This window comes from Gopherus flavomarginatus, chromosome 24, assembly GCF_025201925.1.
Source record: "Gopherus flavomarginatus isolate rGopFla2 chromosome 24, rGopFla2.mat.asm, whole genome shotgun sequence".
In the NCBI taxonomy this organism is placed as follows: Eukaryota; Metazoa; Chordata; order Testudines; family Testudinidae; genus Gopherus; species Gopherus flavomarginatus.
Window position 1 is genome coordinate 6,847,564 of NC_066640.1, and position 128,339 is coordinate 6,975,902.

The 128,339-nt window shown below is 48.3% G+C and overlaps 2 protein-coding genes across 3 annotated transcripts; both read right to left on the minus strand.

Moving 5' to 3' along the window:
- Positions 1 to 22,481: 22,481 nt before the first annotated feature.
- On the minus strand, positions 22,482 to 43,500 carry NFILZ (NFIL3 like basic leucine zipper). 2 transcript variants are annotated; one of them, XM_050934440.1, is made up of 4 exons: positions 43,334 to 43,500; positions 26,663 to 26,822; positions 26,394 to 26,563; positions 22,482 to 24,680 (listed from the first exon to the last, which is right to left on the minus strand). In XM_050934440.1, exon 4 carries the CDS (start codon positions 24,640 to 24,642, stop codon positions 23,737 to 23,739), a length of 906 nt encoding a protein of 301 aa, XP_050790397.1. In that variant the 5' UTR covers positions 24,643 to 24,680; positions 26,394 to 26,563; positions 26,663 to 26,822; positions 43,334 to 43,500; the 3' UTR covers positions 22,482 to 23,736. The 2 variants fall into 2 exon arrangements, with proteins under 2 accessions (XP_050790397.1, XP_050790400.1); XM_050934443.1 differs by lacking the exon at positions 43,334 to 43,500 and adding an exon at positions 36,889 to 37,029.
- Positions 43,501 to 75,619: 32,119 nt separating this feature from the next.
- Positions 75,620 to 121,646, minus strand: LOC127040354 (tyrosine-protein kinase ZAP-70). Its single transcript, XM_050934428.1, has 13 exons — positions 121,501 to 121,646; positions 93,316 to 93,771; positions 88,225 to 88,385; positions 87,663 to 87,801; positions 87,199 to 87,280; positions 85,474 to 85,514; positions 83,974 to 84,028; positions 83,135 to 83,315; positions 82,043 to 82,249; positions 81,289 to 81,481; positions 79,083 to 79,223; positions 78,438 to 78,550; positions 75,620 to 76,831 (listed from the first exon to the last, which is right to left on the minus strand). The coding sequence occupies exons 2-13, from the start codon at positions 93,715 to 93,717 to the stop codon at positions 76,702 to 76,704; spliced, it is 1,845 nt and encodes a 614-aa protein (XP_050790385.1). The 5' UTR covers positions 93,718 to 93,771; positions 121,501 to 121,646; the 3' UTR covers positions 75,620 to 76,701.
- Between the last annotated feature and the right edge of the window lie 6,693 nt (positions 121,647 to 128,339).

Sequence of the window (128,339 nt, forward strand, 5' to 3'; positions counted from 1 at the left end):
CTCAAATCTTCGGCTTGCTGATGACGTTGACAGCCTGGCAGGCAGCGAAGATGAACTTGCCAGCCTTGTGAAATGATTGGACGAAACCTGCGCAAAATATGGCATGGAAACCAGTGCAGAGAAAACCAAGCTGATTACAAACACGTGTGATGGGATCAGCTCACGTATCCCTGTCAGTGGACGAGAGCTGGAGACAGTGAAACAGTTAGTGTTTGGGGGCAGTCATCACTGATGAAAGATCCAAGGCAGAAATTTGGGCAAGAACTGCACAGACAACATCAGCAATGGCGAAGCTAAAGCCAATTTAGATTCCAGGGAGATGTTCTTATTCCTCCAAACAGAAACTGCTGCATGCATTGGTCATCTCCATTTTTCTGTGTGCATGCGAGACAGGGACCCTTACAGCAGAACTTGAATGGAAAATACAGGTAGTAGAGATGAGATGCTTCCGTAAAATCCTGTGCATCTCCTACTTCAACCACATCAGTAATGAAGAGGTCCACAAGATCATCACCCAATGCGCTGGGTCATATGAAGACCTCCAGACAACCGTGAAGAAATGCAAGCTGAAGTGGTACGGACATGTAACAGATGATCTGGGCTATCCAAGATCATCCTCCAAGGGACAGTATAGGGGAAGAGAAGAAGAGATGGACTGACAACATAAAAGAGTGGACAGGAATGGACTTCGCGGAGACTCAAGCAGTGACACACAATCGTCAGGGGTGGAGACAATTGGTTGATTGCTCATCAGTGACAGTGCCCCAACGACCAGTTCGGTTATGGGAGTGGTGGTGGTGATGATGATGATGATTGCCAGAGGCTTGCCTCTGAAAAAGATGAATGATTTCCTTTGAAGCAGAGACGCAGCTGGTCCTCATACACCACCACTGCCCTGCTTTGGGTAGGAGCTGGTGCAATCGCTGTGTCTTGGATTCCAGAGCCTACAAACTACAGGGATGAAAGGCCAAATCTAAGGTTGCCAACTTTGTAATATTTAAAAACTGGACACTCTAACATGAGTGCCAGAACCGCCCCTGCCCCGCCTCTTCCCCCAAGACCCATCCCCTGCCCTGCCTCTTCCCCCAAGGCCTTTCCCCACATTTGTTATTTTTCCCCTGTCCCCTTTCTCTCACTGCTTTTCCCCTCTCTCCCCCCGCCACCTTCCCCTCTGTTGGGTCAGGAGGGACTCTCCTGCGGATCCAGATCCAGGAGTTGCAGCCACCCAACGCAGGTAGGAGTCAGCCCTGGATGAGTAGGGGCTAGTGCGGGTGATGACCCAGCACCTCCCTCGCCTGTAGTAACTGGACTTCGAGTGTCTGGTCAGTAGATGTGGCAGGACCCTGTCAGCTCTCCTTTTTGACCAGACACCAGACTTTCTGGTTGAAAGCCGGACATCTGGCCACCCTAGCCAAATCTCAGTTCATTAGCAACAAAAAGAAAGATGAGGTACAACCAATGCTTCTGAATTTGGCATTCTTAGTAGCAGGCTAGTCAAAAATTATCTGATAAAACAGTTTTCTGATGAAAAATGCTGATTCAACCAGGTCATGGGAACATAGCTATTGTGTTGCAAATGTCAACAAACTATGGAAATGTTTCATTTCAGCATTATCATTTTTACTTTTTTACGTAATAGTCAAAACGATAAATGAAAATGAAACAATTTTTGGTAGAGTTGAAATGAATTCTCAGAGTAATTTGTTTTTCAAATCTGTCCTGATTTGAGACTAAACAACATTTTGAAGAATTTCCATGCCATGGAAATTGTGTTTTTTCAGCCAGTTCTTCTTAGTTGATCCTCTTTATTGTAGTACCTGCTGCAGGACCTGGGCTAGATTCCCCTGCCTCTTCTTTCCCTTCTGTATATCCCAGGGAGGGTTTCCCAGTCTGCCCTGCTCTTAAAGGAACAGCATCCTTTGATAGGCCCACACAGTTGTGAAACATGGTTCTGGCCCAACTGGAATCAGTATCATGCTCAAAATAACTGTCCGAGTGAGACATGTTTCAACTCTGATAGTTACCTGGACTCAAGCACAATTCGGACATCTCTGTTTCCCTGTTTTCATACAAAGAAGAAAACACGTTACAATGAAGTAGGCTACAACCCTGTTTCATAACTATAGTTAAAGCTCTGCCTACACTTAAAAAACATCTCTTTAGGTATCAGGCACAACTGTGGGTAAATGGACAGGATACTTTAAGGGCCTTTCACTATGAACTGATCAAAGCAGGGGCACCAGAACAGGGAGGGGCATCAGGGGCCATGGCCCCATCACTTTTTGCCAGCCATAAAGGGCAGGATCAAACCTGAGACCTCTGCAGCTTACTGCATGGACCGCTACTGCATGAGCTAAAAGCAGTATGCCTGTTAGAGAGAGATTTATCAGTCTGTTCTACGGCTTTAGCTAAGTGATCTCAGTGCCACTAGATGGGCCAGAACACCACCCCCAGGAAGTGTGTGGGTTAGAATGGCAACTTTGAAATTTTTATTTTGAAAACAAATTGAAATCAGAGCATTTTGATCAATTATAATGTGATGTAAAATCAGAGCCTAAATTGGAATGAACCTTTTTTATTATGTTGAAATGAAACATTTTGATCAACCCCAAATGTTTACTGTCTACACTGTAGAAGGGAACTGTGCGTCAGGCGTGTCAGATTGTAACGGGCTCCACCCCTCTGGGTCTGACCCTGGCTAAGAGGGAATGAAGGAGGTTGCATGCATGCAGCGAGCTGGAAGTGGAGAATTCCTCTCTGTTGGCACCCAGGACCAGGAGGGGCTCAGTTGTTTACAAGCCCAGCCTTTGTTCAAGTGTGTGAGAATGCCATAGGCGCTATCAGCAACCCCACCCATGTGTGAAAGATGCTGTCCAAGATAACAGGCAGCTGCAAGCTTCTGGAGGCTCAACATCCAGTAAGAAGCTGAAGGTTGGGAGGCCGTTTACAGGAAGCCGAGAAACAGATAAAAGTGTGGGTCAACAATACAACAAGCTCCTGTGTGGTTTGGATTCTGAGGATCCGTTTCCTACGCACTCTGGGGCTCAGGTTTGCTTTCTGTACCCAGAGGCCATGATAGTTTGGAGCTGGGAGCTGCAGGGCGAGGTCAGCGCAGGAGCTGGCGACCCCAAGGGACCTCCACCCGGCTGTGGTCCTGCAGCCATTTCAGAAGCGTGAAGTGGAGACATGAGCAGGACTTTGGGAGTATTCTGTGTGACTAGTTGCTCAAGACGTGGCCCAGCCCTCCTCCTAGGTGAACAATGCAAACTGGCAGTGTATCTACTGTGTATTCACACACACACACACACACACACACACACACACACCACAAGAAGTGAGGTTTTTGTACCCACGAAAGCTTATGCCCAAATAAATCTGTTAGTCTTTAAGGTGCCTCCGGACTCCTTGTTGTTTTTGTGGATACAGACTAACACAGCTACGCCCGATACTTCACATACACACACACAAATGACTAGTTCAGGAAATAGTAGCACCCCGTCTCCACTAGCATGCCTCATGCTTAGCTCCTGTGTGCCTGCCTGTTCTGCATTCTGTCCCCATCCCTTGGCCTGAACGCTGCATTAATGATTACAGTGATGTCTAGAAGCGCCAACCCATTTCAGGGCCCTATTCTGCTGGGCATGATATGATCACAGAATGAGACCGTCCCTGCCCTGAAGAACTTACCATCGAAGGCTACGTCCACACTACGAGCGAAGGGGGGCAATTCCCCTGTTTGTGTACGCGGACTTGCGCTAGCCTTCGCCGAGCTAGCACAAGTATCAATCGCAGCATCGCCGTGGCAGCGCACAGGGCTGAGCCATTCTGGGTACGGGCTGCGACATCCGCTTCAACTTCACACATTCATTTAGTGAGTAAATGATTCCAGTGATTGTATCAAAAGACAGTTTCATAACATCGTCATAAGTTAGTTCCCACGGTCATTGTCCCGGCGGGGAGAGGCAAAGTCTGTTTCCTTCCCCTGTCCCCCTCAGGTCTAATTACATCTCAAAAAACGCCCCCTAAACACAGAGTAAGGCCATGTCAATATGTGCAGCAGCAGTACATCTGGTGCAGATGCTCTGTGCCCATGGGAGAGAGCTCTCCTGTCAGCATAAAAAAACCCACCTCTGCGAGCGGCAGAAGTTATGGCGGCGGGTGATGCTCTCTGACATAGTGCTGTGCACACAAACGCTTTTGTCAGTGTAATTTCATCTCGCCACCCCGAGTAGCCTTTTCTCCCTGCAGCCTCCCCAGCTCTGGACCTCCTGCCATCACCACTGTCCCAGCTGGATTGCCTGGGGAATCGTCTGCTTCGTCTCCTGCATGCCCTGTCAGAGAAGAAGGGACCCCTTCTGGCCCCTGGTTTGGAGCAGAAGCTCCAATTTCTTCTGATCAGCAGCTGCCAGACCTCACTGTGCACACACCTGAGCGACAAGTTTTGCGGACATAGACTGTTGTGTAGACATAGCCTAGGGGTCACTTTTTCCCTTTCCTTAACATCTGCACTTTCCCAAGCGGTTCTGGGCTTTCCCCACCCTTTACCAGGGAGCATGAATTTGTCAGCAGTTTTACCACCCAGGTTCTCCCGCGTTCCAAGGAGCCCTGAGACAAGTCATCTTGCAGCCGGGCCTAGCACATCCCAGCAGCGTTCCTGCCCACAGCACTGCCTAGCAGAACTAGGGTCTCAATTGCTCTAACGCAGTTCTGCCTCCCAACATATCCTAACTCTCCCAATGTTCATCATTCCCGGCAAATTCTTGGCCTCAGCACCTTTTAGCTGTGCCACCGATGTGCTCAGCACCGACTCCATTTCCTCATGGAGGGCAGATAACGAGCTCTCCCTCTTGACTACTGAATCTGGCCCTGGCGGATTTACAGCTGAGACCTCGGTGTTTAACCCTGTTACATCATTAGTGAAAATAACACATCAGGAAAAATGACTTCCCATCTTCCCATAGTCAGAATCCCCGAACGACCTTTAGTGTCTATATTGACTCAGGCTACCAGCAGGGTGATGGGATCCATCACACGCACATTTGTTTGCCTGCTAGATCTGGCACCTTATGTCCACCTCCTGGGTCCCATGGGCATAACTTGACCCTCTTTTCCTGTTTGAGCTGCCTGCCTTTGTCCTGGCCTGCAAGCTTCTCTTGCTCCAGCTCTGCCTCTTCACTCTGCTGCCCGGCCTCCAGCTTCATCCATCTTGCCACCATGAGCAGCCTTTCCTGCTGCAGCCTCCCCAGCTCTGGACCTCCTGCCATCACCACTGCCCTGGCTGAATTATCTTGGGAATCATCTGCTTCATCTCCTGCATGCCCTGTTGGAGAAAAAGGGACCCTTTCTGGCCCCTGGTTTGGAGCAGCAGCTCCAATTTCTTTTGATCAGCAGCTGCCAGACCTCACTGTGCACACAGCTCTTCCAGTGTTGCCAACTCTCATGGTTTTGTCATTAGTCTCGTGGTAATTATTATTTTCCTCAAAGCCCCAGCTCCTGGAGTCAAGTGGAGATGTGGTGATTTCAGCCAGGGGCGGCTCTAGACGTTTCGCTGCCCCAAGCACAGCGTCATGCCGTGGGGGGCGCTCTGCTGGTCGCCGGTCCCGTGGCTTCGGTGGACCTCCCACAGGTGTGCCTGCAGAGGGTCCTCCGGTCTCGCGGCTCTGGTGGACCTCCCACAGGTGTGCCTGTGGAGGGTCCTCTGGTCCTGCAACTTCGGTGGAGCTGTGGGACCAGTGCACCCTCCGCAGGCACGCCTGCGGGAGGTCCACCAAAGCCATGGGACCAGAGGACCTTCCGCAGGCATGCCGCCCCACCCCCAGCAGCCGGCAGAGTGCCCCCTGCAGCATGCCACCCCAAGCATGTGCTTGGCGTGCTGGGGCCTGGAGCCGCCCCTGATTTCAGCCTTCATTCTTAAAACAAAAGTAAGTTTCCTCATGGCTGTGGAGGAAGCTTCCAAATGACCCTAAGGCTCAAAAAGCAGAAGGCAAATAAACATGATTTTACATAATCTCATGATTTTTGGTGAGCCTGACAATGATTTTTGCCAACACCAGATACTCAATCTTGCCCCTCCAACTGCTTCTTGGTGAGCTCCGTGTATGTTTCTTGGCTCATCCTGCCTTTCCTGCTGCTCTATTCACCTCACGCTTTCTCTTGTTCTATTTCCCTTACCTGAAATAAACAAACAGAAAATAAACTGGGAACAGACAAAGAAAAAGTTCCAATCTTGTCATTCTCTTACAGTCCAGTGTACCAGTGCCTGGAGTCTGATTCTTAGCAAACTGATTGTAAATTCAGCCACCACTGTGCACTGTGGTGGTTCTCAGGGTGCTCAGGACTACAAGTCACCTTTTTCCCCCGCACAAACACCTCCAGCAACAGAGAGAGCTGACATTGTCACCCTGACACCTCCCTGTTAGCCATCCAAACAATCTGCTCTGGGCTAGGCCAGCCCTCACTTTGCCTTGCAGGTAAACATAGGTGTGACCCAGTCCCTGAGCCCCTTCAAAGCGTCCCCCTGTGGTGTCCGCAAAGCATGCTCCTTATCCCCCAAACACTCCCCAGTAATACCAGATTTGCTGTCCCGCCAAAAAACAATGTACACACCAGCTTGAATGATCCAACTCAGGATCAGCACTTTGCTTAATACTACAATGCAGAGACATACTTATAGTGAAAACAATCATACGTTTATTATCAAAGATCAAGGTTTCAGTGATAGTGACTGAGGAAACAGAAGGGTTACCAGTAAAAGAAAATCATAACATTAGTCCTAGAGACTAAAGTTAACAGGCTAAATAAGCTTAGCGCACCCCAAATGTCCTTTGCCATGTTTTCAACCAAGCCCTGGCTGAGCTCCTGTGTTCACAGCTGCGTTTTTCATTGCCCATTATTTCCTAGGTGCAGGATAAAGAGGTATATTTTGTCTTGCTCTTGTATTCCCCAGGTTCATTATCTGTCCTTGGACACAGCCCAGAACCTGTGGTTCAGTCTTCAGTGTCTTGTTCCCTGTTGACTTAATATGTGATTGGGGCTTCCACTGTGTTGGCTTACAAGGCTTAATTTACATGTGGCCCGAGAGATGGGTGAATACGCATCCTCTGTCTGGCAGAAACCTGTTTGTCAACCTTGCCTTGATACAGACTTTACATAGTATCTGTACATTCATTTCACAATGGTGTTAATGATCAGTATGAGTCTGGCTTCCCCTGAAGATCTTACATGACCTTTTAGTGAGACAGAATGTCCCTATCATGATATTCTTTTAATCCTTCAGCAAGGGGGTTAGCACCAGGGGATTCTTAGGGCTTAGCTACACTGGAGAGTTGCAGCGCTGGTGGTGGGTTTACAGCGCTGCAACTTAGTAACTGTCCACACCTGCAAGGCACATCCAGCGCTGCAACTCCCTGGCTGCAGCGCTGGCTGTACACCTGGTCTGCTTGGGGTGTAACGATTGCAGCGCTGGTGATGCAGCGCTGCTCATCAAGTGTGGCCACCAAAAGCGCTGTTATTGGCCTCCAGGGTATTAGGAGGTATCCCAGAATTCCTGTCCACAACAAACCGGAAGAATGGCCGAACTCTGAGCTCCCTGAGCTCCTCCGAGCTACTTATCTAAAAAACAAACACAGCTGCTCTTTGCTCCAGCGAGCGACAAGCGGAGGCAGGGGAATTGCTTTGGAATGTTCACAGCTGTTTGCTTGAGGAAAGAGGGGAGTCCCTGTTGAGCAGCTGCTTATGTGGTCTGAAGGCTATTTAGGAGTGCATAATTAGCATTTAGTGAATAAGAGAGGGGTGGGAGAAGGGGTCAAAACTTTTAAAATGATTGAAGGTAGGTGCTGTGTATCTTCCAGTCCTTAGAACTTGCAAGGCAGGGAGCTGAGAACAGTGTCAGCTCCAAAAATCCACTCTCTCTGTCTCCCCCACGCTCCCTGTCACACTCCACCCCACCCCCCTGTTTTGAAAAGCATGTTGCAGCCACTTGAATGCTGGGATAGCTGCCCACAATGCACCACTCCCAACAGCGCTGCAAATGCTGCAAATGTAGCCACACTGCAGCGCTTTCCCTACACAGCTGTACGAAGACAGCTGTAACTCCCAGCGCTGTACAACTGTAAGTGTAGCCATACCCTTAGGGTCACACACACCCATGGTTTCAGAGTAGCAGCCGTGTTAGTCTGTATCTGCAAAAAGAACAGGAGTCCTTGTGGCACCTTAGAGACTAACAAATTTAATTGAACATAAGCTTTCATGGACTACAGCCCACTTCTTCGGATGCACAGAATGGAACATATATTGAGGAGATATATATACACATACAGAGAGCATGAAAAGGTGGGAGTTGTCCTACCAACTCTGAGAGGCCAGTTAAGTAAGAGGGAAAAAAAACTTTTGAAGTGATAATCAAGATAGCCCAGTACAGACAGTTTCAGGCAGGTTTGTAGCTGGCACAGCCATGCCTCCACAGCCATTATCTGTGCTACAGTGGCTACACTGCTGTTTATACTTGTGCTTGATCAATGAGAGCTAGCCTGAGGATGTGTACATGAGCAGAGGAATCACAGCCCTACCTCATAGTGTGTAGACCTAGCCTAAATAGACAAGACAGATCAAGGGTGAGAGGGGAAACAGAGAAGGGAAGTGTCTTGGCCAGGGCCACTCAGTAGATCAGTGATAGAACCAGGAATGGGAGCCAGATCTTCCAACTCCCAGGCTCTATGACAAAAATGCTAACAACTTATTTTTTAAAAAAATCTTATACAATTAACCTGTCTCAAGCATCTGTGGGGGGGAAAGGTGAAAATTAAATTCTTAGTTTAAGAGGAGCCATTTTCAACATCTTCTTCCTCCTAAACTACTGATCTGCTTTAATTCTAACTTTTCTTAAAATTCCCTCTTTATCTGAAGAGTGAGCATTGTAAATCTGGTGCTGATATGCAGACTAATATTTTCAAATGTGACTAGTGATTTTGCATTGGTCTTTGCTGCAGAGGATGTGAGGGAGATTCCCACACTTGATCTATTCTTTTTAGGTGACAAAACTGAGGAACTGTCCCAGATTTGGGGACCTCAGTAGAGGAGGATCTGGAACAAGTTGATAAATTGAACAGTAATAAATCACCAGGACCAGGTGGTATTCATCCAAGAGTTCTGAAGGAACTCAATTATGAAATTACAGCCTGTGAGATGTAACCTATTGTTTAAATCAGCCTCTGTGCCAGATGACTCGAGGATGGCCAATGCAATACTGATTTGGGGGGGGTGAGGGGAAAAGGTTCCAGAGGCAATCCTGGTAATTGCAGGCCAGTAAACCTAACTTCAGTACCAGGCAAATTCATTGAAATGATAGTAAAGAACAGAATTATCAGACATATGGATGAACACAATATGTTAGGAGAGAGTTCACACGGCTTTTGAAAAGGGAAATCATGCCTCACCAATCTATTAGGATTCTTTGAAGGGGTCAACAAGCATGTGGATGAGGGGGATCCCGTTGATATAGTGATCCTTTCGTGGATCAGTAACTGGTCAAAAGACAGGAAACAAAGGGCGGGAATAAATGGTCAGTTTTTACAATGAAGATGAGAGATAAATAGTGAGGTGCCTGAAGGATCTGTACTGAGACCAGTGCTGTTCAACATTTCATAAATGATCTAGAAAAGGAGGTGACCAGTGAGGTGGCAAAATTGGCAGACAATACAGAATTATTCAAGATAGTTAAGACCAAAACTGACTGCAAAGAGTTTCAAAGGGATCTCACAAAATTGTAACTGGCTGACAAAATGGCAGCTGAAATTCAATTATAATAAGTGCAAAGCAGTGCACACTGGAAAACATAATCCCAACTATACATACAAAGTGATGGGGTCTAAATTAGCGGTTACCACTTAACAAAGAGGTCTTGGAGTCATCATGGATAGTTCTCTGAATACATCTGCCCAATGTGCAGTGGCAGTGAAGAAAAACTACCAGAATGTTGGGAACCATTAAGACAGTGATAGATAATATGACAGAAAATATCATAATCCCACTATATAAACCCGTGGTACATCCACACCTTGAATACTGTGTGTAGTACTGGTCGCCTCATCTCAGAAAAGATGTAGTGGATTTGGAAAAGATACAAAGAAGGGAACAGAAATGATTAGGGATGTGGAACAGCTTCCATATGAGGAGAGATTAAAAAGACTGGCACTGTTCAGCTTAGAAAAGAGACCACTAAGGGTGGAAATTATAGAGGTCTATAAAATCATGAATGGTGCAGAAAAAGTGAAGAGAGAAGTGTTATTTACTCTTTCACATACCGTAAGAACCAGGAATCCCCCAATGAAATTAATATGCAGGTGTTTTAAAACTAAGATAAGGAAGTATTTCTTCACACAGCTCACAGTCAACCTGTGGAACTTATTGCCAGATGCTGTGGTGAAGACCAAAAGTATAACTTTTAAAGATTTAAAAAAGAGTTAGATAAGTTCCTGGAGGATATGGCCCTCAATGGCTACTAGCCAAAAATAGTCAGGGATGCAACCACATGTTCTGGGTGTCCCTAAACCTCTGACTGCCAGAAGCTGGAACTGGACGACAGGGGATGGATCATTTAAGATTGTCCTGTTCTGTTCATTCTCTCTGAAGCACCTGGCGCCAGCCACTGTCGGATGCCAGGCCACCTGGACCATTAGTCTGATCCAGTATGGCCGTTCTTCTGTTCGTATGCTGTGGAAGCGGGGCAGTGAAGAGGCCCATTGCTTCGTGTGGGAGTTGCAGGAGTTGCAATCCCTTCCAGAGCTCCACCGCGACAGTACACACTGCACAGCTCATGGTGACAGTACAGCATGCTCCCCTCCTTGCAGTGGGCTAGATGCAAGGCGGAGGGGGAGCAGTATCACAGCTTTGCCTCCTTCCCACCCTGCCCTTCTTCCCTGTCGAGCCCTAGAAGGAAGCTTCCCCCAAGCACAGGGACTGTGACTGATGCATGCACTGGATATACAAGGGGGCGGAGGGTGAGAATGCACCTTATGCCATCTCCTGCCCGCTCTTTGGAAGGGCCAAGAGAGACAGAAGGGCAGAGCTGGAGCCAGAAAAATGGCTCAGAGATGGACGTGAGATAAACTAGGGTGTGAGGAGGGGCCTGCCTTATCTGTCACCTCCTTGTTCTCTCCTGTTTGCTTTTCCTGCTGCAGAGCCACCCTTCCGCCCCATTGCCCACCCCCGTTAGCTTCACCTCTGCGTTTGCCCCCACCCGGCTCATGCAACAGCAGGAGAACAACAAACAGGAAGCGTTACTCATTTCTTAATCATCTGCAAATATCAGCCCATGGGTCCCTAGGTGGAGTCCCGGGCTTGGGCCCCCAGAGCTGGGTTAAGAACCGAACCGCCCAGGCCCCTAGCTCTGTGACGCCCTGGGCAGTGGGAGATGCAGAGGAGGGGAACCTCTCATCAGTCCCGGTGGGTGGAGGAGCAAGAGACAAGACAAGCAGTGATGAGGGAGGAGAGTGGAATTTCCTACAGCAATAATTTCTGAGGCTGTTCTCATTGCCAGAAGTTGTCTCTGGGGGGTGCAGGAAATAGACAGGCTTGTGGTTTCTTTCAATCTTTAAGCATCACTGTGGCAAATTTCACACCTGAAGAGCGATTGCAGTGTCTTGGTTTCCCTTCAGAATTCCAGTGAGTACAGTAGGCTCGTCACCACTGAGCCGTAGGGGGCCACGGCCAGGCGGCTCACTGGCAGCCCCCTGGGTTTTTCCACTCGGATGACCACAAGGCTGACGTGTCAAGTCTGCTCTGCAGTGCTAGATGGATAGCAGCAAGAGCTGGATTGGCTGCCCATGGGAGGTAGACCTCGCTAATCGTCTCGACCGGATGAGCTTTGCTGATGTGCCTCGCCCTGACCGCCTCTGGAGTATTGCTAGTATAGTTTGAATTGCAGTAGCAATAACAGACTCCGGTCAGTGTCCGGCGCCCCACTGAGTGCTCTACATCCAAACATATCCATGCAATGAAAAGATGGTCTCTTCCCCCAACAACTTAGTCTTAGGACCACTAGGAAATGGACAGAGAGATCCCCGAGGGTTGTGAGGGGCTGGGGCACAATGGCTAATGTTCACGGCTCTGTCACTGACTCACCGTATGACCTTGGGCAAGTCAATAAACCTCACTTTTACCCTTCAGTAAAATGGATAGAACATGACAGGGAAGATCTCACAAATGGCAGCTGGGGGCCGAACCTCAACAGGCAATTCTCATTGGCTTTCAGTGGGCACCCAGTTGCTCCTCTGTGCCTGTGAGTTGTATTGTGTCATTTACAACCCAGCCCTGCACAGCCACAGGCAGGGCCAGCTCCAGGCACCAGCGCAGGAAGCAGATGCTTGGGGTGGCCATCGGAAAGGGGCAGCCACATCCGGGTCTTCGGCGGCAATTTGGCGGCAGGTCCCTCAGTCTCTCTCGGAGGGAAGGACCTGCTGCTGAATTGCTGCCAAAGAATGAAGCAGCGGCGGTAGAGCTGCCACCAAAGTGCTGCCAATCGCAACTTTATGGGTTTTTTTCCACCTCTTGGGGCGGCAAAAATGCTGGAGCTTGCCTTGGCCACAGGGGGAACACTATGGAGGCTCTGAGTGGCAGAACTCCCTGGGGAATGGTGTGGAGCCCAAACTGTGACACCCCTTAATGCAGGCAATCAGTTGCATCTCAGAGGGGTGTATCTGAGTCACACACCCTGCCAGAGCTTCTTGATAGCAGAGCCACTAATGTACAGTCTAAACCTTGAAAAAAATTGCGTTCTAGGGGTTTGCCTAGAAGAAGAGCTATTACTACTGATTATTAATAGCACAGGAGAGTCACAAAGGGCCCGATTCTCATCTCACTTACATAGGTTTGACTCATTGACTTCAGTGGAAATTTACTCTGCTGTGAGCGAGAAGAGAATAAGCTCCCTTACATGGGAATCTCCTGTCCGTGCACTTGGGTTCTTCTGAAGATAGAAATGGGTCATCATGGCTGTTTTCTGAACCACAGAAACTTTGCAGGGCTGGAGGGAGCAAGGGAGAGGTTTGCCATCTGAGATCCCAGATCTGGACAGGGATTTTGCCAATGGGTTCTCTTTACAATGAGCCAAAGCAAAACCCTAGATACAAAGGTCCCTTAACCTTGGGACACCCAGATCTGAATTTTGCATCACCTATAGAACGAAACGCACTCATGGGGCAAACATGCACCGTGGTGGCAGTCCTCAAAAGCAAGTGAAATGACATCAGCTGTGTCATGAGACAAACTGAAAGAACTGGTAGGCAACATCCCATAGGAAGAAAATCTAAGGGATAAAGGAGTTCAGGTGAGCTGTCAGTTTCTCAAGGAAACAATATTGAAGTCATAGGCACCGACTCTGTGGGAAAAATTAGTGGGTGCTTTGCACTCATTGGCAGCCAAGCTCCCCTCCCCTCAACTCCTCCTCCTCCCCCTTCCCTGAGCACGCTGCATCCCCACTCCTCTGCCTACCTCCCAGCGCTTCCTGCCCAGCTGCCGCCAAACAGCTGTTTGGCAGCATTAGCATGCTCCAGAAGGGGGAAGCGGGAACATGGCACGTTCAGGGGAGGAGGCGGAGAAGAGGTGGAGGCGGGGCTGGGGCAGGGATTTGGGGAATGAGTTGGAATAAGGGCAGGGAAGAGGCAAAGTTGGGGTTGGGACTTTGGGGAAAGGGTTGGAATGGGAGGGGAGGGTCGAGCACCCTCGGGAAAGAGGGGAAGTCGGTGCCTATGATTGAAGGCACAACTGCAAATTATCCAAATGCAAAGGAAATATAAGAATGGTCAGGGGCCAATATGGCTCCATCAGGAGCTCTTTAATGACCTGAAAATCAAGAAGGAATCTTACAAAAAGTGGAAACACAGAGCTATTACTAAGGAGGATGGATAGCTCAGTGGTTTGAGCATTGGCCTGCAAACCCCAGAATTGTGAGCGCAATCCTTGAGGGGGGCCATTTAGGGATGTGAGGCAAAAATCTGTCTGGGGATTGGCCCTGCTCTGAGCAGGGAGTTGGACTAGATGACCTCCTGAGGTCCCTTCCAACTCTGATATTCTATGACTGCAAAATAATAATGCAAGCATATAGGGTTAAAATCAGGAAGGCTAAGGTGCAAACTGAGTTATACCTAGCAAGGGACATCAAAGGCAATAAGAAGAGGTTCTTTAAATATATTAGGAACAAAAGAAAGTGTGGGAAAGAGGAGCTAACCACTGATCACATCAAGTAGGCTGAGGTGTTTAATGCCTGTTTTGTTTGTCTTCATTAAAAAGGTTCACGGTGACCAGACATTCAACACAATTAATATTAATAACAAAGGAGAAGGAACACAAGCCAGAACAGGGAAAGAAGAGTTTTAAGAATATTTAGCCAAGTTAGATGTATTGAAGTTGCCAGGGCCCTAGGGTACTTAAGGAACTTGCTAAACAAACTGTTAACAATTATCTTTGAGAACTTCTGGAGGACACAGGAGGTCCCAGAGGACTGGAGAAGGGCAAATATAGCACCTATATTTAAAAAGAGGAACAAAGAGGGCCCAGGAAATTTTAGCCCAATCAGCCAAACTTTGATATCTGGAAGGAAACTGGAACCAATTATTAAATAATCAATTTGTAAGCACCTAGAGGATAATAGGGTTAGAAAGAATAGCCAGCATAGATTTATCATGAACAAATCATGCCAAACCAACCTGATTTCCTTGACAGGTTTAGTGGCCTAGTGGATAAGGGTGAAAGCAGTAGATGTGGTATATTTTGATTTCAGTCAGGCTTTTCACACAGTCCCACATGATATTCTCATAAGCAAACTAGGAAAATGTGGTCTAGGTGAAATTATTATAAGGTGCATGAACAACTGGCTGAAAGACTGCACTCAAAGAGTAGTTATCGATGGTTTGCAGTCAAACTGGGTGGGTGGATGAAGTGGGCCATGCAGAGGTTGGTCCTGGGTCTGGTAATATTCAATATTTTCATTAATGACTTTGATAATGCAGTGGAGAGTATGCTTATAACATTTACAAGCTGGGAGGGGTTTTGTGCACTTTGGAGGAGAGGATTAGGATACAAAATGACCTTTACAAATTAGAGAATTGGTCTGAAATCAACAAAATGCAATTCAATCAAGACACTTGCAAAGTATTACAGTTGGGAAGGAAAAATCAAATGCATGTCTGCAAAGTGGAGAATAACAGAAACAGAATAGGTGGTAGTACTGCAGAAAAGGACCTGGGAGTTATAGCAGATCACACATTTAATATGAGTCAGCAGTGTGATGCAATTGTGAAAAAGGTTAACTTCAGACTGGGGTGTATTAACAGGAGTGTTTTATGGCAAACACAGGCAGTGATTGTCCTGCTGTCCTAAGCACTGGTGAGGGCTCAGCTGGAGTACTGATGCAATTCTGGGCACCAAACTGTGATGGTGCACTCTATATGAATTTATGAAAGTATGCTGATGAGTATGAATATAATGTAACTGGAATATGCTTCATGCAAAAGGTCTCTTGTGAGGTATCATTACAAAACTTATAATCTATTGAGTATGGTCATCCTATTTGCATAAATGTATCACTCTTGTATCTGAAACTAGAAATATAAAATATAACTCTGAGGGCCTGTTGTAATTATGCAAAGTGTGGGCCATTAATAGTGGTCTGGAATCTTGATGGCTCCCGTCAACCAGAACAATTGACTGCAGATGGCTCTGTTTTACTTGTAAGTCTTCCTGTATACATGTGTGCTGGCGAGTGGGCAATAAAGTCTTACAGTGACAGGGTAAATTGGATTTATTTGGTGTTTAGACCCCATTAGGAGTTGGGCATCTGAGTGTTAAAGACAGGAACACATCTGTAAGTTACTTTCAGTTAAGTCTGCAGCTTTGGGGCATGTGGTTCAGACCCGGGGTCAGTGTTGGAGCAGACTGGCGCATCTTGCTCAACAAGACAGGGTGCTGGGGTCCCAGGCTGGCAGAGAAAGCAGGGGCAGAAGTAGTCTTGGCACATCAGTTGACAGTTCCCAAGGGGTTGTATGGCAGACACAGGCAGTAATTGTCCTGCTCTCCTCAGCACTGGTGAGGCCTCAGCTGGAGCACTGCATCTAATTCTGGGCACCATGCTTTAGGAACGATCTGGATAAATTGGAGAGAGTCCAGAGGAAGCAACAAAAATGATAAAAGGTTTAAAAAACCTGAACTCCGATGAAAGGTTAAAGAAACTAGATGTGTTGCGTCTTGAGAAAAGAAGACTGAGGGATGACCTGACAACAGTCTTCAGTGTTAAGGGTTATTATAGAGAGGATGTTGATGAAGTAATTCTCCGTGGCCACTGAAGGCCGGACAAGAAGTACTGGGCTTAATCTGCATTAAGGACAGTTAGGTTAAATATTAGAAAAAACTTTCCAAGTCTCGGAGTAGTTAAGCCCTGGATCAGGCTTCCAAGGGAGTTTGAGGAATCCTCATCACTGGAGGTTTTTGAGAGCGGGTTGGACAAACACCTGTCAGGGATGGTCTAAATTTACTTGATCTTGGCTCAATGCAGAGGGCTCTACTCGATGACCTCTCAAGATCATGTTCAGTCCTATATTTCTCTGGGTATCCACCGCAAAACCACATCTCAAGAGGAATATTTATTATTCCAGCCATCCCTGATTTGAAAAGTTTGGATCAATTACAACTCCCGACAGACAATCAAATACACTTAACACCTTTCTGGCAAGAATGAAGATTTTATTAGGCACAACGTCTGGACCCAGCTCTACAATATGGAGTCCAGATCTTCATAAATACAGTGGTTCTCTTCACATTAAAGGGCATTCTTTCCCAAACAAGCTTAAGGAGGAGATGGGGACTATTATTTCTGGAGGCAGGTGGCTTTCTTCATCCTTTTACATTGTCTTGTCATTTATGTATGCAGCACCCACAGAGCTCTAGGTGCATTCTAGACAAATAAACCAGATACAGTCCGTGCCCTGAAAAGCCTGCGACTTAAATGAAAACATCAATGTGACAAACAAAGAACAAAAACAGAAGGGAAGCAGGTGGAGTAATGCTCAAAAGTTAGATACAGATGTTGCAGCAACATACAGCCAAGAAGCATCTTTGGCTAACACTTGGCATCCGCCCAGTGTGTATTTGCTACTGTCACAACATATTCTGCAGGGCTCTGTTAATTGAGTAGTAAGGTAAAACACAGGGTGTGTTGCTGGCACCCTGTTAATGGGGGAGACAGGAAGGGGTATGAGGCAAAGCTAAGGGAACAAATCCTGGGTGCAAACGCTCCCAGTTGTTAGGGGGGAATTGAAATCTAACACTTGAGCTAGAGTCCTATTTTGCAAATGGCCTTTAAAACAGTCAGAATCAGAACTCCAGACCAGAGCAGACCTCCTCTGAATGTCCAAATCTGGATCTGGAACTAGAACCATAATTTGTGGCTTGAGCTCGTGTCTGACTTTAAGTTTGGAGACAGACGTTACGCAGCTCCTTAACTGAGGTGCTCAGAGCATGGAGTAGCTAGAGCTTGAAGGAACTCATAGAAGAGCAACAATGATTTAAGGGTGTTAGGGAAGGATGAAAGTTGAACATAACAAAGCGTGTGTGACTTATCTAAGGAATGGCCAAGGAAGGACCCTGATAACTATGTACAGTATTTGAAGCATGTATCTACTACAGAGGGAGAGGAATTCTTTGAGCTCAGCCATAGGGTCTAGCCAGGTACTAAGACAAAATTAATCTGAGGAAAATTTAGGGTGGGAAATCAGGAGACATTTCCTAATGGCAACATCTTTTAGCCAGGGGTGGCCAAGCTGAGTCTGAGAAGGAGCCAGAATTTACCTATGTACATTGCCAAAGAGCCACAGTAATACTTTAGCAGCACCTCCATCCGCTCCCCAGCCCCCCAGTGCCTCCTGCCTGCTGGCAGACCCCACCAATCAGCACCTACTCCCCGCGCCCACCGCAGTTAGCTGTTTCAGGTGCGCAGGAGGCTATGAGGGGGAGAGGGAGGAGCGAGGGCATGGCAGGGGCAGGGGCCTTGAGGGAAGGGTTGGAGAGGGGGCAGGGCTTGTGGCAGAGCAGGGGGTTGAGCAGTGAGTACCCCCCAGCACCTGGGAAAGTTGGCATCTATAGCTCCAGGCCCGGAATCAGTGCAGAAGTAAGGAGCCTCATATTAACCTCTGAAGAGCCGCATGCAGCTCAGGAGCCACAGGTTGGCCACCCCTGTATTAGACGGCAGAATAGTCTCCCAAGAGAAGAGAGGGGAACTTCATCACCTGAAACATTTAAAGTCTGTACACTACTCTCAAGACAAGAGTGGACAATTCTTCACTAGTAGGGACGGACTTGAAGACCTAGCGAGTCTTTTCCATCTCTAGCTTCTTTACAGATCATTGTGCAGTGGCATCAAGCATCTCCAGGTGAAATTGCCATGTCTGTTTATAGTACCATGTAATTCCCCTGCCACTACCTGGAGATCAAACTGAATTAAGGCCAGTCTCCACCAAGAAGATTCTTCCAGGAGTGCTATGATTGGCCAGCGTAGGGATGCCACTGTGCCCCATCTCAACGCAGTTCTTCCTCTGCGGTGTTTGTGAACCTGTGCTCCTGGGAGCATCTGCTTTGGGGTCCAGTGAACACAGCACGAAGTTACATACTAAAGGAACAGGTGGATGGCCCATCCACTTGGTACCCTGCTTCCAACAGTGACCAGAACCAAGTGCTTCGCAGAAACCCAGCCACACCCATTAGCACCTAATTGTGCTATACCATTGTGGGGAGCATTCTCCCAGCGATGGTGATGACTTGAGTATGCCCTTGAAACATGACGATAGAGAACATGTTAGCGTTATCTTGACTGTGTTTGATTCCAGCTATTAGCCGCTGCCTGATGCTGGGGGACCTATTCCCGCAGGAGTACCAGGAGGTTTAGAAATCAGGCTTAGTTCATGAACAGAAAAGGGCTACATTCATGTGATAACTTATTCACAGTGAATAATTTGAGCAGCTCTGTCCCTGAGACAGAAGGGATGCCAGGAGGCCTCTGGCTTTGGACACTGATAGCGCAAATCACAAACGTCTGTCATGAAACACTTTCCCCAGCTATTGCTCAGAAACAAGTCTTTCCTTTCTCTGTGGTCTGTTAATGTACGTGTAACCCACTGGCCAGTGTATCCCACTGGTTGCCTGATCCACAGAGAATGTGGGTCTATTCTGGCTCTCCCCTAGCGAGCCCAGCTCCTTAATCTAAGCTGTAGAAACTCAGGGTTTCAGCTCTGGAGATTCTCAATTCAGTCCCTGCTGTTGGCCAACAGAGCAGCTGCTGCATAAACACTGTACACCCCCCTCCGGCAGTTCTCTAAAGGAGCAGGAACAGGCCTTCTTCTGTTCAGAGAGCCTGGTCCATCCAAGGAGCTGTTTTCTTCCACGTTCTGACTGGGAACAGATCCAAAGGGCCAAAGCCACTAATACGATTATCCTTCACTCTTCCTGAGTGCCCCAAAATGTGCCAGGTGCAGCATCTTGGGAAAAAGCTCCTTCTCGCCAGGTTCCTAACCAATGTCTCTGATGCAAGCGGTTTGGTTAGAACAGAAAAATCAGTGAGTATCTAACCCTAAGCCAAACGCTAGCCCTCTGGAAGTTCAGCCTTGACTAATGTATATGGTCACCTATAAACTAAGATGCCCGTTTGGCTGGTGGAAGGAAATATAATCAAGTAGCAATTACACAGCACTTTGCATTTTCAAAGCCCGGCATGTTGATAAGGGCTGAATCCCTTGAGTGGGCTCAGGAAATAGGAAACCACTTCTGTTCCCTCCACCCCACCCCTGCGCATTTGCACAGGACCTAGAATCCTGGTAGCAGCACTTGCTGGGCTACGTTACTCTGTCTGAAACAGCAGGATGTCAAAGCATGCTACAGAACGTGTAGTGCGTGGCAGCAGGTCCACATGCAGGACCAGTGGTAGGGGTTTGAGCGCCCTAGGCAGACGGCAATTTCGCCGCCCCGCGCGCTGGTCCTGCGGCTCCGCTGGAGCTGCCGCAGTGGTGCCTGCGGAGGGTCCGGTGCTCCATGGCTCCGGTGGAGCTGCCGCAGCTGTGCCTGCGGGAGGTCCACCGGAGCCACGCGAGCAGCCGACCATCCGCAGGTATGACTGCGGCAGCTCTACCGGAGCCGCGGAGCACCGGACCCTCTGCAGGCACCACTGCGGCAGCTCCACCGGAGCCGCCTGCCGCCCCCTCTGGCAAAACAGCGCCCACCATTTATTCTGGTGCCCTAGGCGATTGCCTAGACTGCCTAAATGGTAGCGCCGGCCCTGTCCACATGGCAAGTTACGACTGCGCTGTTCATAGCGTGTATAGTACAGGCACTATACGTGTAGCTGTGCGCTGCAGCGAAAGGTTCTGGCAGCCAGGAGTCAGCAGAAAAACGTTGCGGAAGTGGGGAGCTGCCAGAGACTTTCTCCGCTGCCTCCTACTGCTGGAGCCTTTCCTCACTGCCAGAAACTTTCCCTGCTGCTGGAGCCTTTCAATGCAGCAGGGAAGGGCTCTGGCAATGGGACACTGCACTGCTAAAAATAACAGTGAAGACCTGGGAGTCCCCGCTTGGGTATGTAGTCAGCCATGAAGGGTACATACTTAGGGTTCAGGTGTGTAGGGCACTTTATTCTACTCTGCTTGCCTAAGCCGTGCCTCACCGTCGACACTGTTGTTTATACCCATGCAAGCTGGGTGTGCAATGTCTGTACTCTACATGCTGCCCTAAATGTACACGTACCATTAGTGTGCAGCAGGCTAGTGGATTGTACTTTCACACCCTGGCCTGTCGCACGCTACCTTTCCATAAAGGCAAGCCCTAGAAGTCCAGCGAACTGGCAACTGCTCAGCATTTCTGCTTTGGGTTTCTGGTTTGTAAATGAAAAGGGACAGGTTAAGCAGAATGAGGCAAAGGAGGAGATGCTGCATGGGGGCGAGGGAGTTCAGTCAGGATCAGGACCCTCTTGGCAGTCATTTCAATGGTGCTTTTTTGTTTTCCGTGGGAAATTTTGCACATTCAGTGGAAATTCTACTATAGAAACATTTCAGCTGAAACCAAAACATTTTGCCAAAAAATGAAATATTTTGATTTGGAAATGTTGCAGTGCTGCCTTATGCTCCCATTCTCCTCGACAGGCTGGGCTCCCTGGGCAAGCTACATTTCCCATGATGCACCATGATCTCCCTTCTTGGAGAAGGGCAGTGGTACCTCAGGGGAGTCTCTGGTCAGGGTACATCATGGGATATGTAGTCTGGCTGGGGAGCCCGGCTCACAGAGAAGAATGGAGGCATGAGGAAACCAAACTATCACTCTCCTGAGGAACTGCAGCATCATTTCCAAATTGAAATATTTCAGGTTTTGTGCATATGGTTTTTCAGTGGAAAACTGAAATTTTCTACAGGAAGCAGACATTTTTCATTAAAAAAAAATAATGTAGCTGAAAACCCCATTTTCCACTGCAAAAGAAACATTTCAGCCAGCCCTAGTTGGTACATAACAAGTGTCACAGCAGCCATCTTCTGTTGCCACCGTTCTTGTTGCCACATGGGGGGCCAAATCCCTGAGGTAGTTTTGATGATCCCAATCCAGATTGTTAATTTTCATTTAAAGCTGGCCAAAAAAAGAGGGAGTGGGAGGATCTAAAATTGTTATGTATTTCTCATTTTATCAAGTATCAGAGGGGTAGCCATGTTAGTCTGTACCCACAAAAACCACGAGGAGTCCAGTGGCACCTTAAAGACTATCACATCTGAAGAAGTGGGATTTTTACCCACGAAAGCTTATGCCCAAATAAATCTGTCAGTCTTTAAGGTGCCACCTCGTTGTCTCGTTTTATCAACATTTTTGGTGACATTTTTAATGAACATTTTCATGTAGCCCTTTGCTGGAGCTGCAGTGGCTGGGTTATTCAGGCTCTCCGTGATCATCCAATAGGTTGTTGGGTTGAGCCTATTTGCTCTCCTGCTAGAACAGGGGTGAGCAACCTTTCAGAAGTGCTATGCTGAGTCTCCATTTATTCACTCTAATTTAAGGTTTCGCGTGCCAGTAATACATTTTAACGTTTTTAGAAGGTCTCTTTCTATAAGGCTACAGTATATAACTTAACTATTATTGTATGTAAAGTAAATAAGGTTTCAAAATGTTTAAGAAGCTTCATTTACAATTCAATTAAAATGTAGAGCCCTCTGGACTGCTGGCCAGGACCCAGGCAGTCTGAGTGCCTCTGCAAATCAGCTCACATGCCACTGTCAGCACTCATGCCATAGGTTGCCTACCCCTGTGATAGAACATCATCTCCAGCATGGTCAGATGTGGTACAGGCCATATCGCTCCCTGGTGTATCGCTGGCCATGACCACTGATGTGCCTTGGCTCTGCCGGGATTTTGGCTATAGTATCATTTTCAAAATAAGATGGTTTCAAATGAGAAATTTTTTAGTCCATTTAGTCACGTATTGGGAGATATATATTTTTTTAATTATTGCACAATTTAAAAAAAATCTTTTTTCAGAAATTTCTGATTTACACAAGCGAATTCAATGATGAACAAAACACAAATATTTTTGATAGAATTCTCAATTACAAATTAAAAAAAAATAATAATTTTTGCCTCCTCCCAAAAATGATGTAAAGAAAAATGAAACATTTTCCACTAGGCCATGCTGGTTAGGAGAAATGGACATATTCAGTCTGAAGAGAACTTGATGATTGACGGGAAATACAGTGGGCTAGATCCTGCTCTTGTTTTACCCCTACGTAAATCCACTGACGTGAGTCTACATTTACTTCCAGAGTAACTACGATCAGAAACTGGATAACTGCTCTGCAAATGACAGCAGAAGCGTGTTTTACTGGGGAGATCTGGAATCACTATCAGGAATCATGGAAGATATTCAAGGTAAGACAAAGTCTGAGCCATTACGAAATGGCTTAAAGGATAATTAAATCTGTTCAATACGAATCTAGGTGAGTATTGCTCTAGAGGCCCTTTCTTCTTCTCACCCAACTGGTTTCTGATCTCACTTCCCATCCTCACACACACAAACAGTCCCACTGGTTTCAGGAATGCAAGGACAATGGGACTACAGCTGGAACGTGGTTGAACAGCATGAGTCTTAGATAGTCCGCTACCTCTCTCCAACGCCCCCATTTGTCCTGAGACTGCTCCAGGTATGTTGAGGTGGGCATCGTTGAAGCTGTCTCTGTCCATTTCCTGTTTCAAACAGGAAACATGAATAGAAGCTTTAACAGCCCCATCCTGTGGGGAAGAAAGTGTCCACAAAGCAAGAGGAGTGAAAATGGCTGCCACACCGAGCGACTTTAGTTGGGGTGTAGTGCTGCTGGAGTATCATGCGCTGCTCACCATGTCTGTAATCTTGGCCTTCCCCATCCTCAGTCCTCCCATGCCTACCCCAGACCCTGCCTTTCGGCTCCAGGCATGAGCAAAGCAACAAAGTGAAACCATAAGCCCCCTGTTGTACACAGAGTGAGTCTGTGGGTCTCACTGGAACACGGCGTGTGGAGTTGTGGGGAAGTACTACCATGCCAGACACATACCAGCCCTCGTCAGGCCCTGCTCGCACCCATATCTCACATGTTCAATGCAAAAAAAATCACTTTCCCTCTTCAGTGCATAAGATAATTATCCCCCACTTTCTCTCTGCTTCCCAGCCCATAGTGTGGGGGGGTCTCCTCTGCAATTTCAACGGGAGTCAGAGCCTCTCTCCTCCCAGCTGCTGAGGGCTTTAGTCTTAATTCTGAGTTTGTGAGGCAGGGCAGAATAGCTCCGGCCCCTGGAAGGGTCCTCCGCAGGGCACAGCTGGCTGCTGAGGGGGAGAAGGGATATTTTAGGCACTTGCTGCTCATCATCTTCATCTAATGGGCTTTTGGCGCCTTGGTTCCCTGCCTCAGCCATGCTGGGAGAAGTGGCCAAGAAATGGGCATTGTCCATCGAAGGGAACCGGCAAGTGTATTTCTCCAGAAAGTGGTAATTGAGGTAAGGGGGGCAGAGCGTGGATTTGAAGGCTGATTCGAGTCTATTTGGCTGGTGAGGGTTCAGATCATACTGGGTGCTCAGTAGGGTCTGCTTTGGGTCAGAGCTCTGGAGATTTCTGGGTGGGGTGAGGCCTTTGTAGGCAAACTCAGTGGGCTCCACCATGCGGGGCACAACGCCGTTTGTCCTTAAGCAGCCCTCCCGGGTCAAGGGCTCCACCTCGAGGAGAGGGACGGCTGCTTTGCGCCCTCTGAGGTAAATCCCCAGAAAGTCCTGGATGGAGCCGGACTGGTGAGCGTAGACGTCCGGGCTGATGAGACCGAAGTGCAGCTTCAAGGCCAGAAGCTCGGCCCTGAGGAGGGCGTTCTCTTCATTGAGAGCCGCCAACTGGCTCTCCATGGCAAAGTCATTGAGTCGTCTCTTTTCCCGGGAGCGTTTGGCCGCCTCGTTGTTCTTGCGTCTCTTCTCCCAGTACATAGTGTCCTTCTTCTCGTCTGGCATGAACTCCCGCTTGCGTCGCGAGGGCCCGCTCGCCTTGCCGTGTAGCAGCTTATTCTTTCCGTGATGAAGCCCCAGCTCGCTGAGGGTGCTTAGCGGTGCCATAAAGCTTTCCATGGCATCAGACACCACCACTGTATGCTGCTGCTGGGAACCTTGCAAGGTGGAATTCAAGTATCCATTACAAAACTGTTAGCACCGACATATTATTTGTGTTCGTTTATGCATGCAATTATTCATTTTTTTTTTTTGGTAGTGCAGTAGGGCCTAGGAACAGCTCACAATTACATCTATTCTCCTAGCCACTTTTGGAGCCAGATTTTCAAATGGGTGCCTGCACAACATGGGGTGCACAATCCCCACTTTTGCCTGCCAAATGGGTGAATGTCTGCATGCTTGAGCAAGGAGCGGGAATGCAGGTCAAATCTACACTAAAATGTCAGGTCGAGCCGACTACATCACTCGGGTGTGAAAAATCCACACTGCTCAGGGACATCGTTAAGCTGACCTAACCCCCAGTGTAGACACCAGTAGGTCAACAGAAGAATTCTTCTGTCAACCTAGCAACTGCCTTTTGGGGAGCTGGATTAACTACAGCGACAGGAGAACCCGTTCCGTTGCTGCAGCGAGTGTCTACGCTGAAACACTGCAGCCGTGCAGCTGCAACAGGCAACAAGTAGCTGCACACATTTTGCTGGTGCGACTTTAATAATGAAAAGACAGGTCTGCTAGTGCTTATCCTCCTCCGATTTCAAAGCGCTTGATGAAGGAGATAAGTAGCATCACGCACCTTTTACATATAGGGGTCAAAAGGAAGAGAAGAGATTTGTCAAAAGTCACGCAGCAGGTAAATGGGAGAGACAGGCCTAGAACCTCAGTCACATGATTTGCAGTTTGGTGTCATAGAATCATAGAAAATTAGGGTTGGAAGAGACCTCAGGAGGTCACCTAGTCTAACCCCCTGCTCAAAGCAGGATCAACACCAACTAATCCTGTCCCCTGGGGAAACTCTCCTACTTTAGGAGCCAGTTTTGAAAATTTGGTTCTGAGAGCTTCAGGCATCTACAACTGTATGAACTCATTCATTATTTTACTTATTAATCAATTCTCATTTGTTAAATTATAAAAGGATTCTTAATGTGCGTTATCACACTCAACATCATGGCTTAAATTGACATGACGGCATCTGCATGGTCTGTGTTTTATAACAGTGTTCTATAGCTCCATCTGTAAGTCAAAACTAATCATAATAATCCTTTAAGTAGCATGCTTTATTGGACTCTTATTAATCAGAGCTGAATCTTGGAAATTTTTCCAGTCACATGCATGTGACTGGGAAAATGTATTTTATAACATTTGGAAACTTCTTCCCCACCCCTTTGTGAAGTTGTAAAGTGCTTATGTGAGTCGGGGAACACAGCTCCATAAGGATTCCTGGTGGAGCTGGGGGGGAGATGTTTTTTTCATTGAAATTTTCAGGGGAAAATTTTGATTTTTCATTGGAAAAATATGTTTTCAGGTGAAAACGGTCCAAAACTTTTGACCAACAGCCTGCAAAAGTCAGTGTTTGGCGGAAAATTGTCAGGTTTTAGGCTTTGTGTTTTCAAATGGGAGATTGAAATTTTGGGAGGAAAGCAGACACTTCTTGCAGAAAATGTTTGTTCGAAACCGTGGTTTTGCTTCCGAAAGGAAAAGTTTCAACAGGAAATTTTCAATTAGCCCTAGCTCCCTACATGTGGCCATGGAGGGGGTGGCCAGAGTATGGGCAACATGTAACTATTATTTATTATTATTCTTTTTAAAGAATCCTAAAATGTCCTAAGTGCTTCTCAAAACACATCAAAAATCCCTGCTCCCAGAAACAATACCTCACTCAGGGTGTTCTCTGGAAGTGGTGAGGAGGGGGTTGGCTGCAGTTGTTGTTCCTGCTCATGGACTACAGGAGTGCAGTGGCGGAGTCCTGCATGGGTTTCGGTGGTAGAACCTGTCATAAACTCTCTGGCAGTACATATAGCATCACAGTGGATAATGTTGGCAACTGAAAAAGCAAAGCAAAAGAGACTTTGGCTGAGGACATTTGTGGTTTTTGACAGCATCACAAGGCAGAAACACTCTGTTTCAGAGCTTAATCACTTACCAGGAATGGTGAGGGGTTGTATATGACATGACTCCTTTTGTTAAATGAGTCAAAGATCACCACTTGGCTTTTTCACTGTGCAGCCCCATCCCCTGCCTGGGTGAGTGGAGCTTGCTTTCTCCCCATCATTCTCAATCCAGCTGCCTGGCATAAAAGGGCCCTGTGAAAAGAATTTGGATGGTCATAACAAAATCCAGTTGTCCAGTGGAGCCCAGGAGTTCAGAGTGAGTCTGATCCCCAGCAGGGCCAAGGCCAAAAAGAATAACAAACAACCCCTCCTGATCCCTGAAACGTGAACCAACCCTGAAACGTGTATATTCCAGCAGTGTTGCTTAACCCTTTCAATCCTGAATTGGTTTGCTCTGAGGTGGGAGCTTGCCTGAGGTCCCACCGTGGCACTATTGGAAGTACAGCAGGTGGCATGGGGAGAAGCAAGACCGAGTTGGAGACGGGAGCTGAATGTGGATCTGCGGGGTGTGAGAATTGGACTAGAGAGAGGGGATCCTGGAGCAGTAGCCTAAGGGTGGGGGCTAAATCTGGTATAGTCAGAAGAGGCAGTCATGGGAAGTTCTTATCTGAGGCAAGATCTGGCCCTTTATAGTTAAGGGATGAAGTCTCTGCTGGGCCAGAAATATGAGAGTTTGCATCTTGTACCCACAGAATATAAACCTCAAATCTACCCAGGTGTCATTTGTCTCTGGTGACATCTTCTCAGCAGCACTGACCCCCATCGCCCACAGGGCCCTACATAACATGCAGTCAGCATCCACAAAGGCAAGTGGAAACAGCTTAATATCAGTAAGAACAATAGATTAGTTTCGGTCACGCATTTTATGCAACCAGCATTTCCCAGGGTCCACTGGCATCAAATAAGTTGCTCTCCAGCTAGAAGTGCAGAGTGGTTCCAGACTAGATTCTGCCCTCAGAGTAGGAACTACCATACCAGCTCAGAGCACAGCTCCTTCTAGTCCAGGGTCCAATCTCCAGGAGAGGGCAGGGCCAGAAGCTTCTGAGAAAGGTGACACTTCCATCTCTCATCCTCTCATTTGCACTCATGTTGTTTAAACTCCATCCTCCTGAAACTGATCTTGTCTTGAATGAGACATTTTCTTTGTGCTGCTCATGTCCAGAGTCAGTGTCCCTAATAGCTTCCTCTTCCTAGTGTTGTTATATACAGAACCTATACAAAAGTTACACCCTTACAACCTCTATAATGGATCTAGCTAATGGTGTTTCCATGCATGGAGGAGGAAATTCCTAAACTCTGAGAAGCTCTAACTCCAAATCCAAATTTTACAGTTGATCCCTAGAATCTATAATCCAAAAATATGGGTGTGAATATCCACGACCTTGTCTGGGGCGGGGACTGATTTGCATTTACACTCAGACCCCTTCATACCACTCTACAAGTGGGTGTAAATTATATTTGAACTCATTTCTATGCAGCCACTAGATACTGCATGAGAGATTCTCATTTACAACTAAGATCCCTTTGAATGTCTTCAGCAACGTAAACGGGTCTCCGTTCAGGAGTCCAGTATTTTGGTTAAGACCCATCTTCCCTTTTTCCCCTTAACTCTTTCCTCAAGCGGCAGTAGTGCATCTGCATTTCTTTTTAGTGTGAGAAGTGTTTGGTGGTTTGTTTTCTGAAACAAAAATCTACTTTTGATTATGAATAAGCTTATATCAGAGTAGTTTGAAGTAAGTGTGTGTGTGTGTGTGTGTGTGCGCGCACTTAGCTGTAACTGCCACACACAGACACAGATATGCACCCACATATACACATCATCCCTCTCAGAAGTTAAAAGTGATACAAAATACTTGATTTTAAATACACCTCCAAATAAATCATTGGACAAAGGGAAAAGCCATCCCTGGGCCATATTATGATTTCAGGAGTGGATAATAGGCCGCGTTCCAATCTCACGGACACGAGTGTCAGTCCAGAGAAACCCCGCTCAAATCATTGGAGTTACTCCAGTTTTACGCTTGTGAAACTGAGAGCAGAACTTGGCCCACTTGCGAAGCAGAGGATTTTAAATCAGCACAGAATTTGGCCCACTGGTATCACTGGCACTCCTCCTGACTTATGCTGGCATAACTGAGATCAGAATTCACCCAACTGTTACTCCAGAATTACAGTGGTGTCAAGTGAGATTAGAATCTGGCCCAGTGGAGTTACTCTGGATTTCCACTGGTTCAATGAGATCATTATCTGCCCACAGTAAGCACGGTACTTGTTCACAACAGAAAATCTCTGAAGAAGTTCAATTAACTGTTGAACACAGACCCCGTGTTATAAGCAGGTTATTAGTCAATACAGTTTCATTCTACCCTGCAATGTATTAACTTTCTTAGTAACAGAAAACGCAATCTGTGGTTTGGTAGTATTTCAGATCACGCGCTAAAACCTTCGACCTATTTAAGATAAAAGGTTACCAAGTTCTAATTACTCATATTCCTGAACATGTTACGTTTGTACTAATGCAGTGATTACCAGATGCTATTGAGGAACAGGCTTTTTTCAAATTAATTGTTCGTGAGAGCACAGAGCTGGGAGCAAAGCAGAATAGGGCCAGTGGTTTACATTCGGGGGGCTTCAGGAGAACTTTTCCTTTGGTTTCTATTTCCACAAGATTCCCTGTCGCTGAACATCACTTTGAGGTTCCAGTGAATCCAAAAGTCAAAGCAAAATTAACTCAGAAACCACGGTAACCCAGCAAAGCCATGGATTTACTACAGTTCTGTTTAAGAGCACAAAACAATTGCTGGTGCACGCCACAGCACAGTTGCAAATCTGTCAATAGGGCCCGATTTGCCAAAGTGCTCAAGCACTCACAATCAGGGCCAGATTTTCAAAAGAATCCGGCTCCCATTTGGCTTCCAAGCTTTTGGGGTAATCTGGCCCTGAGTGCCACAATGAGAACCGCAGGGAGCTGAGTTCTTTTGAAAATATAGCCCCAGCTGTAAGTGCTGAGCCCTTGAAAAACTGGCCCTTTGGGCAGATTCTGACTTGGAAGCATATTTTGAACTTTCTGGGGTATTAAAAATGCTGGATTATAGATATATCTCCTCCCCTCCTCTCCCTTTATCCTAACCCTCTTTGTTTTCTTTCTGTATTATGATGAATCTGGTATTTTGGTATATTTGTTGCATTGGGAAAACATAATTTTTAAAAATGATGGATGCAAATTCAATCATTTAGTGTCTGGGATTTGAGAAATACAGCTTGTTCACAAGGGATATGATAGACTAAATGATAGAAAGTTAGCCTGGAGAGGGGTATTCACAAACCTTTAAAATAGAGGTGAATTACATACACATCTCTCTGTGCATAATGTGGAAATGTATAGCTCTTCAGCTGTAAATGTATTAGATCACCTAGTCAGCAAGGGATGATTTTATAGTGTTTTCTCCAGACCTTTTCCTCTGCCCAATTTTAAATAGCTCCAGCATTGGGGGGTTCCCATCCTGTGCCCTGGGACACTATACAACAGTTAATACTGGTTGGAAAATAGGGAGGTTTTCCCCTGTTAATTTTTTTTTGGAGGGGGGAAATGTTTTGGTTGTTGAAATTTTCCACAAAAAATTGTTGACTTTTTGGCAAAATATTGAAAACTAAAATATTTCATCCAAAACCTGAAATATTTTGGCCAAAATCTTTTCAAGGTTTGAGTGCTCATTTTTTTTCAACAAAATGTCAAAATTTTCTACACAAAGCAGACATTTTTGAAAAAAAAATTCCACTTTTCTGTCAAAAAAAAAACAGTTTCAAAGGAAAATTTTGACCAGCTCTAAACACTCTGCCTTGGTTTTCATACCTTTCAAATCCTTGCAGCTGTCAAGACCCCCAGTAATTGTCAGTGATTCAGTCCATAGGTACCATATTTAGGACCCATTTCTGATCCAAGTTACACAGGTATAAATCAAACGTGAAGTCAATGGAGATACTTCAGATTTACCCTGATATAAGCAAGATCAGAACCCATGTCTAATCTGTGTCACATTTTCGTTTGTGAAGAACTGACTTTTAATATTTGAAAAATAAGATTTACAATATACTGAATATGATATTGGTATAACAATTGACTAAAATAAGTTTTCTTTTTGAATAATATAAGTTATACGGGCAGATCCTTTGCTCCCAAGTTCATCAAAGTAAATCTAGAGTAACTCCACTGACTGTAGAATTTGGATTAATAATAATCTAATAATTAATTATAAGAATACTTTGAATAACAGATATGAGAAATATATAACAAATATACAGTTATTATCATTTCATTGTTGATGTTGAGGCATTTCTGGATCCATATGATTGCTTTTGTTTCCTATACTTTGTTTCTTTTGTCCGATAGACTGAAATCTTTAACATTGAAGTGAAAATAATGTATAAATTATGGCCAAATATTTTATAATTTGGTGCCTAAATCTAGTCACCAGCATCCAACTTTAGGCCTCTAAATTAAAGAAGTCTAATTTCCGAAGGTGCTGAGCATCCTCACATCCATTTAATGTCAGTGAGCGTAGTGGGTTCCCAGCATTTCTGAAACACTTTTACTTACATGCCTACATATGGATTTAAAAACCTAACTTTTGACTGCCAAATTTGAAAAATTTCCCCTGTATTTTGTACATATCCACACCCAGCTGTTCTCTATATGTGTACAGTGGACATCAAAATAATATTAGAAGTAACAACTATCTTTAGAGCGGTGATGCACAAATGTTTCCCGCCATGCCATCCTTCCCATTACCTGAAATCTGTAACTTTTTTTTTTGCAAGTTAATAGAAGGCATGAATACTTTATTTTCATTCCTAAATTTATAATTTATAAAGGTTATTAGGAGGTAGCAAACACGAAGTATTACAAACTGCAAACACAGAATTTCAGATGAAAAATAAATTAACCACTCACATTAACTATTCCTTCTTGAGTTCCTTCCTCTTCTTTCTATACCCTGCAGTGGGACTGGGATCCCGCGGGTCTCACAGGACCTGCTACCATAATAGCAGGAGCAGGATAAAAATCCAACAAACAATGCGGGAGTGGGTATTGCGTGGGGGAACAGAAGTCTTCCCACACTGCAAACAAATGAACGCCCCAGTCAGCAGCCACCGCTTTTCAGCCACCCAGCTCTGAAGGCAGCACTGCCACCAGAAGCAGCACAGACGTAAGGGTGGCAAAGGGGTACTGGTAAGTCTGCTGTGAAAAGTGACATTTGTATATTTGTTTTATAAAAGGGCCAAAGGTTCTTCGCACCCCCCCACAAAAGTCTCTTGTGCCTCCACCCACCCCAGTTTGTGCACCACTGCTTTAGAGAATAAATGTCACTGAAAGACGCAAACTAACGAATCATAATTAATCTGCAAAGTAATTTACAGAAGTATCTGGAAAAAGAACAGGAGTCCTTCACCTTAGAGACTAACAAATTTATTTGAGCATCATCAGATGCATAGAGTGGAACATATATATATATATATCCTTACTATATCTCCTTACTATATGTTCCACTCTAGGCATCCAATGAAGTGGGCTCTAGCCCACGAAAGCTTATGCTCAAATAAATTTGTTAGTCTGTAAGGTGCCACAAGGGCTCCTGTTCTTTTTGCGGATACACACTAACACGGCTGCTACTCTGAAACCTGAAAGAAGTATCTGGGTCAGTCTAGTCATTTCATCCTCCCAGATTTTCCCCACCCAGGGGCCATTCCTTGGGTGTGCAAAATTCCCCCCTGAAGTCAATAGAAGGTTTGATAGTGCAGGGAACGCTGGAAGAGCCCAAAAAGGTGAAAAATGCCCACAGCAAACCTCACCTGGTCTGCTGACCTAAATGGAGGATCGATCCAGTTTCTCCTAGGCCTGTTATCAAAGTCACATTTTATCAGCTTAATATGCTGGAGAACCAATCTTGTAAACTTGTATTGATGTGACTAGTCTTAGCTCATGCAAGTAATACTACTGACTTGAATTGGGAATGAAGTCTCACATGAGTAAGGATGACTCATGTGAGCAAGGGTCCACAGATTCAGACCCCAGATCCTCCAATGCAAAGGGTCACGTTCTCTAAAATTTGGGAAACACACACACACACACACACACACAGACACACACACACAGAGTTTTGGCAGGTCCTCAGCTTTGCAGAGCGGAAGAACAGAGGGGTGATGATAATCAGAGCCAGCGCTAGGCGTAAGCAGACGAAGCAATTGCTTGGGGCCCCAAGCAACTCAAGGGGACCCCCTATTCGCTTTTTATTATAAGAACTTGCCTGTTTTAGTATTGGCGGAGGGGGAGGATGAGGCAAAAATACTCCTGCTTAGGGCCCCAGGTGGGCTAAAGCTGGCACTGAGGATGATGACTGTAATTACTGGGGCAAACTCTCCTTTCATTTACACCCACTGGGCCTGATTCTCTGTTGCTCTGGCAGTGTAAAGGGGCCTGAACGGGCGTGAATGCAACTTAAACCACTTGGAAGTTCCTTTACGCTGTCGTAGCGATGTAGAGGGACTGTAGTATGAATGAGACGGTTTCAGTGAGGCAGCTCAGTTTTAACTTTGGTGGGAAGCCAGTCAAAACACAGCAAGCTTAATATTTGTGGACAGTAACACTGTGTTGCTCTTAAGACCCACCACAGTCTTGACTCAGAGGAGGAGTCCAGGACAATTTAAACTCGTGAATAAGGACTATGTGTGCGTGTGCCGGGGACTGCAGGATCTAGTCCTTAATTGAATCATGACTGTGTCCTGTGGCCTACAGAGAAGCAATAAATGAAAGATTAAAACAGGTCCATAGGTTGCATCGCAGAGGGCAGGGCGGTGAACACATTCATTTTTACACATGTATTAAGGTGTGCAATTTAGCAGTTCTACACTAAAAATAATTGGTGCACTATAGGCTCTGTTCACACTGGTGTAAATCAGGAGTGAGGCCATTGAGGTCAGCAGGATTACACTAGGGTGATATTGGTGTGAGAGGAAAATCAGGCCCCTCAGCTAACATTGTTGTCCGATGTCAAGCAAACTCATGCCCATTTTTGGCCTGCCAGTACACGATACGTGCAGAACAACAGAATGCGACCTGCCCTGTTCTTCATACCCAGGCAGATGGAAAATTCCATCTGCTTCATACTGAATCTGGTAGAAACTGTTGTCCCAGCAGTTTCTTAAAAAGTGAAGATCAATGCACAAAGATAAGCAAATCATTTTCTGAGGGCTGCTCCAGCTCTTAAAATGACTCCTCAGTATGATGAATATATGAGATGCCATCTATACGCAAAACAATTCTTCTTTATACAGAGCGATACATGGTTTTATCTTGCAGCCGGGCTCTGATTCAGCAAAGCTCATAAGCGTGTGCTGAAGCCCATCTCTATTAACACTCTCATATGTTGTGATAACTCAAGAACTAGTGGCCCTCCAACAATGCGATTTCAGGATGTTGTCACCTAGGCACCTGTACATAGTTCAGCAAAATGAAATTTGAATTTAGCATTAATTTTTTTTTCTGTATCAAAAGAATATGTGGGGTGTAAATGTACCCCAAACATGCTCCACTGTTATCCCATATTTTTAGTAGTTCTATGTACACATTTCCTTCTAGTGAGAGTATTTTGTACTGTAATAGTGGTAACTATGTCTCCCTCACTAAGCGAGCTATTGTTTTTTACATAAATTTAATTTGTGTACACTACTTAATGCATTGCAGTGAAAATGGTTGCTGCATACAATCACCCTAAGATGGAAGGTACTCCAGCAATGTGTGAAAAGTGCATATAGACTCACACTGAATGAGATTCCTGCTAGTTCTTTCAATTTGCTGGTTAAATAATTTATTTTTTGCCTAAAACATTATGTTAGCTTCTGAATGTATTTCAGAAACAAAAGTCCCCCAATTAATGTAAGTTTTTCATGACAGTGGATTTTAAATACAAACTTTTTCTCCTAAAATATTAAAGGATTGGTTTCTCGATGCATTTGGGGTACAAACTTCCCCCATGACACAGCTAATGTAACCTCTTTCTCGACGCTGGATGAAGATTAAATCAATGCAATATAAGCACATGCTTAAAGTTAAGTGTGGGCTCAAACACCCTGCAGAATTGGAGTCTTAATCCTTATCCAAGCAAGATTGTCATTGACTTCAGGGAGCTGGTAAAGACCACTGGTCTTGGTAATTAGAAGTCAAGAAAAAACAACAAAGAAAACCGATTTGATAAATTGTGATTCGCAGACTTTCTGATCTGTCCTAAGAATGAGTCTCAGTGGCTCATGGGACCCCTTTATTAAAATCCCACCTTCAAATTGAAAATGGAGGATGGTGATTTCCTTGCTAATGATGGGGTCACCCACTCTTTGGATCGTGCTACGCTATCACTGCCAAGGTGCTCTTACTACTTTAAAATAGAAAATAAAGTGGCATCTTGTTTAAAAGAGCCATTTTTCTGCTTTAGAAATGCACCAAACTCCACCAAATACCAGCTATCAGAAATGAAAACATTCCCCGGCAGCTGATAATCCTAAACCCCTCTATATTCTTTTCACACACTTGTTCCAAATCACCCAGCTAGAGTTGCCAATTCTGATCAGACATCTTCCTGGAGATTTCATCACATGACATAATCTTTAATTAAAGATGAATCTTTAATTCCTGGAGACTCCAGGACAATCTTTAGCCCAGCCTGAATGTCATGCTCTGCCTTCCAGACATGCAGCGCCCGGCTACCTTGCTCCTTGCACAGTCATTCACACCAGTGCAGATAAGGTGTGAAATGTTTCTCAGAAAGGTGAACCAGGCTCTCTGTCTGTTTTTCAGCAACAAAATAGATACATTTCCAGCAAATACAGCTCTATGGGACTTTGCGGGCCCAGTGGTGGCAGCTTTTTCCTGGGCTCTAATTATGAAAAAGGATTTTTGCTTAGATGGGAAACCAGATGAAGAGATCTCCCAGCCTCATGGCTTCTATCTGCAGCACCAACACCCCCAGAACTTATCACAAGGACCAAGGGGATCCCTTTCTTGAGCACCTAGATCACCCATAGATCAGTTGTATCATTATCCTCATTTAGCAGATTGGGAATCTCTGGCACATATGGGTGGAAATGACTTGCCTGATATTAGACAGCCACTGAGTGGCCAAGCTAGGAATAGAATCCAGATCTCCAGATTTACCTACCACTGCTTTGTTTATTGCTTTCTGTCCCTGAAACTCCCCTTCATCTTTTCTTTCACTGAGGTCTTGCCAGAGCCATGTACAGGTCTCTAAAGGCTTTTGCTTCTCTTTTAAAAGGTGCAAACCCATCAGTAGAAGCTTGTCTAAGAGACTTTCTGATCCTCCCTCATACCTTTGTGTGCACAAAGAGCACATCAGGGAAAGCACAATCGCATCTCTCATTAATCGTTAATATCAAGATTTTCTCTCAGAGGTTTCCCTTTCGCTACTTTATCACAGGAAATAAATGAAACGTCTGAAGATTCTGTAAGACAGAGTCACGCGTCGGCTACTTTCCACCGAGTCCCTATAACACACGTAGTGGATGACAAAGAGATCTAGATGCAGGGTGAAATTACCTGCATTTTGGTTCTCTGGCCCAAAAGCAGCTGCCGTTCCTTAGCACTACGATTGCACAGAGCACTAGGATGATGCAGCACATTTATACTGCATGCCTTTGTGTGTTCGAAATGAAAATGAATATGCAACTCACACAGAGCAGTCTTAGAAATATTCTCTCATGTCTAAACTTGCTTTTTACTGTTTCTTTTTAAAACCATTGGAAGAGAGGGTGATATACTGCGTTAGGGTCAGATGCTGATTTTGGTTGCACTGGTGTAAAATCCCAAGTAACTCCATTGGAGTTGCTAGAGGTGTTCCAAACTTCTACCAGTGTAACTGAGATCAGAATCTAGCCCTTAATGGCTTATATAGAAATCAGCGACAGAAAATGCCATCTCCTCATCTACTCCATCTTTTGGAGTCTCCACAGTTTTGCACAGCACATTTTACATGACTCAAGCAATGGGGCTTTCTGTTGATATTTAAACTGTTTGACCATGCAAGAAAAGAGAGAGAAAAAAGAGAGAGAGACTCCCTACCATCACTCTTCCACTTCAATACATGAAACCAAATTCTGCCCTTATTTACATGAACACGGTCCTACTGCATAGATGTGTAGTTTTGGCCTTAGGCAGGGCTGGAAATAGACACACTGCAATCTGCTTACTCACCAGATTCTTGCTTCTTGCAGGCAGCTACTTGTTCTGAAAAATCTCCATGGGTAAGGGCTTGCAGGTCCCCCTCCATAGACAGACCAACCAAGGCAGAACGCTCTGCTCTACCTTAGAACACTGGAACATATGGAATGCTCCACTCAGCCCTGAACTGCAGCCACCTCCATGGTGAAACGTGGCAGGAGTTTAACAGTAGACATCACTACAATACTATATGAAACCTAGGCCAGGAAGTGGAGCAGAACACTGCAGCGGCCAATGGAAACTGCCAGGGGAATCTGGAGGAGACAGAAAGGGCAAACCACCCAAACTGGATTTTGCTGAGGAGGCTTGTACTCCAGCAAAAAGTGCCACCACAAGAGGTATCATGAGCACAAAAAGCCATGTCCCTGGATTTACAACTCACCAGAAAGATGTATTAGAGTCTTGGATAAAACTTCCTGCCAACTCTCATGATTTTTTCACAAGTCTCATAATATTTGGTGTTTTCCTTAAAGCCTCAGCTGCTAGAGTCATGATTAGTTGGGAATCTCAGCCTTTCATTTTAGAAAAAGTAAGTTTTTAGCCCTTGCAGCTGCAGAGAAAATCTTGAAAATGGGACTCCTAAAGGCTCAAAAAACAGAAGCCAAAAGGCAAAGGAAAAGAACCCCATTATGTTTTTCCTTAAATCTCAAGATTTTCAAGCCTATCTCATGATTTTGATTCAACATTGTTGAACGTTTGGGGTTGGCAATACTGTATCCTACTTGGAAAATGTCCCTATGAATTAAGGCGAGATTTTTTTCAAAAGTAACTAACGATTTTGGATATCCCAATTATGAGATACCCAACCTGAGACATCTTAACGGGGTCTGCATTTCAAAAAGTGCTTTCTGAAAATCCCCTTTAAGACATCTCAGGTTCGGCACACCAAAATGGAGATGTCCAAAATTACTCGTCACTTCTGAAAATCTTGGCCTGCAGATTATGAGAAAAACAGTGGCTTTGGGTAAAAAATTAAATGCTGACATTTATGGCTTAATATCATATGTTCTTTATACTATTAATTTATTGTTTATTCATTATTAATTATTATGATTATGATTATTCCTCATATATGGAGATGCCATATGATGCACCTTTGGGTAATCTTACTCATCAGCCCTCTGCTCACCACTAATGTTCCAAACTCCTGAGCAGTTTCTGGCAGCCGCCATTTTATTTTAAAGCAGCCAGAAATGTATTCTTATGCTTCTCTCAGTCTGTGGAATTTCTCCAAAAAGTTTAGCTTGGCCTCAGGCCAAGGATGGGCAAGATCCCATGTGGACTGATAACCACTTTTCTATACCTATAAAGGTCACATCTTCAAAGTCCAGTACCTTGAAGGGTAAGAAACTGAAACTCTACATCACAAGAAAGAGGGATTCCTGATTTCCCAATGGGACGCAAGAGAACGTACAATAAAGCTGTGACATTTTTAAGTACAGAAAAGCTATATTGGGCCATATGGGGGAGGTTTTTATCACTCCCTTAGAACTTTGAACACTTGGCCTCCGAGTTACTATAGGCAGCTGATTATCCTGTTGGAGGGATTAAAAACAGTCCCAATAAAAATGTCAAAATCTCTCCTAAAACAATTAACCAGTGTGGACCGTACCGAGTGGTGTGTGCAACGGTTTGGAGTGGGACTGTAAAAAGATTCTATCAGTTCTTGTGTGGGATGACTGCCAGCATTCACTCGCAGCTGCACCCACTCACGAGTAATAATGCAATTGTCCCAAATTCCTGTTGACAAAACCTTCATCCCACACCATCATGTGTTTTCTTGATATAGCAATAGAAAACCTCTGTTTCTGCATGCTTAAAGCTATATACACAACAATGAGCATGTATATTATTTGACCCTGTAGTAAAGGCTGAAAACACTGGGGCTGGGAATCTGTCCTCAGACACCTTCAGTGCCCTCAGATCACTTCAGTAGGAGCTACAAACTTGTATCTGAGGTCAGAGTTTGGCTATGTATGTATTGGCTAGAAAGAGATGGAGGAAAAGCACCAAGATAACATCTTGATGGGAGATTTATAAATACACAAATATGTGTCTCTCTGTCTGTATTTATATGCTGGGCCCATCATCCATGGTATCTGGGCACTTTTTACCAGCTCCTCAAAGGTATTTAGATATTTAATGATTTCATTTTAGGAGCCGGTATTTTCTCTCCCTGTCTTCCTCTCTCTAGTTATCTACAATTCTACATATCCAAATTCTGCCCTCAGATACACGTTTGCAACTCACCTGAAAGCACTGAAAATAGCCAAGAGCAGATTTTCATCCCGTATCATTGCAGTCGTTAGTATAATGTTAAATAATATGAGTGCTCGTGAACGTACATGTTGATTTAAGTATACAGAAATGGAAGTTGTACTCCAAAAACTGGTGTCCTCTTACTAAACCAATCTACTCTGTAAACTCTTTAGTGATAAAAAGTAGCATTTTCAAAACACATAATGGCTTAGGAGCCTAGCTCCCATCTTCAAGAGTGACCTCAGCTTTTAGGAGACTAAAGGTGTGCCTACACTGCGTTTTAAAACCCGCGGCAGTGTGTCACAGCCCATGTCTTACACATTTGGGCTTGCGCTACAGTACTAAAAGCAGCTGTGTGGATGTTTCGTTTTGGTCCAGAGCTCCAGGCCAAGTCTCAAAATCAGTACTACTGTCTTTAGCACCATGGTATGAGCCCTACAAGCTCAAGTCTGTAGACCCGGGCTCTGAGACTCACTGGCGTGGGTTTTCAAACGCGCTGTAGACATACCGTAAGACTCATTGAAAGTTAATGGGACGTAGGTTCCTAACTGTCATTTGAAAATGGCACTTAGCCTCCAAAGTCACTTCAGCCTAGAGTGTTCAAAATATTTTGGTGCCTAACTCCCGTGGGAGTTTGTGCCTAAACATCTTTGAGGATCTGGGCCTTCGGCACTGTTGTAAATCCCACTAGACAACTATCTTTAACTTGAGGTGCCTAAATCCCTTTGTAAATCAGGCCCAAAGAGCATTGCTGGACTCTCACCATCTCAGGGTGATTTAGTAGGTTCAACTTTTAGAGAAAAAATCCTTTCTTTTCACTTGACGGCTGAGTAAATTTGGCCCAGTGTTATTGGCTGTCAGTATACATGAGAGAACATGGTTCTACGGTTGTTTTTTTAACAGAGGAGCTTTTCAGAGAGAAATCACACTTGAAATCTTAAGAAGAATGTTTTGAGAATATGTTTGATATTTATTGACCGTCATTCATTGTGGGCTGACTATAAAAGGGTCCTGTGCATGGAGCTGTATTTGCATGCTGCTTACCTAAATTATGAAAGACATATTGAGGTTTACCAGATATGCAGCATCCAGACCAATTGGTATCTCTGTCACGTATGCCCCAAAAGCATTTCATTACCACACGTTTTAAAATCCCATTGTCTAATTGCTGATGCAATGAGGGAAATTTTGCAAATTCAATAGAATTTTGGAAGGTAACTTCATTTTCTTTTGCATTTCAACTCATTCCTTTTTCAGTATTAGTAGTTCCCTTCTCTATGTGGCACATACACTGACAGTAAAATTATAATATTCTTTTTTAAAATTAGACAAGCAAGATCCACTAGTGGGCATAGCTATGGGAGAGAAATGAAGAGTTAAATTCTGCCTTTGTCTGTGTGACGTAAGAGCTCTGTTCTTGAAAGCCTGTCTCTCTCACCAACAGAAGCTGGTCCAATAGAAGATATTATCTCACCTACCTTGTCTCTAAAATATCCTAGAACCATCGTGGCTACAACAACACTATCTATGACATGGGATGTGTAAGTTCCCCCACTGATAGTGTCTAATGCAGAGTGAATAAATTATTTGGCAGATCACTGCAATATTCACTGAATAAGGTAATCTGTTAATAATATTCTACCATAGATAGAGTACATAGATAGATTGAAAGATTGCTCTAAGACAGTGAAACCTCTCCTAAGCAACCATTCATGGAACCCACAGAAACTAAACCCCCATTCCTGCTGAATTTTAACTAAAGTTTGCACAACATTTTTTGCTAGAAACCTTGAGGAAACTTGAGACTATTGGAGCAGAACCTTAGTGCATGTTTTAGAGTGCAATGAAAACTATCCCCAGTAGGCAATGCCCTTTGTATTCTGTGATTCTGAAGTCATGACATTGGCAGAAGAATTCATCCCTGGTTGCATATTTGTGCCCCCTCTCTTGGTTGTGGAGGTAACTTTGAAAATGGGAACTGAGTGTAATCAATGTAGCGCTGCCTGCCTGAGTCTGCTGAGTGCCTGAAACAATACATCTGAGAGAGGTGACCTGCCCTGTGCATCTTAGTCAGGGCTTTCCTAGTTGTTACAGAACTCAGCATTTGTTCTGGATTTTGCCAATTAGCGGCAGCAATAAAGAGTCCTAGGCAAAAACCAAGGAGGCAATATATATGCTAGGCCAGGGGACACATAGGATCAGCCTCTCCTCGCATCATGAACTCATGGCAGCTGTCACAGTCAGAATTCAAAAGCAAAACTGGAGTGATGGATGCTTCACCACAAACCTCAAACATTACTACTCGTAAATTTAGCACCTTCCTCAAAAAAGATCAAATAGCAGTTACCTGACACCTGGCTTCTCTGCAAACCCCAGTGTGGGTGGTGTTCAAAACTGTTCTCTCCTTCTTGCAAAACTTGCTTCAAGGCAGTAAAATAATGACCAAAAAATTATTTGAAACAAGATGCAAAGGGTTTGTAAAAGAATGAGGCAGCCAGAGGGGTAATTTAGTTGGAGATTGGTCCTGCTCTGAGCAGGGGGTTGGACTAGATGACCTCCTGAGGTCCCTTCCAACCCTGAGATTCTATGATTCTATGATAATGCTGCTGGGAGAAACATTGCCCAGGCTGAGCAATGGGGGAAGGTAAAGCTTGTTTTTAAAATCATGGCCAACAAGCAGTACAAGCGTGGGTCAATTGAGCTTTTCATGTCTCTGTCTGTCTAGGTGTTTCTGATGCACCAGTCCGCCCCGTGGGGGATGTAGTATTAGTGTCCTTGCCTGATGGAGGAGCCCCAGAGAGGTCAGCTCCAATTCAGGGATTGAAAGCAATGGCCAACCTTTCAGAAGAGCTCTTTGCACGGTAGCTGCTACTAGGTAGCAGCTTTGCGTTAGACACACAAGAAAACAAAGGATCTTAGGAAAGGTGGCTAAATAGGAATTTCAAGCCAAAACACAACCAGATCATGCTCCCAGCTACCCCAGCGCAGCCCTACTGACCTCGGGAAATTCCCTGCCGAATTTGGCCCTATGTACGTTTCCCAGATCCATGAAGTGCAGCAAAAGTCATTACCGTCCAGCGGCCTCTGCAATACTTTCTGTTCTCTGTAATATTCACATCAAAATAACTACTGGCACCGCTGGGATTCACTGGCCGTGGCTGGCTTTCTCGGTAGACAGGCTGACAACTAAGTCAGCCAAGACATGCACAGTCCTCTCTCACTCCGGAAGTCCCTTCTGTTCAGGGGGGACTGCCATTAGCGGGAGATGGCCGGCGTTCAGCTGTGCTGCACTCCGCCTCGTTACCAGTCTGTGTTACAGCAATGAGTGCTCACCCAGAGACAGCAGGAGATGCCCTAGAAATAGGGTGACCAGACGTCCCGATTTTATAGGGACAGTCCCGATTTTGGGGTCTTTTTCTTATATAGGCTCCTATTACCCCTCAACCCCTCTCCCGATTTTTCACACTCGCTGTCTGGTCACCCTACCTAGAAACCATAATGCTGCAGCATCCAGGTGCTAAACACCTCCCTAGTCTCATGGCATGTCAGGGTGAGCCCTGCTGTTCTGAAAAGAAGCACCTGCCACAGAACCAAGGTGGGGAATGGAGGACAACAGGCAGTAACAACCAGGCAAAGAGCAGTGGCCATGAGCTGCAGCGGTTTTGGGTCCACGGATCCAGTTGAGCTCCCTCGCCCATGGTGAGGACTGGCCGAGAAAACAGGGCAGCAAAACACCAGCTGCTGCAAGACAGAGGGCTTGGGTGTGGGGAGGGAGCCAAGCGTGCCGGGGAAGGAGCTCTGCTGGAGAATGGGTCCGAGCACGGGGAGCTCACTTGGGAGGAAGAAAGGTGGTGGGGAGAGGCAGAGAAAGAGAGAGGGAAGAAAGGAGAGGGGAAGAAAGAAGTGAGAGAGAGGGAGAGAGGGAAAGAGAGACAAGACAGCAGAGAAAGTAAAGGGGTATTCCCTCTGAGAGTCCCCCATGGACCAGCCAAGCAGGAGAGCTGTCAGATGGCTCGGGCTGAGCGCAGAGAAGTTATAAGGTATTTCCCCCACCATTGCTGCTGCCTGCTTAGCCCCCAAACAAGCAAACCCACCATCCCCACCAGTGCAGATCATGAGCTCAGCTCTGCCCGTTCATGCCACAGGGGCCCAGACTTACCTGTAAGACATGATAAATCATCCAGGAACCAGCAGGCATCAATCCCCTCCACTCCAGAGACCCAGTGAGGGTGAAGAGGAGGCCGGTGAACTCCAGTGCAGAGCAGCCTCCCACAGCACTTGTTACATTGCTGCTCCGAGCAACATGTTAGTGGGTCAGCAAGGCACTAATTGATAGGTTGTTGTTTTTTTGTTTTTTTTTGCATAACCAGGTCTTAGGAAAGCAGGAGTCATGTAGTGATTACGTAAGAGCGAGTGACACGCAGTGGCAGGGCAGGCCGTGTTGCTAGAGGGTCAGGTGGGTTTCTCTGGCGACACAGATGCTTTCTAGATTTCTCAGAGCTTCCTGGTAGTCGCATTCACACTGAACGCAACCCTCAGCCAGAGAAACCAGCTCCCCTCAGGGCTTCAACTTCACTGTTACAAAAAACCCTCCCTGCGTTGAGTCATATCGCTACGGTGCATTATAAATACGGGGGAGGGGGACAGTAGTGATGGGGATAGGTAGACAAAGATAAAGTCAGACCATGACATGAAAATGATGAAGATTGCGCTGCCTGCTAAGCCACACTCAGCGTCTTCAAATCGCTTCAGAAACATTAACTAAGCCTCACACAGTCCTTGGGAGCAGGGACATCATTTTCTGCAAGGCACAGGGAGCAGTTGCCCCCTCCCCCTGGATGTTTCGTAGGTCTGTACGCTCCCCTTCTCTCCCCCATCTCCCACAACTTGGCAGGATATAATATAATCACGTCTAAAGTTCAACAGGCTGACGCAACCTTACCCTAGGGTGACCAGACAGCAAGTGTGAAAAATTGGGATGACGTGGGGGTAATAGGTGCCTATATAAGACAAAACCCAAAATATCAGGACCGTTCCTATAAAATCAGGACATCTGGTCATCCTACCTTACCCTCTCCCCCAGTTTTCTCTGCAATGACACGCCTGCTTGGGTGGGGGGCCTGTTTGTATCCCACTCCCTATTTTACACCTGTGTTTAACCCTTAGTGGGCTGGCATGTGGTGTGGTGTTCAAACCCCTCAGGGCAGCTCAGCTGCCAGGCTCTGCGCTGGGTGGCTAGCTGGCATGGTGCTGAGGTGACTGTGTCTGTTGCTATTGGGTGGCAGGGCCTGGCCAGGCCCAGGCCAGCCCTCCCAGCCTGCCCTACCTCCCCTGCAAGGGGAAATACCACAGGGCGTAACCTTGGGTGGGGCAGGATGGGTACAGGCTGGCTGCTGAGGAACAAGAGGCTCTCTGCCCCTCGCGGGGTGTGGTGGGTGATCGTAAGAGGAGTCCCAGGAGAGGCCTGGAGGAGGTGGGGGGGCCACTGACTCCAGCAGGAGCCGGGACAGGCTTGTGAGTTTCTCAGGGGTGTGGGATGTATTGGACTCAAGGGCGTCAGCCGGACCCAGTCTCAGAGCTAGATTAACACACAGACCCCCCCACCCCAGCACCCTGTCGTCTGCTCAGACCCCTGGCTAACGCATCGAGGGGCCAGATCCAGGAGGTTGTGCACAGCCCCAGTGAATGGGCTGGGCCCAGGGACTCCCCACGGAAGCTGGAGGGGACAGGATTGCCTTCCTCAGTTGGCTGTGGCTCTTGCTACTGTCTAAGGGTCTCAATACGATCCTCATCCAAGGCATGCCCCCGCCCCCCGCAAAATACCCCTCTGCATTGGCATAGGTGGAGGCCCTTGGGGGAAGTAGGTCTGCAGTGGTTCTGCTACCAGTGTGGGTGGGGAAGGAGAATTCACTCAAATGCACACATCTGGCTAAGCGCTCTCCAGCTTCCTCACAGGAGAAGGAAACGTTTCCTCCTTGGGCACAGCCCAGGAACTTGTGATCTGATCTGTCCTGTGACAAGGATCCTTATATACATTTGGTAAAGCACAAAGAGATCCGTTCGATTACATACAACACGATATTTCACCTCCTATTAAAAGACCACCTAGCAGCCCCAGCCTACTCAACATCCTACTATCACATAGTGAGAGATAGCTCCTCATAACCTGAAGCCCAGGGAAAGGGTCTTGGCTGAGATCACACGGCAGATTAGTAGCAGAGCTGGGAATAGAAAAGAGGTCTGCTGAGTTACCATCCATCGTCCTATCCACCCGCATTTTCCAAACTGAGTTGTGACCATCATGGGGCGGGGGGGACGGGGATGAAAGGGCACCAGACCAAGACACTCCTGCTGCACAGTAAGAAATGGTTCCATGCCCCGCCACCGCCACCCCAGGCCTTCTGCACACTCATCAGTACACTCACCCTACAGCACTGCAAGGTGGTAGCGACCAGCAGACGCGGGGCTCGCAGCCACACCTAAGCTGTCCCCATGGGCACGAGGCGGGGGACCAACCCGAGCTGAACCAAACCCAAGGGGGGCTAGGTTATTTTCTGATCCGACACTTGCAGGCAGGTTCCACTGGGTCCTGGTCTGGTTGCAGGGCTCTGTCTCAGACCTCTGAGGGTTACATGAATAGAGGTGAGCCCAAAGCTGGTGGCGGCGTGAAAAATTTTGGGATGCACCGCACTAGCCCATGCTGCCTCACTTTCCTGGTGTAGTTTGTGGGCCTAGGCAGATGCGGCAGGGGACTCCTCAGTGCTTTGAACTGTGAGCTGCTTGGTGCTTTGACGTGTTTGCACTGAGAATGCTGCTTAAAGTATACTCTGCAGCTCCAGCAGCCCTGGCGGACTGAGGGAGCCGTAGGTGGAGGTGCAATCTCACTCTCGTCACCAGGAGCCTGTGGGAGGACAAACATGTTCTTGCTTTCTTGGTTGGTTGGGTGAAAGGGGTTGTGTGTAAAAGCAAATCCCAGTGACCAGCTGGTATCCATGCAAGGACCGTGCAAACCCCAGTGATCCCCTGGTATCCATGCAAGGTCCGTGCAAATCCCCGTGATCAGCTGGTATCCATGCAAGGACCGTGCAAATCCCAGTGATCCTCTGGTATCCATGCAAGGCCCGTGCAAACCCCAGTGATCCCCTGGTATCCATGCAAGGCCCGTGCAAATCCCAGTGATCCCCTGGTATCCATGCAAGGCCCGTGCAAATCCCAGTGATCCGCTGGTATGCATTCAAGGCCCCGGTACTAGGGTGACCAGATAGTAAATGTGAAAAATCGGGATGAGGTTGGGGGGTAAGAGGCACCTATATAAGACAAAGCACCAAATACCAGGACTGTCCCTTTGCAATCAGGACATCTGGTCACCCTGCCCGGTACCAGTTAGTGATCTGCTCAGAGCACAGCAGTGCAAGCCTGATGGAAGGACCCTCAGATGAGTGACCTCAAAGAGAAACTTGGGATGCTGCAAGGTGTGAAGCTGGTGTCCCTGTAGGGGGCACCCTTCTCTCTGACTCCATACTGAGCCAGCTCCTTAGGAGACTGCTGGGGAGATCTTGTGGTGCCCTGGGATGGGACCAAGTTCAGGCCTGGTTTTGACATCTTGTGTGGTCTTGGACAAATCACTTCACCGCTCTGTGCCTCTGTTTCCCTGTCTGGAAAATAAGAAAGCTAATAACGGCATGGAGGCAGAGTTGCCTAGGGGTTAGCTCACTGGACTCAGACTCAGGAGACCTAATGCAGTAGCTCTGCCACTGTCCTGCTGGGTGACCTTGGGCAAGTTACAGCCCTGCTCTGTGCCTCAGTTTCCTCATCTGTAAAATGGGAATAATGACACAGACCTCCTTTGTAATGTACTTTGAGATGAAAAGAGCTATAAGAACAAGGTATTAGTATGGCTCTTGACCCTACCTTGTAGGAGGCTGGGAAGCTAAAGTCACCAATTTTTGTCAGATGCTCTGAGGCTGCTGTGGCAAGGAGCAGAGAAATACCTGTAACTACAGATAGGGGTGCTGTGCTGTTGGTGATTCTCTAGAAACTGTGTCCTTCACTCCCTGTCCTAAACTGCTGTGTGATGTTTCCGTACACTTTTAAACAGCTTCCTCATCCTATACTCTTTAACTAGTCCTATCCTGAGGCATCTGCATTTCAATGTGCGGGGACGGGGAATGGAGGTGATCCCAATAAAGTGCGTTGGAATCCTTCCAGGTGCAAAGCTTCGGAGCAATGGTTCTTTTTTGTATTAATGGTGAGGGAATAATCTCTCTAAAGTGTCACAGCTGGGCGAGGCAAACCTTATCCTGAGCAAAGAGTTTCCACCACCTTCCAAGTTCCAGCCAACCCAGCAACTGAGATGCTAAGGCAGGGGAGTGAACACAGAGGTGTGGAAACCAGAGAGGAATGAAAGGCAGTGGCCTGGACTCAGAAGATCTGGGATCCTTTCTCAATTCTGCCACAGTTCTCCCTGGGTGACTTGGGCAAGTCGCTGCATCTCTCTGGGTCTAAATACCCAATCTGGAAAATGAGGATAAGAATCCTTCCTTCGCCTATTTAGATTGTAAAGGCTATAGGGCAAGGATTCTCTCTTCTGAGGTGTATGCACAGCGCCTAGCGCAAAGGAGTGCTGATCTCAGCTGTGTTTCTCTGTGTTACTAGAATACAACTGGGGACATTCTCTAGATACAGAGAAGCTAGGCAGAGTCAGAGCTTGTATCACATACCCAGAGGATAGAAAATCAAATTGCAGGCTCTGCTGGAGTATGTGAGACAGTCCAGAAGGGAAGAGCTTAATCTCTCTGGGACTTCCCTTCCCCAGAATATATTTTAGTGGCATCTTACCTGCCTGAAAGCATGTGTAGGTGCAGATGCCCCCTCATGGACGCTGATGGTGAAACAGCTAACCATCTGGGTTGTATTTAGTTATGGGTGAATAGAGTAATACGCTGGCTGAAATGCACAGATAATAATGCTGGATCCTGCCCTCAGCCCCACAATGCGGGCCTGCTTTGCAATGTGAGAATCCACATGATTCTGGGGCTTTGAGAGGCAATGGGAGAGACGCATAACCAGCTTTCTTCAGCCTCCATCTCAAATCTGGCAGTGGGGAGTGTTAGCTAGCTGCTCCCTGAACAAGCAAGAAAAGGAGAAATCCCAGAGAGCAGTCATCTAGTCTGCAAAATCACAATTTCACAGGAAGTTTTGTGTGGCCCTGTTGTGCTCACGGCCGCATGTGTGAGTTTTTACAGAAATGAGCCATCATTTCAACCAGCTGAATACAACAGGCAAAGCTGCCAGTCCATGCTGAATGCTTGAATTTCTTGCCCTTGTTTTTAGCTGACAAGAGGCACAATTTTCAAAAGCACCTAAGTGACTTACGAGCCTAAATCCCTAACTGCTAAGTTATTTAGGCACTTCTGAAAAGTTTACCTATGTACTGTTTTTTTAATTGACATTTTTTGACAATCAGAAACCCAGCAAGAATTCCAGCTCCAGAACTCTGAGGACTTGAACATTTTTGTCTTAACTGCAGTTTAAAGGACTTCATTTGTAAAGGAGCATTGAGAGGATGATTTCTTTCTTTTTTTTTAGCTAGTTCTGACAAGACTGAATCCTCCCCGATGTATTAACCATGACAGCTTCAACCATGGTGTCCTTCTGAGCTCTAAGGGGCGCTCTTGTTCTGCATTATTTCCATGGTGAGTTAACTCTCTTGTGATGTGTGTTGGGGTGTGATACCAAGAATGATGGAAAGTGTTGATTTCAGTGGGCTTTGGATCGGGCTCCGGGGCTTCCTTCATGGGGCTGAGGGTCAGAAATAACATCTTTTTGCTAGCTAGCTGCGCACGTTTGAGACCGTCCTGGGAGACAGTAAATGAAAGGGAGCTCCATATTTTACAGAATTGCTTTTCAGAGTAAAACATACTTTAAACTACTCGTACGTACTGATGCGTCTTGTGAAAAAGACACAGGCACTGGAGACAGTTAAGGCATCTGTTCTGTGCCCAGCTATGGTCACTTACAGGCTGTTTGACCGTAGACAAAAAATATTCCAGTGCCACTCTATGAATTGACATGCTACCCGCCCCGTGGTCACTGCATTCGCTCTTAGTCCCTTCTAACCCAGCCAGAATCGAAAAGTTCCCCGATGCTGAGACACAGGTGAGGGGCAGGAGGGTGGGGAAAAGATCAAAAAGGCTTGTGCCCACACAGGCAACCACAAATGGCTCCTCCTTCTTCACACTCATCCTCTGAGCTGAAGCAGTGTAACCACTGTGCTCCCCCATCCCCTAAATCCCAGCTCTTGCTTCTGCAGCTGCCAGCCCATGGACCCTTTGGAAACGTTCTGTTTTAATGCAACCACTTTCTTAACCAAGAGAAGGAGAATTGTCTAGTGGTTAGAGCAGAAAGCTTGGTGTCAGAACTCCTGGGTTCTCTTCCTGTCTTTGCTGCTGACAAGCTGTGTGAACTTGGGAAAGTCAATTCCCCTGACCGCTGCCTCGGTTTCCCCATTTGTGATAGAGACAATGCTATTAAACTCTCTCACAGGGGCTGCTTGTGAATGGTCTAGTGGTCAGGGTGTTAGTCTGGAAGTAGAAGTTAGAAAACCTAGATTCAATTTGTGGCTATGCCACAGACTTCTTGAGTGATTTGTGGGCAGGTCCCTTAGCCCCTCTGTGGCTCAGTCCCTCCTTTATGCGCTGCACAACCACACAGGGGGGTTGTGAGGATAAATGCAATGAAGATAGAGAGGTGCTCAGATACTGTGGGAGTGAGGTCCACGCACGTACCTCCGACAAGGCAGTTGGACATTAAGGCCAAAATCCAGGTAAGAATCTGAGGAGATGTGTGTGTGATTTCAGTGGGCCTGGAGCCAGGGAGTGGAGGGCTGGAGACATGCCCTCACTGCTACCAAGCAAAATAGCTGCAGTAGCAGCTCACTAATCCTGGAAAGGCAGGCCTCACCCTATTGGAATGCCCAAGGTGTGGGGTCACCTGACTGGCTTGCACCTGCTATGTAAGCCTGGAGCTGGGTATGATCCCTGAGTCATTGTGCAGAAGCTCTGCTCTGCACTCTCACCTGACTCCTGCAATCTGCATGCAGCCCCCATTCCCAATCCCTGCTCCGCTCCCATCCTGTTCTTTGTTCCTGCCCTTGCCCTCAGCTCCTGGTGTGATTCCTGCCCTCTCTCTAGCCCCTGTGTCTATGCTCCACTCCTGACCATTGGGTACCGGATTCCAGCTCTGACCCTCAGCTTAACTCCTGGTTCCTGGCTCCAGCCATTAGCTTGACTCCCAATTCCTGACTCCAGCTCTGACCCCTGGCTTTGGTTCCTGAGACCTGTTCTAGCCATTAGGTAACATTTATGCCCTGGTTCCTAACAAGAAGTCCGGGGAGAGCAGGAAGGCTGACCCCCAGAGAGGAGAGGCTATGCCCAGCTTAGAACTAGAACAGAAGAGTGTTGACTATTGGGACTGGGTTGAGTTTTTCTTCAGGAGCCCTATGACAAAGGGAAACTGAGACATGGTGCTGCAGCACCAACCCAGGACACAAGCAGGTGCTCAGGAGGCAATGAACCAGTTACAGTACCATAGGTAGAACCTCAGAGGGAAGGTACCAATGCAATACGAAGTCGGACGTACACTCAGAGTTCAGAGAGTCTCAGGGCCTGATTTACCCAAGGGGGAGTGAGAGGTGAATCTGCTCCCACGTACTCCCAGCGCGACGCAACCTGGGGTTTGTGAGCATGGTGTGATTGGAAAGTCAATATCTGCCATGGGCACATCCGGTGCCCTACAGGTGGATCTGGGATTTCACACTAGTCCAGGGGTAGGCAACCTATGGCATGCTTGCCGAAGGCGGCACACAAGCTGATTTTCAGTGGCACTCACAATGCCCAGGTCCTGGCCACTGGTCCGGGGGGGCTCTGCATTTTGATTTAAATGAAATTTCTTAAACATTTTAAAAACCTTCTTTACTTTACATGCAACAATAGTTTCATTATATATTACAGACTTATAGAAAGAGACCTTCTAAAAAGGTTAAAATGTATTACTGGCACGCAAAACCTTAAATCAGAGTGAATAAATGAAGACTTGGCACACTGCTTCTGAAAGGTTGCTGACCCCTGCGCTAGTAGGTAGTTTCACCCGATAGCATTAGTGAGATCAATAGCACAGACCCTGCTTCCCTACTCCCTCCCATTCCCTCTAGCAGGCTAGGAGTAATTCCCACTGTCTTCAGCAGGAGTCACTCATGCCCTGCTTGGAGGAATGGGACAGCAACCGACTCAACAGCATCTCTTGGGATGGCTATTAAGCCAAATGGACCCTGTTGACAGCTCCTCCAATTTAATCTGTCCCGTAGTGTAAGGCTAGGAAGTACTCAGTGATCAAAGGTAACATGCACACATGAAAGAGAATCCCACAAATTTCAATGCCACAGTATAATAAGGAAGCAATTAGCTCCGCAGAGTTCAGAGGAGGATTGACACCTCGATGAACTGCGGTAGCATCCTACAGTTGGATGCCAGGATAATAAATCCAAAGGATCTAAACATTCAGGCCTCAAGTCTAGCTGGGATCAGGGAGAACTTTGCTTCCAGTGCTGCTGTATTGCATAGTTAGGCAGGTGGGTTAGGTACGGCTTTTCCCTGGGCGAATAATTCTTCTAGGGCTCTTCCTGTTACCCACAGCCCACCGGCCAGGGCAATCTCTATTGAGCTGGTGTCACAAGTCGATGCCCATGCTGTCAGCACCGTCACTTTGGGCTCATGATCTGCCAAGCCTTGCGGCTAAACCCAAACCAAAACCTCACAGGATTTCCTAAACAAAATGCACAGGTTCAATCAAGAACAAGAGCTGCACCTGTGTATCAACCTTTCCGCTGTTCCCAGCTTCTGCCTCCGTCCACCGGTACATTACTGCCACCGGCCTGTACAAATTAGGCCCTGCTCAACAGGCTCATCCATAGCCATAATTAACCTTATAGTTGCTGGATTAAGACATCACTCTGTGCAAAAGACCCAGGGTGAAATGGCTTCTCTGCAGCATTGGCACTGCGAGCCGAAGGGGCTGCTCATCAACAAAGAGCCTGTGGTTTCCTGATGCTGTAGCAGGCTGTCTGCCGCTCTCAGGCAGAGTGTACCGAGGATTTTTCATTGGATGATTCAGCTGCCCATAAGAGACCAGAGGTGGCCCCTCTGCCAATTTCCATCAGAGAGGATTTTGTGGGCACACTGAGCTCGTGAATTCAGCTGCCCCGGCACGCTCGCCTACCACAGGTAGAGGAAATGAAGCAGACTGACAGGTTGGGCTGTGAGTCAGACTTCAACACAACCTTAAAGATAAAGCCCCCTTCCATTCCCTGCCATGCCAACCTCCGTCGTTGCCTCCGACGTAATGGGGCCGCTGGGAGACCTGGCACACGCTTTGTGCTTAGCATGAGCTGGAATGTCATTACTATGTGGTATTTATATTACAGTTGTGCCTAGAGGCCTTAAGTGAGATTGGGGCCCTGTTGTCCTGGGTACAATACAGGCGCAGACCTCCCGGCAGAGCCAGCTTCCACAGGGCTTTGACCCCCAAGACCACCTGTCCCGGCTGAAGTGAATGTTTCCCACATTAAGGGCTGCACTGAGGGAGGAGAGAGAAAGGCAGTTTGTTTTCTCTGGGCCTCCCACTTGCGAGGGCCCCCAAACCAAGCAGCATTGCAACCTGGCGCACGGGGTCGCAGCACCACTCAGGTTTGGCCCATCTGCCCCTCCATCTTCGTCTCTGGAGGGGTGGATAAGCCAAAGCTGAATGGTGCTGCATCCTGCCTTAGCCGCTGAAAATGGGGGGTGGGTTTGCAGACGCAGAGTGAGAGAAGGAGCTCACAGTCTAATTGGAAAACCCCAAAGGCTGACATTTTGGGCACTTAGGGGTAAATGTATTTTTTTTTAAAGGCAAAAATGGCCCTTCCATTGACATGAGAGTTAGGCATCTAACAGCCTAGGCTGCATTGGTGCTGTTGAAACTCTCCCTCTTAGACCCAAAGGGTGAAGACATAGCATCTGCACACAGAAATGTGAGCACAGGGGCATTTGCAAGTGCCATCGCTGCCGTTTGCCCACACCCTTGCAGTGAAAGGGGATGTAAAAGTAGGTGCACATTTCGCGCACAAGTCACTGCCTGCTGAAAACGGGGACTTTCAGCATTAGTGTATTGAGATGGATCAAATAATCTGAGTTTGGGGTTATCACAACCCAGTTTTAATCAGGGGTCCAACCATCAAATTCTGTAGCATTTCTTATTAGGTCCCAGTCAAGTTCATACTCCTATCACACAGACTAACAGTGCCCGAAAGAGCTTGCAATCTGAACAGACAAGAGAAAGCAAGGGTGAGAGGGGACACAATGCACAGAGAAGTGAAGTGACTTACACAAGGCCATGCAGCAAGTCATGGAAGACATGGAAATAAAGCCCAGGTCTCTCAAATCACAGAACTGTGCTCTAGCCACTAGGCTATATTGTCTCTTTTTACCAAGGTGGATTTTATTCCTATCTATTGCATAGACCCCCCAGTAGATTATATGAAGTTGTCTGCATGTAAAATAACCGATGTTGAACTGGTGTTAAAGAGGTGTTAATTTGATAGAGATTTGACAAAATTGATTTTTAAAATGTGAAAAATGATTCAGTTAAAGGGTCCAATGGGGTTGATAGAGTAGTATGTTCAGACACAAGATTTGTTTATATACTTGGTGCTTTAAAAGGGCCTGTTTCATAAAGCTGAAAACAAATGAGTCAAATCAGCTGGGAGGAAGAATTTAATCAGAAAATGTGAATATGGGAATCATTTAAGAATACCTTACTAGGTGCCCAAAAAGCCGCAATCAAGGATCAAGGCTTTATTGGTTAAGAAACCAACCTAGTTTAGAAGGGAAATGAAGGATATATAAAATATTTTTTAAATGACAGAAAGGGGAAATTGATAATCATTGATATAAATGAGAAGCTAGGATTTGTAGAAAACTGAAAAGGGAAGCAAAGGGACATAAGGAAAAATCTGTGACCTGCAGAGTTAAGGACAATAAGGAGTTTTTTAAAATGTATTGAGAACAAACAATATCTTTAGCAGTGGAATTGATCCATTACTAGATGGAAATGGTAGAATTATCAATATGAATGCAGAAAAGGCAGAAGTGTTTGTAAATATTTCTGTTCTGCGTTTAGGAAAAAATAGATGTTATCATATAACACTCTAACATCCTCCTGAGATACTAGTAGAATGAAAAAGAGAAGCTACCAAAGTTAGATATTTTTAAACAGCAAGTCCAGATAACTTGCATTCAAGAGTTTTAAAAGAGTTAGCTGAGGAGCTCATTGGACTTGTTAATGTTGACTTTTCAATAAGTCTTGGTACACTGAGGAGCTTCCAGAAGATTAGAAGAAATTTAATTTTGTGACATTGTTTAAAAAGGATAAATGAGATGACCCAGATAAATATAGGCCTGTAAATCTGACATCAATCCTGGACAAGATAATGGAATAGCGGATACAGGATTGGATTAATAACAAAATTTTAGAATAATAATATAACTAATGCCAATCAACATGGGCTTGTGGAAAATAGCTCCCGTCAAAATAACTTATTTTATGAAGTTACAAATTTGGTTGATAAAGGTAATAGCCTTGATGTAACATATTTAGACTTCTGTAAGGTGTTTGACTTGGTGCAGTATGACATTTTAAGAACGATTTAAAATTAACATGCCACACATTGAATGGGCTAAAAGCTGGCTAAATGATAGGTGTCAAAATGTAATTGTAATTGAGGAATCATCATCGAAAGGGTGCGTTCGTAGTGAGGTCCTGCAGGGGTCAGTTCTTGGCCTCTGACTGGGCATACAAACCCCACACCAGTGAGGAAGAGGTTAAGCAGCTGTTATGGGCCTAGGCAGCCCCACTTCGCCTGCGAAGCATGCGTAGCTTGGATGAGGAGCTGAAAAGAAGAGCAGCCAATAGGCCAGTAGGGCTGCAGACAGTGGAGGTGAAGTGACTTATGCTCTCAGCTCAAGGAGAAGAGACAGGATCAGGGCCGGCTCCAGGCACCAGCCCAGCAAGCAGGAGCTTGGGGTGGCCAAGGGGTAGGGGTGGCACGTCGGGCTCTTTGGCAGCAATTCAGCTGCAGATCCCTCAGTCCCTCTCAGAGGGGAGGACCTGCCGCCTAAGTGCCACTGAAGAAGAAAGCGATGTAGTGGAGCTGCTGCAGATCGTGATCGCGGCTTTTTTTTTTTTCCCACTGCTTGGGGCGGCAAAAACCCTGGAGCCAGCCTTGGGCAGGATTCTCAGACAGTCTGAGACTATCTTTGATTTCCAGTTAGTTAATGTCTTCACCCATTTGGAGAAAGAGAACTGGTAGGAAGGCAGCAGTATTATGCTTTGCTGGACTCAGGGAGGCAGCAGTATTATGCTTTGCTGGACTCAGCTGCTTACTCTGGGCCCCAGGTTGGAGAGTGGGGGAGGGGGTGGGCAGGCCCTCCTACCAACTCCTAGGAAGTGCCAAAGGCAAAGGCTGACCACTGAGGACTGAAGGGGCAAGACCCCAAAATGTCAACCAACGCAGAAACCCAGAGACCCTCATCTGACCCAGTGGGCTGCCCCTTTGCTGGATTCTTTATATACCCTCAAGGGGCGGATACAAAATGTGACCTCACAGAAGGGCTGAGTCAAGGAAGGGAGAGACCACTCCCAAACCAGAGTGTCTGTCAACAGGAGCACCAGGAAAAAAGAGTGCTTGCCATGCCCTGCGTGACCACTGGGTGTTGCCGGCAGGAATGACCCCCTTCACGCACCCCTGTGTTATTTTAACTTTTTTTTGTATTAATAACCTGGATGAAAACCTTAAATCAGCATTGATTAAAGTGTGCAAATTATGTCACAGTTCAAGGCAACAGCACCTGTATCACCCGTCTATGATCCACCAAGAATCACAGCTCCCCTGCCATCACCTGTCCCCGGCAGAGAGATGTGTTTATCTAACTCTAACAGGGTTTTTTTGCAAGCTGCACAGTTCCTGGCCTATGCTGTGAATTCCCCTGCAAGTCAGATGCCTCAGCAGGCCTGCTTTGCTTTCTACTCCAAGGCTATAAACAGCACAATCACCCTCAGTTACAAGATACCACGCAACCTTTTCTAAGCAAGTACGTTATTCTTAAAGTGAAAGCATTACAGAGAAAACTTATTAAAACAAAGAAAGCCCCTATATGCATACTAATAAGCTTACAAGAGACCACCTCAACTCCAGCAATGGCTCTGGTAGGAGTCAGTCCTTCAAACCCCACCAAGGTGTTTTTCCTGTGTCTCCAAGTTCATGGCCACCTTGGGTCAGAAGAGGCACATTCATGAAACTCTGAGCCGTTCCTTTAAACAGTTTGGGCCTCTGATCTTGCCTTGGCATAACAGGTGATTAGCAGCCAAAGGTCCCCTCCTCTGCCTGTTGTAGCCTGAGTTATTGTACAACTGGACATGCATAACCCCTATCTCCCACCATAAGATTTCCTGGGAAACCCACTAAACTTTAAAAGTTCATTCTTGTCTCAGCCATTTGTTTCAAATAGTCCTTTGAAGCTTGTAACACTTCCCAGAGTTACATTAATCATGTCTTCCCCATCAAAAAAGTTACATACAATCCCCCAATAACATGCAAACACCTGCATTTTTAATACAGTGAATGCCGAAGATACTTAAATTTAATTCAATAACTGTCACAAATGACACTCAAACTGGAGGAATGGTAAATAATGAAGAGGGCAGGTTTCTGAGACAGAGGAATCAGAACAGGGGCAAGCAAACCAAGTGTTTTACTGTGGCTGAATGTCTACATCAGGGGTAGGCAACCTATGGCATGGGTGCCGAAGGCAGCACACAAACTGATTTTCAGTGGCACTAAACCTGCCTGGGTCCTAGCCACCGGTCTGGGGGGCTCTGCATTTTAATTTAATTTTAAATAAAGCTTCTTAAACATTTTAAAAACCTTATTTACTTTGCGTACAACAATAGTTTAGTTATATATTATAGACTTATAGAAAGAGACCTTCTCAAAATGTTAAAATGTATGACTGGCACGTGAAACCTTAAATCAGAGTGAATAAATGAAGACTCGGCACACCACGTCTGAAAGGTTGCTGACCCCTGGTCTACATCCAGGAGAAAATAATGTGGGACATACGTACAGGAGGGGAAACTCTATCCTGGGTAGCAGGGATTCTGAAGAAGTTTTGGGGGTCATTGTGGGATAATCATCAGAATAGGCACTTCCAGTGCAAAGCTATGGCCAAAAGGGCTAATGCAATCCTTGGATGCATAAACAGGAATCTTGAGTAGGAGCAGAGAGGTTATTTTACTGCTGTGGGAATCCTGGTGCCCACAATTCCAAAAGGATGTTGATAAATTGGAGAGGGGTCGGAGAAGAGCCACGAGAATGATTAGAGGATTAGAAAATCTGCTTTACAGTGACAGACTCAAAGAGCTCGATCTATTCTGTTTAACAAAGGAAGATTAAGGAATGATTTGATTAGTCTAGATCAGGGGTCAGCAACCTTTCAGAAGTGCTGTGCAGAGTCTTCATTTATTCGCTCTAATTTAAGGTTTCGCATGGCAGTCATACATTTGAACGTTTTTAGAAAGTCTCTTTCTATAAGTCTATAATATAAAACTAAACTATTGTTGTATGTAACATAAATAAGGTTTTTAAAATGTTTAAGAAGCTTCATTTAAAACTAAATTAAAATGCAGAGCCCTCCAGACCGATGGCCAGGACCCCGGCAGTGTGAGTGCCACTGAAAATCAGCTTGTGTGCCACATTCGGCATCCGTGTCATAGGTTGCCTACCCCAGTCTATATGTACCTACCTGGGGAACAAATATATAATGACGGGCTCTTCAATCTAGCAGAGAAAGGAGTAACATGATCCAGTGGTTGGAAGTTGAAGTTAGACAAATTCAGACAGGAAATAAGGGGTACATTTTTAACAGTGAGGATAATAAAGCATTGCAGCAATTTACCCAGGGTTGTGACAGATTCTCCACCACTGACCATTTTTAAATCAAGATTGGAGGTTTTCTAAAATATCTGCTTTAGGAATTATTCTCAGGAAGTTCTCTGGCCTGTCACACCGGAGGTCAGACTAGATGATCACCATGGTCCCTTCTGGCCTTGGACTCCATGAATCTCTGAGGTAAGATCCAGTTCTGGTGTGGGCCTGTCTCTACGATTAAGATTGTCATTCAAAGCATAGATTATAGTTTTGCAAGGCACTCAGAGACCATGGTGAACCTGGATAGAATAAAAGAGAAGACCTACATTGCAGTCCTTCATCACTTTAGATGGGAGTGACTCTGGCTCTGTTAGTGGCAATCATAAGATGTGGAGGGAAAGGGGCACGTTGCATTAGTTAAACCTGCTGAGTAAGAGCGATGGTGCTGGAAATTGATTGGCAAATAATTCCCTTACTTCCAAATCACAGTTGCTGGCCAGGCCGGCATGTGCGGTCAGGTCAAGAACAGGATTGCTTATGTAACCCATTGGCTAGTGTTTGTTATGGATCCACCTCTGGGCCCAGTGCTCAGAGGGACTAGCAGCAGCTAGGGAACTTTGGTTCAAAACGTCACAAGACCACTCACTGCTTCCCCCACCTCCTTTCATTGTTTTTTTAAAAACCTCTGTTTCCTTTACCGAGCTACTTGAACTGATTAATAAACTGTCCTTCTGTTGCTTTGTGTGTTAGAAGGAGTTTGCAGTTCATATTTATTTGCATTGAGGTTTTCACTGACAAACCATACAGCGCACGGCAGCATGTTTAAAATGCCTTTCTCTCTCTCAGTCTCTCTGTGTGTATATATATATATTAGCCCACCATAGGAATGAGTTTTAACATGCCCTCTATTCATGACTTTATACACCAGGCTCATGTCTTGCATGAGGGGGGAGCTGTTGGATTCTGGGACTGGGAGCCAGGAGCTCTGAATTCTATTCACAACACTCTCTCACACTAACTTGCCTGTAGCCGTGTGCAGGAGTGAAAGTAACTTAAAGGATTTATCAGTACACCGGAGTCCTGAGTGGGGGCATTGCCTCAGTAAGAAGAGGCGAGGCCTTTCAAAATTTAAAGGTCCTGAGGCTCTGGCTGTGGCTGGGAGCCCCAGGGCCTTTAAATCACCCTGGAGCTACCAGCTGCTGCAGAGCTCCGGGCCCTTTAAATCACTACGAGAGCCCGGCTGCCGGAGCTCTGGTGGGGATTTAAAGGCCCAGGGCTCCCCGCAGTGACCGGAGCATCGGGCCCTTTAAATCCCCACCCGAGCCCAGCTGACGGAGCTCTGACAGCGCTTTAAAGGGCCCGGGGCTCCCCACAGCGGCTGGAGCCCTGGGCTCTTTAAATCACTCTGCAGAAGCCGGTCCAGTCTGGCACAGCGTACTGGCTTTTGCCGGTACGCCGTACCGTACCGTACTGTACCGGCTTACTTTCACCTCTGGCAGAGTGCAACACACTCCATCTCTTTTGTGTCTGTGCAAGAAGAATGGTGACAATGGGGACTTATAGAGCAGGAGTACAGAGAAAAAAATGATTCTCAAATCATAATTTGATTGAAAAAAAAAGATCTCCCAAATTCACCACCAATATTATCTGCAACAAATGATCTGATCAACTCTGCTTACTTAATGCCCAGGGCAGGTGAGGCTTAATTTCAAAGGGCTCTGACATCTTCAGTTGAAAGGTGCTAAAATAATAATAGATTGAAATGGAGAACAAGACAATTATGGCAACAGTGCAAAACTCGAATAGACCTTTATCCAAGCAGCCTAGTATCCTGTTGGTCTAAACACGTAAATCTTTTTATTATCGTTGGCACAAATGTCTTTTTTTATTTTTTACATTTAAGACCAACTCTGCTCTCAGTGACGCTGGTGTAAATCCAGAGGAGGCTGAAGGGATTTGATGGGGTAGACTCCAAGGTAGCTGAGAGCAGAATTGGGCCGTGGCTGGAGTTTTAGACACAGAGTACAATGTGTAAAACTACTAATATTCCACCAAGCAAAATCATCTACAGTGTTTCTAGACCTAAGAAGGAGCATTCTGAATAGAAAGACACCACTGGTTGGAATTATACTTAGCTTTGCCCTTCTATTTTAATTGAAAAATCCTCAGGCTTAACTAACCCCTATCTGCCCATCTATTCAGGCCCTAATAGAACCCTGTGTATAATCTGGGCATCAGATCACAAAAACCATACTTCTTAGGTACTGGCTTGGCTTTACTGCTATTGTTGTTGTTGTTTGTGTTCCGGTTGCACCTAAAGGCATCAATCAACCTCAAAGCTTTATCATGCTGGGCCCACACGCAGTGAAGGACAGTCCTTGCTACAAAGAATTTACAGTCTACCTAGCTAAAGGGTGGGAGGAAGGAATAGAACATAACAGGAAACGAAGGGGAGCAGAGCCATCCAGAGATGAAGTGACTTGCTTAAGATTACACAGCCGTGTTTGTAGATTACACGGCTGAGTTCATCTGCCGTGAAGGCAGATCTCTTAAGGCCCCATCTAGCTCTTTACCCAAGAGCAGTCTTCCTGCCTAGCTAGCTATCTTTTCGGGCGGGGGGGGGGGAAAGTTCAGGTCCAGATTTCCAAGAGCTCGGGCCCTGACAAATGGGGCCATGTTTTCCAAAGAGCAAAGCTCCCAGTTAGTCACCCAAATAAGGGACAGATTTCCAAAGGTGCTCTGCACCTATTTGGTAGCTCATCTATCTAAGGGGAAGTAAAACGGGCTGAAGGAGCCCAGAGCAGGGGACCCCATGGGAGGTCTGCTGGGTGCTTCCCAGGCACTACACTTTTCCCTCCACCCATGTCCGGCTGTGGGGATCAGCCTGCTGGAAGCGTTGGCCAGGGATGATGACAGGCTGGGGATTAGGGGTCTGTATGAGGCAGAATCCATCCAGATCTCTTTCCTTAAGGCTTGAGCGGATGCCATTTGCACATGGCCCCTCTGCTTGAGGGGCTCCTGGTCTTCATTTCCTATATATTTTAACTGAAGCCTGTAGGGAAGGTGTTTGAGTCCCATGCTGCTGCTGGTACTAAAGAGATCCTGGGAAGAGGCAGCTACATCAGGCCTCACTCTGATCCCAGAGTCTTGTCTCTTGGTTCTCTCACTCTCCAAAGGGCAGCCCTCGCAGGTCATGGACTCCTCACGTCCTGGGCCTTGTTTCTCCTCAGGTACACCCGCCTTCCCAGAGCCTAAGCCCGAAGGGTGCGGGAGCTGATCTTCTGAAAAGATGAGTCCCACCGAAGTCTTGGTCAGTAAATCTTGCTCCTGGCCTGGATTGAGGGGCATTGGGCAAGCCCTGGATGCTGTAATTTGGCCCATCTTGAAATGCCAGAGGTTGGGCATCAAGTGGGACAAGGAGCTGCTGTAAAATATGTGACCCTGCGAGGAGATTGGGTTCTTCACTTGCTCACACCACAGCTTCAGAGCCATAAGCTCTGCCTTCAGGTGCAAGTTCTCTTCCTTCATGGCCATGAGCCTCCTTTCCAGCATCAAGTCATTGAAGCACTTCTTAGCCCTGGAGCGCTTAGTTGCCTCATTATTCTTCCTCCTCTTGGTCCAGTAATTGGCATCCTTTTTCTCCACGGGGGAAAACTCTTGTTTCCATCCTGTGAAGCTGGCCACAGGCAGCTTCCTCTGGACCCTGATCCCCAGGGTGCTGTGGGGAAGAAAGGCAGGATGTGGGAAACAGATGAGGTCCCTTTGGGGGGCATCATCTCTCACTGTGCTGTCAGGAGCCAGAGCGGCAGGGTCACATATCCCCACAGCATGGTCATTTGGATGGGATATGTTCTTGGTTAGAGGAAGCTACAAAGAAATAGAAGAGGAATGATGAAGAAAACCTAGTTTCTGTGAATGTCTATGCCATGATGCTCTGTGTTGATGCACACACGCAAAAGGAATCCATATGCACCATAACTATATTATTATTTACATATTGTCAACGAGAGCTGTGCAAATACCTGACTTTTATCGGTTCGCTGCCATACAAAAAAAATAAAGGGCAAGGGGTGGGGGGGCAGGCCTTGACCTGAAATGAACATTTTGTTCATTTTTTTGGCATCCCAGGTTCAGAAAGTTGCGAGGTGGGGGAAGAACACATTACAGGTCAAACGTGAAACAAAGTGTTTCATTTGAGCTTTTAAAACCACTTTAAAAAATATTAAATTAAAGCACATTTTGAAACCAAGTCATGCAGAAAAGAAAAATCTAAACATTTGGTTTCAAAAACAATTTTTTTCCCCCCAGAATTCAACTGAAACAATTTGGCAAAACTAACAAAATGGTTCAATTGATCCGAATCTCCATTTTCGGCAAGAAAAAAAAGCATTGCCAAAAATTTTAGCCAAGCTCTAGTGGCAACAAGATGCTAGGTCTGGTACAGGGGTCTGTGCCAACACAAGGAATGGCTGCCTCCAAGAGTTTACAACCTAAATACACAGCACCCAGTGAAGAAGAGGGGGGCGGTGTTCAACACGGTGGTGATGGCAACCAGCTGAGAAAAGACCTTTTGCCACCTCCTTCCTTGTCCTTTCCTATTCTCAAAAACAGGGACATTAAACGTAAAACCCCTTGCGGATCCCTGCTTTAAGGTGGCACCGTTACCGTTAAGCAGAGTGGAGGAAGACAGAAGTCGAGGGGTGAGATTCTGTGCTGTCTCTAGCAGGTGCAGCTCAGGGGACGGAGCGTGGGGCTAAGATGACTTTAAGCCACCATTGTGCCCTTCCAATCCTGGGCTCCTCTGGGGTGTGAGAGCTTGCCTGTGTTCTGGCAACCTCCCTAGGGTTGCTCAAGAGCTCCCTACATGGCAGCTCTGCCCCCAGTCTCATCCCTGACACCACCATCCCTTGCGCAGGAGTCTTTGGGAGTCATCCACAGTGCCTGTTCCAGGGGAATCAGTTATGGGGGCCCCTTTGCAGTGCTCTGGCCTTTCACACAGCATAAAAGGGGGAAAGGAGATTGAGGTTCTCACCAAGGTTCCTAGAGCAACGTTAATAGAGACAGGAGATCTGATTTGCAGGAAAGGGAGTAAAACGTTGCAAATGGGACACAATTTAATAACTAGAGCCCTGCGCGGATACAAAATTTGCATCCACATCCGATCCGCAAACATGGTCCAGGGATATCTGCGGATATAAAGTGGATATCCGCAGATTTGCAGGGCTCTAGTAATAACTCTTTAGAGGTGCAGTCTCTGATATCTGCACTTTTCACTAGGCTGAGGGCTCTTGTGCCTGTGCCTGTCCAGTTTGGTCCGATTGGCCTGTTTATCCCTATCCAAGCTGCAATTTGCTCTTCACTCTCTCCCCTCAGGCCTTTCAACTGTTCTTGCCTCCCAGTTTTCTCCCTCCCATTATGTTTGTGATGTTCAGATTGATTTTCCTCCCTCTGGATTTATTGGCCAAAATTTTCCATGTTGAATGTCATGTTGTTTTCTGCTTGTGATACCTGGGCCTACAAATTGACTCTAAGTGTGAGCGTAATGGTGGGAAAGTGGATAAAAGTTTATAAAGTGTTACAAGAACCCGTAGCGATCAGTGTTGCTGGGAAACGGTAGAAAAGCAAGACAGAAAGGTGGAATTAGTCCAGACAAAAAGGCCAACTGATCTAACTCAAGGACTGTGTTCAGCTCATACCTAGTAAACAAGAAAATGTGGGATTGGAAAATAATAAACCAAAACTGGGGTGTTGGATATTAAGCCTCATTGGACAAAATAATGAGAGCTTGGGCTATTTCGCCCAACGTTCCCTTTTGGGGCTCTTCAAAAAGACTTAGGGTGGAGGGGGAATTCGGACAAACCGATGGAGGTTACCAGTGATGCTGGCTGACTGAAAGAAGGGGGAAGGAGTGAGCTTCACTGTCATGCCTGCATCCCCTACCATATCCTGGGACCCTAGGCCGTTGCCAGCCTGACCCTGAGAGATGTCCTGACCAAACCAGGCCAGTGAGAGGGACCCAGATGATGTCACCACCTCTCTTGGCTCTGACTGAATCCCAGCCCCGACTTGGCATGTGAGACTTCCCCTCTTTCCCCCTGGCCCTCGGTGTATCCTTTCCCTTTCCCGCCTTCTTTCTTCTCTCTCCTATCCCTCCTTTTTCCATCTGTCTAATAAGAGACTGGCTTAGCGGGCCAAGACTGTCTGTTGCACAACACTGCTGAAAGCCTGTGGCCAGAAAGAGGCTGCTAAAAGCAATGCCCTGAAAAGCCGGATGCTGGTAGAATTTTGCCAGGTCTCAAAGAGGCTGATAAGAGCATGTGCTTTTGGGGGGGCGGGGGTAATAGGAGCCTATATAAGAAAAAGACCCAAAAACTGGGGCTGTCCCTATAAAATTGGGACATCTGGTCACCCTAGATGCAGAACCTGCATTTTTCATCTTTGCTGTTCTTTTCTCCTCCCCCCCCTTGTGTGTTGTGTTCTAAAGGAAGCAGGATCAGACTGCAATAACCACATCTCCAGCCCACCTCAGCTAATTTCTTCTCTTTTCCCCAAAAGGGACGGTAGTTGCCATCTTTAATACCAGTAACAAAGGGATGGGGGCATGAGTCCTTCTAAAGCAGTGATTCTCAAACTTCTGTACTGGTGACCCCTTTCACATCGCAAGCCCCTGAGTGCGACCCCCCCTAATAAATCAAACACCCTTTTTTAATGTATTTAACACCATTATAAATGCTGGAGGCAAAGCGGGGTTTGGGGTGGAGGCTGACAACTCGTGACCCCCCATGTAATAACCTCGTGACCCCCTGAGGGTCCTGACCCCCCAGTATGAGACCCCCTTTTCTAAAGACTTCCAGCTAAAGGGAGCTAAAGGGAACAAGGGATGTTGTTGAATGAAAACTTTATTTCATCCTTTACTTTTCAAATGCTTTACCTATTTTTTCCCTTCTTTTCTATCTCTTTAATAAAAGGTTAAAAGCATTTTAATGGTATTTGCCATGGAGGCTGAAGCCCCTGTATACCAAACCTTACTGTCTAATGTTGAACAGTGACTTTGGACCCCTTTTGTCCATCTAAATCAATACAATCGATACAGTCCCTTTCCCTGTCGTCTCTCATGTTTGCAACTCCTCCCAATTTCGTATCGTTTGTGAATTTCATTAGTGTGCTGTCTACTTCCCCTTCTCGATCATCAGCGAAGACGTTAAGTAAGGCTGGTCCGAATAGTGAGTCCCTGGGGCATCTCATTAGATGTCTCTCCTCTGTTTCATATGTTGCTTTTCACCATTTCCTTTTGGAGACAGGATAATATCCTAGATGCTCTGCTCTGGTATTTCCTATCTTGCTGTGTTTGCGGGGTTTTAGCTAGTTTTGAGTCCACATCACAGTTTTGCCGTCCTTGTTTCTATTAACGTTGGGTGAGATATAGAATCGTAGGACTGGAAGAAACCTCGAGAGGTCATCTCATCCAGTCCTCTGTGCTCATGGCAGGACTATGTATCAAATATGTTATTTAACTCCAAATATATTACACTTACTGCATTCCCTTCTTCCATTGATTTTATGAAGCTACCCCAACAAGCATTCAGGTTGGTTTGAAGTGTTATCTTCTTTTTGACTAATCGCAGTTTTCTCCATGGTGTGGGTTTTTTAATCTCATACAGTTGAATTTCTACCAGCTAAATAGCATATTATAATAGCCAGAGAAAATCGATACTGTTTGGCACACCCTTATGTATCATCACAAATATAGTCAAATGTTGATTCCTTTGGGAAGTTAAGCCTTGTAGGTGCACAAAAATTGTACTGCTTTCACTATACCAGTATAGTACCAGTACCTGTAAAGGAAGGGGCATAAGCTAGTCCACTCTGAGATTCTTTATACCAAAATAGCTACATCATCTCCTCTGTGTAGTAGGGAGTCAAAACCCAAAGGAGGAAAGGAAGAGTGTTAATTTTGAGACAAATACGTTTCCTAGAAAGCAGAGGCCCAGATACGATTAACAGATGCACACGCACACCATGCACATGTCGTATCTCATGTTCATTTTTAGGTCCAGGACATAAAAAGTCCTTCGGGACTGATCCTCATTTGTGACAATCTCCTAAAGGAATCCCTCCTCTCTATCCAGAGCAGGGAGATGTTCATATTGTAGGAACGAGGGACCGGAGGCCTGACTCTCTATCACCCTCTTCCTTGTGCTGTAATAAATACTACTCTGCATCTGCAGAAGTGGGTATTCACCCACGAAAGCTCATGCTCCAAAATGTCTGTTAGTCTATAAGGTGCCACAGGATTCTTTGCTGCTTTTACAAATACTACTCTGCCTCAGTAGGGCTCTGATCCCACCTTGCCCTGGTGTCCGTGGCGATGGCAGCTTGTTGGGAATTTTTTGAGTTTTCTGTCAGGAAATGTGGCCGGAGGGAATTGAAATGTTCTGCTCCGGGAATGTGTCAATTGCAGCAAAATGTTTGATGGAAACCTGCCCATCTGCCTGACCCCCTCCTCGACTCTTGGGCACCCCCCTGGTGGGTCATCAGGGTTCCCCAGCTCCATGGCCTCTCAGGCCTCCTCTGATCCAGCCTCCCAGGCTGTCCAATTCCTGGGGCCAAGAAGAAAGCCAAGAGGGGAGTTAAGCAGCCCTCACCCCAGGCAACACAGTTCCCCAGCTAGCCAGGTCCCCAGGGCCGTCCATCTCTCCAGCTACCTTCCAGAGGAGCAGAAGGGCTCTGGCATTTTTTCTTAAACATTCCATTTCTCTTCTCCCAAAACTTAATTGCTTGAAATTGACCCTCCTGCCGACTGATTCAGAATGAAAATGTGAAATTCTTCGCAGGAGGGAAACTCCAGTTCCCGCCATGCTCTGCTCGTGCCACAGGGCAGCGGAGAATCAAGCTCTGAAAAGACCAGCGAGGTTACCCACTCCCTGCCAGTTGAAGGCTGCTCCCTGCAACCTGTTTCCTAACACCAAGTCTAGTTTTAAACGGTTCGAGCAAGGATGCTCTGATCCCTTCCTCCGGGCTCACACATTTCCCTGTTCCAAAACTAGGCCGGGAACTCAGATGAAACGTCTTGTTGCAGTTTCTTGCTGGTCCACTTTTCGCCATTTGCCAGTAATGTTTGTTATCCCAAGCACACCCCAGCCCCCAGCCTATTCTTCTCCCTCCTTCGTGCATCTACACTTTAAATACTTACAGACAACTATCGCCTCCCTCTGCCAGAGCCCCTAATCATGTGACAAGTGACATACGGACAGTCTGGACTGTAAAGCTAGTCGTGCCACATGTGCACTGGAAGAAGACAAACACTGTGACAATAGCACATTGCCTTTCCCTAGTGGCTCTCGTCCGACGACCTCAAAGCATGTTACCAACCTGAAGGCAGCCTTGTAAACCCCCTGGCTAGCTGGCTGTTGACTGCGAGGGAGCTGCATGTTATTATGCCCCTTTCCCAAACAGAGAACCGGAGTTGAAGTGACTTGCTCAAGGTTATGCAACGAGTCAGTGGCCAAGTGGGGATGAGAACCCAGGAGTCATTCCCCAGAGGCAGAACGAATGACACCACTACCTAGCTCTTAGCTAGCACTTTTCTTCCGTAGATCTCAAAGCCCTTTGCAAAGGTGAGTCAGCATCATTAACCCCATTTTGTACATGGGGAAACTGAGGCACGGGGAATGACTCAGTTTTACTTGGTGACTCAGTAAAACTTGGTGACTCAGAATTACTTGGTGACTCAGAGGCCATCCTTTAATACTTAACTCTTATGTAGCAGAAATGGCCATAGCACCACAAATGGTCTATGACCATTTACACCAGCTAAGGATCTGCCCTCAGGTCTTTATTTCTGTCTGTCTACACATCTTCCCAAACACTCCTGCCTCTGAGCCACTTGGGATGCCTGCCTGCCAGTTAGAACTGCTGGGGTTCATCACCTGTGCGAATCAGGACCCCCGTGCGCCCACTGAACGCAAGCTGTGGGAGAGCAGCGAATGCAGGCCTCAGAGTGAAATAGCCACACTCCAAGGGAGAGTTTCTCCAACACCATCAGCAAATAAATTAACGGCACAGCCACACTGAGTGGTTTTTTCAAAACACAATTTTCAAAGAAAAATTCTAAAAGCTGTAACAAGTGAGGGTGAAATGGATTGTTTTCTTTACCTACAGTGTCAGGATGAGTCTCTGTTGAGCAGGTGAAGGGATTTGAAAGGGGTTTTTCAGCCCCTTGGTGTAAAGTTGAAATGAACCACTACGTGTGTTTAAAAAAAATCACCCCCCCTCACCCCTGCCAGCCCACGTAGGGAAAAAGGGGCTGCAGCCAATGAGAAAGGATGTTTGGGAAACAAGGGCTGCCTCTGTGGTTTGCACTGCCACTATATTTCATGTCGCTGTGTCCCTGGTAACACAACACTCATATTAATAACAGGGGGTGAGAAGAAATTTCCTAGCCTTCTACCAGTCAACCTCCCCCCCCCCACCAAATGGTGGGATCTTGGTTCACTAAAAAAGCTAAACACCCCCAAGCTCACGTCTTAAACAAACTGACCCCCTCTCTTTCTTGACCAATCACCTGAGTTCTGAGTCTTTAAGGTGTGTATTTATTGATGCAGAGAATATATTTGAGGATATTGTTATTATTTGTAATACTGTAATGCCTAGGAGCACATTGTGCTAGGGGCTGTATGAACAGGTCCCTGCCCCAAAGAGCTGACACTCTAAATAGACAATGCAGACACGAGTGGGAGGGGAAACGCAGGGTGCAGGGCATTGATTTGCCCACGGTCACACAGCTGGTCAGTGAAGAGTTGGGGACCCGATTCCCAGTGTAGTGCCCAAGACTCTGCTGTTCCCACACGTACCTATATGTACCTATGGATCAGTGAAACCCTACAGGGGAGACATGGGGGTATTCAATGTAAATCCATTAGTCGTTAAGTCAACAATTAATTGTTTTTCTCTTTGAGGATTAATACAATTCTAACAAATATTTCCCTCCCAGTAACAGAATTCTGTTTGCCCATGTGGAACTGTTCACAATAGCAAGGTGCTAGCCCAAATCCAACTCTTTAAGAGCAGCCTAGGCCACTGGCTTTCCCAAAGACCTAGAGCCTGGCCTTTCTCCTCTAGCCATGGCAGAAGAGCTCACCTCCAACCAGGCACACATTCAGAATCCCCAAATGCTGTGATTGCTTTGGGGCTGGAAATGCTCACTGCTGCAAAACCGCCCAGCTGCTCAAATCCTCAGCCTTTTAGCCCCATGCCAGGTGCTCCTGGGCTCTGGGGAAATAACACACCGCAGGGGTGATGGGTGAATTAAGATGTGTCTTGAGTAGAACGTGTGTATGTTTGTCCTTTCAGAAGCCCCACATTAGGGATACTCGGGGACTCTGACAACCTTCCTGAGAATTTCCTTAGAAGCAGCCTTGAGTAATACCGATATCAGCTCAGCAGCTGGGGGAGAAGTTAGTGTCGTTAAGTTTCGTTCTGCAGAAGCAGCTGCAGGCTTTGTTGTACAAGCTGCAGATAGCCCAGGGTGATGGGGCATGGAATCAGTAAACCTAGCTAGAGCGTAAACCCCTTGGGAGGGACAAGCAAGGGAAGGGAGGGGACTTTTAGTTTAACCTCTGCCCCTTTAAGGCCCAAACAGATGGGTTTAGTCATGAGGGAGGGAAAATAACCCCCTTCCCAGAGCCCCCTTGCCCTTTACAGGTCAGTCCCAGCACGTGTCCTCAGGCTCCCAGAGGGGCTGCATTCCCAGCAATGGAAACAAGCCCTTCGGAGCTCGTTTTCCATAGAAAGATAACCTAGGGCCGTGGTTCTCAAACTTTTGTACTGGTGACCCCTGTCACACAGCAAACCTATGTGGCGCCCCCCTCCCCAAATTTAAAACATTTTTTTTATATTTAACACTCTTATAAATGCTGGAGGCAAAGCAGGGTTTGGGGTAGAGGCTGACAGCTCGCAACCCCCCAAGAAATCACCTTGTGACCCTCAGTTTGAGAACCCCTGATATAGGGCCAGGGCTGCACAGAGGTTTTGGGGGGCCTGGGGCAAAGTCTGAAACTGAGCCGTCCTCCCAAAACTGAGGCCCCAGCGGGAGGAGCCGAGGTTGGAAAGCAAGTCCACCCCACAGTCATCCCGCAGCAGCTGCTCCTTTCCCATGGGGCTGGGCCCAGCTCTTCACTCCAGGCTCTGCTATCTGCCATAGGGTCATACCGCACCTCTGTCATGATGGAGGGGTGGCCAGGCCAAATTTGAGTGAGCGGCGTTGCGACCTGGTGCATGGCGTCCCAGCACCCTCAGCATCCCGTGAACCAGAGCTTAACACCACTCACTCCAATTTTAACAGGGTCAGGGGCCCTCTCAAGTAGGGGGCTGGAGACAAACTTCCCCCAACCCTGGGCGGCCCTGCTTAGAGCAATGTGTTAAACTGATAGGAGCTGAGCCCAGGAGGCCACAGGCTTCAGACAGTGTGTAGAGAGTAAGAGCTGTGCTGAAACAACCATTGCTCACCCTGCGGGCTGGCTGCTGGAGACAAAAATAGCCACCAGTCCAGGACAGACAGGAGGTGTGAACCTGTCTGTCTTGCTCTGAAACTGCAACTCCTCTTGTGTGGTATCAGATTAATGGTACGATGCAATCTACATGGGCCAGTGGACCAGATACAGAGGGCTCCTGGGTTCTATTCCTGCCTCTTCCACTGATGTTGGGTGGGTCACTGCCTTGTGCCGTGCCTTGGTTTCCCCCATCTGTAGCGTGATGCTCACTGTTGTAGACTGCTTTGGAATCTAGCAGTGCTTTGTGAATGCAAAGTGTTATAAGAGTTCACAGGGATTTTCACACAGCTGTAGAGGTTCTGGGTTCCAAATCCTTGCAGAGCCACTGGGGCTCTCTTTTCAACCTCCAGTGAGCCACTCACCCCACTTGTGCCAAGGCTGACCCTGTAAGCACAACAAAATGGACCTTACTGCAAGGCAGATGCTGCTGGAGCTTGTCAGGGAAATGCACAACACAGACTCAACGGGACTTACCTTTTGGATGCTTCCATAAAGGAAGAGGTTCAGGAACCAACTGCAAAGCAGCGTTGAAGCCTAAATTCTCTGCCCAAGGTACTCACTCTGCAGGTGCACTGCTAGCCTGGGAGTATGTCACATAGAGTGCCAGAAGAGGTTGATGCTGTTAAGTTTCATTTCACCTCTGATAGGTTTAGCACCAATACCTCCCTATCATGCAGAGGTTTGCCATACGGATCTGCAAACCACTTGTGAACACATCGGGGCCAGCTCTGATCACCCTGCCAGCGTGCAGATTGCTACTCAGGAAGCAAAGCCACAGTGATGTACAAAAACAAAATGCAGTCTCCTGACCCCTTGAAATCTCAGCTGCCTTGGAGGACCATTCACACTCTGGACTTGGGAAGAAATAATAGGTATCCCATTGCTTCAGTAATAGGAGGAAAGCTGCACCTTGGGGCTTAAATACTCAATGCTCATGCTGTGGTGATGGATGCTATAAAGGAACCTGAATATCTAGATAGATAGATCTAATGGTTTCCTGTGTCAGTGAGTTCCACAGATCAACTCTCTGCTATGTGAAGGGACGTGTTTCCTTTTCTGTGTTCTAAATTTACTTCCCCTTCAATGCCCTTGAGTTACTCGTGTTCCCATGCCAAACCCATTGGGGACAGGAGGGACTGGCTGGTTATAAAAGGAGGAACCCCGGCACCTAGAACTGTACATAATTCTCTCTAAACCAGTTGGTGAAGGATGGGTATCTAGCAGGCCATGGTCCTTTTCCTTCTGTGTGCTAGAGGGGGGCAAAGTTTCCCAGCTGTCTCATTCAGCTTCTCTGAACTATGGAGAAGAGACGTTAGCTAGTAGTCAAAGCACAAGACTGGACAATGGCAGACACGGGTGCTCTTCCCACCCCTGCCACTGGGTGATGCTGATGCCTGGGATATACAGAAGGTCAGACGGGCTGGTCCCTTCTGGTCTTACCCTTTGTGACTGTCTGTGTCTCCGTGCCTCAGTTTCTACATATGTAAATGGAGACATAAATAATACTGACCTATCTCAGTGAGCGGGGTGTGAGGTTCGACGAACCAATCAAAGTCTGTGAAGGGCCCTAGTGTGGTAAGATGGATGGTGCTAGAGGACAAAGCATGGTGTGACTATATATCTCTCGGGACAGTCCTAGCAAGATGGGTTGGGAGGAGAGGATTTGTGCTAAACACATCCTGATCTAGTAGATCAGCCAGTGCTTTGGCTGCACTAATGTCTCCAAGTTCCTGACTCCAACAGGGACAGAGACATGGGGGGTTCCAACAAGCCTCTACCCATAACAACCGCTTCTGCTTTGGCGTGACTCCAGCCAAAGAGGGTGGAGGTGACAAATGACACACCCGCCTGGAGACTGCGTCATTCCTAACTCACAAGGGAGGCCCCATGACATCAGCCCCCCAGTGTTGCGTTTCCGCCTTCCCCCATAGCGATTGCTGACGTTTCTGTGAAGCCCCTGGCCGGCTTTTCAGAAGGGCCCTGCCTTCTGTCACCTTGGCCACGCCCTTTGCTTGGGGTTCCCGGGGAACCCCATCTGGATCCCCATCCCACTGAGCCCCACTGAGCCCCATTCCCCCAGCATCTAGACCCAGCCCCGATCTCCCCACACCCAGACACTCCCCTGCTGAGCCCCGACCACCTTCACCTGGACCCCTGCAGAGTCCCATTACCATTGCACTCAAAAACCCTCAACAAGCCCCTGTGCTTCCAGATCCCCCCACAACCGGATCCCCCACTGAGCCACTTGCACCCAGATTGCCCCACACAGAACCCTCTCAACCCACACCTGGATCCCCCCCACACTAAGCCCTTCCACTCTTGGATCCTGCCTCGCTGAGCCTGCCTGCCCACACCTGGTGCACCTGGCACGGAGGGGCAGGGCCCTGGGGTGTTTCTGGGACAGGCCCAGTCCTTGCACTATGTCAGGGTTGGGTGCAGCCTCACCGCTGAGTCCGTGCCCCAGAGGGGGAGCTGTACAGTGATCTCCCACCTCTGTGCAGCCAGGGGCCTGTGCTCCCCACTGCCGTGCTGGGGCCTCCACATTTATTTATTGACAAATAAAATTTGCAGCATTTTAAATTATTGTGCGCAGAATTTGTAAGTTTTTGGCGCAGAATGCCCTCAGGCCTAGCTAATTCCTGCACTCGGAGGCAGAAGGAGCTAAGCTGCCTAAGCACTTGGTGTCACTCCAGGCCCTGCAAATCTGAGGCTGCTTCTGAGCCAGGCGAGGGGCCTGCTCATTGCACGTTCAGTTCAATCCACTGACCCTTGCCCAGGTAACTGTATGGGGGATGCTGGGAGGGAGAACCAGAGCTACGGCTAGCTCCATTCCAGGGGCTGTGTGGCCTTCCAGTGAGACCCCAGCCCACCCAGACAACAGCTCTGCCCTGCCCTGGGCTCTAGCTGCTGCTTTCACCTCCTGGACAGAGCACGCTGGCTGGGCTACGGCTGGGCCGGGCCAGGCGATGGTGAGAGATAAGCTTCCCATCTCCCTGGCTGGTACAGCTTCTGCTTCCTCTGCTCTCCACGCCCACCCTGCACACACCACAGTCTCTTGGCTGTCTCTTGACAAGGGAAGGGCAAGGCTGTGCCAGGGGTTGTTGACCCTGCTGCAAGACTGGGGACACACACACACACACACACACACACACGTCAGTGGCATCCCTGACTGCACAAGTCTCATGTGGGCAGGACTGGGAGTAGATTGTGCTCTGCAGAGTCCATGAGAAACCGAGGCAGTGATAATCCAGGCATAAATACTTGGCCCTTAACACCCCCCCACACACACACACCTGAAGATCTCAAAGCACCTGGTGCATGTCACAAGATACACATACGTGGTCCACTGGTGAAACGATATCACTGCCCCCATTTGACAGATGGGGAAACCGAGACCCAGACCGGTCAAGTGACTCTGAGGCAGGGACAGAGCTGGGGAGAGGCCCCAGGTCACTACCGCCTCAGGTCTGGGCTCTAACCACCCTTCCCCTCTCGCGTCTCCTGTCTGCCTGCCTTCCCCACCCTTGCATTCTCTCCTCCCCCGCAGGGGAAGCGGCCACGGTACCTGTGAGGTTACTGACAGAGTTTCAGCCATTTCCTGGCCTGTCCTGGAGAGGGGTTGGTGGGATGCTTGTGGTTAGTGCAGCATTTGTCATGCAGACTGGCCTCTTTAGCTGGGAGGCTTTAACTGCGTCTGCTGCCTGGGGTGGCTCAGACAGATGCTGGGGGAGGCAAGGCCATTTATTTTTTCCTGTTTCATTGTTTTCATGTCAGACTCAAAGGCTTAACTGCTCCTCACGGCGGGCCCCACCAATGCTGGCCTTCCGCCTCCATACATCCCAAAGCGGCGAGTGATTTGGGGCAGCCAAGCTGAGACGCAAACGTTGCCTGATTTTTCACAAGGTGCTGACTGAATGGCCACCCTCTGGCGCCCCAAACCACTACCCCTTTCTGGAAACACAGGCCTTTGGGCCCGGTGCTCCATTGGGCCCTGCGGAGCCGCCATGCCCGTCTCCGACACCGCAGCCTGTGCTGCCACCGGCGAGGGAGATTTAACCCAGCCCCAGGGCAGGCTGGGCTGCCACTCAGGAGTAGCAGGGAGAGTGCTTGGGGAGGCGCCTGGGGAAGCCTGCCTTAGCGTAGGGTGATTTTTAGATTTTTTAAAACCAATTGTTTCAAGCGAGCTCTTTCTCCAGCTGCATTTCCAACACTTCCCACCCCCAGGCCCTGCAATGGATTGCGCCTGAAAGTTCCTCCTTGCTCCAGTGAACAGCTGACCCTCCTCCCAGTCCCCTGTCCCCCCCACGGCTGGCCCTCTGCCCAGTGATGCCACACGACTCCACTACGGCTGGTAGATGGTATAAGAGCGTTGGACAGCCCCCTCAGCCGAACCTGCTGGCTCTGGTGTGGTGCCCTTGATGGGTGTGATTAGAGCCAGAGGCTAGCTAGCTCCAGTGAAGTCACGGCAGGTGGGGTGACCAGATGTCCTGATTTTATAGGGCCAGCCCCAGTATTCGGGTCTTTGTCTTATACAGGCGCCTGTTATCCCACCACCTCCCACCCTGATTTTTCACACTCCCTGGTTGGTCACCCTAATGACTGTAGATGCTTCGGCATAGGCCGTCCTGGGACCCCAGGGGTTTGCTCGCGCTGAAGTGCACCCTGCTGCAGTTGCTACATTACAGCAAGCTCGGGGATGTCTACTCAAACTACAATCTCACCCTGTGATTCCAGTACAGACATACCCACAGTAACCCTAACACTAAATAATCAGTTGGCCTTTGATGGTGAGGGATTGTCAAAGGAGGTGCGAAGTCATGGGGCTGAAATGACACAGACGAAACCTGCCACCCCGCTAGAAGCATGCCCATTTTATTATGATGAGCAGACTAGAGCTCCCTGAACTTTAAACTTCTCCAGGCCTCCGCGAGGTCTGAATGAGTCAGCAAGGCTCTAAGCTCTGTGATGCTGCCGGCTGAAAGGGGGCTGGCCAGACACCTCACGCGGGACAGGCTGCTGGAGGACTCCGAAGACAAGGCCGGGAGCAAGGTGGGAGCAGCTGCCAACGTTTGCAGGAGTTGAATAGTCTGAGATGGGTTCCAGGGTAAAGACGAGCCTCGTTTATTTATAGGGTCAGTGGATCTCCAAGCTAAGAAAGAGCAACACTCGTCATGGTGGGGAGCGTACAGGGCAGGGGCCGGAGGTGAGCACCGCATAGGGAGCTAAGGGCTTAGCTGGTGGAAAAAGGTTTCCCAGGCCTGGCCACAGATGCCCTGGGGGAGCTGCTCGCCCTGCAGAGGCTGTGGCAGGCACGGGGCGTGGGCTCCCAGACAGTTCCCGCCCCTCCCACTGAAAGGGAGCAGTGGGCATTTCCCCAGGGCCCAACTCCCAGTGCTGCGTGCGGGTGTGGAAGGAAGTGGCCAGCAGCCCATCCCCCAGCCAGGCCCCTTTGGGGCAGACAGCAGCTCATTCTGTGCTCTAGGAGTGCAATCTGCCAGCTGCCTCCTGCCCAGCTGCGGTTCCCTGTCCTCTGCCCCCCACCCCTGTCCACCCTTCACCGGAACGGCCCAATGGCAAATCGGGGGAGTTAGGGGACATGCAATGTGCTGCTGGAGGAGGGAGCCATGGTGGGGAACCCCGGGTGAGCACACTGAGGGGGATGAGTGCTGAGAGTCGAGGACGGTGGTTTGGAGGTGTGCAGGAGGGGGCTGCCATACTGTCCTGCCCAGTCCCCCGGGCGGGACAAGCAAAGGCTGCAAATCACGGCCGAAAGATTGAACTGTGGCTAAGTTCCCTTGGGAGCCTCCCCTGCCGCGCCAGTCCAGCCAGCACCGTTCTTTCCAAAGGGCTCAGTTCTGTGACTCCCCGAGAAGCACCAGCAGGAGAAACCAAACCAAAACTAGCCAGGGCATCTCCAGCGCCCGTGCCGAGGACTCCTCTGGGCACAGAGAGGAAGACTCAGGGGCAAGCTGCTTTTGCCTTGTCCTCCTCCGTCTCCTCTGGCCCCTTTTCTATCTTGGCGGCGATACTGTAGTAATAGGAACGGATTATGGTTTCCACCGCTGCAAACCCTGGGCGATCTTCCCACCTGGAAGAGAAGGAAGGCACTGAAGAAGGATCAGCAAGAAGGATCAGAATGGGTTGACCAAAACAAATGGGCTAGGATGGGGGGACAGCCCAGGTGTGTCCTGAGGGTGCACAGTGTCAGTGTCAGGAGTAAGATCCTTAGCTGCACCTGCTCAGGATGCCTGACGCCCTAACAAGCCAGCCAGGCTGCCTCATGGCCTGCCCTGCCTGATTGGCTGGGGAAGCCTGCAGGCCGGTTTTTCAACCTAGCAGCGGCGGCAGCTCACTGGCTGCTCAACGCCCACAGACTCTGCCTCGCTGTGCTCGTCTCTGCAAGCCCTGCTCCTGCTCTGCTCCTCTACAGCTCCAGCCCAGAGCCTGTTCCAGCCTCGCTCCTGCCTCAGAACCAGCCCTGCTCCTAAATTCCCTGACTCCTGGTAATCTGGCTCTGACCCTCAGTTCTGCGTCAATCTTTAGCTCTGGCATGCGGCACCGACTCCTGACATTGACTCTGTCTTGCCCCTGGGCTCTGGCATTCAGACTCTGACCACTAGGCATGACTACCTACAACCCAATCCATTGACAATGGGGCAGGGGGAGCGGGGGATGTGGGAAGATTTCCTGGCACCGTGTTTGCACCGGGGCTTGAGAGGAGAGTTCGGCCACCATGGTCTATTAGTCATTGGCCTCTCTCCTGAGTCTGCAGGCAAGGGAGCCAGTTGTGCTAACGGGTCCAGGATGTGGACCCTGCACTGACCAGGCAGATGCCTGTCACTTCTGACCTGGGCTGGACTCAGCTCAGCGACAGGCTCTGTGTCCCGTGGCAGGAGCCATCCAGCAGCACCCCAAGAAGAACCTCAGAATGGGCCCAAGCCGCAGAAGTTGGCTGAGTGGGAAAGACACTGCTGGGCTGTGGGAAGGCACCAACCGCTTTGGCTGTGAGCACTGATTCTGCCACGCTGCCAGGCTACTGGGAAAGGGACCCTCAGGGGTAGGAGTGCCCACCCTGGGACTTACCACCCCTGCTGCTTAGCACCCTGATATGAAAGCCCAACAAGGCCAGTAACTGAACAGATCAGGCAGAGCAGAGCAAAGGGACCCTCCTTCACATGGCAGTGGCGAAGGGAGGAGGCCTTCCAATTGCTCGGAAACCCCAGAGGGAGCAGAGAGGTGAGTCACCCAGAGAGGCTCGCCCTGAGGAGCTGTTATGTTAAATCTAGAGTCGCCCAAGCCTGTTTTGCTTTGTGTTGTGGTACCTAATGACTGATCAGCTAAAACCTTGTCACAACCCTCCGACTCTTGTCAGTTTCATTTAGGGTCATCCCCATGCACCTGCTGACCACAGATGCTGCAGCCTGGCATAATGGCCTCCTTGGAGAGGCTGAGACAGTTTCCGAGACAAAGAGCCCTAGAGGGGCTCTGACCTCCTCCAGGGGAACTGCAGGTCAGGGCAGGGGAAGGAAGGAAAGGAAATAAACACATCATTCATCACAGACCCTGCAGCCCAAGCCAGGGGGAGATCAGGACAGGAGACACCCCCACACACACACACACCCGCCACCCTGCTGCAGACAATGTGCCCAGTCCCAAGGGGGCCTGCTCCGGGGATTAGCTGGGGAAAGCCTTACTTGTAGGTCCAACACTGCTGCATCAGCTTGTACATCTCGGCCGGGCAGTCTGCTGGGCACTCCATGCGCTTCCCTTGCTCTATGAAACTGATCACCTCGGGGCCTTTCATTTTCTAGGGTGAGTAGGGAAGTGTGTTAATGACCCTGCCCTCCCCACCAAGCACAGGAGCTGACGGGGCGGCTGAGAGAGGGCGGGTTAGATATGCCCCCGCCCGGAGGGCACTTTTCACTGATTCTATAAGGAGCTAATGGCACTGGGCGTGGGCCACCTCCTGCGACGACGCTGTCGGTAATCACCACACCTTGCGTTAGTATCTCACGCCTGCCCTGGCGCAGGTCTGACCTCGTAACCAGGACAGCACCCTGCTTTTCGGCAGTGTAGCAGGGACCCCCTCACCGTGACTGGGTGATTACTTTGGCTGGCCTCCTTCTCCCTGCCCTGGGCGGAAAGACATCCCAGAGTTCATTGCCCCGCATACCCCTCTGTCCGCCTTCCCTGTGGCTACTCTCTCTGCTATGGGACTGCTCCCCGGCAATTTGCGGGATGCACTGAGACAGCGGGGCTGGGGTGGGAGCACAGCCGAGGAGCCGCCCTTGGTGAGTAAAGCGGACTCTGAGCCAGCAGCGCGTCCTCGTGCTGCTCACCTTGTACGGTTTCTGCCCGTAGGTGAAGGCTTCCCACATGGTCACACCGTAACTCCACACATCGCTCTTGCTGGAGAACTTGTGGTACAGGATACACTCTGGCGCGTACCACTTCAGGGGCCACTTTCCAGCCGTTCTGGCCTGCAGCAAAGGGACGGAAAGAAGGGGGTAGCTTACCCAGCAAGAGTCTGACACACTGTCATGCCCCGAGCCGGAGCGCCTTGTCTTGGGTCTGCCTTGCCATACCTGTCGGTCCAATGAGCTTAAGACCTCTTGAGTGAGGGTTCACTGCCAAAGGCAGATTCAAAGGGCCTAACTCCAAACCCTGGATCCAGGCAACCCCAACAGGTCAGGGAAGCAGTGGATCACGACCGGAACCAATATCCAATTTATAGAATAGAAGATTAGGGTTGGAAGGGATCTCAGGAGGTATCTAGTCCAACCCCCTGCTCAAAGTAGGACCAACCGCAACTAAATCATCCCAGCCAGGGCTTTGTCAAGCCTGACCTTAAAAACCTCTAAGGAAGGAGATTCCACCACCTCCCTAGGTAACCCATTCCAGTGCTTCACCACCCTCCTAGAGAAATAGTGTTTCCTAATATCCAGCCTAAACCTCCCCCACTATAACTTGAGACCATTGCTCCTTGTTCTGTCACCTGCCACCACTGAGAACAGTCTAACTCCATCCTCTTTGGTAGCTGAAGGCTGCTATCAATTTATGAGTTGGCCCCTATCACTATACTGGGATGAACCAAAAGCCCAGGTCTGAAAACCTCTGCACTTTGGGCTGTTTGAATCCGGATCGGCATCCAGATGGTGCACTGAGACCATCACTAATTCAAAGCTGAGCTATCCGAGCTGGGTCCTTCGAGCAACCGCCTTTCTGGCTCTCCAGGGGGTAAGTCTGCCCCAGTGTCATATGGGGAGAGGGCTCTGTTTGCCAGAATGGATGGAGGATGAAAGTAACATGAAGTTCTGTCTGTTTCTGAAACGGAGCCTGGGAGCCGCCCGTCCTCCATATGACTAGTGAGCTGTTTATAGAGCCCCAGGGTGTCCTCTGGGGCTCCCTGCATGCAGAATCCAATCCAGATCCCTATTTCCCCCAGAAGGCACACTCTGGAGGCAGCGTTCCAGCCAGGAGCTATGCCTGTTCTTGATCTATAACGCCCATCTCAGGGCGGGCGGAACAACAGCGCAGGGTCTCCTGAGCAGCCTCTTGGATGCTCTCCAGATTCTGAGGTGTCACCTGGCAGATGCGTGTGCCACTAGGTTAAAAACACAACACAACACACACACACGCTGGGAAATAAAACTGGGACCTGAGCCGTGTCTGGAGAAATCACTGTGCGAATGGTGCCACCGTGTGGCAACCACACCCGGCTGTGCTGGCAATTGTTATTTACTATCTCTAGTGTGGGGGCCCCCCTTGGGGAATGGGGCTTCTTGTGCTGGGCACTACAGAGACACAGAACAGAAAGCTGGTCCCTGCCCTGATGAGCTTCCATCTACTCAGCATCGCTCCTTCTTCCCCTCGCTCTCTGGCTTCTCTGCTTCGCTCCTCCCTTCTCCAGCAGCTCCACATGGCTACAGTGAAAAGAACCTTCTCCCACAACTCCACCCCATCACCCACCATCCCTGCCCCACCTTTGGGGCCCTCCTCCCTTTGTCCATGAGTATTTCGAGCCCCTTGTTTTCCTCAAGGCTCAGCAGAGCTCCCTGCTGCCAGCATCTCTGCTCTTGTTTCTTACTTCACCCTCCCCCAGCCTCTCCTGCTACATACCTAGCACCCCCCACCTCTTTCAGATCCCTTCACAGACCTCTTCTCTGCTGTGTGTCTTTCCTCTCCAGCATTGTGCATCTTCATTCTTACCCCTGATCCTTAGCCTTCCACTGTACCCATCTGTGTTGAATTGTACATGCCTTGGGGCAGGGACCAGCTTTCTGAATGTTTGCAAAGCCCCTTGCAAAGCTATGGTATTATATAAACAACAGGCATGAGAAGAACTTGGGGTGATCACAAGGCAGAGCTCCTGGGAATGGCTCTAGGTCTCAGCAGCAAGCCAGAAAGGTTCAGGGTCACAGGATGTTCTGGGTAAGATGCGTGCCTGGCTTCCGTTAACAGGTGGAGTGAGGGGCACGGACTCCATCCGGGCTGACTCTGTAGATATAGCCCGGTCCGTGATTCCTCTGCTCTGCTTCCACTCACCTTGTAATAGCTGTCATCAGCTGCAAGAGCCTTGGAGAGTCCAAAGTCACTGATCTTGGCATAATGCTGGTTGACTAGCAGGACATTTCTGGCAGCCAGGTCTCTGTGGACGAAGTTTTTCTCCTCCAAGTACTTCATCCCAATAGACACCTGATGCATCAGCTCCACAACATTGCTCACTGGAATCTCCTCTCTGGGGCAAAGGAAAGAGAGGAGGATACAGCAAGAAATCCCTGGACAAGTAGGAAACTGTCATTACCATGGCCCTCGGAGCTTAACAGCCACAGTAAGCAGTGAATTCAGGCTCTCCTACTCTGGAAGCATCAGCCCTTAGTAACCAAGGTAAAAGAAAATCTCCCATTAGCTATTTGCAGTACAGGGCCTGTGACACACAGATGCATAGTTCTGGTTACACACAATAGAAGACCATGATATGTGCACACTAGCAAGTACAATACTTTATCGAGCTGTTCCACTAGCCAGCCAATAGATCCTCCACCACCAGCTTGCTGACGGTCACCCCAAATGTGTGCCAAGAACCCATGTATCTCCCCCCACTCAGCCTACAAGTACCACAGCCAGACTATTCTAGGAAAGTTTCAGAGCACTCCCTAGTGTTTTAGTGGGACTCTTTTCCATATCCCTTCACCTTCAAAGCAAGTCGTCTGCCGTTACTGTGAGTCTGATGGGACGGTGCCCGGAAGGGGAGATGAATCAGCCAGCCATGGCTATTCAGTACCACAAAGAAACTCACCTCTTGGAAGACAAGAACTTATTGAGGGGTCCTCCCGAGGCCATCTCCATGACCAACATCAGGGACTCTGCCTCACAAACCCCGATCATACGGACTATGTAGGGGTTGTCCAACTGGTGCATGATCTGTGCCTCCTTCATCATTTCATCCTTCACAGCCTTCTCATTGTTGCTCTTCAGGACCTTGATGGCCACATCTATCTGCTTCCTAGCCAGGGGGCGAGAGGAGAAATGCACAAGGGCTGGGTTAAGCTGCAGATGATGGAGCATATCACAGCCAGTAACGTGAACCAGCGATCAGTGGTACTGTTTAAAGTGGGTGGCTCAATACGCTGTATCTACAAGGCCTGGGGTAATAATGATATTATTAGGGCATCTCGTTCCCAGTTATGGTCGTGGGCTACAAGTCTGTGAAGCCAGGTTGTCGCAGATTAACTCTGGCTGAGGTGCTCCTGCAGCAGTGCCCTTGGGGAACCCTATTCGAGTATGCAAGGACAGGAAATGGTAGCTAAAGAAATAATGGCAGCAACTGAGGAAAAAATTCTGTCTCATACTGTGCAATTGGGGGCAGTTAATCTCTTCCCTCCCCCTTTCTAAAGGCACCTTACAAAGCAGCATTTCACAGGTGGGGAAACTGAGGCACAGAGAGAGGTGGGACCATTTCCAAGGTCACATGGGGAGTCAGTAGCAGAGCCAGGAATAGAAACCATCTCCTCCTTCTCGATCCCATACCCCATCTAGCGGATCAAGGTGCCTTCCTTAAAACCATGAGCTCCCCCTGTGAATTCACATCTGGCCTGCAGACACCTCCGGTACTGGCAGTCAATGTGCGAGTTCCCATCGCTGGCTTCTCCAATGCACCCCACATTCCCCAGTGCACATGAAGTCGCTGTGGCACCTTTCACCAGGAGCTTTCCCATGCACGCCCCGCCCCCTCCCCCATCAGCACAGGCACTCCTGTCTCCACCCCGTTACAGCATCTGCTCTAGCCCTGGACCCAAACTCCCCTGACCTGGGATGAGTTTGACCCATCTCTATCCTAGGCTCAGTCTGAACCATGCTCCCCTTCTCATTCCTTTTGGACAGTGCTTACTTCCGCATTTTGTAGACTCCTTTCCTGACGCAGCCGAAGTTCCCTGACCCCAGCTCCACCTCGTCAATCATCAGGTGGTCCCTCTTCAGGAAGAGCTTCTTGTCCTTCAGCTCCTCCGGGTCACTGTAGGGGCTTTCATAGACGCTGGTGTCCATGGGCAGGAGGCGCGATTTCCCTGGCCCTTCCACAGGAGAACAAGACCAGGGATAGGTCACATGCCCCCTGCCAGAACTCAGAGCCTCCCCGTTCCCTCTGGCCACTGTCCTCCCTGTGCTGACCTTCCAGTTCCAGCCTCCCTCTCGGTCACCTCCCTTGGCTTGCCAGCCTGTGCTGGTCCCTCCCACCCCTACTACTGGGTGGAGTTGGAGCTGCCAGTGCCCCTACTACCCCAAGCCCTGGTCCTAACACGTTTACTGTGTGCACGGCTCCTCACACGTGAGCAGTGCCACTGAAGCCTCATTATGCACGTGTTTGAGTGTTTGTGGATTCGAGCCCACTGATAGTAGCGAGGTGGGGGAAGCAGGGACAGGACTGGGCTTGGCTAGGTTTATTCCTGGGAGCGACCGTTTTATAGCATTCATGCAAGAGGTTTGGGGCCCTGGGAAACAAATGGGACCTTTGGCTTGTCCTCGGGTGCCTTGAGTGCGATGAAAGCCTTGTAGCACCTCTCTTAGCCAGAAGGTGGTGCTCACGTGCCAGGCATTGTGCATAAGCTCAGTTGCATTGTAGCTGTAGGTACTTGCGGCACCACTGGCTGGTGTCCCACAGCTCGGCTGGCCTAGGGTGCCCTCTCCTGGGTCTGTACTGACGGGAAGGGAGGCCCCTGCAGCGCTACTCACCTATGGGCTCCGGGGTGTATCCATCTGTGTTCAGAGCCCCCAGGTGTCTCTGGGCCTGGGAGAGAAACAGTGATCAAGTAAATGATGCATTTAATATAAGATGAAGGAAACCATAGGCATCGACTCTGGGAAAAAAATACCAGCCACAGCTGTTTGGCTGCGCCCCTGATTAGCTGATCAAGGTGCTGCCAAACAGCTGATTGGCAGTTGGGGGAGGGCAGAAAGCAGGGAGCAAGTGGGGGGCCTTGGTAGGGTGACCAGATGTCCCAATTTTACAGGGACAGTCCCAATTTTTGGGTCTTTTTCTTATATAGGCTCCTATTACCCCGCACCCCCATCCCGATTTTTCACAGTTGCAGTTTGGTCACCCTAGGCCTTGGGGAGGGGTCTCGGGGAGAGCTGCAGTGGGGGTGGGGGCCCACTGGCAAAGCAAGAGTGGCGCACCCCCTGGGGAAAAGAAAAACTCAGTGCCTATGGGGGAAACAATTGGGGTGAAGGGTGGGACCCTCCAGAACCAGTGCCTTCCCATAATCCCTATGGCTTTATGAGATCACTGCCTTTGTGTGCCCACTCTCTGGCTGCTGCATATGCAGACATTTCTAGCTAGCAGCATCTGCTGGGGGAACACGTGCACCCTGCCTATACCCCAAGGAAACAGAGAGAAGGCAGCCCCATCCATCATGCTGTCCCTTCCACCCCACACACAGTCTGTAGAAGGAAGAGGGTGGGGAGGAGGGATCCAGGCCACCATCTCAACACTGGTAAGGAGCTTCTCTTTCTTCTCCAGCCATGGCTTGAGTGCACCCCCAGGGCAGATGGGCCGGAGCCAGTCTGGGATCTGTCTGGTGGGAGATACTCTGCTGCCAATCTGGAGTCCAGATTTGCCCCAGTAACTCTATAGATCCCACTCCTAGTGCTGAGGGAAGTGGATGTACCTAGGTGGATTCTTAGACACAAAAGATGGAAGAAGGGGCGAGCTGTCTGTAGAGTCGAGTGCACCCTTCTGTGACGAATCATCCTTTATTAGCCAGGCACTGAGACTAACATACACGAATGCCCAATAGAGCTGGGAGTCCCTCAGCCCCCCTTTGTGCGTCTCCCACCTCAGAGTCCTGAGACTGCCTGCAGCACTTTGCAGTCAGAAAGGCAGAGAAGCAGGGGCACAAAGATTGGGCCAGAAGCCAATGGTTAGGCAGGTCTGCCTGAGTGTAACCAGCCTCTGCCAGGCAGACCAGCCTGGGGTTGAACTGGACTCCCCAAATTACAGGCCCACATGTTGCATGGCAGAAGCTTGCTTCCATCTCCAGCTGTAGCTGTGCCTGGCCACTTCCCCTTCCCCCTCTGCCCCCCAGGCAGGAATGGCCGCAGGGTTAAGCTACCCGTATTACATTCCAGTCAAGTCTCTGCCTTTCAGAGAAAGGCAGGATTTTCTCCCTAGGTTAAAGGCAAGGACGTGAGAAGCTCTGGAGGGACGGAGAGAAGAGACAGCCTCAAACTTACGCTTCCAGAGGGGTGGGCTGGCGGGAGTGGTGCCACGGTTGCTGAAAATCAGGAAAGAGACGTTAGCTCGCTGCCCTGCTCAAAGATCTGGGCGCAAAGGGGGTTCCATTCACCTCTGTTGCCCAGGCCTGATTCCAGTTCGCACTGAGGTCCCTTCATACTGCTCTGACAATGTGGGGTCAATGAGGAGGAGGCCCCCAGACTCTGGTGTGGGTGGGAGGTGACAGGTGCACGAAACCCCATGGCTAGCAGCAGGGAGAGCGAGTTCTGCCCCATACTGCAGTCCAGAGAACAGGGCGCTGACCTGAGATTGATTAGACATGGTCCTGATTTGGGGGGCCTAGCTTAAGACACCTTAAAGGGGCCTGATTTCCAGGGAGTACTGAGTACCTGCCCTCTGAAAATCAGACCCTTTCAAGGTGCCTCAGGTGGGGGGCCCAAAATCATGAGCCACTTTGGAAAACCTGGGCTCTCCTCCCAGCTCTGCCATTGTCTCGCCGTGACCTTAGGCAAGCTCCAGAGGCCAATGTTGGCCTAACTGACCACTAATTCTTGCCCGACTTGGGACGTTGTGGCCCTGATTGTCCGAGGTGCTGAGTGCCCACCCAGAATGGAGGCATATTGATTGGGTCCAGTGGCAGGGAGCTTGTCCTGTTGCTGCTCAGACTGACCCCGCTGGGGGGATAAAAGGCCTTAAGACTCCAGGGCTGTCAGTCTGGCACGGCTCCCCAGCAGGAGATACACTCGGCTTCTACAAAAACAGGACTAAACCAGCCAGGGAGCGACAGAAACGAAGCAAATACAAAATAAGCCTCTTCCCTTCCCCTGCACACAGAGCCAGAACCGTTCCACACGCTTGGCCATGGATCAGCAGGCATGGGGCAAACAGAGCCCCTTGGCCTTCCTGCTTCAACGAGGGCACTGGGTGACTGATACCTCAGTGTGGAAATGAAAGCCAGTGGCTGGGTTCAATGGTGCTAAACCAATATACGCCAGCTGAGGCTTTGACCCCCTCTGTCCTATCTCTGGATCTGGCTTCATCATCACTGTCTTCTCTGTCTTTGTTCATTTCCACCATGTACAGCTTTGCGCAAGAGGCTACTCATAGGGAGGGACCTGTTTTGCCTTCATTTGAAATATCACCCACCTTTCAGCAGCAGGCCAGACATTGCCCTAGACTGATGCGGGGGCTGGTTTGCTAAGGCAGAAGTTGGATAGCAGAGGAGAGCAGTGCTTAATGTGGAGTGAAACCGTCAGGGGAGCTGTCCCCCCAGCCACGGGAGAGGAGAGGAATTGTGAGAGCTGAGCTCCTACCCTCTGTTAGCCCATATCGTAGCCCCTGGCCAAGACGGGGTGACGCTGTGCTGCAGTTTAGCAAGAGCCAGGAGAGGCCAATGCCGGAGCCTGCTATGAAATACGCCCACGTCGCAACTCCTGTCCCCGAGCAGATCAAGGGCCTTTTGCCCAGTATCCTCTGTCCAACACTGGCCATCGCCTGATTCTTCAGAGAGAGATGTGCAAAAATCCCAGAAAGAGACAGTTCGGGCAGGGGGCAGGACGCTAACTGAGCTGGTCTCAGTGATCTGATTTAATATGGCAGGAAGCAAGAGAACAGCGGGGTAGATCTACCAGAAAACCGAATGAACCCTGGGGCTACCGTAGATCCACAGTATGAAGACAAGGTTTGATGTTCGCAGCTAGTCCTGCCCTTAAGAGTCAACTCACCTGCCGGCATATTGGGATTATGGCAGCTTTCCTTCAGGAAATATATCAGTCCATCTGGCTTGAGTTTCAAGTACTCCACCAACTGGGGGAGGAATCGGGAAAAGGAGAGGGAGGAAAATCACTGCTTTGTTTTACAGGCAACATTTGTGGTTTATGGTAACTATTTCTCTTAGGTCTGTGGCAGACAGGCCCCATTAGCCCATTAATTCCTCTAGTCTGTCTATGTCCTCGGGACCCTCTTTGCTCTGTATTTACAAACCCTGCTGGCTGGGAGAGGGATTTGGGTTGTTACTACACAAAGGGAAAGAGAACAAGGACAAAAGGAAAGCCGGCAGGACTAGAGCCGGTTGGAACATTTGCAATTATATGAAATGTGATTGAAGCCAAAAGACGGAGACAAGAGCACTCTCCTTCTCCTGACTGGAGGGAGGGGAGGCTGGGGAGAGTGTCCCGAAGCATCGTACCTGCCACAGCGTGTCAAACTTGGTTCCCTCGGGGATGGAGTATTTGCCGGACTTGTCCTGGTCGATGCGGTAGTGATACACTGTTTTCCCATAGACGAGGGACAGCGCGTAGGTGCCATTTTCCTTCCTTTCTCGCAGTCTGGGTGGGAAGGAGGAGGGGGTCAGAGTGGCTGGGTTTGAGGCTCGCCCAGTGAAATCACCATGCGTCCTCACAAGGCTCCTGTACCAGAGCTCTGGGAAAGGTCACCCCCTCCCACATGGGTCACATCCTTCCATGGGAAAGTGGGATTTGTTTCCTCGTGGAACAGACCAGAAGCCTGGTTTCCAAATCCTGGGGCTGTAACATCTCCTGGATGGGTACTAATCTCAAGGCAGAGACCCAGAGCACCACACTGGTCCTGTCCTCGCCGATCTCCCAGTACAGAACTGTGACATGGGCTCAGCTGCTGGCCCAGCCCTGACGACACCCTGCTCTACATCCCCTCAAGCAAATGGGGCGTAACAGGGTTGGGGGGGGTCACAGTAATCGGAGCAGGTATCTCCCAGCGCTTTGGATACTCACAGAAATTTCCCATCAGGCTGTGCTCCAGAATAGAGCCTGCGTTCAGCCTCCTCCCGGGAGATATTACTGTGGTACCAGGGCATCTTCTCATGGGCAGTGGTGGCAATGAGTTTCTCGACCTGAGGGGCCTGGCTTATGATGGCCTGTTCAAGGGCATCACCCTGCAAGGAAGCGAGAAGGGAGACCATTCTACCTAGCTACCACTAGGCACCATGCCAGCTTCTGCAGGGCAACGCTGGTTTTTATTGCATCCTCTTGGACAGGTAATAGCGACCTCTCAGGAGACCTCAGAATCCCTCTCTTGGTCGCCGATAACGCTCTGGCTGTAGGCACCACTGGAGCAATGCTGGGCTGAATTCTGCTCCCATCTAAATCCAGAGTGACTCCATCATCCAAAGGTGTCACTGTCCCTCCCATCCCTCGCCACTCATTGTGGGAAAGGGAAGAGAGCTCACCGACTTGCAGGTGAGAGAAGCAGAAGGTCATGGTGGCCTTTAGAAGAGGACTATTCTTAGATCACAAGTCTTGTAGTCTGTTTTCCATTGTCACTCCAGAGCCCTTTTAAACTCTCTCCTGGGTGCTCTGTCTCCCTTTACTTTGCTCCCTAGTCCCTGTTAAGAGCAATGTAATCTTGAAGCCATTCACAGTGCACGGCAAGTTTATGGCTCTCACAAATGTATGGACAATTACATTTTCTTATTTGCCTGTAGATGGCACACTTTATATTAATGACCTGTACTCGCATGGAAGCACCTATATCTCCTGTGTCTGAGGATTTGTCTATGCCACTGGCCAGATCGACGGCAGCGATCGATCCCGCAGGAGTCGATAAATCGACCACCAATTGCTCTAGCGTCAACTCCGGTACTCTACCACAATGAGAAGAGCGTCTCCCATCGACACACCACAGTGAAGACACTGCGGCAAGTAGATCTAAGTATGTCAACTTGAGCAACGTTATTCACGTCACTGGAGTTGCATAACTTAGATCGATCTCACCCTCTCCTCCCCGTAGTGTAGGCCAACCCAGACAGGCCCCAGCATGTGCATAATGCCCATCCTGCCGAACCTCTCTACGACTGCTCTTGGATTGCACCTGGTCGCTACCAGAGCAAGAGGTAAGAACCTGGGGAGCACTGCAGCTTTAAAGCTGGGAATCTTTCCCAGCCACCTTCGGCATTTATTGATTTCTGATGGGCAATGGGTACCCAAATCTCCTAGGCAATTTTGCCACCTCACCCTCAGAGCATGTCTTTTCATTCTTAGCACAATGAGGTCCTGGTCCAGAACTGGGGACCAGGCTCCTAGGTACTATGATATTCCTATTAATAATAATAACATAGACAAGCCATTGGTTTGGTGATGCCTTTCTGTTGCAAGGCAGGGTTGCCAGTTTTGGTTGACCGTATTCCTGGAGGTTTCATCACATGACATAATCTTTAATTAAAGATTAATTCCTGGAGACTCCAGGACAATCCTAGAAGGTTGGCAACCCTATTGCAAGGGCTTATTTCTGTTAGAACAGTGGGTAGGACCATATTAACCCTTTGAGGCCTTAGCTTGTTCTCACACCACTGTCAATCACAGAATTACTGCATTGAAGTCTAGACACTTACACCAGTGGAAACTGGCAAGGAACTTCAGAGGGACCTAACCAAGCTAGGGAAATGGGAAACACAATAGCAGATTAAATTCTTTGTTACAAAGGCGAAGTAATGGACATTGGAGGGAATAATATGAACTGGGTTCTAAATTGACTGAATCAACTAAAAGAAAAGACCCCGGCATCGTAATGGATAGTTCAGTGAAGACCTTTGCTTAATGTGGACCAGAGGTTGAAAAAAGCAAAATTTCTAAGATGCAGAAAGAAGGGGATGGAGTGTGGCATTGAAATTACTGTAATGCCATTATACAAATCAGTGGTGCATCTGCGTCTGAACTAGTGTGTGCAGTTCTGGTCACGAGGTGACATTCTGTACCTTGGAGGAGCACCATGTAACCCCATATTCCTCATTTATGTGTAATTGTGATCTTACATATAAAGCAGCAAAGAGTCCTGTGGCACCTTAATACATCTGACGAAGTGGGTATTCACCCACGAAAGCTCATGCTCCAATACGTCTGTTAGTCTATAAGGTGCCACAGGACTCTTTGCTGCTTTTACAGATCCAGACTAACACGGCTACCCCTCTGATACCTTACATATAAAGCAGACCTTGTAAGGTATCAGGAGAAAGATTATGACCTGCTGAAAGTCATTTCTCCATCCATGTGTGTATATCCTTAATGCATAGGAAGTTATGAGAATTGTGTTGTATGGTGGTCACGAAAACATGCTGTAACTTGGGGAATCAGCCAGACATTAGCTCCCCAGAGGCAACAGCAAGGGAAGTAACCAAGGCCCAAGTGGGGTATCAATCAACCCATCAACAACCATTGTCCAGCAAGGGAGCTACAATGCAATGACTCAACTGCCCAAGGCCACACCAGAGGAATTGCTCAGCCTTGCGTAGAGACTTAGCAAGGCCCACCCAGTCACGTCTGGACTTGTGTTTTCCAAGCACATGGACTAAAGGTATAAAACAGACACAATGGACGCATACTGGACCTATTCTCCTGCCCCCACCTACGCTGCAAGCAGCTAAGACACTGAGAAGATAAGACTCCAGCAGAGGAGGTTGGCCCAGGTTTAAGGAACAAACCTGTATATTAAGGGCTGCAATATCCAGTGGGGTGAGAAAAACTGCTTCATTTAGTTGCTGCCCAGTCTAACGGGGTTGAGAGGTTAGACTGAGTGCTTGTATTTTATTTCTTTTGGTCACTAGCTCTGACTTTTTGCCTATCACTTAAAATCACTTCAAATCTACCTGTTATAGTCAATGCATTTGTTTAACTTTATCAGTGAGTTTTTATAAAGTGTGGGGCAAATCTGCTCGGGTTTGACAAAGGCTGGTATATGTCCAGTTTCCGGTGATGAAGTGGTGAACTAATTAATAAATCTGCACTGCCCATCTGGAGCAGTGCAAAACGGTATATTCCTGAGGTACAGTGCTGGGAGCTGGGGGGATGTGGCTCTGGTGCCTTTCTCTGTGTGATTCATGAGTGGCTCTGGGAGCATTCATGCAATCTAGCTGGGTTTGGGGCTCCACATGTGGTTGTGCTGAGTGAGCATAGCGCCTGGAGGAGGTTGCTGCTGGTCACTAGCAAGGCATTGTGGGAGACAGCCCAGGGAGTGAATCCAGGGGGCACAGTGGTCTTACAGTCCCAGGCTGCACCCCAGGGAACCCGTCACACACCCCATCTAAAAATAAGATATTGCAGAATTAGAGGAGGTTTGGAAACGGGCAACATGTTTAGGGGTGTGGAATAGTCTAATATGAAGATAGACTGTAAAGTCTGGTACTATTTTCCATGGAGAGGAAGTGAATAAGATGAGATGTAATAACGTATACAAAGTATTGGATAATAAACAGAAGGTAGAGAGGAATCTTCTAATCATCCTCTCTTGGTATACAAGAACAAGGGGACGTTCAATGAAACAAAGGTGTCAAATTTAAAACTGATAAAAGGCAGTATGTCTTCACACCATTATAATTTGCCTGCGGAACCTTCTGCCACAAGATCTCATTGAGGCCAAGAGCATAACAGATTTCGAAAAGGGTTTGGAAATGTCTATGGATAACAAGTACATCCGCAGTTACATTAGACAGAGGGCAAAATTAGGTAAAGGACATATGTTATAAGGCATAAGCCAGTCAGTCTGCCTGGGGGCTGGGAGAAGTTTCCCATATGAGCAGGTTATTTTATAATTGTCAATTATGGAGTTTACTGCATCTGCTCTTGTGGAGGATCTGGTCCCAGTCACTGTTAGAAGACAGGACACTGGAGCAAATGGGTCATACTAATAATTAATATAATACTTCTTTACAAGCACTTTTCATCAATACAGCTCAAAGCACTCTACAAAGGAGGGCAGTAGCATTATCCCATTTTATACATGGGGAAACTGAGGCACAGAGCTGTGACGTGACTTTCCCACAGCAAGCAGCTGGCAGCATAGCAGGAACTAGAACCCAAGTGGCCAGATCCCAGTCTGGGGCTCTGTCCACGAGGCCAGACAGCCTCTCTCACTGATAGGACCTATGACCTATAAAGCCCTAAATGGTCAAGGACCAGCCTACTTAAGCGATCTCTTCTCTCCCAATGCCATTCTGCCACAGCTGTAGTCAGCAGGGGCCTGTGAGCTGGATATCCCTCCTTGCAAAAGAGAGGGGGTGCCTGACAGAGAGGGCCTAGAGATTTTAGAACTTGCTTCCCTCTTTGGTCTGAAATAACCTGAACTTGGTAACCTAGTTGACATGTTGCAAAAGCCGCCTGTTTGTGAGGGTTTGGGGAGGAGGCTTGTGGTGTGCTTCCTGGAGGAGGAAGGGCAGAAAGGGGTCCCTGTGGACGTGATCAGATTAATGCTGCTGAGTTCTAAACTGCATGTACTGTTGTGTGGTCCATTGCCAAGAGCCTTGGACAGGTGTCATTCCAGTTATTTCATAATTGGAATAAATAGATACGTAGCTAGCTCTGATTCGATACACCAGTTCCTGCGTTCACAAGAAAAACTCCCCGTGACTTCAGTGATGAAAGAACTGAGGAAAAGCGGAATAAGCATCTCATGATCTGGCTCTGTACATGTCCCGTACAGCACCCAGGAAGCACAGCCAACTTGGGCTGAGTGCACAGTAGCCAGGCTAAGGACACTGGGACTAGCCCCCCTCTCTTATGCTGTGAGCTCTGTAATGGCCACCCAGGACAGACAGGCCCAGTCTTGTTAAGTTGGAGCAGAGGAAGAAAGGAATTTGATGGCGCAGGCAAAGGATCAGAGCTATTTCTGCAGAGGGAACTGGAAAAAGGAGGAAGATTCAATTGGGCTTTTCCAAATGGCAGGAGCCCCAGTTGTGCTGAGCATGTGGAAAGGAGTAGAGAAGAGTCAGTGTAAGATGAATGGAAGAAGGAGGAGCTGAGGGACGTTGTGACCAGCAGCAGCAAGTCCCCCCGGAGGGGTCTGAATACAGCGTTTGCCTTGGGACCAGCTAGTACCTCCAATTTCCACGTCTGCCGGATGTACTCGCGCACCATGTTGTCCCGCATGCTGTCGAAGACGCCGGGCTGGAGCGCCACACCGCTGGGCCGGTTGCAGGGCTTGCGGAGCGTGCAGCAGAGCCCGTCGGCATCCTTGGAGTAGAATTCGCAGAGCTCCTCCGGCCCGCAGTGCGCCTTGCCCCCCGCGATGGCGTATGTGCCGTTCAGCTGGCGCTCAATGGGGTAGTGGTAGAATTGCAGGTTGTGCACCATGGAGAGGACGTAGCCCCCCAGGCTCCGCAGGCACTGGCGCAGCAGGAAGAGGCCATCCGACATGCCCGCCAGTTTGAGGTACTCCTCGGCCTCCGACCGAGAAATGCTGCCATAGAAGAAGGGCAAGTGGCTGGCTGCATCCGGCATCTCGTACGCTGACCGGGGCTCCTCAGACCTGCTCAGACACTCCGTGTGCTGGGTCTAGGGAATGGAACCAGAATTCCTCATTGAGACATTGCATTGCAATACAGCCACAGACAAGGGAAACTGTTAGCAGATGACCCCTCCGGAGTGCAGGGCCTGTGTCACCATCTCCAGCCATCTGCCCACAAGCCATTACCGCAGGGTCAATTAAGAGAATCTAAGGCCAGAAGAGAGGATCCTAATCATCTAATCTCCTTTCCTGCGTAACAGGCTAGATAATTCTACCCTGTGATTTGTGTATCACCCCCCTAACTGCTGACTGAGCCAGAGTGTGATTTTTAGAAAGACATCTGGTCTGGAGTTAGAGATTTCAGGTGATGGGGAATCCACCGCATCCCCTAGTGAGCTGTTCAATGGTTAATTATTCTCACTGTTAAAAAATTGCAGTCTGACATTGTCACTGGATCTAGTTATGCCATTATCGTCTAAATTAAAAAGCCCCCTACTACCCAAAATCTTCTCTCCGGAGAGGTTCCTGTAGATCATGATAAAAGGAAATATCATTTTTTGCAATGCATAATTAACCTTTGGAACTCACTACCTCAACCTATTGATACAGCAAAGAGATTAACAGGCCTTTAAAAAAGTACTAGACAGTTTTGTGGGTAATCAGAACATTGACAGTTCCACTAGACAGGATACAAGTTTATAAGGGATATAAAACCCTGATGCTTCTCATAGACTCATAGACTTTAGGGTCAGAAGGGACCAATATGATCATCTAGTCTAACCTCCTGCACAAAGCAGGCCACAGAACCCTACCTATCCACTTCTATAACAAACCCCTAACCTATGTCCGCGTTATTGAAGTCTTCAAATTGTGGTTTGAAGACCTCAAGCTGCAGAGAATCCACCAGCAAGTGACCCATGCCCCACGCTGCAGAGGAAGGTGAAAAACCTCCAGGGCCCCTGCCAATCTTCCCCGGAGGAAAATTCCTTCCTGACCCCAAATATGGCGATCAGCTAAACCCTGAGCATCTGGGCAAGACTCACCAGCCAGCACTCAGGAAAGAATTCTCTGCAGTAACTCAGATCCCATCCCATATAACATCCCATCACAGACCACTGGGCATACTTACCTGCTGATAATCAAAGATCAGTTGCCAAAATTAAGCTATCCCATCATACCATCCCTTTCATAAACTTATCAAGCTTAGTCTTAAAGCCAGATATGTATTTTGCCCCCACTACTCCCCTTGGAAGGCTGTTCCAGAACTTCACTCCTCTAATGGTTAGAAACCTTCGTCTAATTTCAAGTCTAAACTTCCTAGTGTCCAGTTTATACCCATTTGTTTTTGTGTCTATGTTGGTACTAAGCTTAAATAATTCCTCTCCCTCCCTAATATTAATCCCTCTGATATATTTATAAAGAGCAAGCATATCCCCCCCCCCCCAGCCTTCTTTTGGTTAGGCTAAACAAGCCAAGCTCTTTGAGTCTCCTTTCATAAGGCAGGTTTTCCATTCCTCGGATCATCCTAGTGGCCCATCTCTGAACCTGTTCCAGTTTGAATTCATCCTTCTTAAACATGGGAGACCAGAACTGCACACAATATTCCAGATGAGGTCTCACCAGTGCCTTGTATAACGGTACTTGTATAACCTCCTTATCTTTGCTGGAAATACCTCGCCTGATGCATCCTAAAACATACTTCTAGGCATAATCCAACCGCCAAGTGACAAGGGTAAAGAAGAAGCTTTCCCTATCTGTTGCTGAATTTTTTGCATCTTCCACCGGAGTATCTGGCAGTGGCCCCTGTCAAAGATTGTCCATTAGATGGACCAATGGTCTGGGCCAGTTTGCCTAGTCCTCTGTGCTTATCAACTCAGAGAAAGCTGTGACTCCAGTGTGACAATCCATCGTTGCAGATTGTATTCCTTACAATTCTCCCGCCCTTTTCAAACTGGAGTCTGCAAATGTGACCGGAGGCCCCTAGACTCACAGCAGAGTAATACCAGAAAGGGACTTACCACCTATCCCGGTAGAGCCAGCTCTCAGTAGGAACCCAATGCATCATGTCACACTGCCGGCTGAGCCTTTGACAAGTCTCCTCCACCAATGAGCTGTTATCTGCGCTATTGGTTTTGGTATCAAGTTATCTAAATCCCACCCACAGACCAAGGTCAGTTTCCATTAATTAACGGAAACACCAGTGAGCTCCAGGAGGCGCACCAGCTCCCTGGGAGCTGACCTTTGGTGAGGATGTAGCGTGACATGAGAAGAGCTGAGCTGGCGTCTTCTTTCCACAAATGTTTCAGTCACATTCAAAATACAGTCAACCTGACTCCTTGGGTCACTGGGTCTGGTCTCTGCTCTTCTGCACACATTCTTTATTAATTAGTAGTAGTAGTCATAGTATCATAGTGCCCAGGAGCCCCAGTCAGAGACCAGGACCCAATGGTGTTAGGGGCTGTACAAACCCAAAACAAAAAGACAGTCCCTGCCAGATAGAGCTAATCGTGTATCAGATGAATGACAGATACAGACAGACCGACAAGATTTTAAATTGTCCCAATGGCTAGGCCTCTTGGTCGACTGAGGGACAGACCTATTGCACATTAAAGGCTGGCACAGAAAGGACCAGGACTTAGATGGTCATATGGCATTCTGAGTTGGGCTGGCCACACCCTGGTAGTGTGTGGCCTAGGCAGGGACTGTATAAATGACACACACTAGTGTAGTGGTTTTCAAACTGCGGGTTGTGACCCAGTACTGGGTCACGGAATGGAAGGCACTGGGTCATGGCAGCTCTGGTCAGCACTGCTGACTGGGCTGTTAAAAGTCCTGTTGGCGGTGCTGCTTGGCTAAGGCAGGCTAGTCTCTACCTGTTCTGACACCACGATGCACCCCGGAAGCAGCCAGCAGCAGGTCCGGCTCCTAGGCAGGGGGGCCATGGGGCTCCACGCGCTGCCCCCCCCCCGAGCACCAGCTCTGCATTCCCACGTTCCTGGCCAATGGGAGCTATGCGGGATGGTGCCTGTGGGTGAGAGCCACGCAGAGCCGCTTGCGAGCCTCCACTTAGGAGCCGGACCTGTTGCTGGCCACTTCCGGGGCACAGAGCGGTCCACAGTGACAGGACAGGCAGGGAGCTTTGCTTAGCACCCCCACTGCGCCGCTAACCAGGAGCCGCCCAAGGTAAGCCAGTGCCCCAATTCTCTGCCCCAGCACTGAGCTACCCCCAAACCCAGAGCCCCCTCCTGCACCCCAAACCCGTCATCTCCAGCCCCACCCCAGAGCCTGCACCCCCAGCCCAGAGCCCTGACCTCCTCCTGCACCCCAACCCCCTGCCCCAGCCCAGAGCCCCCTCCCAATCCCTGAACCCCTCATTCCTGGCCCCACCCCGCAGCCCTCACCCCAGTGCCCCAACTCGCTGCCCCAGCCCTGAGCCCCTCCCACAACCCAAATCCCTCATCCTCAGCTCCACTGGGTTGCAGGCATCAACAATTTTCTTCAACTGGGTCATCAGAAAAAAAGTCTGAAAACCACTGGCCTAGCGTATGTGGAATGGGGATGGAGGAAGATTGCTGGAGAGATGCCATCCTGCCAGAGATCTCCTGCTTTGCTCAGGAGCAAGGCAAGGAGATGCCTGCCCAGGGAGCTGGATTTATGGCCACCAGCTTTTTTTGACTTATTTGTTTTTTATCTGCCTGAAGCCCAGAAAGGGCCATCAGACAACCGAAGGGGAAAGCAGGCTGAGCAGCGGAGGCGTTTTACCATTGCAGGAAACCACAGCAGGAAACAGTCAGGGAGGTTTGCAACTTGGGTACAAGCCGTAGATTAAACTGTGTCAGGCTCAGCAAAATTCAGCTTGCGTTGTGAAGCCCCTTTAACCAAATGCATGAAATGGGAGGATACAGAGATTGGAGGGGCAGGAGATCTGAGTTCAGAACATAGGAATTGCTGGACCGGTTCAGACCAGGGTCCAAGTAGTCCAGTATACTGTTACCAACAGTGGCTAATACTAGTTGTGTCAGAGGAAAGTGCAAGAAACCCTGCAGGAAACAATTATGGACTAACTAGTCCCTAGTTAAATTTACCTCCTGACCACTGATAGTTAGGGAGTGGATTAGGCCCTGATGCATGCAGGTTTATATCCCTTCCAAAGTTTGTGTTTAATCTTTACTATTATAATATAACTATGGAAATTGTTGTATGCAGTGGTGTGGTAGCCATGTTGGCCCCAGGATATGGGAAATGTTTGTTATCTCTATACATGTCCAGTCCTTTTCTCAACCCTGCTAAGCACTTGGCCTCAAAGATATTTTGTGGTACTGAGTTCTATTCCTAACACTGCCACTTGTCTCACCATGTGACCCTGAGCAATGATCTTAGCTGCCCCATGCCTCAGTTTCCCTCTCTGTGAAATAGGTACAGCATTTTTTTCCCCATCTTGTAGTGGTGTTGTGAGGCTTTATTTATAACCCTTCATACCAGGCAAGCACCTGTATGGTGCTAGGCACCTTCAACTCCCCCTGACTGCTAAAATCAGGCCCTGATTTTTCAAGCAGCCTCTAAATCTTGGGTGGCAGTTTGGGCCTGATTTTGCAGAGGTGCTGAGAATCCCCACATGCCTGAAGTGTCTCAAGTTGAGCATCCAAAAAACAGAGGCACCCAAAATCAGTGGCCACTTTAGAGCATGTTGGATTTCCTGTGCGAAGTTGCACTGAGAAAGGCCTCTCCCCCACTTAATTAGGGCTGATCAAAACTGCAACCACATTTAGGTGGGCAACAAACAGAAAGATCTCCAAGATATCTGTCATTTACAGCTACTTATAGCCAGCCACAGACCTCGGCATGGGAGAAAACTGCCAGCAACGGTGTATCGCTTCATGACATCTAAACACAACAGGCTGGGCCAAATTCTGCTGTCTGTGACACTGGTGCACATCAATCAAAGTCAGTGGAGTTGGATCAGTGAAGCAGGGAGCAGTATTGAGCCTGTTATGACGGCTGTTTATGTCTTCCTGTTATTATTGGTGGTAATATTATCATTATTATTATTATTATTGTTTATTATTAACCTGGTCACAACAAACCCCAGCAATGCAGCTCTCACAGTGGCAGCTGGCCCTTTAAGATGGATGAGGTTCAGCATCACCTGTGCCAGGTGTAGCCTGCCTCCCCAGGTGAAGGGAATGGAGAGGGGCAGGGGGGCCAATGGGATGGCTGCATGTGACTGAGCACTAGGCCTGCTGAGAAATATAAGGCCAGTGGTTACTCTCTGGTGTGCTTGAGCAGAGCTGCAGGGAGAGGAGTTTGCTAGGAGGAAGATCAGTGAAGCCAGCACTAAGAACCCTCCACCAAGGGTCTGAGCTAGCTAGGATGGAAGGTGGGTTTGGAGGGGGAGATTTGTGGGTGTCTGAATGTTACCTTAATAAACCAGACTCCTGAAAGAAGACGTTCAGAAAATACCAGCAAAAGGGTGGTGGAGAACAGAGGCAGTGGCAGTGCCTGAAGCCACATGGAAAAGCCCTGCTGCAGCCTCTCCAGGGCTGGTGTTGCCTTAATGAAAGGCAGTGACCGATGTGCGGGGAGGAGAGAGAAACAATCCCCTTGGCTGTCCTCTCGTTAGCACCTCTAGCTGGGCCTGGCCTTTCAGAACCGCTGCAAGGGTCTGTTCCCATCCCAGGAAACACAGCAGGGACAAGGGTGGTATGGGTGAAGATCACGCCTGCCTTCCCCCGAGCTCTGCTGCATCTCTCTGGAATGCCAGCAATGCTTGGGGTGGGGGAACCATTTCCTTGCCCTATTGCTTTTGATTTGCCTACCCTTCCTGCTGGAACATTACTGCTAGGGTGACCAGATAGCAAGTATGAAAAATTGGGACAGAATGTGAGGGGTAATAGGCACCGAGGTAAGAAAAATCCCCAGATATCAGGACTGTCCCTATAAAATTGGGACATCTGGTCACTCCAATTTCTACAGAGTCCTAGTGGGGATGACACCATGAGGGAGCGGCAGGGCTAAGACTCCAGTGGCTACAACGGCACCCAGCCCTGGGCAAGGCAAACAAGCCCCAGCCTGGGGATGTGGGCTTGAGGCAAAGGCGGGAATGAGGTGCGATTGCAAGAGGGGGGGCTGTTTGAAGGGGCTGGTGCTTAAGGCAGAGAGACAAGGTGGCAGAGCAGTGAGACTAACCCAGGCCATGGAGCTGAGAGCAGGGGAGGGAGGTAAAGGGATGAGGATGGAGAAGGGAGAGCGAGAGCAGGGATGCATGTTACATGGGGCCCAGTAATGAGGCATGAGGTGCTCTGAGGGGAGATTTTTATTCATGTCCAGACTGCTTCCCTCCACCCCTTCTCTCTACACCTGTGTCTGCTTACCAGGAGGCTGTGCCCTTGGGATCCCTACGTGGCCGCATACTGGACTTGCTGTGATGTGGGTAGGCCTGGCTAGTTCCAGGGTAGAAACTTTCCCCTGCTCACCCGGCTCCCAACCAACGGCTGCTGCTTCCTCCCGCTTGGCGGCTTGCAACTGCCATGGAACCTTCCCGCTAGGCCTGTGGGGAACTGCTTGGCCCCTGCGGCCTCGTGCACAGCTCCGCCATAGCCCTGGCCTTGCAGGGTTTGTGCCAATAGGTGCGTTGCTGTTATCAGCTGTTGTCAGGCCTTGGAATGGGGTCACTTGGATAACTTAGGCCCATTCACATTTTGCTTCTGTTTTTTGTGATCACCAGTCAAATACAGATGAAGAGATATTGCTAAGAAGAGTCATTTCTTCCTGGAAGAGGGTTTTATTAAGTCTCAGCCCTAAGTGAAATGACTGTGTTCATGTTTACAGAAACCCTGGAGAACAAACCCCCTAAATGTCTGTCCTGAGGCTTTTCTTTTGGAAACCTGCACCACTCAGGCTTCACCTGGGACCTGGTCTTCTCTCGTCTAAAGAAGTGAGCAGGTAAGGCTGTTAACTTGAAGGATAGTACTTGGCTGTGTGTTTAAAAGGGTAAATAATTAGACATCTGAGGTCTCTTTCATCCCTATGGATCCCAGACTGTGCATGTTGAGATCTTTCATCCACCACTGAAATGCAGCCACTTCTGGTGTGGAACATGGTGACCCTTTTGCCTTAGTAAAAATGCACAATTTTTTGGAAGCAAAGTGTAGAGTAATTTCTCTGATACCATGGGAGAGAGGTTAGGAAAATACTGCTCCAGGCAGGAAAATGAGGAGAAATCAGAGTTCAGTAAATATCCTCTCTACTTCTCAGCTGTCACTGAAAGAGGATCACTCTTCTGGGGTGGGGTCTGTGGCAGGCAGCTGCTTCTGTGTCCCTGTCTGTATCATCAACGTTCCACTTAGCGGATGTCTACACTGCAGCTGGAAGCAAATCTCCCAGCCCAGGCAGACAGGCTTCGAAGCAGCAGCAAGACTTCACTGAAGAGCCCAGAGGGGCCTGTATCAGTCGGGATATGAGCAGCTAAATCAAATCACAAGCCCCTAACTCAATCCTTGATCATGGTGCCCAGAACCCTAAATTACCAAGATTTTATCAGACATTAGGATAAATGACAAATCAGACATTAGGAATGGCAATATACAAAAACCTGTAGGAGAGCACTTCAACCTCCCTGGCCACACTATAGCAGACCTTAAGGTGGCCATCCTGCAGCAAAAAAACTTCAGGACCAGACTTCAAAGAGAAACTGCTGAGCTTAGGACAAGAACTGCTGAGCTTAGGATAGGACAAATCAGACATTAGGAATGGCAATATACAAAAACCTGTAGGAGAGCACTTCAACCTCCCTGGCCACACTATAGCAGACCTTAAGGTGGCCATCCTGCAGCAAAAAAACTTCAGGACCAGACTTCAAAGAGAAACTGCTGAGCTTCAGTTCATCTGCAAATTTGACACCATCAGCTCAGGATTGAACAAAGACTGTGAATGGCTTGCCAATTACAGAACCAGTTTCTCCTCTCTTGGTTTTCACACCTCAACTGCTAGAACAGGGCCTCATCCTCCCTGATTGAACTGACCTCGTTATCTCTAGCTTGCTTGCTAGCACACATATATATACCTGCCCCTGGATATTTCCATTACATGCATCTGGGGAAGTGGGTATTCACCCACGAAAGCTCATGCTCCAAAACGTCTGTTAGTCTATAAGGTGCCACAGGATTCTTTGCTGCTTTTACAAGATTTTATTGGTTAAATAAATGGAACTTTTGCCCAAGGCACTGACTGCTTGGGCCTGTGCTCCCTGTGGCTCTGCTGACTGACCAACCAACTGCTCAGCACCTTATGGTCCATTATGCATCTTTCTATCTGTGATCTGGTAGCACTGGCTAGCAAGGCTCTGTCTTGGTCCTGTGCTGACCTCCATCTCCCACCCCAGCAGCTGCTGAGTTTACTGACAACGGGATGGGTAGTTGGTGACTGAGGGGAAGCTCATCACATTTGAGTGGGGAGGAAACTCATGAACCTTTATGCAGAGTGCCCCCACCCCACACACACACACGCACACTCCCCTCTACATCTGCTCCCCCAGGCTCAGGGATTGCCACCGATACACATCAGTCCCGTCCTGCCTTTTCATCGCGATTCATTCAGTCTCTGCCCGTGCTTCGGCACAGCCATGCTGAGCTGGCAAGAGCCCCCCGAAAGAGCAGCACGCTGATTCTGCTCGAAGGGGAAGGAGAGATCGGATGATAAAGAATGGAAAAATAATGACACATTCGATTGGTGCAGTCAGATGGTAGTGAAGGCCTAAGCTTGTTCATATCCTGCTGGGGCCTTTTTCTCTCTCTGTGGTTATTTGTCAAATGCTAATGAGCAGAAGCAATTAGCTCCCATTGCTGTGTGGGGAGGGAGGCAGGCCACCTGCATGGGGGGAGAAGGGGGCCTGGTGGGCACGGCTCAGTCAGCAGTTTGAAAGCACAATTCTCAGCCTAGAAGGCTTCGTATCTGAGCTGTATTTTTGTGTGTGTGCATGGGTTGAGGCTTTAACAGTGAGGATCTCTTTGTTACAAGAAAGTTGTTTTCCATTTATAGAGTGCCTTTCATTTTACAAATGGATGTGCAAATTGTAAGCCACAGGAACGAGTGGAATGCAGCCACCTCTGGGGTGGAAAGTGGCTGCTGATTGGTGGTGTGGAGCTGCCCTCCTATCAGTGGGAGCCTAAGAACAGTTCTACAGCCAGGTAAATCGGGAGGGCAGTGTGAAGTCACTTGAGCTGGAGTTTGGTCAGTGTTCTACTGCAAACAGTACCATGAGGTCTTTAAAGACCCAGCAGTGGTCAGCACTGTCTGAGAAGCAGCAGCACAGTGGGTATCTACTGACTTGGTGGTGGTGTCCCTTCTTCGTGCTGACCCATCATGAACACTCCTTATTGGTGAGGGCTGCTGGCTAAGCAGATTTCAATATAGATCTACTTATGCTTTTCCTTGCGTCTCTGCCTATCCAGGTACTCATATGCCCCCATCCGTGTTGTATGGGAGACCCCGCTCAGTATCACCCTCCTGTTCCTTTTCGCAAATGGTCACTAGCTAATTGTTCCCTGTAGGGGTGGAAAAAAGGACAGGAGAGTTCACAGACATCACCTTGAACTCGAAGGGGCTAAGCAGCATTAAGTGAAACAGGACAACTTATGTAACATGGCTGCTTTCGGGCAGTCGCTCTTTGCTGTGGTCAGTGACTGACCAAAGAGCAGATGCAAACTTTTTCAATCTAATTCTGGCCATTGCCAAAAGTATCTTGGCTCAGCTAAAGTTGCCATTGCAAAATACTGCCCTGGAGTAGCCATATAAGGTTCCTCTCCTGCAGCAGGATCTCCAGGCGATGGACCCTTTATCTCATGTAGAAAGGGTAAGCTATGGGATCTCTCTGCAAAATTAAGAAGCACGATCCATCTGTCTCCTGAGAACAATCCATGAGAGCAATGCAGGGCATAGAAGGATTTTACTGGTTGTGGCGTTTCGTCTAAATTTCATATCATGTCTGATCTTCAAAATATTTCAGACATGTCTGAGCTTGACCGACTTAAGCACTTAGGACATGATCAAATCCTGCACCACTGAAGTTAATGGGAGCTCTGCCATTGACTTCACTGGATGCTGGATCGGGTCATCAGTAAGAAGCCTGCAGAGTTTCAGGGAAGCTGTTGCAGCTATGCACAGACCGGTCTGCCCATGAAATCAGTTCTTAGTATCCTCTTCCCTATGACCAAGATGGTCATTCCCCAGGGTTTTCCTTCTGGGGCATAGTCGTTGGATGGAGGGTTGGGATTCCTTGGCACAAGGGACATCATGTCACCTGGCCTGGCCTTTGGTGTGCGATAGCGGGAGGCCATTGCATTTCTAGAGCAGTTTTTTCCCTGAAGTGGTGGGATGCTCCAGATAAAGCTGGCACTGCGTACTTGCATGCAATGCAACCATAACATCCTGGCTATGTGTCTGAGTGAGTGGTAGAAATCATAGAATATCAGGGTTGGAAGGGACCTCAGGAGGTCATCTAGTCCAACTCCCTGCTCAAAGCAGGGCTAGTCCTCAGACAGATTTTTACCCCAGATCCCTAAATGGACCCGTCAAGGATTGAACTCTCAACCCTGGGTTTAGCAAGGCCAATGCTCAAACCACTGAGCTATCCCTCTCTGTGGCTAAACTGACAGAAAGGATAGGGGACTAGCTGCCACTCTCTGAAGCCAGGTTTCTCCATTAGTGGTGTGTGTTTGGAGCTGAAAGGCGAGGGGGGGGGTCTAGTCTTTGCTGCCTATGTGTGAAGAACACACGACTGCTTGTGTCTGCAGCACATGGATTTGATTCAGAGGCTGGAGGACAGGCGCACGCACACACACACACACACACTACAGAGATCTGATGGCTCTCATCCCACAGGTCCAGTGTAGTGATTGACTAGCGTTCAGTAACTCTGAGGGTGCATCGAACAAATCCCAGCCTGGTGCTCCCAGCACAGCGTGTGGTTCTGTTCGCTCTGCCAGGGGGGCGCTGTCTCTGGATAGGAAACGCCAAGTCTTTCAAACCAGTAATAACTTGGTTTCAATCTACCTCGGTGCCCCATGCCTACCACTCAGGCTGAGCCCTGTGAGGACACCAGCCACAATGTAGTGTCTCAGCATAAGGGCTCCAGCCCTCCATCTCCATGACCGTCTGCAGTACAGAGCAATGGGCTCCCAGGTGATGGCACATAGTGTGCAAAGGACAGAGAGGCCTGACAGAGCAGAAGTGAAGTGGAAGGATGGGCCAATGGTTAAGGTGCTAGTCTGGGAGTGGGGAGGCCGGAGTGCAGTTCCCGGCTCTGCCACAGACTTCCTGTGTGACCTTCGGCAAGTCACAGAGCCTCTTTGGATAAAGGATGATAACAAATTGGAGGATTGGGCCAAAAGAGATCTGATGAGGTTCAACAAGGACAAATGCAGAGTCCTGTACTTAGGAAGAAAGAATCCCATGTACTGCTACAGGCTGGGGACTGACTGACTGGCTAAGCAGCAGTTCTGCAGAAAAGGACCTGGGGATTACAGTGGACAAGAAGCTGGATAGGAGTCAGCAGTGTGCCCTTGTTGCCAAGAAGGCCAATGGCATATTGGGCTGTATTAGTAGGAGCACTGCCAGCAGATCGAGGGACGTGATTATTCCCTCCTATTCAGCACTGGTGAGGCCACACCTGGAGTATTCTGTCCAGTTTTCCGCCCCCACCCGCCCACTACAGATGGGATGTGGACAAATTGGAAAGAGTCCAGCGGAGGGCAACAAAAATGATTAGGGGGCTGGAGCACATGACTTATGAGGAGAGGCTGAGGGAACTGGGGTTATTTAGTCTGCAGAAGAGAAGAGTGAGAGGGGATTTGACAGCACCCTTCAACTACCTGAAAGGGGGTTCTAAAGAAGACGGAGCTTGGCTCTTCTTGGTGGTGGCAGATGACAGAACAAGGAGCAAGGGTCTCAAGTTGCAGTGGGGGAGGTTTAGGTTGGATATTAGTAAACACTATTTCTCTAGGAGGGTGGTGAGGCACTGGAATGGGTTCCCTTGGGAGGTTGTGGAATCTCCTTCCTTAGAGGTTTTTAAGGCCCGGCTTGACAAAACCCTGGCTGGGATGATTTAGTTGGGTTTTGTTCTGCTTTGAGCAGGGGGTTGGACTAGATGACCTCCTGAGGTCCCTTCCAACCCTAATTTTCTATGATTCTATGAACAGTGCTTCCTACTCACAGCAGCACCGTAAGGCACTCAGGTACCCTGGTAATGGGGGCCATGTAAGAGAGCGAGAGAAATGAGAACTATCTTTCATCCACCACACTGGCCCCGGGTTGTTGTGACCATGCATTTAACAAACAGCTTCTCATGCATGCCTGAAAGCATCGCTGCGTGCTGCAGAGGCAGCCATCTTACAGGGAGACACTTTACGCCTCGGCCTCTCACCCACACTATATGCCTCATGCTTAAGCAACTGTCAGAAATGTGTGTTTCCAACCACAAAATGACCTGCCAGTGACCTAATCCTCTGCATGTTTGGAATACGTTTTTCTTCTTTAAATTTAGAAAGGGGAGATCTTTAAATATCCTGGGTTTGATGTTTAATCTTATAGTTTAGCTCATCTTTTTATTGGTGTTTGTACTGTAGAGCAGAGGTGGGCAAACTACGGCCCGTGGGCCACATTCAGCCCACGGGACCCTCCTGCCCGGCCCCCGAGCTCCTGGCCTGGGAGGCTGACTCCTGGCCCCTTCCCCACAGCCTCAGCACGCCCCACTGCCGGCGCAATGCTCTGGGTGGCGGGGCTGTGAGCTCCTGGGGCAGCCCAGCTGCAGAGCCTGGCCTGACCCGGTCTCTGCGCTGCGTGCTGGTGGCGTGACCCGGCTCCAGCTGGGCGGTGCGGCTGTAGAGCTGCCAGCCACCAGTGCTCCAGGCTGCATGGTAAAGGAGGCAGGGAGCAGCAGGGGTTGGATAGAGGGCCCTGGAGTTCGGGGTAGTGGTTGGGGGGCGAGGGTGTGGATAGAGGTCGGGGGGAACAGGGGGTTGAATGGGGGCAGGGATTCGGGGGGGCAGTCAGGAAGGACTGGGGGTTGGATGGGGCAGCAGGGGGCAGTCAGGGGCAGGGGTCCCGGGGGCAGTCAGGGGACAAGGAAAAGGGGTGGTTGGATGGGGCAGGGCTCCTGGGGGGGCCATCAGGAATGAGAGGAAGGGTTGGATGGGGCGGCGAGGGTCCAGGGGCGGTCAGGGGACAGGGAGTGGCGGGGTGTGGATGGGCAGGGGTCCCAGACGGGCTGTCAGGGAACAGAGCAGATTGGATGGGGTAGGATGTGGGGGCCGGGCCACAACCCACTCCCCTAACCAGCCCTCCATACAATTTACGAATCCCGATGTGGCCTTCAGGCCAAAAAGTTTGCCCACCCCCGATCTAGAGGCTCCAACCAAGATCCAGGTGCTAGGTGCTGTACAAACACACAGCAAGGAACGGTCCCTGCCCTGAAGAGCTTACAGTCAAAACAGAGAAGGCAGAGGGACTTGCCAAGGAGGTCACAGGTGGTCAGTGGCAGAGCTGCCAATTGACTCATGAGTCCCTGATGCCTAGTCTGCCGGCCTAGCCACTAACACACTCTGCCTCTCGCAATGGGGCTCTGATCTCAAGTTGTACTGCAGTGCAAATAAGACAAAATATTAATAATGCCCCTTTTGTTAATTGCATTCTATATCATCATCTCATGTTGTGCTTAAATACCTGAGTGATACTCGACTTTACCTTGGCTCCCATCACCCGTGTCTTCACCAATCACTCGGCAAAATGATGCCTCCTTAACCCTAAGTTTTCTAATTCTAGTCAGTCCAGCAAAGGCCAATAGATCATCAAGCTTAAAATGTATGATAACTAGAGCTGTGCGAGAACAGTGGAAAATTATGCAGTTCCAGAAAAAAAAATTGGTCCAAGTTGGACTGAAAAGCTGGAAATGAAATTTTTTTCACAGCATGGAAATATCTTGAAAAACTCCAGACTGGTAAGTGGGCTGGGAAGCTGGCCACCCTTGGAGCCTGGGACCCTGCCCACCTGCTGGCTGGTTGGCCAGTGGGCAGGTGAGATAGCAGGAAACCAGGCTGACTAGCCAGTCTACCTGCCATTTCCATTGAAAGTCCATTGACGGTTTCCACTGAAAGTTTCACCGGAATCGACACAGTTGCGCAGAATGTTTCAGTTCCACTGAGTCAGCATTTTCCATCTGAAAACTGTTGTCGGAAAACTTTTGACCAGCTTGAATGAGAACCCTGAGGCTTCAGTATTTTTATCACGTCACTTCTTAATCATCACCTCAATCTGTTTGTCAGTCCATGCCACCATACCTCCAAGTCAGCAAACTTCTCCGTTCTAGTTATCTTTCTAATCTCCTTATGGTGAATTCCCTTTCGTCTACCTGTATCCGTCCTCAATTCAGATAGGCAGGGTTGGAGACTTTATCCCAAATGCAGTCTGAGCAGAGCTTTACTCAGTGATCGCACAATATCCTTGCATTTCTGTCTTGTCCCCCTGTGCGATAGAAGCCACCAATCTACTAGCCTTCTGTACCGCTGGGACATGTAAAGTTGGATTTGTCAGTACACTGAGTCTCCTCCTCTGTCCTTCACTGCATTAACTGCTCTACTTCACTTCAGGGGTGCTGGGACAATTTGTACAGTGGGTGTGCTGAGAACCATTGAACCAAACAGTAAACCCTGTATCTGAAAGAAACCAGTTCAAGCCAGGGGGTGTGGCAGCACCGCTCGTTCCAGCACTGCCATATAAGAGCTACTTAGCTTGGATGTCTTCTCCAAATGCATCGCTTTCCACTCGTGTTCAGTTTCGTATTCCACCTCTAAATCCGTTCACAGCATTTGTCAAGATTAACCTGCCAAACAGAGTGCAGCAGACTGACTCAGACATGCACAGAGACGAGGACTATCTGTTTGTGCAGCCCCTAGCATAGCTTGGTTGGGATGAAATCCACCATCGTGCAAAAGGTAGCACAAGGTCTATGCCTTACTAGTGAGACAATAGTCTTGTGTGCTGGTCCTCTCAACTTCACCCATTTGACTTCCAGGAGCAGCTCATTTTAGGACCCCTACTTCTGGCCCAGCCCGGCGGAAGTGCTCCTGTCTGCTCGCAGAGGGGTCCGAATGCAAGTAGCCGTTGGAGGGAGAAGTCCATTTTTTGGTGGTCATAATAATGTGACATGCAGATAGCATCTTTCGTCAGGAAAAGTCCCAGAGCACTTCGCAAGTTGTTTATATGGATCATTCACCCTCCTCTGCAACGTAAAGTCAGTGGAGCAGAACGACTGTGATGTTCCTTGGAGATGGGATGTCCCAGCCGTTCTGCTGCTGTGACCTTACACAAGTGTCTGGGGTAGGGAAGAATACGTTCTCCAGTTAAAACTCCGGGGGGGGGGGTTTAGAGAAGGCAAACATAATTACCCAAGTTGGAATTTCATCAGGACCTCATGGTTAACATCTCTACTCTTCGAACATCTGCCAAGAGATCTCTAATGATCATGAGTCACAAGGCTTTTGTATCTCATTTGAAAGGGCAGTCTAGTGGGGCCAGCAGATCCGGGCGTGACAATACCTTTTTTCCATAGCTTGTTTGTCACTAAGCAGTGGTGCTGTTCACTTTTAAGAATACAGACGGTTGAGTGGCTGGAATGGAAGCTGTTGCCAGCTGGGGCGAAAGCCAGCAGAGCCTGGGGTGCATTCATCAGTTCTCAAACAAAGAGATGTCGTCTTTGTATGGAATAAACCTTTAAAAAGTTGCTGTTTTAAAAAGAAGTGGACACCTGGCCCCCCCAGTGCAGCTGCCCCTGGCAAACGAAGGAGCCAGGCATCCTGATCCTGCTGTTATTTATTTCAGCTGGCATCTCAGTATCAGAAAAATGTCAACTAACTAGCAAAAATTCAGAGAGGAGCATAAACCGAAGGGCTGGCGGGACTGATTTATGAGTATAATTCTCGTGAACTAACTATGCACATGGTGTGTTGGCCAAGCATGACAGGGGGGAAAATGTGATAGCCAACTCCCAGTGTCTGAAGAGCTTGATCACTAAGGAGAGAGAGGAGGCAGTTTGTTAACCTATTCCAAGGGGATATTATTAGTAGGAATGTCCTGGGTATTAAGGAAAGGAAAATGTAGGCTGATTATCAGGAATCATTTCCATTTGGGCATGGAACTGTCTCCCCGAGGAAGTGGTGGAAGTCCTATTACTTGAGTCATTTGGAACTAGACTAGAAAATATACTGTAGGGAATAATCCCACATTGGCAAGTACTGGATGGGATGAGCTAATAGGACTTTCCCATATCTGATTTCTGCAATTCTGTGAGTTCCACCTGGGGAAAATGATTCTCCGGATTTCTAATCTTGGCCTGAGTGTAATGTGAGACTCGGCGAATGCTCTGTAGAAAACTCTGGAAAAGGTTCCGTGGAGAGAGATTCTGCTTCCATAGGTTGGAATTCTGTCATCTTTTCTGCTGGCTGTTAAAGGGCTTGAACTGACAGCCCTGAAGAACAAGCTCCCCCTTTTTTGGAAGGTGGCTCAGCCCTGACTTACGAGCCCATCTCTAGTGGAGAAAATCGAGTTCAGTCTCAATGACCTGATCAGTCCTTAGCCTTTGCGTTCTCTGTGCTGCTGGCCCCGGGTGTTTGGCTTGAGTTACTCCAAACCGTTCTTTGCTAAGATATTTATTGCCATTCTGGAGCCAAGTCAATCTTCCTAAGCTTTCCCCATGGCCCTGCTGCCTCGCATACTTGGCACCCTAGGCAAACTCACCGGGGCCGTTAGCACCGCATGTTTGCAGTGGGACATCTGCTCATAACAGGTCCCAGCCCCATTCTACTGCCGCACAGAGACTGCAGCTAAAATCAGCAGCCAAGGGTTAACGTTCTCCCCAGCAAACCCTCAGACATCTGTCATCTCCAGCCACACCCTCCTGCAGTGCCCAGCAACGTCCAGTTATTTCACCAATGTGCAGGCTGCTCCTTGGATCATTTGGTAATAACCCATGAAAACAAACTCTCCTGGGGGAACATTATTGCTCAAGGAACTGGGTTTTTGCCATAGAGCCTTTCACCTCCAGTTCACTGGATTGAAACCAGTCCTGATGAGATGTGATTGGCTGTTCCAGGCTGACAGCTGTTTGGTAGCCCATAGGGGAAATACGTTTGTTGCCTCGGTCTGATTCATAGTGGACTAGCGTCCCCATCGCAACAATTAGGTTGACACAACAATCTAGTTGACACCCCTCAACACACCCAGAAGAAAGTCCAAGAACTGAATTGACTAAGGGGATCAAACTTGCCTTCCAGGTCACAGTGAAGTGTGTTGGTTGGAGGGCATGTGAAAGCTTGCCCTGCTGCAGCCTGGTTGGTGGCTGTTTTGTGCATAGAGAGAGGACTTTAGGATCGGATTCTCAAAAGCACTCAGCATTGGCTTAACTCGGCACCCAGTGAAGTCAAGGTTAAAACTCCCACTGACTTCAGCAAGAGCTGCATACAGCATTGCGCACGTCTGAAATTCCCCAGCCGTCTCTGGCACCCCTTAGTCCAGAAGGAGGAAGCTGGATTGGGGGAGGGGGGGATGCAATTCTTTATGACCATGGGGCCTTTAGCCAGTCTCTTGTTCATTCACGTGCCCGGGCTGAGTTCCTCTGGACAGTGTCCTTTGGACCTGTTCTCTGCCCGGTGTCCCCCTCTGAATTGCTTGTTTTGATTCTGTGACCTGCACCCCCATGCCTATTCTTTGTCCTCCATAATCTGTTGCTTTTTGGACTCTGTGGCCCCTTCCTGATTTGACAAAAGCAGCAAAGAATTCTGTGGCACCTTATAGACTAACAGACATTAGTCTATAAGGTGCCACAGGATTCTTTGCTGCTTTTACAGATCCAGACTAACACGGCTACCCCTCTGATAGTTCCTGATTTGAGGGGAGGGTGGGACAGTAGTCGTTTTGGTAGGCTCCACCCACCAACTCAGGATTCAAGAAGGCTGACACCTTTGTCCAATGCCAAATTCACTTAAAAAACCAAAGTACGCTTTAAATAATGATCATATGGCCATGCTGACATCTCACCTAGGGTGACCAGATGTCCCGAGTTTGGGGGCTATTTTTATATAGGCTCCTATTGCCCCCGCACCCCCTGTCCTGATTTATTACACTTGCTATCTGGTCACCCTAATCTCACTTCTGGTTTCGCACTCTGCGTGTGATCACAATCTCTCCAGATAAGAAACAGGCCGTATATGTGCATTTATACACATGAACTGTTCAGCGTCTCAGCTTTCTCCACACAAACATCTGGGAGGGGGGCGTGTAATGACTTTCACTGTGAAGTGTCACAGTGTTGAAATGAGAAATTCTTCTCGGTTTTCCATATGCCCTAGTGACCTCTAAGGGGCTCCAGTCTGATGTGCTGGTGAAACGTGCCATCGGAGGCACTTTAAGCAGAACGACGGGAGGGAGAGGAGGCGGTTGACGGAGTGACAGAAAGGCACGGAGAATGTGATGAATCTGTCTTTGTCTTTTTAAGATTGACACCACTGGCGTCATGAGAAGCAGGGGTGGATGAACCAGTCTGGATAGTCTCTTACGAGATGTTGCCTTAATGGCCTCTTGAAGGACTTTGTCAAAAACATTTGGAAAGTCCAAATAAACGTATTTATTAATCAATTTTACGGCCTCATGGGACCCCAACGATCATCTAGTCTCACCTGCTGTCTAACAGAGGCCAAAACCTTTCCTCGAGGGTAGAATCAGATCAAGACCCACCACATTAATTTCACACATGCCACCAGACATTCATTCTGGACCAGTACAGGACCTGAACCCATGCCCTATAGGTGATGGGCACCGTCCCCGCATCCCACCTGATAAGCTGTTCATCTCCCCTCTCCTGCTCTTTGTCATCTCATTCTTCCTGCACAATGATTTTGCCACACGCAAAAGATTTCTAAGCACTTTGGGATGGTACGTTTTTGGCTGAATAATCATTGGTGCTAATCCTCCTGAAAAGTCGAGATTCATTAAATTTTCACTAATGGACAGCAACTGTCCAGATACTGGCGGCTAATGGATAACATAGCCCCAGGAATCTGCAGGCTCAGTGGTTTTACTGTGCAGCGTGCGGAGCTTTGCTTATCCCAAACGCTGTTTGAATTGGGATCGTTCCAGGAGCCCCTGGAAGAATCCAGCTCATCCCGTAGAATCCATCTTCCAACTGGGCCTTGTGGAATTCTGCAAGCAGCCCTGCCAGGTCTCGCTGCAGATGAAATGGAAGGTGCAATGTCCTGCTTTGGTTTTAACTCTTGTGATTTGAAGGGTTTTTCAATGTGTGTCAAGGGGCGTGTTAATTCCTCTCCTCCTCTTTGTGAAAACTCGCTATATTTCAGTGCTCCCAGCTGGAGAGCCCTGGAAGAAGCTAGAGAAGAGGGGCCCTTGAGAACCAGGGTTCCTTTCCCATTGACGGACAGATTCAGGGTAGATTATACCCGATACCATGGGAAATTTGTATTTCAGAAACATTCACACAGTATTTTTCTTTCCTGGCTGCCCGACATGTCTCTGGCATGTGGCTGTGCACTACCTTAGAGGCAGGTGAAGTGATTACTCGTTCTGCAAAGCACTTCGGGGTCCTTCAGGATAAAAGATGCATTTATTTCTATAGCAAGAGAGAATAATAATGATCATAATTCATAATGTACTGGGATAGAAAAGACAGGCATTGCCTCAAGGTGCTGCTCCTACTTGCATCTGGCCTGGACTGTTTTTACATAATTACCCCTGCCTGTAAACCATCCCTGCTTCCCTTAGGCTCCAGATTAACATCCTAGCTGCAGTCCACCCACATCCTAGCAATTGCAGAATCAGGGGTGAAGGTGGGGTCTATGCTAGGTAGTGTTAGTTGGCACAGCCTTGCATGCATCCGCACTTAATTCTGCGTTCTGCTCACACAGCTATTCCCCTACTCCCGAGCGACGTACAACCTTCTACCAGCAGAGTGCCAATGTGGACGTAGAAGTACCAGTATAAGCAGTCCTCCGACAACAATCCCAGAGTGCAGCTGTCCCTTCAGCACTGCACTGGCTGGTAAAGGCTTTGAACCCTGCTGCCCATGGGTGTCAGTGCCCAGAAGTACATTGTAACCCTGACAGACTCCAGTAATTAGCAGATGGGCATGAACCTGAGGCCTATGGAGTTTTGGGCATCAGTCTCTACTGCGTGAGCTAAAACCCATGGGACTCTTAGCCAAAGCTGTAGCAGACTCTCTAAACTCTAGATCAGTGGTTCTCAACTGAGGTATACATACTCCTGGGGGTATCCAGCGATCTTCCAAGGGGTACAGCAACTCATCTAGATGTTTCCCTAGTTTTACAACAGGCTACATAAAAAGCACTAGCAAAGTCAGTACAAACAAAAATTTCATACAGTGACTTGTTTATACTGCTCTATACACCATGCACTAGAATGTAAGTACAATATTTATATTCCAGCTGATTTATTTTATAACGATAGGGTAAAGGAGAGAGTCAGCCATGTCTCAGTACTAGTGTGCTGAGACACTTGTAAATTTTTGCGTCTGATTTTGTAAGCAAGTCGTTTTGAAGTGAGGTGAGACGTGGAGGTACGCAAGGCAAATCAGACTCCTGAAAGGGGGACGGGAGTCCGGAAAGGTGGAGCGCTACTGCTGTAGGTGCCACTAGAGGGGAACAAAGCACCACATCCAGCAGCCATGGGTTACACAAGCCTCCTATTTAAAAAGCTCGGTGCTTTGCTACCAGCAACAATCTGTTACCTGCTCCACAGGTGCTGGAACTGGGGGCGCTGCCGCACCCCCTGGCTTGAAGTGGTTTCCATCAGATACAGGTTTTACAGTTGGGTTCAATGGCTCTCAGTCCCCCCCACTGTAGAAATTGTTCCAGCGCCCCTGCTGCTATCTTTCTCATCTCTGCAAGCATGGCCCCTGCTCAGCCTCCTGCTGCTGCATGGCCCTGGAGTGAGATTCTGGATCATCTTGGGCTGTGGGCAGAGTAGCATGTGCAGGCCCAGCTGCGGCACTCCGGCAGGGTCAGGGGAAGTCGGTGGGAGCTGTGGGGGCTAAACCCCTTGCAAGAAAGGCCCAAAATCATGTATGGCCAGGGTCAAACGTGCAAATTCCTGGGTTCACAACTGCCGTGAAGTGGGCAGAGCTTGTGTGAATGTTTCTGCTCCAGAGGGCAGATGTGACACTTCCTTCTGGCTCTTGAAAAATAAGTCGTATTGTCCTGAAACCAAAGGAAGTTTAACCGGGATCCGCTTTCCACTGACGCCACTGGGAATTTTGTAATGCCCTTTGATGGGAGCAATATCAGACCTGAAATGAGCTACCACCAAAGTTATGTTTTACCATCAGATTCCCATGTGGAATTTGGCCTAGAAGCATTAAATGTCTTTAAAAAAGTCCAAGGGAAGGTTTTTAGCCAGCACCAGCCAACCATGCGTTTTCCATTGGACAGTAGCTAAACTTCCAAGCTGATTTTGTGCCTGTTCATTCATGTATTATTCGTGCACTTGTGGAACTCGAGAAAAGTTGAATAAAGTTGCAGGGCCGGATTCACCAGTGCAGTCCCGCAGAGGCGCTGGACCTGGGGATGCTGCCACACCCTCTGGCTTGAAGTGGTTTCCATCATATGCAGAGTTTACAGTTTGGTTCGATGGCTCTCAGTACCCCCACTATACAAATTGTTCCAGCCCCCCTGCACTCCAACTGCTTTGCACTGCCCCAGCAGTTATAAATCCACTTTAACTGGTCAATTCTCTGGGCTCTTGGCTCCTTTGTGTCAGCAGAGCACAGTAAAGCAGCCAGCGCGTACTGGTGAACATGACCTTGATTAGTTATAAACCCAAAGAACTCTCCTGCACCTGGTCTGTTCTGAACGATAGGTCTCCCCCGGAGAAATACCTTGCAGCAGAGAGTCTGAGCCCAGGTCTTGACTCTGGCTTGCACTCCAGGGTTAAAAATAATGGCGAAGACATTCCCGATTTGGGCTGGAGCCTGGACTATGAAACTCAGGCTCTAAGACTCTCTGCTGCTGTGGTTTTGTTGCATTGTCGCCATACCATAAGGAAATTAGGTATCCCACTGAAAGTCAATGGGCCCCTAATTCCCTTTGGCTCATTTGACATCCCAGCCTATGTGTCTGTCTAATATTCTGGGACCAACGTGGCTACAACTACATCTAAGAACACAAGAGCGGCCAGACTGGGTCAACCAAATGTCCATCTAGCCCAGTCTCCTATCATCCAACAGTGGCCAATGCCAGGTGCCCCAGAAGGAATGAACAGAACAGGGAATCATCAAGTGATCCATCCCCTGTCGCCCATTCCCAGCTTCTGGCAAATAGAAGTCATTTCAATTTTGACAGTTTTTATTTTTAAAATTGTTAGTCTCATTTTTAACTTTGAAAGGAAAAGTCATTTTAAACTGGAACTCTGGAGATTATTGTTTATAAATGTTGAAATATTCTCTTTTGACCATTTGGAAACTTTTTTCGACTTGTTTTTCTAGCCGTAAAATTAGTCGAAACTGGCCCTTTTCTGCAAAAAGTTTCCAATTCAACTCACTGGCGTTTGTCGACCCAAAATCCACTGTGTTTGAAAAAAGCCCAGCCAGGTCTATCTGGGAGAGCTCAGCACCCTTGAAAATCAGGCCATTGATTTAGGTGCCGTAATATGGAAGGACGGGATGTTCAAAAAGCCTATGGGAGTTAGGCACTCAATCCTACTGAAATTTAATGGGAGCTGGTTCCTTCGGATCTCTTGAAGAATCCTACGCTAGTTGCCTAACATTAGTGGGCTGTGTTTGGAAACAGTAAGCCCAGATTAAGAACAATTCAAGGCAGCAGCGAATGTAGAGCCTGAATTTCATTTACACCAAGGGGCCTTAATATAAATAAGAATCAAACTTCCTGTGCTTAGTCTGCTTTGAAATACTGAGGCTGGTTACAGAGCCATGGGGGATGGGTAGTGCACGGAGGAGAGACCTGAAAGCTTCGATTTTGGTTGAGGTTCTAATGGGGGCAAACGAAATAGCACGCCAATGCAGAACTAATCATTATCTGGGACTAACAGCAAAAACAGATCAGCTGAGCCGACTGGGGCTGCTCCTTGAAGACCCTTAAGTCATAGGCTTAATTTATAGTTGAGGCGCAGCTTAATCGGCAGCCAACACAAGTAGTGCAAGAGCTGACTAATATTCACACCCGTAGCGAGTGATCTTTAAATGCAGGCTTGGGCCCTGGTCAGTAGATCCCTGGGTCATTGTGAGGGCTGACTCCCCACATCCAAATCATTGCCCTGTGAGCCTGGAGGAGAGCATACCACTGACACCATTTTCTAAACAGAAGATTTTTTTCCTTTCTTGTTCATCTCCAAAGATGCGTGTAAAACTCACATTAATGCACAAGCTTAAAAGGCACGTTCGTGGGCTCTCCCTTTTTTTAGAGGGCAGCATTAAGACACCAGGGGGAAAAAGGTTCAAACTTCATCAGCTCTGCTGCACTTGCAAAACATTATGGGCACTGACGTGCAAGCAGAAGTTTGCACGAGACCGGCATGCATTTGTGCAAAGCAGGTGACTCCGTGAAAACGGATGTTGGTGTGCGCTAGTTGCTGTTTCTTGTGTGACAGGATCCGTTCTGAGTGTGCAAATGTGCTGTTAATTTTTTGCAGGCGAGGCCCATCATTTGTGAAAGTGGCTTAGATGCTGAATTTTGAAATATCCAGCCCTTAACATCTGCTGCATGGCAAAGGCTGAGAAACATGTTTAGCCCTGATTCAGGGAAACCATTAAGCATGTGCTTAAGTTTCATTGTGCTTACGCCCCAGGAAGCCAATCTTACGTGCTGCCTTGAATTGGGATGGTCTCCTGTCTGCATTGGCCATTGCTAAGGCTTAGACCCAGCTACTCATGGACTAAATCCTCATTGCCAGTCTGCCCTGCAGTCCTCTTGCTGCATGTTCTGCACATGTCCAGGGCATGTCTACACACACAGCTGGGGGGATGATTCACAGCTCGAGGAGACATACTGGTCCTAGCTCTCATCACACCAACATGTAGCCACAGCTTCGCAGGCAGCGGGAGGGGCTAGCTATGGTCTGGGATGGGGTGTCCCAGAGGAATCTCAGATCCCCCCCCTAGATCCCACCTCCTGTGCTGCAAACCACACCCTAGCGAGGAGGATCCCTCTGTGCCCAAACAGCTGACAACGCCACAGCAGAACTGTTGTCGCAGCAACTCTACCTAGTTGATCTCGGGGCTACTTTGAAATAGTAAAATGCTTCGTGATCGTTGATGGTCTGACAAACAAATAACCAGCCTGTCTGAGTTGTCGTACTGCCCAGAGATGACAGCCGATTACAACCCAGCTCCACGCCAGCAGCTAACTGGAGGCAACACATTAAAAATGGCAGGGATCTTGGAGGACCTAACATTGAGGGTGCTTCTGTTACATCTCGTTGGCCCATGCACAGAGTAAGGGCATGTGCTGTGATGGTGGTCAGACCTCAAAGCTGTGTCCCCCTGGGTTGGGTCAGTACTGGACAGGGAGATTTTTAAGGGATGTTAGGCTCATGAACTGGCATTTCCAGTTCACTAGGAGGCCCTGCTCCCTTTGGATCAGCAGCGAAGCCATGCTCCTCCGAGGCGGTAGGGATGCTATGGGTGGAGACTTTCAGAAAAGGTGCATAGCCTGGGCCATCATGTGTGGTCATCAAAGATCCATGGTGATTCTTACATAAACAGGGGTGTTTAACCACCATGTATGTGGCAAAATATCCACTTGGATAAGAACATTTTTTCAGCCTCTCCCTGCAGTTTCACATGGCATCATTCACTTGCTGAGTTTTGTTCTCTGTTAAGAACGGTTGCTGTTTCATCCCAGAGCGGGCTGCATTTCATTGGTAGCTGAAGCAATCCCAGTGCAGTGTGTGAGATAAAAGGCATTGAAAGATCAGTCTCACTAGACAATGCAGATTTATCTTAGAGACTTAGCTGGCCTCCATCACTGCAGTATCCAAGCCCCCCACAATCTTTAATACGTTTATTTTCACAGCCCCCCTCTGAGGTAAAGCAGGGCTGCTCACCACCTTTTTCAGAGGAGAACTGAGGCACCAAGTGTCTGATATAAGGTCACACAGGAAGTTTGGAGTAGAGCAGAGAATTGGACCCTGGTCTCCCAAGACCTAGGCTGATGTTCTAACCGCTGGCCCATCCTCCTTCTTTAGGATCTGTCCTTTCCAGGAAAGCGTCTAGCATTCCTCCTTTTCTCCCATTGCAGCTAATGAATAAGTGACATGAACCTCGTTCTCCCCTCCCCCATACCGGCTGCTTGTATCTACAGTAGAACCTCAGAGTTATGAACACCAGAGTTACAAACTGACCGGTCAACGCACCCCTCATTTGGAACCGGAAGTGCACAGTCAGACAGCAGTGGAGATCAAAAAAAAGCAAATACAGTACAGTACTGGGTAAATGTAAACTGCTAACAAAATTAAAGGAAAGTGGTGTTTTTCATCTGCATAGTAATGTTTCAAAGCTGAATTAAGTCAGGGTTCAGTTGTAAACTTTTTGAAGAACAACCGTACGTTTTTGTTCAGTTACGAACAATTCAGAGTTCTGAACAGCCTCCATTCTCGGTGTGTTCATAACTCTGAGGTTCTACTGTACTTGTTTCTAGTCTAATACTTAGACTGTAATCTCTCTGGGTCAGGGACCAACGTTTCCTTCCAAGGATGTAAGGTGCCTCGCAAATGGGCCCTCGATCAGGGCCTCAGGGTGGTATTGCAATAGAAACAAAATCATTGATGATAATTAGTCAGGATGAACTAAATTTAAAAATACAGATTAACCACTGGGAGGCAGAGGGAATGATCCCAGACAGACAAATGATACAGTATGCAGCAGAAGTCATAATGCTGACAATCCGTATGTTGCAGTCTGTTTAATATTTTGTTATGGTAGCTGGGATTAACAACGGTTCAAAGAAAAGCAGGTGCTCTACAACATATGTGGAATTTCAAGTTATTTCATATTGATTCCCCACATTCTATCTAGAAAGCCACATCCCAGTTACCCCAAGACCGGTGTTCTGCAACACACTTACATAGGTCTTCACCTAGATGGATATCGACAAACACAAGCTTCTCTCTCTTCCCCCCCACCTCAATAAAATGGTTCAACCCTGACCTACAAGGCCATCATTAGGGGTGAAAAATGGTTCAGTCTCAATGGCCTGGCCAGTCCCCGACCTCTTTGCTTCTTGTGCTGCTGGCCCCATGCAGCCAAGGTTTGTGTTAGTCAAGACCCAGCCTTGCTAAGATATTTATTGCCATTCTTGAGCCAAGTCTGTCTTCCCAAGCCTTTGCCACTTCGGTGCTGCCTGACGTGCCCAGGACGCAGTGCAAAACGTGACATGGCCCTCAACCCGTGGCCCATGCACGTCATGTTTATAGGCTAACTTCCCAGTGGGACATCTGCTCGTAACAGGTCCCAGCCCCGTTTTACTGCTGCACAGAGGCTGCAGCAGAGATAGGTAACCAAGAAAACCCTCTGCCCACTCCTTCATTTCCCAGGCATTGGCCAATTAAAGGACAAATGTGCCCAGGGCATTGGTTGGTTAAAAGACATTTGCCCAAGGACAGGAGTGACCTTGTCATGTATTGTCTCCTAATTATTGTCTTGGTGGAAAAGAACCTTTATAAAATGTTATAAAACCCTCCATCCACTTTACAAGTTAACACTTAATGCAATTGTGGCTTCATGCCTATTTGTTTATGAAATTGTGTCTTCCTCAACTGTGGTGCCAAAGCATTTTACAGGAATATCAGCATGGCATACAGGAAGCTTTGCGACTCCTCCACGCCAGTGGAGAAAGGATAATGAATGGAAAAAATATAGAAATCAGGCACGGTTGACAAAAATCTTCTTAGATCACCTAATTCCACCCCCCTTCCCTGTGATCTTTTCTCCAGTTCTTTGCCCTGATCTACTTATAACTGACCCAAGTTGATGGAGTTTCCACTGTTTCCCTTGGAAGCTTATTCCACGGTTTAACAAATCTGACCGTTAAGAAAGGTTTCCGGAAACTTAACCTCAAATTTCCTTCGTTCCATTTTTTTCCATAACCAAGCTCGAATTGATGGGATTTTGCAATGTTGCCTGTCTTCACTAGACAAGTGCAGAGCAAGATGAGATGACAAAAAAATTTAGGGAAATAGATGAAAATTTGCCAACAGCCTGTCTTGTGGAGTATAGTTTATGTCGATATTTGTAGGTGGAGAGCCTACGAAGGCCCTCTCTTTAAAGGTGTTCGTGAACAGGTGTCAGGGAATCTCAGCCATGCTCTCCTTCCCGTATTGCTAACTGGGACCAGGGCTTCAGGCTAGATCCCAGTTAGATGGGAGAAAAGGCTCTGGAGGTGAGTCCTGGTATGGAAAAGTTTGAGAGCCACTGGGTAAAAGGATGTCAGGCCATTTTAATCCCTACCCCAAGCTGTCTAACCCCGCTCTGTTTTAAAAGAAAACTCAGGGGGCCTGAAACACACTCTAACCTTCCTCCAGTTTTGTTCTGTTGCACCACTCCTGAAATCAACAGAGCAACCCAAGGGTGAAACTGGAGCCATGCAGCGGTGAATCGGGCTCAGTGCATCTGCAGTGATACTTAGCAGGCCCTCAGCGCTCTGAGGACATAGAGAAAGATGTAAGAGAAGGGACCACGCACTGTAGCTTACCTGACTTTGCAGATGGGGCGAGGGTCCTGGCTGGATTTCTTTACATCAAATACGCAGAAAGAAAGCAAACGATATTCCTGGGCGTAAAAGCAACGTGATGGCTTCAGAAGAGAGCGAGAGGGGAACAGGCCACATCCCATCCCCTCTGCTGACTGACATTCGCAAACCCCCGCCTATAGGTTTCTTTGAAATGTGACCTATTTCCTTGTTGCAAAGACAGGAAAGGAAAGAAGAGAAAAAGGCTCTGCAGCTCTGAAGGGGTACAGAGTTCTGAGAACCAGCCCGACATGGTTGCATTACTGCTTGGTATGGAGGAAAACAAAATCAAATGAAGAAACTGATGTGCCCTGCCTGGAGAGCAAAGTTCATCCACGGAGCAGATGCCATCCGGAAAATGAGCCCTTTGGCACAAATGCACCTTGCTAACATGCCACAGCCCTTCACTGGAGATCACTAGGGGCTAGAGCGTAGGGAATCTGCGCCTGGCTGCTCCACTGAGACTGCCAAGAAAGGGCCATTTGTATTGCCCCGCTACTGGCTTTTTGGGATATGACACCCGTTGTAACGATGCTGGTTCTGGCGGGACCCAACTGAGAGTGCCAATTCAGGACAAATTTCTTCAAGCAGGTTAGTTACAGCCCAAGGCTGGGGTTTTTCCACCTCTAAGGCAAACCAAACCAACCAGACAGAGAGGACTTTGGTTTCACTCCACTGGCTAACCACAAGTCACACAAGCAATTCCCTTAGACACTCCAGTTTGCTAGTATCACTGCCAGAGCCACTCATTATGGGGATGAATGGTTATGAAAACCAATGCCCCAGTAAAAGAATAAAGGTTCTCTTGATCCCAAAGGACAAAGCCCCAGATCCAGGTCAATATATAAATCAGATCTTACCCACAAATCACGCTGTTGCCAATCCTTTACAATCTAAAGGTTTATTCATAAAAGGAAAAAGATATAGATGAGAGCTAGAATTGGTTAAATGGAAGCAATTACATACAGTGATGGCAAAGTTCTTGGTTGAGGCTTGTAGCAGTGATGGAATAAACTGCAGGTTCAGATCAAGTCTCTGGAACATCCCCAGCTGGGATGTCTCATCAGTCCTTTGTGTAGAGCTTATGTTTGTAGCAAAGTCCCTCCCAAGGTAAGAAGCAGGATTGAAGACAAGATGGAGGAGATGCAGCAGCTTTATATAGTCTCTTGCCATGTGGTCTCCGCTTTCTTTGTCCCAAGGATGAGCTGTCCATCACACGGCATGGAAAAACCTCAGAGTTCTGCCTATAGGCATGTCCCTGCATGTCTTGCTGAGTCACAAGGTGTATCTGCTGTCTCTCAGTGGGTCAGTTGTGTAGCTGATGGTCCTTAATGGGCCGTCAAGCAGGCTAGGCAGAGCTGACACCAACTTGTCTGGGGTGTAATCCAGAAGCATAGCACAAGTTTGAAATACGGACAGTATAGAACCAATACTTATAACTTTAAATACAAAAATGACATGCACACAGATAGCATAATCATAACCAGCAAACCATAACCTTGTCTTAGACATCTTATTTGACCCCCTTTATACAAGATTTGGTGCCACTACAGGAACTCGGTTACCACAATGATCCATATGGTTACAGTTCATGTCAGTAACGTCACATCTGTCCACTAAGAGCTGATCTGAGATCCACCAAATCCATTTCATGCTGAACAGCCTCAGATGGGAAAGACTTAGGGTTACCCCTGCACTGGCTATAAATCCCTGTCTGAGAGGTGAGAGGATCCACATCCCATTACCCATCCAGCCATCTCGACTCTATTTGTCAGCAGGCAGACCTCACCTCCTTATGAGAAAAGGTCTATGTTCCTTTACAGGGCGGTAGCAGCAATAACAGTAGCTCATTGCGAGCACCCAGAAGGCACGTCTGGAGGATCTCATTCTGCTCAGTGCCTCTTTCTCCATGGTCTCAGAACAGTGACCAAGCTTTGGCTTTGTCCATCTTCTGTGCTGCTGCATAGAAAAGACCAGGGCCGGCTCCAGGCCACAGCACGCCAAGCGCGAGCTTGGGGTGGCATGCGGCGGGGGGCACTCTGCCGGTTGCTGGGAGGGTGGCAGGTGGCTCCGGTGGAGCTCCCGCAGGCGTGCCTGTGGAGGGTCCACTGGTCCTGCGGGAGGTCCACCGGAGCCACAGGACCACCGGACCCCCCGCAGGGAAGCCTGCGGGAGGTCCACCGGAGCCGTGGGACCAGCGAGCGGCAGAGCGCCCCCCGCTGCATGCCACCGTGCTTGGGGTGGCGAAATTGCTAGAGCCGGCCCTGGAAAAGACCCATGATAACTGTCCCAGTTCTTTGCCTCACAAATCCCCTTTCTGCCGTTTTACTGAGCATGCTGCAGATATTTCACATCCTGGTTCCCCCAGAGCCCCACAGGTGCTGAAAGAGGCAATGACTCCTTGCCTTGGAAATCTTGGTCCCGTGGATGCATTTTGGCCTATCCCGTTCCTCCTTCAGATGGCTTTGTTGAGCCCTCTCTGAAAAGGCACGCAGCAAAGGCCCTGTCTACACCACAGTCACGATGTGGGGAACAGAGCTTAGCGCCTTTTGCCTCCAAAATCCCAGCCTTTGAGGATGTAGGAGAAGCTGCATTGGCTCTTAGTTGTATTTGGATTTTGGATTTGGTCCTCTCCATAGGCCACCTTCCACGGAAGGCAGCACAAGCTTCTGAACAGATCTGATTCAATCCACTAGAGGTCAGTGGTCACATAGTCCCTTCCACCATACGAAAACCAGCCTGGGCCTCCCGCATTTTTCGAATAACTCCTGGGTTTGGTTTCTGTCTGTTTAAGGAAGGGGGCTGAGATGTTTAGCGGAGGGGTTCTGAACCTGGGCTGGTCACAACCACTCTGCCCTTCTCAGATTGGTCCGAGCTATATCCCAGCTAGATCTGGAGGGTGATTCCTGGGGGAGTCCCGGTATGGAAGAGGGGAGAGGGTGCAGGTATGGAAAATATTGAGATACACTGATCCAGTAGTTTGAGGTTTAATCCATTGATATTTCCAAAGTGTTATAAGGTCCTCGGACGAGTGCAAATAAGGTCCTAGGATGGAAAGCATATGACAGACCAGCTACTCATGAATGTTTCTCTTCTCCTCATCTCCTCCCCAACCCCACGGGGTTTTATTGCCAGGTTTCAATCTGGGATTTCTTTTCTCACATTCAATTCTGCAGCAGCATGAGATTGTGACCACCAGCCTATATTAAAGGTTTAACACTAAACACAGGACTGCTATGCTGCATACCATCCCCACTCAAAACTTCATAGCCTCAGTAGGGATAGGACCCAGATCTTCCTGCTTCAAGGAAGCGGTACATTTGAGCTAAAGGGAAGCCAGAGATATCTCTCGGTAGTATAGGACAGTGACTCTCAACCTTTCCAGACTGTTGTACCCTTTTAGGAGTCTGATTTCTCTTCTGTACTTCCCAAGTTTCACTTCACTTAAAAACTACTTGCTTACAAAATCAGACATAAAAATACAGAAGTGTCACAGCACATCATTACTGAACAATTGCTGGCTTCATTTTTCCATATAATTATGAAAAAAATCAATTGGAATATAAGTATTGTACTTATGTTTCCATGTACTGTATATAGAGCAGCATCAACATGGCGTCTGTATGCAATTTTCATTTGTACTGACTTTGTTAGTGCTTTTTGTGTAGCCTGTTGTAAAATAGGGAAATATCTAGATGAGTTGATGGACCTCCTGGAAGACCTCTGCGTACCCTCTGGGGGTCTGTGTACCTCTGACACACAGCTGGGCAATTCTGATTCCTCCAGGAGAGGGCAGAGGTGTGTATGCACGCAAACACACACACACACACACACATATACACACTGCTCATGTCTCTGCAAACACATTCATAGCCCAGTGATTGACTAAGCCCTAATTACACAACACATCACAACCACACCAGTCAGTCCCACAGCCCCTGCAGCAAGATGACAGAAACATTATTCCACAACTTGGCAACAGAATGCATACTTTAGCAAGAAATGTTCACAGTCCTGCAAGCCTTCCAACAAAATATAGCAGGGTGACATATTTTCATACATTAATCCCAGACCCATCAATATAATCCATAAATGATTCCCATATGTTTGCCCATCACCCTCCTCTGTCCTATGCTTTATAAATCACCGTCTCCAGCGACGCTGTGTAAATCAGCCTCGCTACCTCCCATTGTGTTGCCTTAAAACAGTTCTCTCTGCCACCATTGAGAGCTGAGATGCCTTCCTTAATTCACTGCGCTTCAGGCCAGAACTATGATTAAGGATGCACGCAGCTGGATTAGCTGCCGTGTCCAAGGGCCTCAGCCAGAGCCTGTCCATTGGATCTCATGGACTTTGGGTCTGGCCTCCTGCAGATTCTCGGATTTTTAACAACCCAGCATCCTCTCAAGTTGCCCCAGGAGACCGTCCACATGCATCGATATCCATGCATTGGCCAGCTGAGGAAGACAAGATGATATCCATGAATCAGGGCCTCATGGCGAAAAAAAGTAATGCGCAAAAAAAACCAGGGGAACCGGGTCATCTGGATTCAAAATCAACAGGCTGATGAGGTGAGGAAGGAAAGCCTAGTGGTTGGGGAACTAGCCAGGGGTTTGGGAGGCTTGGGTGGCAAATCACATTGTTTCTTTAGGCCTCAGTTCCCCATCTATGAAATGGGAATGTCCTACCTGATGAGTGTTGAGGATAAATCCATTAACAATTGTGAGGTGCGCAGAAATTCTGGTAACAGACTATATAAGTACCATAGCATGCCATAAGTACCAGGCCTCTGGACCTGTCCACTCACTCTGATTGCACATACTGGTGGAAACGGAGCCGCCTCCGATATACATTGGGAGATCAGAGTCAGGCTTTGGTCTGATTATCCCAAAGGGTGCTGCGGTAAGGGGTGTTCTTAAAGGGTCCCGGTGTTGCTGAAATCCTTTCCTGGGAACCGATCAAAGGACGTAGAGGAAGGAAGCCAGCTTTGTATAACAGGAAAAATGGAGGTATTTGCACAGGAGAGGGAAGTCAACCATCAAGCTGAATTTAAATGTGCGCAAGGGACTACCGCCATCTCTGTGTGTTATTACGTGCAGGATGCTGCACAGTACAGGGTCCGGAGTGTGATTAAACATACCAACCTTACTGTCAGCCTGAGCCATTCAATGCCTGTTTAGCCTCAGCCAAGGGCCCTTTCTCTCCACTGCATTCGCCTGCACATTTGTCCTTGTTCAAAGCCCCTATTAGGCCCGGGCAATAAGCCATGTCCCCTTCTGGCCACGCTGTCAAAGCCATCGGTTGTTCAATAACACTTCCAGACTAGGCCTTTGTTCTCCCTAGTGACACAATACAACTTTGGAGGTGTAGTTAGGGCGACGTCAAGTGACCTGCACCAAACACATTTAATCATCTCCATGACAAGGAATACCTAAGATTAATGAAACTGATTGCATTTTTTTTTAAATGGGATCTATTTCTCCCTATTGGTGCTGTTAGCTTGCTTCCTTTTTGCATTTCTCTCAGCTCAGGCTATGAAAATCAAGGATGTCAGTTTCACTTTTTTTTGGTAGTCAGTTTCACTTGCAAGGGCTCAGCCCTGCAACTTTTGGGTGGCAAAAGGTGCTGGGAGCACGAGTTACTCGCTGCTGCTGCTGCTGTTTATTATGATAGCACCTAAAGGTCCCCAGCAGGTCCTCATTGTGCTGGGTGCTGTACAAACATAAAAAAAATCCATGACCTGAGATGCTGACAATTTAGATGGCACATGAAGTGGGGGGAAAGTACAATCAGGTGATCGGGATGTTGTTTGGCGCATACGTTAGGTCTAAGGTTTTTTGACTGAGGGGATAGCTGGGTAGACGGGGATAACTGAAGGTGGTAGAGACCATGATCTCAGCACAGAAAGACCTGGTTCCTGATTTTATTTTGCTGTGCTATAAAACGATCACAACACAGCACTAGGCCTCTGCGTCACACACTTCTTTGTGTCATCTTGTCGGGATGCCACATTCCAACAAAAGGCACAATGTCGTGACACGCTGTTGCAGAGCAACATCGCAAGACCTCAGATACTATCAGGGGCTCTTTAATTACCCTACGAGCCAGAGCTGTGGGGCAGCCCCCTGAAAACTCAGGAGCACCCCACAGATTTGGGGGGAATTTGACAACTGTAGCCAGTGATGATGATTGCCGTATGCGTCAGGCTGTATGTGATCATGTTTACAACCTTTCTAGAGGGAAGGGATCGGACTCCGTACAGCTGCTCTGCGGGATCTCCGCATTTCATTACGAGTGACAACTAAGCAGTCCGGACCTTTAGAGCAAAAGTTTCTGTTCAGGCCAAATGCAATGTCATGTGGAGAAAATGTGAGAAGTTCTGAGTGCATTTGAAATAACCTGAATCCTGATATGACTATTGCCAGTTGTGGCCACACGAGGGCGCAGTGTAAACTGCTTTTTAGGCCCTTGCTGATTCTCTGGCTCCCAACTGCTAGGGTCCAAACTAGTGAGGCTGCAGCAAAGCCAGCGGAGTGGGATTTTGAATGTTTCCTGGAAACGGGCCCCAAATTCTTCATTGCGAGAGGGAGAGGATCCCGAAAAAACAGTGCGCATAGTTAGTCGAACGGCAGGGTTTGCGTGCCAGTCCTCCCCGACATCTTCATTTCGTCACCGCTGCCCTCTACTGGAGAGAATCTGAACTGTACAACTGTGTGTCTGCCGCCAAGCACTGCAATCAGCTTGAGGGAGGTTCTCCATTTGCTTTAGTGGCAGAGGTCTGTGCTTTGGAAGGAGCTGGAACT

Excerpts from the sequence above, each read along its gene's own strand:
- NFILZ (XM_050934440.1), bottom strand. The coding sequence starts at position 24,642 with ATGGAAAGCTTTATGGCACCGCTAAGCACCCTCAGCGAGCTGGGGCTT.
- LOC127040354 (XM_050934428.1), bottom strand. The coding sequence starts at position 93,717 with ATGCCGGATGCAGCCAGCCACTTGCCCTTCTTCTATGGCAGCATTTCT. Across the intron at positions 78,551-79,082 it reads ACGGGCAGAAACCGTACAAG|AAAATGAAAGGCCCCGAGGT; the intron begins GTGAGCAGCACG and ends TACTCACCCTAG. Across the intron at positions 76,832-78,437 it reads CAGCAGTGTTGGACCTACAA|GTGGGAAGATCGCCCAGGGT; the intron begins GTAAGGCTTTCC and ends CTTCTCTTCCAG.